The following is a 144,179-nucleotide window of genomic DNA, read 5'->3' on the forward strand; positions in this document are numbered from 1 at the left end:
CATTATTGGCCTGAGTGGCATTGTTGCCTTCTTATGCCTACCACTATAGCATTGACACTCCTTGCATTCTCTTACCAAAGAATGTGTGTCTTTAAACATTGAGGGCCAGAAATATCCAGCATGGGTAATCTTGATGATGGTGGTTTGTGTTGAATAATGACCCCATGAAAGGCCATGATGGAATTCATGTAAGATTTTACAAGCTTGGTCTTGGTCTACGCAACAGAGTAGAATCCCACCAAAATTCCTTTTAAAAAGAACTCCCTCAACAAGGTGGAAATTGGTATTCTACATTTTGTAGAATCTCCTCTTTTCAGGAGAGATGTCAGATTGGAAGATTCTAGTCTCCATGAAGTGTCTTCGGCTCTCGATCCAACTTGCTTCTATTCGCTCAGAGGCGAACATCGCGACCTCCTCTGCAGTAGTCTCGGTTTCTCGAGGGTCAGACTCTTGGGCTATATATTCACAAAGGCCTTTTCTGTGAATTACCTTAGTGGGCCTGACATCAATGTCATATTCTAAGATCTTGGTAATCCAATTTGCCCTTTTCTCTGTAATATCACCCTTCATTACATATTCCCTAACTAAAGGATGAGTGACATACACAGTAGTCTTATTGTGGGCAATGAAATGCCTAAACTTTTTGAGGCCTTTTACAATGGCCAGTGCTTGTTTTTCAATAAAGTTGTATTTAGCCTCATACTCCTTTAGATTTTTGGAATGAAAGGCTATGGGATGCTCACCTTTTTTGTCTATATCTTTCTAGGTTAGTACCATGTCAATGCTATAATTGCTAGAGAAAACATACATTATGAAATCCCTAGACATATCAGGGTTTGAGAGTACTAGAGTGAAAGATATGGCGTCTCTGATTTTATCAAACACTTATTTTCATTTAGGAGTCCATTTAAAATGTATCCCTTTTAATCATTAGGGTGATAGGCCTCACCATTCCAGCAAAGTCAGAGATGAAACAACTAACAAAGTTGACCTTGCCTAAGAAGGACCGAATGCCCTTCTTTTTGATAGGAAGAGGAGCTCTTTTATTTCCTTCACTCGATCTAGATCAATGGAGACTCCTTCTTTTGACACTACGTGTCCCAATAATTTCCCTTGCAGGACCCCAAAGATGCATTTCTTTGGGTTCAATGAAATGCCGAATTCCAAACACTTCTGGAAAACTAGCTCAAGATGATTGAAATGATCTTCTTTATACTTTGAAAACACCATTAATTAATCAAAGTAGATGAGGATGATTTTATTAATCAGGTCCTTAAAAGCCAGATCCATAGCTCTCTGAAAAGTGGCACCTGCATTTGACAATCCAAGCGAATTTTCTGGTAAGCAAATGTTCCCCATTTGGTTGTTAAGGTTGTCTTATGTTAGTCTTCTGGATTTACCAACACTTGGTTAAAAATAGAGAATCCATCCGGCATAGAAAACATCTCCGACCCGCCATAGTGCTAAAAAACTATTCCATTGGTGGCAAAGGGTAATGGTCTTTTAGAGAGGCTTGGTTCAAGTCACGAAAGTCCACACAGAGCCGAATATCCCCATTCTTGTTTCTAACTGGTACCAAATTTGATACCCATGTACTATGATTGATGGGGTAGACAATCTTGGACTCTATCAATTTCTTCAATTCTTGCACCATGAGAACCTCAATCTTTAGATTAACAAGTCTTTACTTCTGTAAAACCGGCTTGGCCCCATAGACAAGCTCAATGGTGTGTTGAATGATGCTAGAATTGTAACCTTTCAAATCCTCATATGACCATGCTAACATGCCCACGTATTCATCACAATATCGAGCCAACCTTTCTCAGTCCTCTAGGGGAACTTCCTTTCCGACCTTAAGTATTCTCCCATTCCCTACTGACATTTTGGCATAGTCACCTTTATCGGTCGTGAGTTTTTGCTTGTTATTTTTAGCATCATCATGGTCAAATAAATTCTCCAAGGTGATCAATCCATTTGGGAGCTTGTTAGATTTCAATTGAATGATTTGATCCTCATAAGACTCCTTTACTTTAGACTGCATTTGATCATAAAACTCTCCAGAGTTTTGAATGAATAGAACAATTTTCTCATCACTCTCAAAAACTTGCTAGTGGGTGTCGTTGTCTAGAATAGCTAGTCGAACGATCACATGGACTGCCTGAGGGTTGGCGAGAAAATCCACAACATGGTTGAATTTTGACCCAATAGTGGTCATCTAATCAATGGATGCATTTGTCTTTTGAGGAATCCTCTGGATGTTGAAAGCATCAAAGCTTGCAATCAAATCCCATGTCCTATGATGGTAGGACCTCATGCAAACGTGCTTGGCACTTGATATTCCCTCGACTTGATGCACTATCAGCTTAGAATCACCCATAACTTTTAGCTATTTTATTCCCATCCTTTCTACTAAACTTAGGCCTTCAAGCAAACCTTCATATTACGCTTCATTGTTGGAGCAAGCAAACTGCAGGTGGAAATATCTTAGGATTTGTTCACCAGAAGGAGAAGTAAGGAAAATTCCAGTGCCCGAACCTACCTTGCATCTTGCACCATCAAAGTGCAAGGTCCAGAGTGTAGAAGACAACCCTTGCTTGGTTAGTGGACCCTTAGTTTTGGGATAATCTAATCCTCATAAAAAATACAGTAGGTACCAAGACCTGTGGCATGGTAATTGGAATATGGATTAGAATTTATGAATTCGTTGAGAAAAACTTCTTGCTCTAGTGTAATATCCCCAGTCACCTCTTCATCCTCTATAATTTCTATCATTTTTCTCTCCTCATTAGAGATGGACCTATGAGTAGGCTCAAAGTTGTGCATAGCTTGATCAACTACATGCTCGATGTGTAGGGGTTCTGAAAGAATTTTGAGCTTAGCACCATGCTGGGTTTGGAGGATGAGGTGGGACCAATATAAAGATAGGTAACCTCCTATCTTGGCGGTAAAGTCTCAGGAGAGGCAGAGGCCGAAAATAGGTGGGATGTCAATAACTACTACTTCTTGGGACACGGTGACACTAGGACACACGAACAATGTTAGTTGAAGGATCTTAATAAGACCCAGAGTTTGGACTTTATTTCCATCTAGTTCCATAACACCCCTACTTAGAGGCTCGTATTTGATGTTCCAAACCTCAACAATTTTCTTAGGAATGATGGTAGTGCTAGCACCAGAATCTATCATAGAATTATGTAATGGCTTGTCTCCTACTATGAGCGTCAAATAGAAAGGGTTTGGTTTAGGCTTACCTTCCACTTGGGATCTAGGTGGTGTGGCCTCATTTGTCAACACTATTAGCGAGCGTGATTGTGTTGCGGGGGTCGCGAATATTTCTTCATTAGCTTGCGAGGAACTGTCAACATTCCTATCAGCAGGTCTCTCCACCTCTACCAGAGCTTCTTTTAATTGATTCTTCTACTCTGGGATGCTAAGGAGATCCCACAAGGAGACGTTAGTCAGGGCTTTCTTTAGCTACTCCACCATGTCCAATACTGATGGCACTGATGTTTTTACTTCTCTTGGCATATAGGGAATAAACTCCTTTCTCGAATATGTGGTAGCAACTATGGGTTGTTCAGGAACTTTATATGAGATGAACCTCCCTTGCGTGCCTGCATTCTCTCTCGTAAAACATTTTTTTGACCGGAGTTTGTAATTTGAATGCACTTAAGGAGCTCCCGAGCTTGATGCAATTGCGTCATTTGTGAGTACGACGTCCTCATCCTCCATCCAAGAGAACAAAGCATGGTCCAAAGCTATCTTTGTTTCCTTCTCTATTGACATACCTTGCATCTATGCAATGAGAGCCACATTGTCCATGCCAGGGGAATCATAAATTGAATCATCTGAGGCAACACCTTGACTTTGCTGATCTACAATTTTTTGTTGCAAATTGCCTTTTGGGCATTTTATTGGGGTGTGGGCATTGTTACATGGGAAACACAAAGAATTGGTGTCATCCGCTAGATTATTATGTCCTACAGTCAACACTTTATTGGTGCTGGGATAGATAGTTTGCAAAGGATTGGGCACTAGAACTATCTGGCCATTCGACTGACTTGAGGAAGCTCAGTTATTCGCATATTGGTTTTGCTGATATGTGGGTCTATTTCCTTGGAAATTTTGTTGAAAGGGAGGTCTAGTAGGGGGGGTTTGGGATCTTTTCAAATTAATGATTTAATGTGAGAAAGATCTCAACAAATTTTTCATATCATTGACTTTTGTAGACAAAGATGAGGGGGAGGACGTGCTTGCTTGTTGGGATCTGAGATACACACACATAGACTGGGGTGTAGATGTGCTAGGCATGGCTAGCTCAAGAACTTGATTTGATAACTCAGGGAAGACCAACATGAGTGGTCGTGGCACAAGCTTTCCAGCATCAATTAAATTGTTTTATGCTCAGACCGCCAAGTCGTACGCATCCAGGAGAGTATTTCCTCCAAGAGATTGAATCATCACAGATATATCTGAATGGAAGGCTTTTAGATAAAAACAAATGCCATATCTACATCAGGATGAGTGGACAACGGTATCCTCTGCCAACTCCTCTAAAACCTCATATTGAATTATGTCACTGCTTCCTGAGGAGCCCTTTTGATGGTAATCAATTGCTACATTAGAGATGATCTATCAGCCTTGTCAGAAAATCTCTCAAAGAAGCGGTCACCCAGCTAGTCCCAATCGGTTATAGAGTTTGGACCAAGAGATCTGTACCAATCTAAAGCTCTTCCTTTGAATGAAGTTTCAAGCAATCTCAGAGCTACATTTTTCTTTGTAATTTTATGGATGGTGTAGACATCAGCCACATCTTGTAGGTGTTCCCCTAACATCTTGGAACATTCTCTGGTGAATTTAGAGACAATTTTTAGCATAGAGGTAGGAATTGGCCCCCATACTACAAGTGGAATGGGAGGGATGAGAGGGCTACCACTATTCCAAGTCATGAAGTTTCTAGGAGCAACTTGAGCCATTACTATGAGAATGGATACAATAGGGATAATAGGTGGATTCTAAGAAGAAGTAGCTGCGACCGAATGGACACTTACTAGGGTTGGGAGAAGTAAACTGGGATTTAAAGTTGTTTGACTCGTGGTAATAGGTCTATGGCTCATAAAATTTCTTAGGCTTGTTCAAAATTTGAGTCCCACCAGGCGTGCCAGAAAAAGAATTCTTGACTCCTAATTTTACATTAAACGCTAACAACCTTATGGGAAATTCAGTGATAAGGGACCTTTTGCACGAGACTCACTGAATAACCTCTGGGTTCGAGAAGCCAACTCTTCATACTATTAGGGGAGAAAAGGGTAAGAGGAAAACTTAAAAAGCAACACTACTTAGGCAACACACCAGAATATTTTTAGGACATTAGCAGCATATAAAACCCAAATACATGTAGTTTTAAAGCTCATTCAACAATCTACATGCTCAGCGTCGTTAGAGAAGAAGATCAAACTAAACTTCATTCAACATAATATGACATTCACTATTCATCCAATAGATAAAAAGTCCTAAAATATAATTTAATTTGTAGAGTCTCACAACATATATCATAGAAGTTACTGAATCTGAATACATCATATAAGTCAATTTACTAAGCTTCCAATAAAACAACCACATAGGCCATAGGTACAATCTGATATGTATATCATTCACCTAATTTAATTAACATAAAGGCTTTTCAATGAGCCAAAGTCTAATCAATTCTCACGAAAGTCTCCACCCTCTAAAAAGCAGAAAAGAAGGCCTATATAGAGACCTTGGCCTTCAACAAACAACACAAAAGCATTAGAAAAAATCCTAGCAACCGCTTCTGAATAGAAATCTCCCAGCGTGGCACTCCCTGAGACGCTACCTAGCGAAAATGACGTTTAATGTTTTTACTCCAACTGCATCATGGCGACCTTTGCAACTGCCAAACAGGAAAATTGAGGTGCAAACAACATTCTGGTTCACGAACCATCAAAGAAGACATGCAGTGACTTGGGGGAGACCTAAAGTCAAGAGCAAAAAAGAGAATTGAAACATGCAATGCGGGGGCTGTCGATATGTGGACGTAACCCATTCTTAGTTAACCCATTCTAGGTGAACCACGTTAAATCCCTGTGTTATCTGTGTTCTATTTTATTCCTTTATATTTTGTATTTAAATCAACATATAATTGTTAGTTCATATTTGCTTCGGATCTGCTTGAAACCCTAACAATTGGTATCAGAGCGAGGTTTTTTGTGAATTGGAAAGACTCTCGGATTTGAGTGAGAGCAATGGAGGATTCTAAATTCAAGGTCGAAAAGTTTAACAGCCAGAATTATCAGTAATGGAAAATGCAGATGGAGGATTACATATATCAAAAGGATTTGTGGTGGTCGTTGGAAGGAAAGGCAAAGAAAGCGACCACAATGTCAGATGAAGAGTGGGACATTTTAGATAGAAAGGCACTGGGATCCATTCAATTGTGCCTTGCACCATCTGTAGCTTTCAATATAACAAAAGAAAAAATGACTATAGATTTGATGGCGACATTGGCTAAGTTGTATGAGAAACCCTCGGCTTCGAATAAGGTATTTCTTATGAAGCGTTTGTTTAATTTGAAAATGAGTGAGGGAAGATCTGTAGCGGAGCACTTAAATAAATTTAATACAATTACTAGTCAATTGCCTTCGGTAAAAATTACTTTTGTAGAAGAGTTAAGGGCTCTCTTGATTTTATGTTCTTTACCAGAAAGATGGAATAGCTTGGTTATGGCTGTAAGTAACTCGGTCTCTGGTAAAAATACTTTGGTATTTGATGATATTGTTGGTGTTATCCTATGTGAGGAAATGTGAAGGAAAAGTACAGGTGAGACTCCAACATCATCAACTAGTGTTTTGAATGTGGAGAACAGAGGAAGATCAAAGGAAAGAGGAAAATGCCCTTGGAATGAGAAGTCACGAGGGAAGTCAAAAAAAGGACGCTCTCAATCTAGAGGAAAGAAAGATTGGTGGTATTGCGGAAAGCCTGGTCATCTAAAGAAAGATTGTTGGTCTCGGAAAAAAAGAAGAAGAAGGAGACAAAAATGAAAATGACAGTAAGGAAGTTAATATTGCAAGTAATACTTTACAAGATTCTTTAATCTTATGTTTGGATAATGTTAATGATTCCTGGGTAATAGATTTTGGGGCTTCATTTCATGCTACACCCCATAGAAAATATTTTCTATATTGTGTTCAAGGTGATTTTGGACAGGTATATTTGGGTGATGATGAGCCCTGTCAAATTGTTGGAAAAGGAAAGATAAAGATCAAGTTGCAGAATGAAAATGACTAGTTTCTGCAGGAGGTAAGACATGTTCCTAATTTAAGAAGAAATTTAATTTCTATAGGGCAACTAGGTAGTGAAGGTTGCATAGTTACCTTCTTAGATAGTATCTGGAAGGTCACTAAAGGATCATTAGTAGTAGCTAAAGGTGCGAAGGTAGGCACATTATATCTATGTACTGGTAACACTTACTCTACCCTAGGTGCTACAGATAAAGTTACTGCAGGGACAACAACAATAGATGTTGCAAGAACAGATTCAATAATGTGGCACCATAGGCTTGGGCACATGAGTGAGAAAGGGATGAAAATCCTTCACTCCAAAAATCTATTGTCAGGACTAAAGAAGATTGATTTAGAGTTATGTGAAAACTATGTTTATGGTAAACAGAAAAGAGTCAGATTTCTCAAGGTTGGGAAAGAGAAGAAGAGTGAGAAGTTAGAGCTTGTGCATTCAGATGTATGGGGATCGACTCAGGTATCATCTCTTGGTGGCTCTTGTTATTATTTTATTTTTATTGATGACTCAACCAGAAAAACATGGGTATATTTCCTAAAACAAAAATCAGATGTTTTTGAAACTTTTAAGAAATGGAAAGCTTTGGTTGAGAATGAGACAGGAAAAAAGTTAAAGTGTCTCAGATCGGATAATGGAGGTGAGTATTGCAAAAAAGAATTTGAATATTACTGCTCCTTAAATGGGATTTGAAAGCAGAAGACAGTTCTAGGAACTCCATAGGAAAATGGTGTGTCAGAGAGAATAAATAGGACTATCATGGAATGTGCGAGGAGCATGAGATTGCATGCTAGATTGCCCTTACATTTTTGGGCAGATGTTGTACATGTTGTCTATTTGATAAATAGAGGACCTTCAACCCCTTTGGATGGTGGTATTCCAGAGGAGGCATGGACTGGTAAAAAGGTAAATTATTCATTTTTGAAAACCTTTGATTGTGAAGCGTTTGTCCATATTGATAAAGAAAACAGAACCAAGCTTGATGTTAAATCTCATAAATGTACCTTCATTGGATATGGGATAGATGAATATGGCTATCGGTTATGGGATTTTGAAAATAAGAAAATAATTAGAAGTGGAGATGTTATATTCAATGAGAAGGTTATGTATAAAGGACAGATGCAGGAAAAGAAGCATGAACAGGACAAGCAAGAATATGTGGTGTTGGATGAGATTCCTGAAAATGAAATGTCATAGGTACCTGATGCTCAACAACAACAAAATGTCCCACAAACTCCTGCAATTGTTAGACATTCTACAAGGTCAAGTAGACCCCCTAAAAGATTTTCTCTTTCTTTGTATTCTATATTATTAACTAATTCTGGTGATTCAGAAGAATATGAAGAAGCAATGCAGGTGGATACCAAACAATAGTGGGAGCTAGGCATGAAAGAGGAGATGGACTCCTTGATGAAAAATAAGACTTGGGACTTAGTCCCTTTACCTGCAGAAAAAAGAGCTTTGCCTAACAAATGGGTTTATAGGCTAAAGGAGGAGGAAGGAGGTCAGAAAAGATATAAGGCCAGACTTGTGGTAAAAGGTTTTGCACAGAAAAAGGGTATAGATTATGATGAAATATTTTCTCCAGTTGTAAAAATGACTTCAATTAGAATTGTACTTAGTCTTGTTGCTGCAGATGATTTACATCTTGAACAATTAGATGTCAAAACAACTTTTCTCCATGGAGATTTGGAGGAGGAAATTTACATTTTGCAACCACAGGGATATGAGGTCAAAGGTAAGGAGAACTTAGTGTGCAGGTTGAAGAAAAGTTTGTATGGCCTAAAGCAAGCACCCCGACAATGGTATTTAAAATTTGATAGTTTCATCAGTTTCTATTGGTCTTCTTGACTGATAATTATAGAATTTATACCAGTCAAGTCCAAGTGTTTTATCCAGTGGATGCTGCAATTACAGTGGTGTCATCTAGTATCAGTCTCCAAGTGGGAGATTGTTTGGTGTGGAGCCTGATCAGTCTCCAAGTGGGAGATTATTGATATGTGGTGACTGATCAGCAAAGTACTGTACACTCAACACATATCCTTGCCCTTTTTTTGTTGATGAAAATCGACATTGTAATAAAACCCTAAAAAGGCTGACTTTGCATGTTGCCCTAAAAATGCATGTCATAAGCGGTTGGGATGCTTAAGGCATTGTAAGGTTGATGTACTATTTTGCTGGATAATAAGAAAGATTGGACGGCTGTGTATGGTGGACGTAACCCATTCTAGGTGAACCACATTAAATCTCTGTGTTATCTGTGTCTTGTTTTATTCCTTTATCTTTTGTATTTAAATCTACATATAATTGTTAGTTCCTATTTGCTTTGGATCTTCTTGAAACCCTAATAGGGGAACCAAGTGTCGTTGCCAACACACGGAAGATGGTGGGGTTAGGAAACATATGCCAAAGAAAAGACCTATGCCACATGGCATCTCTGCGTTCTCTCAACACTGGGCGAGAAGAGTGAGCCGCTTAGAGAAATGCCAAGTCACCACTTGGAACACGCATGAGCGATCGAGAGAATGGGCCAAAAATTAAAGGAAGGAGTTGAAACTTTACCAAAATACCACACACAAACCACTCCGAAAGAATATTAACAGATAAGATTTTAGTTTATACTAATTCAACACCCCCTCTCAACATTCGATATTATTCAACAAGGAGATATTAATAGAATATAATTAATAATAAGAGGTTGTAAATGAGAGTTTATTAGTCATGAATATCATTTCAAATGGAATGGAATTAAGTCAAAGGCCAAAATTAGATGCAAAAAGGTTAGAATTTTAAGTTCTCTGCGTGTCAATAAAAATGATGAATCACCTATTTTTCAATGCCAAATTTCCTAAGTGATTGGTAGGTCACCTATATGATTTTTATGTTGCATAGGAGATCCAAGATAATCTAAGCAATTTTTCCACTTAAAGATCAAAAGGTTAGTTTTTATAATGCTGACAAGAATGTTACTATTTACTAAGTTGTCATTAGTTTTATGTCCAAAGTCATTCTATATACTCTAATCGGTTATTACTATTGAAATATTTAGTCGATAAGCACAGAGCAATCGGCTACAAAAGTTACAAGTCACAAAGTTTAGTATACACCGAGCTATCTACTGAGTAACGTTCTATGACTACTGAGCAGCAAAGATGGTATATCGAGTTGAGACTCACCGAGTGAAACGTGTTACCAGATTCATTGAACCTAGACACATATGGGAAACGTGTTACAAAGATCGAGGAAAAAGAAACCGTTAACACATTGGAAATTGCACTTAAGATTTTGTATGATTTTGAGGACATCTATCCAATGAAATAATTTGTATGGTTATTCATTTAATGAATCATGTTTGTAAGATCAAAGCATGAACATGATCACCATCATAAGAGATCTATTTATACAACATGAATTGAGGATCAAATATGAGTGTGAAGCAAGACATATGTGAAAATCAAAATATCATGGGAAAGCACCGAGTGTTATGATTGTTACAGATACACAGAGGTCACTGAGAAGGATTTCAGAGAACAGTCAAGGAACAGAGTAAACAGAAAGGTTTACCGAGTTAATTTATGATTTATTGAGGTATGCTATAAGCAAGGTAATTTCATTTTGAGCACATAGAATCTGCTATAATATTTTAGATGTCAAGTTGCAGATATTTTGTAAGATTTTGATTGTAGTATTTTGAGTTGTAAGAGAAACCTTTAATAGGGTAAAAGACTCTAACAAAGTCTATAAATTGTAAAGCCTTTAACCAGGTGTAGCATTTAGAGTAAGTGTTGTAAAATCCTTTAGCAAGGTAGATCTAAAGATCTTGATACTCCTAACAGGGTAAGCTATAAAAAATAACTAAACATGTAGCTCTAACCGAGCAACCTTTATTATTGCAGTAGTGAAGTTGTGGGTGCCATCTCCACCGCAGTTTTTCTCTCTAACAAGAAGTTTCTGCGTAACCAAAATATATGTGTTATGGAGTGAATCATGTATGATTGTTATTTATTTGTTTTAGCATTATATTATGTTTCAGCAATATTCAATTTATGCTTAACAGTAAACTTATTGTTGAAGAAAATATTTGAAGTACTGATTCACCCCTCCCCTCTCAGTATGTTAGCTTTCCATATTGGGCCTAACAAAGAAAGTGCAATCTAGAGATTTAAGCTATTTTCATTTGAATTTTGTATTTTACCCTAGTGTCATAGATAAGAAAATATTTCAAAACTTGTCTAGTGGATTATAGATTAGTGTAGTGAATTCTAATCTAAATCAACTAACATAAATCACTCATACATATACCATATACACATAATGGTTCTTAACAACCTTCATATAATCATTATAACATCATATAATATGTATCTATTAGTTCCTTGATACATTTCTAGTAGATTCTCATATATTTATTTAATCTATTTATATATTATTCTATTTTCTTTCTCTTTACATAGATATTGACAACTCTATTTTATCACATACATTATGTCTCATGTATCTCACTCATGTCTCACATGCCATATCTTCTTTTCTATGTGGTACATATATTTTATTGAGTATATTTAGGGATGTTTCCCTCTTCACATTTCTTTATTGATATACCTCTCTATAGGTATTTAAAGTCAGCTCTAGTACCACACTATTCTTTATTTGGCTTATGGTGATTTCAACTTTCTCTATCATGATTGGGGACATGTTTTCTTGTTTCTAGTTTTTAGTATCCTTGAGGATTTTTTCCATTATCCTCTATTGGACAACCTTTTAGGGTTTGCACCTAATGAGAGTGGCATGTTTGTATCCTACCAATAATAAGCAAACAAGTCACTTGTGTAGAGGGTCCTAGAAGATTACTAGATACTTCTATAAATGTTGAAAAAACTAAAGTGACTTTTATCCATGCCATGTGGGTAATGTGATAGATTATTTTTGATAGAGATAAATAGGTTTTATAGGGACCTGAAACCCAAACTTTTATAGACCAATGTCAGCATCCAAAAAGACATTAAACAAAAGTTAAATAGGGGATAAAGCCCACACAAACCCAATGCCAAAAAACAAGATGAAAAGACCCAAAAAAATAGAAAAAAGCACTCAACTAAGAGAGTGCACCAATTCAATGTTCTTTTGAATAATCTTCTTGTTGATTTTATCCAGATCCTCCATAATGAATCTGGAGGTACCCTGGTCTTGTCTCCAACTCCTAGTCCTTGTATAGGGACCCGAACTAGTCTTCCCACCAGCAACACTCTAGCCACCCTCTGAAGCATTCTTTTTCTATTTTTCCCCCAAGGGAGGCTCACTGGCCATGGGTCTGGTTCTATAGTTGGCCATCAAGGCATTGATTTTCTCCAAACCTTCAACATTGTTACTCATCGCCTCCCTATTGATTTCCACCAAATTATTCAAGTTGTCTTTGATGTCATTCACATACTCCTCTAGCTTATCAATTTTGCGTTCATGGAAGATCTTCATAATTTCAACATCCTGAGATATCTTCTGAATAATGATCATGATTTTCTCAGTTTTACTAGGCCCGGGGGTGTCCATGAAGTTTTCAATAATTTATTTAATTCCATCTTTCAGAGTTCCAATTTCCTTATCCACCCACTTCCAACATTTTTCATGGCCTCTAGTGACCTCCAAAATCAAGTCTTCCAGCTTCTTCTCCCCCTTTTTCTCCCCTTCTTTCTCCTTATTCACAGTCCCTTGTTTCTCGTTATCCACATTGGTGGGAATCTCTAACCTAATCTCATGGTCCTTATCTTTGGACCTACTTGACATGGTCAATTTTGTTTTCTTTCTGATGGGGGTCTCCAGGTCTTGCATTTTCCTGCTACTGGATTTAAATTTGCTTTTCGCTCACCTTGGAAGGTTGGTTTTTCTACTACTGTTAGTTCTCAGGATCACCATAGGCTCCCCTTCTTTCTTCAGTCTATACTCAGGGTCCTCTGAATCCTTGATATCACACCAATCCAGGGCAGTGCCACTGTCATCCTCTTCCATCTCTGTGTCAAAAACAAACTACACCTTAGGGTTAGAAGAACAAATGTGGGTTTTATCCATGGGGGAGGGTTTCACTTCATGGGCTTTGGCATACTCAATGATTAACATGATAAGCCCCTCATGAAGCACTGGATTATCTTGGTTCTCAGCATGTTTTGCTAAACTATTTTCCAAGGACGAAACCAAATAGAAGGGGATGGAAATAATTTTAACATGCCTAAAGTGATTTAAGATTGTAAAATGATATGAGAAAATACTAGCATATCTACCATCAAAAGTGATATAACTTAAAATGAATTTTGCCATGTCAACCCAAAGGGAATTCATATATTTCCTGTTGTAGCCACCGTCCACCATTTTTGTCACCCTCTGTAGTTACTTTTCCTTGTCAAAAAAAGCAACAATGGCCTCCTCACCCAACTTCCTCTCTCTATAAAATTTCCTGCCCTCCATTTCAAGACCAGTAACAATGGCAACCAGGGTTTTGTCAACTTGGAATTCTGCCCCATACACAACCAACACACCCTTATTTCATCCTTTGACAAAGATTTTAGTAACCAGGGGAGAGTTACCATGAAGTCTCTCCAGATAGGGAACCATCCCACCTTAAAATATTTCCTCCCATACCTCCTTATTTTTTTGCCACTTATCATAGGTCATGAGTTCATGCCTATTCTTGTCCCCTCCCATTCTGTTACTCAGGCACTCTAGGCAGCTACACTCCAGATGTAAAACCAAGAAAAACAAAACCAGAAATAGGGCAAGCTAAAAGTTCTAGAACTTCTCAAAGTGCTAATAATTTGAAATACCATCCCATCATAATCTTTCAACATTAAAGTCATTTCTAAGGTCGAAGATATCGACATCATTTCTTGCCAAGTCGCACAGAATTTTTGGGAAGGCTTCCCTTCCCCTCCACCATTTAATCGCCATGTTATCAACAACCAAGTTGGCAACATGATCTGCCAGTTTATTTCCTTCCCAGAAAATGTGTGAAATCTTGAACTCCTCCAGGCCAGCAATCATTTCAAGGCAATCCTTAATCAAGTTCAAAATAGTCAAGCTAGGCTCATTCCTACCCCTGATGTACTTCACAATATTAAGCAATTTACTTCCCAACCAAACCCATCTAAAGCCTTCCTTGCTTGCCATGTGTAGTCCTATATAGGAGGCGTTGGCCTCCGCATAATGGTTAGTCTGGGTGCCCAAAGGGAGTGCCACTGCGGAGACCAGCAAACCCATCAATATTGATTTTGATCCACCCCAGAGAGGGTGGATTCCAAGACACATTCACTCTGTTGTGTTTTATTTTATAGACTAGAACAGATATATCCCAACAAATCCGCCATCTTTTGATAGTATCCCATTCCTCCTAGTTAGAGTTAAGTGGAGGATCATTTTTCCTACCAGGGCAATAATTAAGAAAGTTTTCCTTAACAACATTCCTTATTCTAAATGCCACCACTTGAGCAGTAGACTCCATATATTTGAAGTAATATGATAGATTGTTAGATCATCATTAGATTTTTATATAATATCTACAATTTTGAGAGATTATAGATTCTCTTACAATATTCATTTGTTTTTTACTCTAGTAATTTTGAATATATTATACTGAGAGAGGCCCGAACCTTTACATAACCACAACAAATGAGTGACAAAAACCAAGGGCTCATGAGGGGTGAGGACCCAAGATCAAGAGCCTACTGCCAAAAAAAGAACAAATCCCAACAGGCTTCAACCACCACTAACAAAACCCAGAAAATGGAACAACATGGCCCTATAGACAAAAAAAATAAAACTAGACACCCCCCCACTAAAAGTATGAACCAATCGATGGCTTTCCTGGTGGGGGAGAACACTAACTTCCTATCCTAGCATATTTCTTTGTCCTTTTCTAATAAAGGGGATATTTCTATTCGACCCTTACCCTATGGAGATAGCTGAGGAATCCGGTGTGGCTTTCACCTTAGACACAGACACGTCAAGCCCCACAGTAGTGGAGAACTCCAAATGTCTCCTCTTCTTAGTACGCCTCCTTGCAATTTCATCTTGAATAGCTTGGAGAGCAGCATAATTCTTCTCAGTCATCTCCATTTTCTATGGAAACATACTCTCCATTTTCCTCTTAATGGAGCCTTGATTATCATGCAAGGCCTCCACCACCTCCACCAAATCCTTCATGTTATTACTATGGCTATCTTTCTCACCGATCTCCTTCACAGATTTATCCAACACTTCCCACTTTTCAACCAGAGCAGAAAATTTTCCCATTGCCATCCAAACCCATTGTTCCTTATCATCTACAACCCAAATCGAGGCTCTAGCATCCCCTTTAGCAAGGGATTCAAGTCTATTAATTTTCTTTTAAATACAACCTTGCATTATCCTAGAAGCCAATGGATAGCGAGTTCATTCTTATTGAACCCCTCATAGAGTTTATTCACTTTGGTCGCAAAGAGGGGAAATTCCTCCTTGATCAAAGCACTCAGAGGAGAATAATTAGGGTAATTAGGTGGAGGGAGGGAGGGAGAGAGGGGTAGCCACATCGCTCATAGAGTTATCAAAGGTCCAATTTGACCCAGTGGAACATGAAGAAGTTGTCTCCTCCGAACCTTATTCAACCATAATCATCTTTTTTAACAGAATATTCACCAACAAGGGGACCCAGAGGGATTTTTGATTTAGCAAACTGAGAAGTGTAACTCGGGTGGGAATCTTAAGGGATTTAGGGGAAGCATTAGCTTCAATTGTATTGACTAGTAACTCTACACAGAGGCCTAGACCAAAAGGGTTTATATCAAGCCCACTAATTGGGGTTAAAACCCAAATAGAAATTATAAAGGTATAGAATAAGACCTTGGTTCAAGGGGAGGGTACCCTTAGACTTGGCCACTATCATAGACTGGGATATGGAGGAGAAAATCCAAAATAGGAAGTTCATGTTAATTCCATACCTTAAGTGATTGAGCATCGTCAAATAGTTGAGAGTGAAATCGCTTAAAGTGCCCATCTAGGGTGACAAACTTCTTCAAGAGTAGTTCCGCCTCCTTCCAGATAGAAAGAAGTTCATCTCTTTTGAAACTTTTTTGGAGATGGACAACATTCTCCCCCGAACCCATAAATATTTTGAAGTCCTCCTTGTAGTTTCCTTTAGGGTTTTTTTGGGAAGGGTGTGCTTTCCACAACCAACCCAATGATGACAACAATAGTCTCCACTAATACAATAAACATCACATTTCACAACTAAACATCACCATTCTCCTAGGACTAGGTAAATTGATCCAATGTCGAAGGATGAAATCCCTTCATGTCTTCCACATAGTTAGCAAGATTACCCTCCACCACTTTTTTCCAAGAGGGCATTATTCTCTTTAAATTTCTCACAACTATTGGGCTTTGTTTGTATTAAATCTCCTCCCATGATAACCACAGTAAAACCAAGCCAGGGACCAAGATTGGATTACACAAACTAGGATTGGAAAAAGCAGAAGGGGTGCTATTTGAATATGTCACTTTCACCTCCTTTAAAAACACAATTCCACTTCAAGATATGATAGCAGTATGTTGTGGACATAATACAAAGGAAAAAAGGTGACTTTTAAATCATTAGGACTCATAGATTTTATTGTCCTCATTAATCATGACACAAATATCTATAGGTAATTCATGCAGATCCATCTAGACTTTAATACCATCAGAGAAGGGACCTAGGTTGGCTAACTTGTCCATTGTCCTATTTCCCTCTCTGAGGATGTATTGAAATACCATATGGTCTAATGTGGCAGTGACACCTTGACATTTTGAAATGATATCTGCCACCTACCAATCTAATTTGGCTGACCCTTGTAACACCATGATTATGTTCTTGGAATCCTCTTCTATGATTAACCTCCCTTTATTTTTGGCAATAGAGATGTCATTAAAAGCCACCTTCACCTCTGTCATGCTAGAGGTTTGGGTACCAAGATTAGCCGCATACATCACCACCACTTTTCCCTCTGATTTCCTAATGACACTAAACCCATCTCGCATGATCTGGGTTCCCTTTTGTGGACCTATCAGAATTTAACTTCAACCAAGCAGGGTCAAGGGGGGGAGGAGACCTTGTACTCTATTAGTTTATTGCTTCAATCATCATGATCATTTGATGAGTTGTACCTAGCATGATAAATTCAATTCCTCTCTTTGACCAATTGTTAAATTGAAATTTCTTGTAGTTGTTCTTTCCCTTTATCACAGAGGCTCAAGACTCCCTAGACATTCTCTTCCTACACTAGCTTAGAATATAACTATTTATATTTTCCTTTGATGTATTAATAGTATCCAGGCTTCTAATAAATGTTTGATATTATTATAAAATGCTTTTTAAATTATTTTTACAAAACATTATGTCCTCCTTAAATGAAACAAACTTAATTTTTTCTTTCCTTTTACATTTCTTAAAAGTTAAGAACATATGTTATTTCATAAAATTACTTTGAAGTAAACCAAAGCTTGAATCCTCTTCTCAAACTTTTTCAAAAGAATGCTATCTTTATCCATATTGATACCCTCTGGAGTGCGAGCACTAACAGTGACAACTCGTAAAGAGTGAAAACATGGCCATTTAATTTATACAAAACAGGACCATCAAAATTCTATTATATTAAATTCTCACTTTCTAATAAGAACAAACAATTAACTGAAAATATTTATTCACACAAAATAGCCTCTAAAGAAAATTAATTTCTTATCCAAATAACCCAGCCACAAATTCTTACTTGCAAAACAGTTTTGAAATCCTTACCCTTTCATTTAATACATGATTTTCTTCTCAATTGCTATTAACTCTTCCTTTCCTTTGCCTTGCGTAGCAACTCCGGTCTTGCTTCTCCTTAACTTAGCTGTGATACCATATTGGGGAAAATAGTCAATATATCTGAATCACATTTAAAGGAGCAAATATTCACATTAAAATACAGAATCACAAAGCAGCACACCAGATCTTATATTTGCCTGATGCTTGATTGTCTAATGCTTCATCTTATAAACCATTTTTATTCTCTAGATGGCCTACAACAGTAAGTAGAAAAATGTAAAAAGAAAGAACCCAAATACTGGAATGTTCTGGGTAACAGCACCAAATGAACATTATTTTTTAAACAGAACTGTATGATGGATCACTATATAAGAAAATGTAAATCCATATCTATGTATCATTCATTGAAATATAAGTCATTTAGAGATCATTTCTTTAAAAAGCATTACTTTCCAGGAGGAAATCCCCATTCATAAAGTACACAAATGCTTAATTTAACCTAAGCTTTCATCACGTAGCTAAAATTAAGACAAGTAGATCAGAAGCAATTATGCACGAGAAGAACATATTTGGCTACTTTAGAAGGAAAAAGCAAAAAGGAGGATTAAAGGAAGCCAAAACTTACTTTGAATGTAATGAGAAATTGAAGAGGACTCTCATGGGGATGTTACGCCATTGTCATACCTTGTACATGTAAATGAGGTGGACGCATCCAGTATAGCACATGAAGATATGAGTATTTTCTGTAGTTAGTGCTTTCATGACTTTATATCATCAATAAGATGAAAAACTTATTTGATATAAGAACACAGATCTTAGATTGAAATCTTTTAGATTAAAAACTAAAAGACATTTAAATTGTTAATGAATTATAGTAAAGAATGTTGTATTTGATAAAACAAAATAAAGATCTACTGATAAGATGCTTATTGCTTGTGGACGGAATCCCTGAGATAAAACATCAGCTAGGTGCAAAACAAAATTCCGTAAGCTTTGTTATGTCTTACTATATTCCATCCCAGAGATCTGAATTCACAGAAATATTTTATCTTCTAATACTGAACTCACAAAATTTGAAGAACATAAAATTTATATTAATATTGTTTCAAAAAACAAAGATCTGTAATTTACCCACATGCTACATAGAAGCCAACTGAATTCTAAGTATATGGAGAAGAAAAACTACTTGAAGATCCACCACCTTATCTGATGAAAGCCTTGAGTTACAAAATCCATTAAACCTCAGAGGGAAATGTTTAATTCTTGATAAATCCAGGGTGAGCACAACCTCCCAGTGGGCCATGCGATTCATCACAAGATGGTACTGGGTAATGAAGTTCATCATGGAAAAGATCTTCTACTTCTGATGCACTGCAATGAATCTCCTGGGATTGATAATAATGAGTATTGATTGACAGTACAGGCTTCACATTCTTTTGGGACTGGACTGAGGATTCTTCCTTTCCAGTTAACTTTTGCACCACATCCTTGAAATCAGTCACACTGGTCTTAACAACAGGAGGACTCAATATATGAACCACTCTAACCTCAGCTGATGTCTTGGGAATACAGATTTCTCTACCCTTAAAGCTCCTTTTCTGGGTCTTATCATTAGAATTGCTCTCTCCCATACTCATCAACAAAACCTTCCTTCTTCCCTACTCTCTCTGCAAAATAGCACCAGATTTTGTACAGTCCGGTCCCTATTTCAACTTTGAGAATTATTATCAAATTTGCACAACCCTGATGATGGATCAATAGTCTGATCTCAAACGTTGAGGTAGAATAAATTCCACATAGTCAAATCTAGACAATGGGTTAGGGTGTGTGATTCAAAATGTTGATGTAAAATTGTTGCAATGAGATCTGAAATGTTAAAGCAAAATAAATTCCACAATCAGATCCAGATTATCGATTGTGATCTGAAAGTTTAAAAAGAAAATTGACACAATCAAATGCGAAATTAAGTTATGGGAACGCTCAATATGCACTGCAAAAGCAGCCTGATTGTTGGCACTTCCCGCAGAATAAAAGGGTGTTATCCAATCATTACCCACAGAAGAACACAATAATTGGGTGCATAGAAAACATTTAAAATAATGGTTCTTATGGTCTAGCAGGTACAAAAGGATACAAGTATACAGAAGGAAAGGAACATCTGTGCCTGGCTTAGACTCAAAGATAAAGCAGAGGATAAAAGGCTGTCAATAGGAGCAGGTAACAAGATTTGATAGATCTACAGAACTTCTTGTGCTGCTTTTCTCTAACAAATTTGTCCCAAAAATCTAAGGTCTAAAATAAAAATTCTAATCTTTGGATTACTTTCTCTGCCACATTATTCAAATCTTTACTGCTAATCATACATCATTTCTGAAATAGACATGGATTTACACTGTAATGAATATGAATTTACTTAGAAAAAAGTGGACAATAAGACGAAGTTGGCTCAATGGGAAATGCGTTGGCGGCAATTGCGTAAAGAGCTTCTTTAGCATAGCAAGGAAAACAAAAAAACCCTAAAACTAGACGTCACTACAATTGCCTTTTCTTATTGGAAAGCTTACATCATTAATTTGGAATTCCACGTACAAGAGATAAACTTCTTGTATTTGTTTTCTAATAATATTGTATTATATTATATAATCTTAACTGCCTTGCTGACGTGGCCAAAATTTAGGGTTTATCATGGAATTCTGTGTTTTTTTTATTAATTTTGTGGCCTAGACGAAAGACTTTAACGAGTCAAAGTCTATAAAGAAATTTCCGAATGCTTCCAATTCACGTCATGTCTGGAGAATTCCAAGAAAATTAGCCACTAAGTGAAAAGTCCTAATTAATCTTTTATCAAGATAATAAAAAGATAATAGTACCATTCCATGTTACTATCACTGTTTATTCTAGAATGCACCAATTTTGATATTTCTGTTTTCAAATGACGAGATTTTTATAGGGGTATTTTTTATTTGGTTTATAATTCATTTGTTATTAATAAAATGATTAGTGTGTAAAAAATGAAGATTGTGTTCAAGTTGTATACTGTTATGTTTAATTTTGAAATTTATGTTTGTAATGGTAAAAATTGTATTATCTTATTTTATTTAGGATTCATTTTAATTTGTCTCTTTAATAAAAGGATTAGTGTGTGAAAATGGAAATTTTGTGTTCAAAGTTATATATTATTATGTGTAATTTTGAAATTTATGTTTGTAATGGTAAATATTGTATATTTTATTTTATTTATGATTCATTTTGATTTGCTTGTTTTATTGAAGCAATTAAATTATAAAAAATGAGGATTTTCTGCTCAAGTTGTATATTATTTTGTTAATTTAAGATAATATTAATTTTGAAACCTACGTTTGTTGTGGTGAAGATTATATATTTTGTATTTTGAAGATTTGATATTCAAGTTGTATATTATTTTGTTAATTTAGAATAAAATTAATTTTGAAAATTACATTTGTAGTGGTGAAAATCGTATACATTTATATACTTTATAGTGGTGAAAATTACATACTTTTTCATTTTATTTAGAATTAATTTTAATTTCTTTGTTTTTTAGTGAAATATTTAATATATAAAAATGAGAATTTGGAATTCAAGTTGTAAATATTTTGCTTAATCTAGATTATTTTTATATGTTAATGTGACACATAAGAAAATCGATGCTAAAGCACAAGGAACTACAATGGCCATCAGACAATGATGGTGAAAATGTACAATGTATGTACAATGATGGTGAAAATTGTATACATTGTACGTTTTCACTTTGTTTAATATTTATTTTAGTTTGCATGTTTTCCATGGAATAATTATTGTGTAAAAATGAAGATTTGATATCTAAGTTGTAAATATTTTATTTAATTTAGAGCACTTATTTTAAATTTGATGTTTGAAATGGAGAAAATTGTGTACTTTTTGATTTTGTTTAAATTTATTTAATTGTTTATTTTTTAGTGAAATAGCTAATGTGTAAAAAGATAATTTGTAAATATTTTGTTTAATCTAAAACACTATTAATTTCAAATTTTATGTTTGAAATAGTAAAAATTAGATATCTTGTACTTTAAAATATATATATATATTAATGGATTTATTTATAATGAAATAATTTTTGGATAAAAATTAAAATTTCTTAATCAAATTGTAAATATTTTTTAAAATTTAGAACAACCTAATTTAAAAATTAATGTTTGTAATGGTGGATTTTTTTTCACTTGATTCCTTTATTCTTAATGAATAATTAGGAAGTAAAAAAAGACATTTTAGCTTTATGTTCATAATGGTGAAAATTGTATAATTTGTACTTTTTCACTTTGTTTAGGATTCATTTCAATTTGTTTATGGTAATGAAATAAACATATTTTTTTATCCACAATGACATTTTAACTTTATGTTCATAATGGTGAAAATTGTATAATTTGTACTTTTTCACTTTGCTTAGGATTCATTTCAATTGTTTATATTAATGAAATAAACATATTTTTTTATCCACAATGACATTTTAGCTTTACGTTCATAATGGTGAAAATTGTATAATTTGTACTTTTTCACTTTGCTTGGGATTCATTTCAATTTGTTTATTTTAATGAAATAATTAATATGTAAAATGGAGATCTTGTGTTGAAGTTGTACATATTTTGTTTAATCTAAAATCTTATTAATTTTAAAAGTTATTTTTTAAATGGTGAAAATTGTATATCTTGTATCTTTTCAATTTGTTTAGGATTATAACTTTTATTTATTTATTTATTATGATTGACCTCAACCCAAAATGTTCATGTAAAATATTAAGATATGAAATATCTACAATAGGGTTGTTCATGGCATAGTGTGATGGTTAAATCATGAAATTGTTACTGTAGCTACCAAGATTCAAACCCTCATTGAGTCATTGTGATAATGAGAATTGTGACCTCACTCATCCATTGTTCTTGTGGATTTGAACCTTCAAGTTGAAGCTATTGGCATTCATGCTAGCGACTTCATGCTCTAAAACCTCACTATATCAATGTGCTCATATGATTTGTCCCTTTCCTAGGATTGTATGCTTTTGGGTTAGGATTATTTTGTTAATGCTATGAATTCATATTGGGAACAAGGTCCTCTATTTGTGGCTTGATCTAGCTCCAATGAAGAAAAAATTCTCATGTTACTAATAAAAAACACACAACAAGTATTAATGTAAAATACTAAGGTTTAAAATAACCAATAAAATAAAATATATTTGCACACATAAATAGGTTGGAATTGTGTATTTCATTCAAATATATTTTTGCTTCAAATTATTACAAATATATATTGACATGTTTGTTTGTTTAATATTATGTTGGTTAATAGATTTGTCACTTTAGTTTTATACTCTCTTGCCCATATTAATGACAATCTGACCAACAGTTGAGTCACTTGTAATGGTATTTGCAAGTACTCTCTTCTTATTTTACAAGACACAACTACCTTCAAAAGATATGCGATGAATAAAAATAGGGTATGTTTTTCAATAGAAAGCAGAAAAGGCAAACTGACATCTACTCATAACCATGAAAGTAGATGTGAAAGATGAAGCTCAAAATGAAGGAAATGTAGATAAATAACACAAATTTTACTTATTCCACACCCACAGATGGTATCTAGGAAAATAAAGAACAATAAATGATTTAATCTGAATTCAAAGCTACAGAATAAAATACATAGATAGTTCATTACAGCATAATAACATTGAAGATTAACCATAAAGAAACACAGTTCATTTTGATTTAAAGAAAATATTAAGAAATTCAAAGATTTAAAAATATCTTTTGTATTTCTTCATTGTCAAAACATGAGTTCACAAACTCATCTCTTTGTACAACAAGACTGCATGAAAAGAGCTACCCCCCCATCCATAATCTATTAATTGCATATTTAAAGACTCTCTAATCAGCCTTTTCAATTACTATAACTACTTCTTTTTAAAAGGATGAAATAAACTTTTCACATTCACATAAAATTGCTTCTCTCAAAATGATTTAAAACATCTTAAAATGTTTTAAATTATTGTACATAAACTATAGAAAAATTGGGAAATTTTTAATTTCTCTTGCAACTACTTTTGAGTAAATTAACTATGGGTTAACCGAGCATCCTGGGGCCATGGAAGTTTGTGAGTAGTTATGATAATTGAAATAAAACATGGGTTTATTAACTATTTTTTTTACAACTTACAAAATTGAGGTACTTCCTTTATAAATTGACCCTGCCAACCATACTGCTCCATATAAAAAATATTAAAATACATATCATGAGCTCGTATGGACATAAAATTAAAATTGGGGGCATTTGAGACCAAAATATTAGGTGAAGTATCTTTATATTTAAATAATTTGTAACTTTTTTTGGACACATTTTGACTTGTGAGTCAGTGAAGTCAGGAAATTGAAGAATCAGGAAACTTTGGAACCTTGGAACCCTTTGAGGTCAAAAAATCGGGGAATTAGGAAACTTTGGAACATTGGAACCCTTTGAGGTCGGAAAATCGAGGAATAAAAGAACATTGGAACCCTTTGAAGTCGACAAATCAGTCATTTTAGGAACTTTGAAACTATCAGATAATCGACCATTTTAGGAACTTTGAAACTTAAAAACTTGAAAAAAGGTTGACTATGAACTAGGACTTAAAATTTTACATTTGGCCAAGTTCAAAAATGGACCAACAACAAGCTCTGAAGGGGGAAGAGGACTAAGCAAGACGAAGAGAATCCATAACTCTAAACAAAGATGAGTGCCTAGTCCATTGGGTTGCAGAGTAAAAAAGAATAGCAGAAGGACAGAGAGATGCTTGCAGAGGGACGGAGGGGAGCAAGCAAAAATACAAAAAATGAGTACACCAAAACCAACTAACACTACAACACACCAAAAACTATTTACAAATATGTACAGGGGTGGGAGCCCCTTACCTCAAGAAGGCCCCAGATGAATCATGCAAAGCCATTAACATGCTAAAAGAAATATGACCCACTATGGGAAAGAGGGATGCACCAACAAAGCCCTTGCAAACTAAAAAATAGCACGTGGGTCAATTGGAGACTCACCAGGTATAAGAAGCCCTTGTACTCTATCAACATGCAATTAGAAAGTCATTTTTCATCATAGACTTCTTGAATATGATCATCCATAACTTCTTGCTTTGTTTTAGACAAAAATGAACCATCCAAAAAATCAACCAGACTATCTTCTTCAGCAGCCAATTCAAACAACTTGTCTTTTTCCCGCACCAATTCTATGTCTTCTTGTTCATCAGCTAAAGAATCATCGACTATGATTTGCCGACAAGGCATAGTATCTTTCTTTTCCAAAAAATAATCATCAGCAAGAATCTTTAAGCACTGATATCGAATGCAAACATTATGAAGATGACCATCTTCTACTTGTCCACAATAGCCCAAAACATTATATTCAACATGTATATGATTTTCTCCTTTTTGCAACATCGTCTCAAAACTATGTTTTTCAAAGTCATTCTTAAGAATATATCCCTCTAGTTTATTTTTATCATGAGAAGGAAATAAATTCTCATCAATTAATTCAGAATCAAAAAAATTGAAGAGCGGATTGTCTCTAACTTTCGAATCCTCACAATATTATGTGGGCATGTATAATGCATTAAATTTGCCCTCCATTTTCATCACTACTTTAACATTCTTTTTTGATGCAACATCAATCATGATCTCACTTTGACGCAAAAGAGAAGCATAAAAAATCAAAGATTCTTTTTGCAAACCATAAGATAGATCAATTTTGGGGCGTATAGTTGATGACTGTGGCTTCTGAATATTACTTTCTACTATCATGGGGTCAAATTTAACAGAAATCGCATCATCTCCCTTTATATAAAAAAAATCTTCATTGAGAAAGCAAGAAGATTGAAAAGGCAAGTTATTCCCACCTTTAACTGATTCAACTAGATTACTTTTACATGCATGTATTTATTTTTCTCATATTTTCTCCTCTTCAAACCTTTTACCAAAAGATTCAAACAATGATATATTCATACCTCTTTCAATGTTGTCGAAGTTGCAAGTGAGTCCCTCTATCTCCACTCAGTAACATGACCATTCTCGTCCTCAACTCCACACTGAAATTCATCTTTTGAACCTTTCAAGAACCAAATTGAAACAAAGATAGTCTTGTTTTCATCTGATAACCCTTTTTTCTTCAGGAGAAATTAATGATTGATCTTTGCTATGTTTGTATGCATGATGGAAAAGATTCAGGTTCCTCATCTTCATCTTGGTGCAAAAAAATATTATGTTGTTGATTGTGACCCCAAGACATTGATGGTTCCACTAATGTTTGCACAATATTCTTCTCACCAAGAACCAAGAAGTTATAAGACACTGGTTCCTTATCTTCTTCCAACGATTTTAATCCTTTTACCAGAGCTTGCAATTGATGAATCTCTCTTTCAAGATCCTTGAGTTGAAAATATCTCTGATGCACACCTTTCAACAACAATGCAGATTTGTTATCTTCATATGGACGTAAATTTGTTCTTTCAACCTCAGAGATATTTTCCTTGAAAGCATCCCAAAAAAAAATGAAGCTCTTAATCATCCTCGACAGTTATTTTTTCAATCATTGGTGCAGATCTTTTTCTTGATTTGAATTGGTTTCCTTGCTTGACCTAGCCTCGAATCACTTTTCTGAAATCTTTTAAATAAACAAAGTCACCAGCCTTCATACTGGGAAGGCACCATTAAATATCTTAAACAAGAAGGCACTTGTCTTTTCGTCTCCCCAGCAAAGTCGCCAAAAATTTGTTGGTTAACAGATTTGTCAATTAGTTTTATAATCTCTTGCCCATTTTTGTGACAATCTAACCAACAATTGAGTCACTTGTAATAGTATTTGCAAGTACTCTGCTTATTCTACAAGGTGCATCTACCTTTGAAAGATGCAATGAATAAAATAGGATATACTTTTCACAAGATAGCTGAAAAGGCAAACTGACATCTACCCATAACCATGAAAGTAGATGCAAAAGATGAAGCTCGAAAAGAAGTGAATGTAGATAAATAACACAAAGTTTACTTATTCCACACCCATGGATGTTATCCAAGAAAAGAAAGAATAGAAGACTCTTTTCAATAGGTGGTTTAATCTGAATTCAAAACTCTAGAATTAAATACATATACAGTTCATTATAGCAGAATAACATTGAAGAGTAAACATCCATTTAGAGCGATGGTGTTGAGTGGGAAAGGGAGTGTAGGATGGAGCAAGTGTACTAGGGCTTCGGCAGCCGAAGACCTAGGCAATGATGATGAGGATGATGAGGCAGATGGAGTGGGTTTGGTCTTTGCTCGCCGCTCTTTCTTTTGTGTTATTTTATGTGATGTGGTGAGTGCCAAAGTTGGGCGTGGTGGGGAGGGCAGTGTGGCTTCCTTGGTTTTTTTTGTGGTGAGCAGATGCAGGGAACCGAAGAGCTTGCTTGGTGGTATTTTGGGTATGGTGGCCTCTGTCATACCGGATCTTCTTGTGTAGCCTCGAGAAGGATGATGTCTTTTCCTTGCCTTTCTTTTCTCGGTTGTGTTCTCGTGGTGGACGAGGTTCGCTGCTCTAAGTCGCCTTTTCATTTTTTTTCTTTCCTGGAGGGATCCTTGCTTCCCTCTATTTTATTTCGTTGGTGGTTGTAGGGCTTTGCTTGGTCACGACAATTTGTGGCTATTTTGGCAGGGATCTGTTGTTCTGAGGGTGAGCAGACCCTCTTTTCTTCTCATGATTTCTCTTTGGTTAGGGTTTATTCTGCTCCTCCCCTTATTTTCTTGATTCTCTCCCTGTGATGATTTGCACTTTTGTGGTGTTGGAGAGATTGTTTAGCCTCCTCATTGATAAAAGACTATTTGGGCAGTCTGTCTGTTCTCCTTCTGATCCTATTGAGGTGGCCCTATCTCCTTTCGAGGTCAAGATGAGGAATGGGGGAGGGTTTTGGCTAGTGCTTCTCGTGGCTTTGAAAGGGTTATCTGGTCTCTTAGTATGCCTTCCTCTTTGTCTTATTGAGGAGGACATGTCTCCTATTGAGGTGGAGAGTTGGGGTGAGGGAGAATTTTGGCTACTTTTATTCGTGCTACTGGCTCTGTGGGTTGAGGGAGCTCATAAAAACTCTCTTCTTTTCTTATGTTGTCAGATGCTACTCGTGGCTTTGATAGGTTTTTTTGGTTTGTCGGTATACATTCCTCTTTATCTTATTAAGGTGGACCTATCTCCTTTTGAGGTGGATAGTTTGGGTGAGGAAGCATTTTAGCTTCTTTTTCTCATGTTACTGGTTATGTGGGTTGAGAGAGCTCATAAAAACCCTCTTGGTTTCTTATGCAGTTGGTTTCGGGTGCCTCTCTAAAACCCAGTTTCCTAGACTATTCTTTCAGGATGTTTTAATGAGTTCTGGGCTTTGTTTGGTTGTGGGATCCTTGGAAACCCACTCTCATGGTTAAGGGAGCCAGGAAAAACCCTTTTTTTCTTTTTATGGTCCAGGGGTCTACTGGATGCTAGCAGTTTTCAAGAGCCTAGTTCACCCAGTGTCTGTTTTTGGTTAAGATTAGGTTTTGTTGTTGGTGATTTGAAGACTTTGTTACATGTTAATGGGTCCTGGGAAAACCCTACTTGTTGGCTGAGGGTGCTTGTTAAACCCTTGTGTTCTGTTTTTGAGATCTATAGTTTGATGTTTTAGATCTTTTTCTGCTAGCTTCATTTGTATTGATTTACTTTTATGTTTTAGCGAGCATCTGTTTGGTGGTGGCTACCAAGTTTTTCACAGCTGCCTTTACCGCTAAATTTGTAATGACTGTTAAGATTGGTGTGGTTGTGTCTGGGCTGTTGTATTTCTTTGATGTATCTTTTTGTAGTATTTCTTTGCGGGTTCCAGATCGGTAAAAATCCGAGGGTTTCAGGTCCCTTCAAAACCTATTGTACAAGCTTTCTAGTCCCCTCAAAACCTTTTTATTATAGTAAAAAACATTGAAGAGTAACCACAAAGAAACACAATTCATTGCAATTTAAAAAAAAAAGATTAAGAAATTCAATGATTGAAAAATATCCTTTATTTCTTCATTATCAAAATATGAGTTTTCAGACTCATCTCTATGTACAACAAGATTCCATGAAAAGAGCCACCCCCATCCATAATCTATTAATTACATATTTAAAGACTCTCCAATCAGCCTTTTCGATTTTTGTAACTGCTTCTTTTTAAAAGGATGAAATAAGCTTTTCACATTCACATGAAATTGTTGCTCTCAAAATGATTTAAAACATCTTAATTTTTTTAAAATTATTGTACACAAACTATAGAGAAACTATAAAAAATAAAAAATTATCCTGTAGCTACTTTTGAGTAAATTCACTACAGGTTAACCGAGCACCCTAGGCCCATGGTTGTTTGTGAGAAGATTAAAAATATATTATGAAAATATCTAAATGTTGAAGTATCTAGAATGCTAAAGTCCTTCAAATTTGAAGTACAAATTCAACTTCCATGTTTTTAAGAAAACCATGTGCTAAACTCCCGCTAATAAAAAAATATATCTCATCACTTGAATACTTGTGATGAAGCACACACACACAATTTCCCATTTCGATCATAAAGATATAATGGTCCCACTAAACTTGGAGAAAAAATATGCTTCACTTCATTCTATTGGCAAGTAGGGTATTCGCATATGTGTTTATTATGATCCTCCTTAAAAACTTTCTATGAGATATTTATCTCCTATTTTCCTACAACTCTTGTAAGATCTAGAGTATCCCACTATGGGTACACCATGTAAGGATTTCAAGGTATTCTATTTCATCTTAAAACCCCATGCACTAAAAGGATTATATACTTAAACAAGATGAGACCATTTCATAATACATATTTTCCATCCCTCACTTTTTAATCAAATATATTAACAAAAACTATATACTTGGCATATTTTATCATGATAGAAACCTTCTAGTTACCATAAATGAAAAAATGGAACAAGGAGTCAGAAATATAGAAAAGGAATCAATAACTAAATTATTTTTTATATTCACATATTTTATATAAAAATTATAATCTTGGATATTCCTACCCATTGATTTTTTTTCATATAATTATATTTGACCCAAGAAGAACTTTAAGATATTATAGTATATCTTAACCACATATCTACCACAAACCAAATATGGTCTAAAATTTTCTAAAGCATTAATGATGGAAATAATTTTCTTGTTACATCAAAACTCTTCAACCTTATCTCAATTACTATAGGGTACCCTCTCTGAATTATAAAAATTCCAACTCCCTCTAATCCAACATTATATTCTATAAGAAAAGGTCATAATAAATTTGAACAAATTATAGGGCTTCAGTTCATTACCTTCTTGATCTCATTAAAAAATATTGTGTTGTATCCAAGCCTCTATATAGATTTGATAGTGACTCATTCTCAAATCAATCTTTGAGTAGTAAAATTCCTCATGCAAGTTAGTAATGAACTCATTGATCTTGGGGATGGGGTATATATTTGATGCTTATTATCATGGTGCCATCTTTTTCCTTATAAATTTTCACTAGTAAAGCAAACGAGCTAGAACTATTGTGGCATATTTTAAGCAATTCCTTCATAACCTTCTACATCTCTTTATACATTCTTGGGTTGTAAATAATGATCATGATAGGCTTAAAGTTGATGTGTTGGAATCCTCTATAGGATGGCAATCCTAGTTACATTTTATTGAACACCCTATTATGCTAGTTCAAAACAATGAATATCAAAATAAACAATGTGTCACTAAAAAATGAAATGGTATGCATGTCATTTTCCAAAAATATTTTTTTTTCCCAATCAAATTGACCCTCACCAAAATTTATCTTAAGTGATCCACCAAAGATAGCTTTAAGTAACATACCTTTCCCCTAAGGATTAAATTCAAGCTCTATGAGTTGATAATTTTATATAAACTCACTAAAAGAATGTACCCATTATACACCCTTAACCATGTTAGCTTTTATAACATAAAATTTATCACATACCTCTTGCTCGCCCTTGGCTAAATTTAACTGTCTACTTATATAATTACATGGTGTTAGAGTAATCGGGTCTTTTCCCAAATGATCTCTACAAGCTGAATAACCTGTTACAAGGAGATGCAAGGAAGCAATAACAGAAAAATAAATACACAGAAAATATTCTCAAAAGATGAGAGCTCAATATTCACAAAATGTGTAATGTGATAATCCTTACAATACAATGAAAATAATTAACCTCTAATAGGTCAAGAAACCCTAAAAAGGAAAACCTAGGCTTGCACATAATAATTAATAAAAGAATTAATTATTATGCACCTAAAGTTAGCTTAAGTGTAAAAGAGATAAAGGGAACTTAAATAATTAAACAAATGTTGTTTAATTAATCAAGTAAAGACCCAAATACTCTAACACCCCCCCTTAAGCTAGACTTCGGGAGAAGCTAAAACCTAGAACAACTACTGAAAGCAACAAAGCAAGTAGTGCATGTACAATAAGGCACAAGATGTGCAAGATCCCAAGTAAACAATGCATGATGGCACTTTATCTTAGTGTGTTTTCATCAAAGAAGCTACAATGATAGTAAGATTGGAAAGAGAAAGAACAACCAAAACCGAGACATCCTACTCAGAGAAGAGATCCCAAGACCTGAAACAACCAAGATATCTACCAGAGTGCTGAAAAGCAAAAAATTGAATAAAATATTCTTGGAGAATAATTTGGAAAGAAAACCCATATGGATGGAACTTACACAGAACAAGCTTTCCAATGATATAAATTTTTTGAAAAACGGAGTTCGGATGCTCATTCTATGGCCTCGGAAGTGCAAAAAAGAGACCCTACTTTGACTGAAAAAAGTATAGTCAAATAGAAAAATTGGAAAAAATTACAACATCACAAGGTCCAGCTCGGAACTAGCTTTCCAACGCTTATTTGTTTTTGAAAAAATGACTTCGTTTGCCCAAGTTAAGGCAAAAAAACCAACCCCCCCTAAAAGAGGCAAGAGGGAGGTGCAACGAGGGCAGGGTCAGGCGGAGGTGGACCATGGGCGGCGCTCCGGTGGCAGGTGGGTGGCGCAGAAGTGGCTAGGTAGTGGAGCTTTGGTTTCTGGCAAAGGAGCCATAGCGGCTAGCAGGCACAGGCGGCGCAGGGGGTGGCCCAATGAGGCAAAGACAGCGGCGGCCGGGCAGCGGTTTCCGGTAGGCGCGGGTAGGAAGGCCGGTGGTGCCTGGAGGAGAAGCGGCTGTGGGGGAGCAGCGGGGCCGACGGGGGCCGAAGGAAGCACCAAAGGCAGGGCATCGACAGGGGCCGGGGGCCGGTAGGGTCGGCGGGGGCCAACAGGGGCCGACGCTGACAACAGCGGTAGGGCCTTCAGTATGTCGGGGGCCCCACGGTACCTTGACCCCAAAAAAATAGATTTTGGAGTTTTTTTTTATAAAACTTGCCGATGTTATTGATTTTTTCTTTCTATTTATTTTATTTTTTTGATCAAAAAATCATTCGGCCAACATGCCGTAAAAAGGCATTTTTTTTTCTTTTTTTTTCTCGAACTGCATGTCAAGGACGTACGACCTGGTACTGGAGAAAAAATACTCCCAGAGGCTCAGGAGCCAAAAATGGTCAATTTTTATTGACCATAAGGGTTTTGGGGCCTTCTGAGCACAATGGTGAGGTCCGTTTAGGCCCAAAGTGCTCAGAAAAAAAGGCCTATCCCTAGGTGCATAAAAAAACTTCCTGAAACCCCAGATCTGCTTCCAATGCAAAAAATTCTCAAAACAAGAATAGATAGCTGCATATCTGAAGCTCTGATACCATGTGAGAGTTGAGAAATACAACACCACAGGAGCCCAAATGATCTCTGCAAGTTGAATAACCTATTACAAGAAGATGCAAGGAAGCAAATCTAGGGTTTCAGGAAGTTGTTTTATGCACCTAGGGTTAGGCCTTTTTTTCAAAGCACTTTGGGCCTAAATGGACCTCACCATCATGCTCACTAGACTGTGAAGATTTCCCATGTTTCAGAGCAAATGGTGGTTTAGAATCAGACTTAGGAGATGGCTGGGAGGAATGTTGATACTACATCTCGTCTTTACAGATTTGATGGATTTGAGTCCTCTGCGGGTGCAGGTTTGTCTCTTATAGCACATGCAGATTTAGTGAGTAAGCTTTGGCATGAGCACTTGGGCCATGTCAATTACAGATATCTTTAACTTAGATGAGTACACAGGAACTTGTTCTTGGGCTCCCACAGATTTCCTGCACTGATGGTGTTTGTCATGGTTGTGTGCTTGACAAGCATCATAGGGATCCCTTTCCGAAGGGAAGAGCCCATCGTTATTTGGCACACTTGGAGTTGATTCACAGTGATCTCATATCATTTCCTACTTCTTCTTTTTCTGGGACCAAGTATGTACTCACTTTTATTGATGAATTCTCCAGATGCACATGGGTGTACTTTCTTAAGTACAAGTCTGATGTCTTTGATTCATTTCGCATCTTCAAGACATTTGTAGAGAAGCAGTCAGGTTGTTCTATTCGATGGATATGTATAGATAATGGGGGGAGTATGTGAATCAGGCTTTTAGAGATTTTTGCACTGAGCATGGTTTGCAGCATCAACTTACTGTTCCCTACAACCCTCAGTAGAATGGTGTCACTGAGCGCAAGAACCGAACTTTATGGGGGCAAATTGTATGATTCAGTCCAGGTCCATGGATTCATCTTTTTGGGCTGAGGTAGTCAATTGTGCTAACTATATTCAGAATTGGATGCCTCACAAGGCGATTCGACATATGACACCTGACGAGGCTTGGTCTCATGACAAGCCTGATGTTTCTTTTTTCTGAGTGTTTGGCAGTGAGGCATGGACTTTTATTCCTGATGCTCAGAGGAAAGAAATGGAGCGGAAGAGCCAACCCCTCATTTTTGTTGGCTATTGTGAGGATGTTAAGGCATACAAGTTGTTTGATCCTGATTCCAGAGAGGTCTTGTTTCAATGGGATGTTCAGTTTGATGAGCACCTTCCCACAATGGATACCCTGACTCTAAGGTCTACTCCTTTGCCAGCTCCTCCCACTGCATCTCTTCAGGATTATTTTGAGGATGATTCTAATGATGGTGTTGATGATCCACCATCCCCACCTCCACCTGCTCTACCTCAGATGCCCAAGTGGGCTCGATTTACTGTTGAGGCGACAGGTTCTATGGTCGGTGATCCTTCAGATACTCGTCGCACTCATTCTCATACTATGGGTTCTAGTCTTTTGAGTCATGCCATTTCAGATAATCCTCATAATTTTTCAGAGGCTACAGGACACCCTAAGTGGGATTGTGCTATGGAGGAGTATTCTTCTTTGATGAGGAATCATACTTGGGATCTTTGTCCTCTTCCTAAGGGCAGAAAGATGGTTAGGTGTCGCTAGTTGTATCGCACTAAGTATGTTGTTGATGGTTCGATTGATAAGTACAAAGCATGTCTTTTTGCGAAGGGTTTCTCGTAGGTTGAGGGTATTGATTACTTCGAGACATTTGCCCTTGTCACCAAGATGAACTCTATTCACTTTGTACTATCTCTTGCAGCTTCTCGGGGATGGCCCATTTTTCAGATGGATATGAAGAGTACTTTCTTGCATGGGGACCTACAGGAGGAAATCTTTATGGAGCAACCTCAGGGATTTGTGTAGGATAGTTCTTTGGTTTGCAGACTTCGATGTTCATTGCATGGTCTCAAACAGGCCCCTCGGGCTTGGTATGAGAAGATGGATTCTTTCTTTCTCTCCACTGGTTTCACCCGCAGTCATTCTGACCACACAGTGTACATTCAACTTCTTGAGGGTGAGATCTTGATTCTTGTACTATATGTTGATGATCTCTTCATCACAGGTCGCTCATCCTCTATGATTTAGCATATTCAGCGAGCTTTGATGGACCAGTTTGAGATGACAGATCTCGGTCTTCTACACTATTTCCTTGGTCTTCAGGTGATTCAATCTTCTGATCTGCATTTACCAGCAAAAATATGCTCTTGACATGCTTCAACGCTTTGGCATGCTTGATTGCAAGCCTGTTGCCACTCCTTTTGAGTCAGGGGTTGTTTTGATTACTACTTGTCCCACTCCTTCAGTTGAATCTACACTTTACAAGTAGTTGGTTGGCAGTTTGTTGTACCTGACACATACTCATCTTGATCTTTCCTTTGTGGTTGGCCTTGTCTCTTGATTCTCCCATGATCCTCATGAGAGTCATTGGCAAGCTGCCAAATGTATTTTGCGGTACATTCAAGGCTCTATTTCTCATGGCATTCACTACACATCAGGGGAACCTCACATTGTTGGCTACACTGACTCAGATTGGGCTGGTGATGTCACTAATAGGAAGTCTACTTTTATCTTTGTTTTCTATCTTGGCTCTGGTCCTATCACATGGTATCAGAGCTTCAGATCTACAGCTATCTATTTTTATTTTGAGAATTTTTTGCATTGGAAGCAGATATGGGGTTTCGGGAAGTTTTTTTATGCACCTAAGGATAGGTCTTTCTTTTCTTAGCACTTTGGGCCTAAACCGACCTCAGCATCGTGCTCAGAAGGCCCAAAAACCCCTATGGTCATATAAAATTTGACCATTTTTTGCTCTTGAGCCTTTAAGAGTTTCTTTTTCTCCCGTATTAGGTCGTACGACCCTGGCACACCGTTCGAGAAAAAAAATTCAAAAAAAAAATGCCTTTTTATGGCTGCAAACCGAATGATTTTATGATAAAAAAATAAAAAATTATTAACATCGGCAAGTTTTATAAAAAAAAAACTCCAAAATCTATTTTTTTGGGGCTCCCCACGGTACGCAGGGTACTGTGGGGCCCCCTGACATGTCGTAGGCCCTGCCGCCGCTGTCAGCACAAGCCCCTGCCAGCGCTTCCTCCGGCCCCCGCCGGCCCCGCTACTCCCCTGTGACTGCTTCTCCTCCGGTCGCTGCCGGCCTTCCCGCCCGTGCCCTCCGGAAACCCTCCGCCCGGTCGCCATTGTCTTTGTCCCACCCCCCATGTCGGCCACCATGGCTCCTCTACTAGAAACCGCAGCTCCACTACCCGGCTACCACTGTGCCACCCACCCGCCACCAGAGCACCACCCACGAGCCACCTCCACCCGGCCCTGCCCCCGTTGCACTTCCCTCTTGCCTCTTTTAGGGGGGGTTGGTTTTTTTGCCATAACTTGGGCAAACAGAGTCATTTTTTTGAAAAAGAATAGGCGTTGGAAAGATGGTTCTAAGTTGGACCTCGTAGTGTTGGAATTTTTTTCCAATTTTTCTATTTGACTATATTTTTTTCCAATCAAAGTGGGGTCTCTTTTCAGCACTTCTGAGGTCGTAGAATGAGCATCCGAACTCCGTTTTTTGAAAACTTTATATCATTGGAAATCTTGTTCTATGTACTTTCTAGCCATATGGGTTTTCTTTCCAGATTCTACTCCAGGACTATTTTATTTAGTTTTTTTCTATTCAGCACTTTGGTAGATATCTTGGTTGTTTCAAGTCCTGGGATCTTTTCTCTGAGTAGGATGTCTCGGTTTTGGCTGTTCTTTCTATTTCTAGTCTTCTTATCATTGTAGCTTCTTTTATGCACAAGCACTGAGATAAAGTGCCATCATGCATTGTTTACTTGGGATCTTGCACATCTTGTGCCTTATTGTACATGCACTACTTATAAAGTGCCATGAGGGGGTTGATGTTTTCCTTGTTTTCCATCCATCTTTGTCAAGTGAGTGTTCCTTCCATGACATTCACCTCATGTTGTGTGTCAAGTGAGTGTTCCTTCCACGACACTATGTACTTTCTCTGTGCCTTCGATGTTCCTGGTTCTTTGTCATGCAGTTCTTGTTGGTCGTTCATTTCAGTGTACCTATCCCTCTCCCTTTTCAGTATTATGAGGAGGTTTGTCATGTTGGTTCTAATGCTTCCGTGGTTCGATTGATCAACTCTTTAGGCTTTGGTTTCTCATGCCATCTATATCTTCGAGTTCATTTGTTTGCCTTTGTTTTCCTTCTGATTCGAGTAGTGTCATTTGAGGGCACTCATACAGATTACAGTCTTCTCTACCTGGTCATGTTCTATTTCAGTGGAGGTTCTTCAAGTCACCAGTTATTCTTCGATAGTGTTTGCAGGTTCTTCATGCTTCAATGATTCTTCTGATCTTCTCTTGTTCCTATCATTTTGGAACATTCTTGTTTGGGGGCTTTTTCAGTCCTTCTTGCTTTTTCCATCTCTGTTTGGAGTAGAGTTTTTTTTCCCACATGGTTTTCTCTATTTCTTTGGTTCATAGAGATTTGGTTGTTTTTGGGTACCTAATCAGGCCTTGTTGTCGGCACCCATCTTTCTTGCTTTCAATAGTTGTTCTAGGTTTTAGCTTCTCCCTAAGTCTAGCTTAAGAGGGGGTGTTAGAGTAATCGGGTCTTTACTTGATTAATTTAACAATATTTGTTTAATTATTTAAGTTCCCTTTATCTCTTTTACACTTAAGCTAACTTTAGGTGCATAATAATTAATTCTTTTATTAATTATTATGTGCAAGCCTAGGTTTTCCTTTTTAGGGTTTCTTGACCTATTAGAGGTTAATTCTTTTCATTGTATTATAAGGATTATCACATTACATATTTTGTGAATATTGAACTCTCATCTTTTGAGCATATTTTCTATGTATTTGTTTTTCTATTATTGCTTCCTTGCTTCTCCTTGTAACAGGTTATTCAGCTTGCAGAGATCATTTGGGCTCCTGTGGTGTTGTATTTCTCAACTGTCACACATGGAATGAGGGATGTATCAAAAATAATTATATTGATCCCATTACAAATTTTAACCTTCATGTGTATCTTAATATTCCCTTGTTGTATTTCATTGGTTATATCATTATGATTCAACACCAACTTACATGAAAAATATTAGACAAATCATAATGATATGTGTTTCCCTTACTAAATTTTTTATTAATCACCTCTTACTACTATTATAATACTTTCCATGATTTCAAAAGATGTGGAATCATCTAATATGAAATTGGTGTAATAAACATTTTGACTATTATCCTCTTTATTTTCTAAGTTGTAATCAAGGAAACAATAAAAATGATTACATCATTTTAGTTATCTATACATTTTGAGATATTCATAGAAACATTTTCATTCTTAAAATAAATACAAGTAACAAATAAGAACCAATGGGACCATCCTTTATGGGTTCATTTTCATCAATGCATTTATCTTAAAATGTTAATCTATAGGTGTTTTGTGGATATTATTTGGAACTACTAGAACAACATTTGTAATTAGAAAATATTTAATTAAACATGTAATATTATTTTCTCATATATTCTATTAAGTAAAAAAAACTTGATTTCTAAATTCATTAGAAATCATAAATATTTTCTTAGTTAAGGGATATTTATCTTCAGCATTTAATGTGGATTCATTATTCTCTTTTGGAGCTTGTTCAATCTTTGTTCTTATCTTTATTTTATCTAATTCAAATATCTTTTATCATCATTCAAACCTCTTCTATTATGAGACCTTTTTATAATTCTCTCCAAGTAAATGTTGAATCTTACCTTAGATTTCAAAGAACCATATTCCCTTTGGGAATCCACAAAGACTATGAATCTCTTATTTTTGTGATTTTTTAGCTAGAAATAGGTTATGGATGTTGCTTTGAGGATGTAACTCTTGTAACCCATGCTCAAACAAATTGATCATTTTATCTTGGATATTTTGTATTTGTATCATTTTATATAGAAAATGATCTACATTTGTTTCTTCAAATAAAATTACTAAATAGACTTCCCGTGTCAACAATTTAATATATCCTACAATTTATCAAGATCAATAATTTAATACAATTGTGATAGCATCAACCAAAAATAATCATATAAAATGATTAGATCTAAAATAACCATAATAAGTATTCATGTGAAATTATTAGATCCAACATAACCATAACAAATAGAATATATTTATTTACATAAACATTTCATAGAAAAGTATTTCATTCAAATGAATTCCTACTTGAAATAATTTTATACATTTTGTGGAAGGTTTGTTGATTTTAATATTATAAAGATATTTAAAAAATGCACAAATTCTAAATACACAAAATGTTAAAATCTTTCAACCTTAAAGTATAGATGTGCCCACCTTATGGATTTTACTTCATGAAGTCCAAGGGTTTTCATCCTCCTAATTCTAGGAAACTAATGGGATTTTATCTATTGATCTCTAGAATCCTATGGTTGCCACCATTTTATCTAATAGTTGAACATGATTTCTAAAACTATGTAAAAAAGGGTTAGTGTCTATTTGGTATATTGCTAAAAAATGAAATAATAGAATTTAATTTAATTATAGTTTAAAATCCTAGTATGGAGCCCAAACGTGTTGATAGGAATATGAAAGTTTCCATCCATCTTATCAAATTTATTTAAGTTCATTAATAGTTTCCTGGGATGTCATGGTGTTAGATGAACCCCTTCACTTAAATAGCATGTCATTAGGTAAATGCATGTCTCAAGGATACAATTGAAAGAGGGGCCAATGGTCCAATAATTTCCATGTGTGAATTTGTAAAAGGTACTAGTAATTTAACCAAAACCAACCTCTCTTCCATAAAACATTGGGTTACAAATGGACCAAAGGTGTCTAGTTTGACTAATTCTAATCAAAGATAGTCAAACAACCTAGATTTTGATATAAATATCAGATACTTAAGTATACAAGCATGAATAAATGACTATTTAAACTATTGAAATATAGTTACAGACACACAGGAAGCCACTAAAACTCATGGAAATAGAACAAAGATACATAGGGGCACCCATGACTACAATTAGCTCACCTAAAAATGCCAACACATGTGTTGGTCACCCTAGTCTAAAGGGTGTCCAAACTATAGTAATTATTGGATCAACATATATAGAACTATTGTTCGTCAAAACTAATATAAAAATGTGTAGGACTAGTGCATTGGACACCCCTATCCAAACCTTTTTCCTAAAATTATTGTGATTGTCTCTATCTATATAAACTCAATCTTCTTGAACTTGTAGAATGTCATAAAATTCTAGAACAATGCCTACACAAGAACAAATAGAGGGAAAATGGTTGTGGATATATAGGATCTTTCCTTAGTTGAGCCACCATTTTGGTATTCCTACCTCCACAAATAGCTGAATTGGATCTGAAACAAAAATTTGTGTTCTTTGAACCTTAAGTGTGTCTAAGATTGTGGCAGGCAATAAAATGCATAAACATAAATGAAAACCCTACTTAGGTGTGTTAGAGTGAGCCCTACATGAATCAATTGAAAAGTCATGTACAAACCAATTCAAGAGTGCATAAATAGGTAAATAACATCAAATAAATGATTAATGTTAGATTTGGAGATTAACATATAAAAATGTGAGAATAACATATAATCATACCAAACCTTTGAGGAGAGGTACAAGCCAATGATCAGTTAGTAATTCCCTATCATCCTCTAGCATTTCTTGAAGCTTCAAACATCTTTACAGTAATGGTGAATGAACAATGTTGAAAACTTGATGTTACAGATTACCCTCCATATTTATAGACCTGTCTGATTGATTTCATAGCTCTTCACTATCATAAATATCGTATACCCAAATGAGAAATGGTACTAAATTTTATATGAGCCACAAGGTTGATTTTTGGTAAAAAAATATGACATAAGATTATCATAAACAAAAATTAAGACCGGGTTTCATAATGTCGAGGCCAACACTCAAAATATTTGAAATATTGAAATATTTTGTTGGGACATGGTTGTGGGTACCCTATGTTAGAGTATTCGGGTATTTACTTGATTAATTAAACAATATTTGTTTAATTATTTAAGTTCCCTTTATCTCTTTTACACTTAAGCTAACTTTAGGTGCATATAATTAATTATTTTAATTACTTATTATGTGCAAACCTATGTTTTCCCTTTTTAGGGTTTCTTGACCTATTAAAGGTTGAGTTCTTTCTTTTCATTGTATGAAGAAGGATTATTATCGACAATACATTTTGGAGATTATTGAGCTCTCATCTTTTGGAGCATATTTTTCCTATGTATTCTTTCCTTCTGTGATTTGCTTCATTGCTTCTCCTTGTAACAGGTTTTTTAGCTTGCAGAGATTATTTGGGCTCCTTTGGTGTTGTATTTTCTCAACTCCTATATAGTATCAGAGCTTCAGATCTTCAGCTACCTGTTCTTGTTTTGAGAATTTTTGCTTTAGAAGCAGATCTGGGGTTTCAGGAATTTTTTTATGTACCTAGGGTTTGACCTTTTTCTGAGCACTTTGGGCCTAAACGGACCTCACCATCATGCTCCGAAGGCCCGAAAACCCCTATGGTCATATAAAATTCAACCTATTTTGGTTCCTGAGCCTCTAGATGAATTTTTTTCTCAGATCTAGGTCGTACGGCCCTGGCACGCAGATTCAGAAAAAATTTTGAAATTTTTTTTTTTGCCTTTTTATGGAATGCAGGCCGAAATTTTATTTTAAAAAAATTTATTGAAAAAAAAACAAGTAAAAAAATAGGGTTTTGTTTTAAAAAAAAAATTTGGGAAAAGTTTTTTTGGGGGGGGGGATCCCATAGTACGCAAGGTACCATGGGCCCCCTGGCTCCACAGACCCTACAGGACCTCGGGCCCCACACCCCCTATTGGCCTCCTTGTACTTTTCAGCACCATCCCCCTTTCGGCCTCCTTCTGACGACACTCGTCGCCGCCTACGGCCCCCCACTCCCCGGCTACCACCTCCCGGCCTCCGCCGGCCCCACGGTCGCTGCCTGCGGCCCCCACCGCCCAGTCCTCTACCTCTGGCTGCTACCTATGCAGCCTCCTCTGTTTGGCTCACTGCCTAGCCTAGCCCCACCGCTCAGCTCCCCGGCTCGTCGCCCACGCCTGGCCGCCACTCCACTCCCCGACCGCCGCTCCACTCCCCGGCCGCCGCTCCACCTGGCCCTGCCGCTCAGCTCCACCTGGCCCGGCCACTCCGCTCTACCCAGCTCTCGGGGAGGCTCTGCCCTACCACCCGGCCTCCACCAGAGCATCGCTCCCTGGCCACCGGACCACCCACTGGCCACCAGACCCCCTTTTTTGGCTTTTTCAAGGGGGGGTTTATTTTTTGGCCCTATCTTGGGCATACAGAGTCATTTTTTCAAAAACGAATAGGCATCGGAAAGCTGGTTCCGAGGCCAACCTCATGGTGTTGGTAATTTTTCCCAATTTTTCTGTTTGACTATTTTTTTTTTACAGTCAAATGAGGTCTAGGTTTTGCACTCCGGGAGACGTAGAATGAGCATCTGACCTTCATTTTTTGAAAAATTTATATTTTCGGAAAGCGTGTGTCATTTAATTTCCATAAATATGAGTTTTATTTCTAGATTCTAATCCATGCATATTTTATTTAGTTTTTTTCTTTTTAGCACTCTGGTTGATATCGTGGTTGTTTCAGGTCCTGGGATCTCTTTTCTGAGTAGGGTGTCTCCATTTTGATTCTCGTTTCTATTTCAAGTCTTCTTATCATTGTAGCTTGTATTTATGCAAACACACTGAGATAAAGTGCCATCATGCATTGTTTACTTGGAATCTTACATATCTTGTGTCTTGTTGTACATGCACTATTGATCAAGTGCCATGAGGGGGTTGATGTTTGCCTGTTGTTTGCCATCTTCCTTTTTCAAGTGATTGTTCCTTCCACGACATTCAACTCATGATGATGTGTCTCAGCACCTTTGATGTTCTTGGTTCTTCATCATGCAGTTGTTTTTGGCTGTCCTTTTCAGTGTTCCTGTCCCTCTCCCACTTCTGCATTATGGGGAGGTTTATCCTATTGGTTCTACTGCTTCCGTGGTTCGATTGATAAGCTTTTCAAGCTTTGGTTTCTCATGCCATCTCTATCTTCGATTTCAGTTGTTTTGCCTTGTTTGCCTCTTGATTCGACTAGTGTCATTTGAGGCCTCTCATGCAGATTACAGTCTTCTCTACCTGGTCATGTTCTAGTTCAGTGGAGGTTCTCCAGATCAGCAGTTATTCTTCGACAGAGTTTGCAGGTTCTTCATGCTTCAGTGATATTCTTTTTCATCTCTTTTTGGAGTAGAGTTTTGTTCCCACGTGGTATTCTCTATTTCTCCAGTTCATAGAGATTTCATGGTATTTGGGTACTTGATCAGGCCTTGTTGTCGGGACCCATCTTTATTGCTTTCAATAGTTGTTCTAGGTTTTAGCTTCTCCCTAAGTCTAGCTTAAGGGGGGGTGTTAGAGTATTCGGGTATTTACTTGATTAATTAAACAATATTTGTTTAATTATTTTAGTTCCCTTTATCTCTTTTATACTTAAGCTAACTTTAGGTGCATATAATTAATTATTTTAATTAATTATTATGTGCAAACCTAGGTTTTCCCTTTTTAGGGTTTCTTGACCTATTAAAGGTTGAGTTCTTTCTTTTCATTGTATGAAGAAGGATTATTATTGACAATACATTTTGGAGATTATTGAGCTCTCATCTTTTGGAGCATATTTTTCCTGTGTATTCTTTCCTTCTGTGATTTGCTTCATTGCTTCTCCTTGTAACAAGTTTTTCAGCTTGCAGAGATTATTTAGGCTCCTATGGTGTTGTATTTTCTTAACTCCTATACCCTATCCCCGCCAAAATGAGTTTTATGAAAGGGAGATGCAACAATATAGTCATGTGATGTTATATTCGATCCTAATTTTGGTTTTTGATGATAATTAAATGTGGAATAATATAATTAAGTTTTTTAAAATAGAATATGACACATCTCCTCCATTTGGGGGGTAAATTCTAGGCTATAAATGGTCCTACAAAATTTTAGGGGAGTGAAAACTAAAGAAAGTGCTAAGGAGAGTTTAAAATTGGGCTCACAATTAAGGAGTAAAATTCACAACACTACACTTTATGATTGATAAAGTTTAATATACATAATTTTATTCAATTCCCAACAACTTTCCCTTATTTTATTGCTTCAATTATACTTAAATATTATTATTACAAATCATATTTGGTATTCTTATAAGGTAGAAAAAAGATTCTCCCAATTTTAATATGGCTAGAAGCTAAGTCTAAGTATAAATTGAACAAGTAGGACTAAGAAAACTTTATTAAAAATATTGAAGGCTTTTATTCCTTATGTATAGTATAATGTTGAGATCTAAACCATGTGTATATCGTGGAATGATTAAAAATGGTTCCCAAATACTCTGTTCGGAATTATACACTTAGTGAAGGCTATGCTTGGATTTCACCACTTTTTTATGGTACAAAAATTGAATGATCGATGTTGTCTCAAATTCATTACACAATGTTACAACCATTGATTTCAAACTATTTATAGAAATAAATGTTAGAACCCAACCTTATTTATTTTTCTTGTGTCATTTATTAGGGATTACAATTAGGGACCTTATTTTTCTATCATGATATTTCAAGACTCAAGTGCCCTTTTTGTGTACACTTGGAGATAATTAAGAACTTTTTTTTAATTTGTTCTAGAGACAAATCTAGATGGACTTTTATTCATGACTTTTCTAACCCTTTCAATATTAACCAAGCTATCATAGCCAATGCATAAATTATCAAATCACCTCTTAAATATTTTATAGAGACCCCCAAGAATCCATTACAAAGAACAATAATGCCCTAGACAATTTTTTAAATGTTAAAATCGCATTTTAGATTGAAGGTAAATATTTTTCCTTGTATCTTATTTTTATAATTTAGTGACTAAATATAATAACTAATATATAACTTTTATGGTTATTCATGTCTAATTTTTTATCAATATATATTTTTTTTGAAAAAAAAAGTTTAAATGGGAAACATTAAAATTTATAATGTCCCATAATAAACTAGAGAGATTGGAGATCATTTTTTTATATATAATAGCACGATAAGTGTCCATCTTAAAGATTTAAAATTTCTAGCTTGAGTTGATTTAATTTTGGGATTAGGGAAAATATATCAAATGTAGGCGAATTGGGAAAATATCAAAATATATAGGAGATAGAGATATGAAAAATAGTCAAATGGCAACATATGGCCACTAAAAGTTTTCTTAGTCATCAGATATTATTCTTTTGGGAGATTGGCCCAAATTCTTAGAAAATTTCACCTAGATTTGGCATGCTTTTTGAGTGGAAATATCATTCGTCATTTAGAAATATAGAAATTCTTCCCTTTTCTCAATGCTTTTGTTGATAAATATTTTTTAATTGTAAGCAAAATTGATTATTATTTGATAAATTCAAGTTAAGGTCAATTAAGTGACCCTAGAAGTTATTAATTTACAAATGTACCTTCATAACTAAAGGACAATCATCATTGCATTGTAGTAAGGGTTTCTCCTAGGATGTATCATTTTTTTCTCATTGTTATATAGTAATGAGTATTGGAAGAGGCCATGATAGGAGTTCAATATGATATCCCAAAAGCCACATTGGTTGGTTTTCACCTCTCCAAATAAACTACATTGGTTGGTATTTGTCTCCTTGTATGAGTTTCTATTGCTATATCACTTTTTAGTGGGATAAGTTGGGAATTCCTCCTAAGAAGGATGAGACACTTTTATGTTTCCTACTAGTGATTTACCTCATTATTAGACTTTTGATTCTCAATTAATATGAACACCATTAAATTCTTAAAAATAATACTATAATTATTACTCAAAGAGGCCTATTTCCATACGACCGTGAACTTATATATGGTGAATAGCTTTAATAACTATATATGAACAAGGCACTCCCTCTATAGTTCAGAATTGTTTTAGATTCTAGATATTTGATAATCTATTTTAGTTGTGTTACATATTCAATTGATCTTGTTTTATTTTATTTCTAGCATGAAATACTATGGTTCTTAGACATTTTTTTCCTAGTGCGTGTTGCTTCTCCAAGATCACTACCTAATCATAGAAGATTGTCTAAATATGACTCTAATAGATTGTCAAATTATGCATTAGGTAAAATTAATTATTAAAATATAAGTGGATTTGGTCTATTTAAAAGAGAAAATAGTTACTCTTCTACACTTAAAATTTCTAATATTAAAAGGATTTTCTTGAGTTCCTATAGCATAATTAAAGAGAAATAAATATTTCAAACCCAAAAGACAAGTTACACCTAATGCATGAAGATATCTCAATTCTTTCTCAATAATCAATTGTAATGCTAACTTGCTAAGGCTTTCTAGTTAGAATCTTAAATTATAGATAGAGCTATCTAATTTAACAAGCTTTGAATATAAATGTGCATCCATTTAACTTTTTCATCTATGTGTTCAATTATAACTTCCTAAAATTTGTTGCAACAAACATCAATAAATTACCCTACAAACTATAAGAAAATATGCTTCAATATGTTTATTGTGATCGATTATCTTTAATGACTAACATTTCATTTATTATCAATAATATCTAAAATAAAATAAAAACAACAACAAATATTTGATACAAACTTAACAAATGAATCAAAATCCTTCTCAAAATCAAACTAATATAACATTCATTAAATATAAAACATCATACAATTCAATAGTTCTTAATGATCCGCAAATGATAAAGAAATACTCATGATTTCTTAAAAAACACATTTACATCTAGTGATAAGATGTTTGAAGTCACCAAATGTGACTTTAGAAACATAGAAACAAATATTTCTAAAATGATATTATTTATGGAGAAGCTAGCCCTATAGAAGGGTTTTCTAGTATAATACTTGAGAGAGTGCAAGATCATCAATTTGAGCATGAGCACTTCTAATACAAAAGAAAGACTCCCCTGATCTGATGACCACGTGAAGAACAACGAACTAAACATCCACATTTTAGTCAAAATAAGGGCATAAAATAACAATAAATTGATAATGGGGATTCCACACAAGGAAGATAAATAGCTCCAAATAATCCACTTGAACATATTCATACACTCCTAAACAAACTTTGCTTGCATTTGTCTTCTGGCATGATCCCAGTTGGTGTACCTGAGCGCATTAATGGCCGCCAAAACAGCACGGGCCCCTCCTCTAAGGAAAATAAGTGGAAGATTCATGTGGATGGCAGGCCATTTGTCTGTCTTTAAAATCAACGACAAAGTGAAACATGTGGAAGCTCATATGAACTGGATGGTACCCCACATTGATGAAGAACCAACCAGGAACTACAAAATTTCAAGTAGGAAAGCACTAAGCAGGCAACTAAAGAGACTTATCCACATGCACCACTATATCAGCTCGGCCCCACGAGAAAAATTATTTTCCATGGTAGAACAATCAACGTCGTTAGTGGAAGGCATGCAACATGATCCTGGAATATGCATGAAAGTACGTTGATATTTCACCATTGTGTAGAAAGCAATTGATTATGCCACCTAATCCAACCATGGAATTGCTTTTGTACTCGTAGACTAATAAGGATCTTTCACATAAGCATCGACCCTTTTCAAATGGTAGGCATTCGAGCCACATCAACTTCTTTATAGCATGATCTACAAATTGAATTTGATTGGCCTAACATGATCCTGGAATATGCATGAAAGTACGTTGATATTTCACCATTGTGTAGAAAGCAATTGATTATGCCACCTAATCCAACCATGGAATTGCTTTTGTACTCGTAGACTAATAAGGATCTTTCACATAAGCATCGACCCTTTTCAAATGGTAGGCATTCGAGCCACATCAACTTCTTTATAGTATGATCTACAAATTGAATTTGATTGGCCTAAGTTGTCTCCACATAGATTAAATGTCACTCATTTATGTTTCAAAAGTATTGTGCACCTTACATTTTAGGGTTGTTGCATGGAGTATTGATTGGGTATGCTTAAAGTCAAGATGGCAAGAAAATATAAGAATAAATTTGGTTGAGATGTGACACATTTGTTGAAGAGATACAATCATTAAGGTGGAATCATCCAGTTTAAATGTAGTTGTTGTAATGTGTATATTTGTTTGTATACATCTTGAAATTATTCTAAGATATCTTTTGGAAGTACGTGTCACCTCATGAAATTATTTTTGAACCTCTGATAAGGTGTCATGTTGGTTAGCCCATGATTTTGGATAGGACTTTTGGCTTTTAATTGAATTGCTCTTTTCTATAAAAAGTCTTGGATGAGTGGTTTATTCATTCAAAAACGAATTCTCTTTGCAAGTTTTGAAAGTAGAGACAAGTGTTAGATTCTTTAGATGTTTTGAAAATTACTTATGTTGTTAGACTGTCTCCTTAAAGGAGGATTGAAAATCTTCTAATAAGAGTTCATGTGTGTAAGTGTTTTCTAATCCTTTCATTGTTGTTAATAAAATGAGACTCTTTTCTTGTGGGTTTTTTTCTAGGGTATCTCCTATATTCTATTGTTCTTCTCTTCTCTATTTCCAAGTAAGTATCTTTCTACTAAAATTATTTTTACATACATAATAATTATATTACTTTCATCATATAATTAAGTATGATATTATTGCATTTTGAAGCATTATTTCCTTTCATTTAGTATTCGAGCTTGGCAAAGTGTTAGACCCATGAGAGGATTAAGAATAGTTTAAAATTAATTATTGGTTAAGTGGGACTTGTGCATGAGGACCTATTTTTTAGATATAAAGTGGTGGCAATGTCTAGTGGAAGGTTTGAGGTCAAAAAGTCCAATGGAACTAATGATCTCTATAAGGTTAGAGATTTGCTTGTAGATAAAGACCTATAAGATATAGTTTCTAGTTCAAAACTTACAACGATGACTTATGAAGATTGAATTTAAGTGGTGGAACACAATGTAAGAAGCTTGGTTACTCTTTCTTTATCAACTTTAGTGTTCTTAAATGTTTCAAGAAAAGTCTCCACTCTAGTCATGTAGACGAAGTTGGGATAAATTTACTAGACTAAATCTCTAGTAAATAAACTTTTTCCAAGGAAGAAGATATATTCTTTATGGATGAATGATGGAGAGCCCATTGCTAAGCATATAAAAATTCAACATTGTCATGAATCATCTATAGTCCATAAATGTAATATGGATGAAGATTATAATGCATTACGATGTGTTGATTACTATATTCTTAGCACAACCTTGTGATGGTGATTGGTAGCATTAGCCCCAAATTAAAACTTAAGGAGAAGGTGGGTTCCTTATTGTCTGAAGAAATGATGTTGAATTTTTTTTTATCCATCAAGTATGTTTTATTCATGAGAGGTCATTTGAAGAAGAAAGGCAATAACAAGAAAGGGGATATTATATCTAAGTCAAAAGATTGATCCAAGTGTCTAGGAAATTCAAAAGTGAAATGATGTAATTATGAGAAGAAAGGTGATATTCATAAATTTTATAAGAGAAGAAGGAAAATACTAATTTTGTTCATGATTCATATTCTAAAACTTTTGCAAAAATAATCCAATATGATCTCTTGGCATTGTTTAGTACACATGCATGCATTGATCCAAGACTTATCAATTCTAGTGCTTCATGCTACATGACTTCCCACAAGGAGTAGTTTGTTTAGTATGAAGGATTTAATGGAGATAAATTATTTTAGGACATCGTTTATTTCAAAGTATTTAAGTTACGAGAAGATTTTTCTTTTTTTATATAGAAGTATGAAAACCCTCTCTAGTATATCATACATTCTTGGTCTAACTATAAATTTGATTTATATAACTAGAATTAGTGATGTAGTAGTGTAGGTTGACTCTAGCGAGGATGTCAATGTAAAATTCTGCAGAAGTTGTGATTCTAGCTAAAGGAGTTCACATTGGATCTCTATTCAAATTTTATGCATGTAGTGTCCCTCCTAGGCTTGCATTTTGATTTATGCATCGATAGACATATATGAATTCTTATTTCATGTTTTGATTCATGGTTATGACTCTATTTCTATCTCAGATGGTATTGATGATACTAGATACTTTATGTGGACATATGTTATTTGATGATTTATGTGGACGATTGATACATCATACACTATATTGATGATGGACCTATATTTGATGGTTTATATGTGCTCATTATTTATGATGGATCGTATTGCTTATGGGATTTTGATGATTTTATGATTACGCTAACCCTACTCTATGATTATGATAACTAAGTTGATGATAGTGATTGTCTTCTAGTGTCTTCATAATTAGAGACAATGGCATACCACTCATTGCGAGCATGATATGAAATTGTGATTCTCTATCACTTGCCTGATCATTTATGATGTATATGTGTTGTATATATGTTGTATTGCATTTAGTGGTGGATGCAGGTTTGCAAGTACTAGACATCGACTCCACCTAGTCTCATAGGTTTGAGTGTATCTTTATCCCAATGGCAAGTTGTTGGAGAGGGCATATGTTTCCCTCTTACACTCCAGGCTAAACTTGTTCACTTTGTCAATTTTGTGTTGTGGCACAAGTCGGTGGTTAGAGTTTTGTGTCATTGTTCAATCCCATGTCCGATTGCCTTGAGGTGATTGTTTGTGATTGATATTTAATTATCATTTGATTAATATAGCATTAATATTATAGTTTGATTATTTATTTTTATTGGCTTGGTTAATGATTAGTTGAGCTTAATTTATTTAATTAACTGATTTATTGTTGCTAGTTATTTATTATTTATTTGTTAATGTCTATTTAATTAATTATTTATTGTTTAATTATGATTTATAATTTATTTGATTTTATTTAATTATTGTTATTTAATAAATTATTGTGGAGTTTATTTATATAGTTTTATTTGACTTATTATTTCTCCCTTGGATATTATATTTATTACCTTTCCTATTATCCTATTGGGTTCGATTTATTATTAATTTACTAATGTTTATAATATTATTACTATTAGATATGTATTGACCTTGTTGTTATATGGTATTGGATATATTATATATTCTACCTACCCTTTTACTCTATTGGTTGGATTGTGGGAGGTAAGTAAATAATATTATTAAATATTACTTGCCTCGATATTGTGTATGGTATGTATATTATATAGTTTAATCGAATGTTTTGATTGGTCATTATTTTCCTATAGTTTTGAGTATGATTTTTATAAATTGGGCTTTATGAGCATTCAAGGGGGTTGGCTTGTCGGAGATTGCTCAGAATTGTTTGAAGGATTCTTGCTTTGGGTTTGGATTTTGGATTCGTATTTGGAGCTTGCTAGATCTGGGATTGCTCTTCGTCAGATTTCTTTTGCCATTGCTTAAATTTCCAAGTCGATTTTGCATACCTTATTCTCAATTTTTAATTTAGGAAGATTTTTTGCCAATGTCTGTAAAGATTATTTGGGGAGATTTGGCAATGAATGATTAAACTATTATTATTAGTAAATTGAAAAGAATACTTTGGGGTAAGGATTTATATTTGATTTTGAGATTATGTATGAGCATTGCCAGGAAAGGCCATTTGTGTATGTTTGTTGTGTTGTTATAAGTTTCCAATGAATGCATTGTGTTGTTATAAGTTTCCAATGAATGCATTATGGTATATGTTATAAGTTTCCTTTTGGTTGAGTAGATTAAGGAAGGGTTGTGTCCTTGTCTAAGTATGTGCAATGTATTGCCAATGAATTTTGTTGAATTGTTCGAATTTGGTATTTTTGACCTTATTAGAGCTTTGTTTTCATTTAATTTTGGTTTCTTCTGGATTGATATTGTGCCCATTGTGAAGTATGTGTCCAAATCTAGGCAAGATTGAGTCATTTTGGGTCTCGTTTCTTAAGTTTTCACATTCTATTTCAAATGCACAAAAATAATTATCAAAAGAACCATAGAAAGGATAATATGCACTAGATTAATGGTCATATACACCACTGTATGTTTCAAACACCCCAGAATGGGTATTTTGAGCTTTTTGACAATTTTGACCCTTGTAATTTGGTTTTTCCAATCTGTTTTGATTCTAGAGGCTTTGATTAGATGTGTTTGAGATTCTTGGAGAATTTTTCTATTCATATTTGATGCATTTGTATTCATTTCAGCTCCGGCAATAATGTTTGTACTTGTCCATTGAATATTTGTAGTGTGCTCCAGCAAGTTGAGTTAATCCTTGATGTTTGAGGATGGACTATTGTTGCTCCAACGAGAGGATATGTTGTTCTTTGTTGTAGAGGATTATTTTATGTTATTGGAATTATGTTTTTCCCCTATTTATATATATTTTTCCTTCTTGAGTCTTTTTTACTATTGTTGTAATTTGTCATTGTTGGCTTCATGGCTTGGTTCTTGATGTATAGCTCTTTGTGGATGATTATAGCCATTATTTATGCTTTTAGATTGAATGATCATGTGATGTTATTTTTATTTTCACCCCAAGGTCTTGGTCCATGGATAGGGGGAGTGGGCTCTTACATGTGTAGGACCATGGTCATGAGCAATGGACCTCTAGGAAGGGGTCCAGACAAAATGGGAGCACATGAAGAGTTTTCTTTTGTAATTGCAAGTGATAAATTTAATAAATTTATTAGTGGGTTGGGTAATTAGGATTCACTTAATCAAGATAATGAATTTGACTTTGTACATCAATGGAGAGTCCTAGGGAGGTTGTTTTGGGATCTAAGATTGGGAAGACTGTTAATGCGATAAGCCGACCTCCCTTATTTGTCTCCAAGGTTGAGGTGGATCCTACATGAGGCTAGCATGTGATGACACTCTTTCCTACATGTTTCCATTATCCTTATGTCTTGTTTATCGATTATGCCTCTGGGAGTTTATTGATTTATGATTGGTCTTGTGATTGGATTTGATTCATTGTCTATGGTTGATTATCTTTGTGGATGTCTTGTTGGATCCCTTTGTTGTTAAGTGTCAGCCTAAGTCTTGAGTGTGAGTTGGAACCCCATGTCATCTCCTAGCACAGGGGGTGGTTCCTATTTGGTTCCACATGGTCGGGTGGTTTGATGCCTTCTTCCATTGGGATGTTCTTCTTTGGATGGATGTTGGAGGTAAATTATATGTATTGAGATAGTAATTTGTATCATGAATACATTATAAATGTAAAAGAGAATATACTTGAACCATGTATAATTATGTAATAGGACATGATGATGTAGAGAGTATGATCTTGTAAAGGAATGGGGTGTTGTATTCATTGTATAGTTCATGTTGTAAGAATGTTCATTATGTTAAGATTGAGATCTTATGTTGGATTAGGAAATTTAATGATTAGATTATGTGCATTCTTGTTATATCAAATGGTTCTTGAATTGGCATAATAGCATGAGATCCTAATTGGAAAGAAGATTAGTACTTGTTGCTATAATCTTGCATATGTTGGTAGATAGTAGTCTTGATGAAATGTGTCATGGTTATTCTTAGCGAAGTATTATAGTTTCATTTGTAAAAGAAGGATATATGTATATAGACTCATGATGTAATAGATGAATAATGGAAAGATATGGGTATTGGGAATATTTTCTTTGGTATTGTAAAATGAAATTAGAATTTAATGGGGTTATGTAGATAGACATTTGATAACTTATAATCTCATGTTAGGAAGAAAGTAATTCAGTAGAACTTAAATGTAATGGTTGCTAATGAATTCTTGTTATGGATGTGTTAATGTGTTGTTACTAGTAAGTAGTGATGTTGGAATACCCTAGGGAGAGAGTAAATGGATGTATGTATGATTTGAGATGATAATGATTATGATGTTATTTCCGCTCGTGATATATGTTACTATGATTAATATGGTTATGTTTAAGTTGTTCATGCAATCATGATGTATTATGATTCATACATATGAGTAATAGTAGATTTATATGATGCATTAGTAGATATCTTTATAAAAAATTATTCCTATTTGTTAGTTAGTTTAGCCATTTTCTCTGGGGTATTTTGGTGGGCATTACAATGCAAGTGTCATGAATTAATGTAGCACTGACAAAGCTTCTAATTTAGACATTAGAAACCTCTTGTTTAAAATGTAATGTTGTAGCATGAGTGTTTGGGCCACAATGGTGGAAAATGTATAAAGAGGTATTTGAGTCTATAAAAATAATTAAGAAACTTGTTGATTGTTCTTTGGATTTTAGTTTTTTGAATATTTTATATGGTAAATAAAATTTTGTTAAATTATACTCTATATCTTCTAGATTTGAAGTGATTTTATATTTGGTTAATATTTATATTTTTTGACCTTTTTGGTGTACCTTAGACAAATCCCTTTACTATGTATCTTTTAATGATGATCCCTAGAAAAATATGAATGTTATTTCTTAAGCATAAGTTTGATTTATTTAATAAGTTCAAAGAATTCAAACCTCTTCTAGAAAGACAAAGTGAAAAGAAAATTAAGAGTTTAAGAATAGATAATATGGATAATTCAATTTAATAGACTAAAAAAAATTGTAAGTACAATGACATAGTAAAATAAAACATAATTCTATACACCTCTTTGTAGTATGCATGAATCTAGGACATTGATGGAAAAGGATAAAACTATTCTAGTTCAAGATTAGAAAAAAAAAATTGGATCAAGTAGTGAATATTGATTATCCTATCAACTGATTTTCTACATCTGGGTAAGACCCCTAAGAAGTTAGGGATATGAAATAAGGCCTCACTTTGACTTCTCAAACTAATTATTGTGATGCATGCATGCATGTTCCTAAAGAAAATATATCCAAGTTAGATTTACAAGATGATAAGTGTATCTTCATTTTTATAGTGAAGGTGTGAAGAGATATAATCTTTGAAACTTTATGATGATGAATATTGTGTTAAGTCACAATGTACAATGTTCAAAGATATCATATCATCTTCTATAGAGAAACCTAAGAAAAAGGAGAAATAAATAGTGCAATTACAGCCAGAAACTAAGAAATCTACACTAGATATTTAACAAGAACCTATTGATATAGTTGAAGTAGATGAGATTTTAGATGAGGATATAGAAGAAAAACCTCACACTCCACTACTCAAGAAATATACTAAATAAAATAAAGCACTCAAAGTGTATAAGCATATAATATTTCTTGTATATTGTTACTTTGACTTCTAGTTTAAACATGGTCAAAATATTGAAGAAGGCATTAGAGTCTACAAAAAAAGAGGTTATGGAAAAAGGACATGGAAAAAGAGATGGATTCACTAGAAAAGTATAATATGTGGAACGTGGTGAAGCTTCCTCTGGATAGGAAATCTATTATATGCAAATATTTTTGTAAGAAAACAATAGTTTCAAGGGAAAGATCAAAAGTACAAGGTGAGACTAGTGGTAAAAGGTTTAAGTTGATTGAATATATTTTGATAAGATATTCTCTCTAGTTATTAAGTTTTTATTATCTATTGCACTTGCATACAATCTTGAGATTGAGGAGATTGATGCTAAGATGTCCTTTCTACATGGAGAACTAGATAAGGAAATTTGCATGAATCAAACTAAGAAATACACCAATAAAGACATAAAAAAAGGTTTGGATTGAAGAAGTCTTTTTCTTGTTTGAATAAATCACTCGAGGTGTTATTATAGAATTTTGTTAAGTTTATGATTTGAATTTGGGATTAGTTAATAGAAAACATAATTATCATGTTTACTTTTAATTGAGTTGAAAATTATCATATTTTTTAGTATTTTATATGGTGATGAGATGTTAATCAATAACAATATGAATATGATTGTATAGAGATTACATATTAACTTTCATCTCAATTTGACATGATTGACCTACGGGTTACCAATTTATTTATTGTAGTAGAGACCAAGACATATATGGTTAGAAAGGAACTTGGTTAAGATATAAAGGTAAGTTAACTCTATAAAGGAATAACTCAAACTTGTGTATCCAAGTGGATAAATAACCATATATCTATAACCAATTAATGCACATGTCAAGGGTACCTAATCTGTATATAAATAGTCATAGAATAGTAAAATCACCCAAGAGGGTACATCATCATATAGAATAATTCAATAGATTTAAATGGTATAAATCATGACAATATTTAATCACTATGAAAATAATACACATCTAAGAAATTAAACATGATGGTAAATCAAACATCCAAGAATCACACATGCATCTCGACAAATACCATCCCAATAAAATAATCAAGTCCTTGCAAGGAACTTGACACAATGGAATACACATATCTCAATGCAAATAACACTAGTAGTCGACATGTTGAAGAACCTCATCTTGAAACATATAAGCAATCCAATAATACATTGCAACACTCAAAGCAACAACAAGCATGACCTATGCATCGTTTGATACATAATCAAAAAATAATGTCAATATCTTGACATCAAGGCCAAAAATGGGAAGGGAAAATTACATTTGTGCTTTTGTGGATAACCTCACAACCATATAGTAGACTTGGGATCAAAAATATAAGTAGGGTCATGATAGGCAACAAGTATCTAGGACTTAGATAATGGAAAAGTATAAGAATAAAAAAATAGGTCAAATTTATAAACAAGTGCACAAATAAGAGACATGTAGGGCTTTAAGCATAAGATATGTGTAGATAAATCTAGGTAAATGGGTTTGAACTTGCACAAGATTATGACATTTATCATCATGTATATATATTGAGGGGTCTTTCCTAAAAATAAACATGAAAATAAATATGAAATTATATAAGGATGTTAATATCACTATTACAAACATGTATATACATATATTTTATTTTATTTTAGTTTGGGGTTTAGATGATTTTTTTTTTTAAATATACAAACTAAAAATGTAGAAAAAAAAATGCCATGAGGATCCTTCTTAAAATAATAAACTTCTCAAGGAGAATGCAAGGTATTTTCCCTTAATATCTCATATAATAGATTAAATTACTCAATTAACAAATCATGAGATATATTTTAATTAGAAAACTCAATAAATAATAATGATTAATAAAGAAATACAACTTGGAGTTCCAATGCTTGTTCCAGAAAACCACATATATAAGATACAATTAAAACATTGGCACAAATGTCATTAGTAATATTGATTCATCATGAGTTACAACATACAATAAATATAAATACACAAAATACAATCACCCTTTCTTGCCACCAACCATAAGTCATCTAGAAGTTGAGGATGCTAACATGGCCTAGGTTCTTTTCCACCCAACCATGAAGCAATTATGTTTTCCCAGAGTTCTTCCCGACATGAAGAGACATAGGCCCTACATGAAGAGCCTATCTACCTGGAAACAATGGTAAGATTAAAAACATAGTCCAACTTGATACATCTACATGCACATCTAATATATAATAATTCATTGTCATATTATCGGGAGGTGGAAAAGAAACATATTAAGTAAATTTTCTAGGAAATTTATCTATTTCAATGAACTAGGCTTTGAACAAAGCACTTTAAAAATACAATTTTTCCAAGAAGAGGATCATCCTTCTTTGTTTACCCATATTCAACACCCCTTCTTGAAAACATTGCTTGAAAACACATAAAAAAACACATGCCAATAAATTTATGATTATGCATCCTTCGTATGATGTGGTATTTGGTCATATTCCATGTGCAGATTTAACCAATTCTTTAAACTAAATGACTACTCCAATCCAGTGATATACTTATCCACATGCTTGCACTTATGTATGCATACCCTACATGGTTCCTTTGATGAAATAACAACATATTTATCTACATACTTGTTTATACACATTCATATGCATTTATGCAATTATGTTACTTCCAACTACATGACTATTTATTTTCAAAATAAAAGTGCAACCCAATATTATGGGATCCTTGTATACAAGGTATACATATATGTGATATAATTCTAATGTCATAAATTACACATGGCACCTCCTCTTTAAGCTGAATTAGAGATGATGATCAACCCTCCACCTCGCTTGTTTGCTCAACCCACTTTGTCACTTGTTCTGTCTGTCCTCCTAACTACTTGGACTAATATGTTCACAGACACATGTGTGCCATATAGACATCCACATGTCACACATTCATCCCATGAATACTCATACCGAAGGTGGCCATTGGTACATTACACCTACTAATTTTGGTAGTCTAATGCCTCTTTCTATGACCACCAATGTCAGGATGTATTCTAGACCCCTTTATCTTGCCTTTTTGCCTTCATTTTGTCTCTCTCTTGGTCTATAATAAATATTTTAAATTATCGTGTGTTCCTAACATTTCATAGTTGGTTTTTTCTACATATTGCCACTATTTTATGCTTGTTCATTGTGCTACCACCATTGTAGAAGCTTTAGCTACTTCAGGGATTCATTCTTTTCTTCACTCTAGCAAGCTCTAGCTTCTTGGTGTTGAGGGGGAGTCCTTCCTCTCTTGCTTGTTACATTGTTCATTTTATCATCTTTTTGAAAGAATAATAGTTATGATATTCCCTTTATTGAATCTCTATTATTATCTATAAATCAATCAATCTTGGTTGTCTGTAGAGGTGGAAACATTGAAATAGGAGTTTGATTGTGGCAAACCTCTAAATCACAACCCCAACATTTTCATCTCCATTTTTCTATGTGCATGGATGGTGAAGGAAAGTGTTGTGTTGGCTGGATGCTACATTTGTTGGATCCTTTGTGAGATTTCCTTTTGATCCTTTCGTTAGTCTATTTTATTCTATATTTTCATAGTTTTCAATGCATAAAATATTTGGTTCTAGTCATTTTGTACTTTCTATACAAACTTCTACACTTAGTCCATACAGGACACATACGCATTGTGTTGTCATCCTAGACCCATGTGTATGTCCTAGATAGAGAGTGTACAGAGTTTACCAGACAATCTAATGTGACTAGTACTTTCAAGTTATGCGATTAAAATACATTCATTTGTCTATTGAACTATATTTTCCTCCTTGCAAGTAAATCAAGAGTTTAAATAACCCTAGAGGTTTACTCTAAGTGGAGAGGAGGTTATTTAGTCCTTGTGGGGTTTATCCACCCTTTGTAGTGGTTCAATTTTCCCACTCTACATATTGGCAAACTCGACATGAACCCACCTCTTGGTTCAAAAACTTTTTTAAAACTTTTACACTTTTTCTTAAAGAACTTGTTCTTTTGTTTGTTTTCTCTCTTGTGCGTTCTTTAAGTTTTTTATAGCATTGTTTAGCTCATCTATGATCTTTACAACCCAAAATGCTTCAAGGGTTGTTGTGAGGAGAACTTCTAGACCTAGCATTCCTCCTTATTGATATATTGCCACAGGACCTAGTCTGATGTTCTTAGAAACTATAGATCCTAATGATCCTTTTTCTTCTCAACCCCTTACTTAAAGTCTTGGTGGTTCTAATTTACAACTATCTCTCAACCTAAATCCTAAAATAGTATGTTGATAAATACCCCTTCGGGATCTCCTCCTCCCATAGATAATGAGTCTATTTTGATGATTTCATTCAATCAAATTCAATCCCGTGTGGAGAACTTAAAGAATTTGGAGACTTTTTAAAATGGGAGAATGAATTCCCTTGGGAAATTTTGTTATTAGCAATCTGAAAGAGATGCTCATCTCATATCATAAGGGCTTGGAGGTGCTTAGTAAATTTTTTTATGATAGTAGGCTCTCATGTGTCTCATTTTGTCCCTAATCCTTAGGACACTCAATCTAACAACATTGATCCTTATATTGGTGTTTCTATGCTTGGGGTATCAGTTTATATGGTGGATAAAATTCCTAATATCAATCCTCTATTTGGTGGTACTATTTTGACTATTAATGTTTCTCAAATTCCTTTGGTGTATACAAAACCTTCTTCTAGCTCTGTTGCCACATCTTCAGCTCATGCTTTTAGTGTTGGTGTTGGTCAAAGAACTATTGCTAGTATTAGTACTAGTCCTCCCACTAATGCTATTGCTACTTGTTGAATGGTTGAATGGACTGGAATACTGAGAGGGGGGTGAATCAGTATTCCCAAAAAAATTATGTGTAAAACCCAAATGGGAAAAACCATGGAGAGGGTTAGCTCTCAAGATAATACAACTAGTTATATGGAGTTTACAAAAGGGGTGGCTTATTGTTGGATGGCTCACTGCCTGATTACAACATGACTCATTGTCAGAATGCTCACTAGAATAGAAATAAGTGAAATGAAGAAAATTGCATCTCCAAATACATGAGGTCAGTTCCAAGATAAGCTTATATATCAAAACAACTTATAGTAGATCCGGTGAGAAATATTTGCAACACTTTCTTCAACTTTCCAACACAACTGCATGCAACAGATCCAGTAAGGGATTACTACAACACTGTCTTCAATTTATCAATCCAAATTCTTGCAGCTGATCTGATAAGGTATTACTGCAACACTATTTTCACTCGCACTTTCCACACTTATACACACCTTTTCTCTTGCACCTATATCTCACATCAAACTCTACTACTCACACACATTCATTCTTATTTTCTTGTACACATGCCACAAACACACACACCATCTATACATCCACATACATGTATGTATATTGGTAAGCACATACACCAAGATAATATGTCATCCAAGCACAAAAGGTTTATACAAATAATGCATTGCTTGAATAAGCACATTACTCAAATATCCCTCAACCAAAACAGGGTAACGAAGTCGGCCTTCACTGATCTTCTACGCATTTCTTTCTTAAATATCAGAACACACACTTTAATTACTAGGAAAAAAACAAAGGTTTGTTGGACCCATAAACATAAATTCCAAGCAAAAAAACTTTCATCTTCAAGATACGAATTACATAGATTTTGGAGTATAGGATTCATGGATAATATTGCAATACTAACATCTAGGTAGCAATTCAATTGTCACAACTAATACCAACACCGCATACAAAGGGAAAAGCTCAACCATGACTAGTATAACACTATATTCCAAAGCAAAGGATCTTTTGTAAATTACTCCTATAAACCATACATGCCTCGCTGCTCATATCATATACATACCTACTTCCATTGTTGCTCAACATTACATACATACCTGACTTCCACTGCTGCTCAACATGCTACATGTGGTCCTAACTGGATCATGGGGTTTGACATCAATGACAACATTCACACAAGTCTAACACTAATATCTTTGTTGGCATGCAAAATCTACCTCTTAGACTTGTTCTTAATACCATATTGCATAACATGGGCTAATTTCAACAAGAGCTTGCTAACCGTTCAAATGCTACTAAGCAACCTTCTCTTCTACCATACTATTGTCATAGTTAGTTGGCTTTGCATGTCCTTAAAACTAACCTTGCTCAATGGGTTGAGAATCTAAAATTTGATCAATATAATGATGATGGAGGTCTTCATGCACACATTAATTCTTTTCTTACTTTATGTAGTGATTATCATAGTCAAGATCATATTTTACTTAATCTATTCTTGCAGTTCCTTAAAGGGACCGCATTGGAGCGGTACAGTGCTCTACTTGATTATTCTATCTAAACTTTTGATCTTTTGGTGGATTCATTTCTCAAATTTTTCTAAGATAACATTGGTAATAAGGTCACCATCATTGACCTTGTTCATTGCAAAAAAAGGTTGAATGAGAAAATCATTGACTTTATCTCAAGGTATGAATCTGTATTAACTAAAGTCCCCTTTTTCCTACCAAACATTGATCTACAAAGCATGTTTATTTGTAATCTATAGAAAATATTGAGGAAAAACCTTTCCTTGAATAGGTATCTAAATTTCACCAATCTTTTCTCTACACTCACTAATTATCAACACACTATGAGTTAGTTCAGAGATTCTGCTCCAAATTCTCATGTTGATACTTTTGGAGGTGTGTCTTCCTTGGTTGGGTCTCAAAAGAAAAAAGTTGTGAGTAATGTTATTACAATTCCATAATCAAATGAATAAAACATACAAAATCCTCAACAAAATTGGATACTTTCTAAGTTATTCAATTCTTAATTGAGTATAATGAAAAAACTATTAAAGGATAATCTAGTGACCCTCCCCAAGATTAGACCGATTTTGAAAAATAGACTATACCCTCATTAGTATGATTGTTCAAAATTCTATCAATATCATCATGTCACTAGACACAATATTGAAAATTGCATGCATCTATGACATAACATCCAAGATCATATAGATAACAATACTATCCAGGTTAGAGATAAAAAGCAAAAATCTAGTAAGTCTGTTGACAAAAAAATAGTAATTTGCATATGATCTATACTAATTGATTTTCACTTGATTCTTCAAATTTTATTTTTGCATGATCTAACCCTACATCAATTGATTGTCCTTATGTCAATATGGTTAATATCACTTTGATTTATCCCCCGAGATATAGGACAAGGTGTTTGGATATATCATTCACACCTCTAGACTTGTTGTATAGCAAAGAGCCTGCTCCCCTCTATATCCCTACTAAAATCAATGATAACACTATCATGGCTAATATGGTTGACCCATCATGCAGAGTCGACGTTAAAATGGAGGAGGTCTTATTCATTAATAATCATCATCAAGAGAATATGACGAGTGTCATGCTACCATATGAATGCATTGTTGGAAGTATGTGTTGTTGTGGTTGTTATTAATGTCAAACTTGTTATTCCAAATAGTTGTTGGTCTGAAAAGTCTGTTGTGCAGAGATATCTTGTTGTTTTAGTGTTGTCGTTATTCTATTGGTTCTTCTAAAAGTGTTCAAGTCTGAGAAGTGTTACTGATGTTGCTTGATATTGTGATCTTCTTTGGTTATGTTTTTGGCATTATGGATATGTTAAATTAGTGGTACGGAAATATCTGTGTTCTCTGGATCTTGTGGTATATTTTATACCCAATTGTGTTATTCTATGTTAACTCTAATTTTTAGTTCAGATATGATTTGTCGAAGGTAATTTGATGTGTCATGGGTCCCACCATAGCATGTGGAGATTTGGATAAGAGTTATTTGCATTGGAGATTATTGTTTGGTCCGTTAATTGTCTATGTGGACATATTATGTGTTGGAATGTTGTGGATTATATTCTAGTGTTTGTGGATTGGTGGATTGAGCTTAGGATGTTGTGTTTTGGTCTCCTCTTTCTCCTAGAGTGGATTAGTGTGTGTGTTTTTGGTCAAGAAGATTTATTTTTGTTTCAGGCCGACTTGGTTCAGGTTTTGATGATCTATCATGTATATAAAGAATTGATGTAAGGATGGTGATGTGTGAGTCACAAAGAAGCAAGTATGGTAAAGTGTGTGATGTGGATATAGATGGCGAAATTTAGTGAAGGATAGAGAAGAAGAGTTGTGTTCAAATGATATGCAATTTGTTTGAGACTGTGGTAGAAGTGTGAGACATTATGTTGACAAATGAGGTTAGACTTGTGTGTGTTAATGTTGGTCGCTTGATGCAGAGATCAAGGACGGCTTCATGATCAGGAGATCCTTCTTTTCAAATTAATTTGTTGTATCTTGTTGTGTTGTAGTTAACATCACATCTACAAGTCATTTTTGTATTTTTCCCCAAGAGTAGTTAGCCTTGGTTTACAAGTCCAAAGTAGTGAGCTCTTTCATTGTAATCTGATATACATAGTGGAAATATATTTTGTGGGTAGGTGCTCACCGTGGTTTTTTCCTATTTGGGTTTTCCACATAGAAAATCTTGGTGTTGATGTGTTGATTTTGTGTTGTTGTTTAATTGTTTATGTGTTGCATTAATTTTTGGTTTAGACTTATTCACCCCGCTCAATCCTACCTTGGGTTCAAAAATTGGTATCAGAGAAAGGTTCCTCTTAAGTAAGCTTAACCACTTGAGGCAAATCTGATATGGCATAGGACGTGCATTACAAAGTTCTGATATTTGATGGTACAAACTTTTTGTACTGGAAGGAGAGAATGGAGGCACATTTGGAGACATTATAGAATGGAATATGGGACATCATTCAAATAGGATATAAAACCCCGCAAGGTGGTTCTCGGACTTCAAATGAGAAAATGTTACAAGAGACAAATGTAAAAACTAGAGCTATAATATTCAATTGTATAAGTGATCCAGTGTTTGGAAGAGTAAGAGCATTTAAAGAATCCAAATCTATATGGAACAAGTTGTGTTTGGAATTTGAAGGATATCCAAAGACAAAATAGGCTAGGGTGATGAATCTAAAGTAGAAGTATGAATATCTGAGAATGCTTGAAGATGAAGGTGTTGAGAACTATATGCATAGAATGACTGAACTTGGTGATGATATAAGAGCTATCGATGGACATTTAGATGAAGGTGATGTTGTTACAAACATTTTGTTGATAATACCAAAATCCTACAAAGCAATGAGGTGCGTGATACATGAAATAAATGATTTAATCAAGTATACCATTGATTAGCTTACTGGTACCTTAGCAACCTTTGAAATTTCAGAAACCATTGATTAGCTTACTGGTACCTTAGCAACCTTTGAAATTTCAGAAACAAAGGAAGAGAAAAGAAAATAATGAGGCAACATTTAATGTTTCAAGACATGATGATCCAGAATGCAGTGGAGACATGGATGAAGCTAAGGCAAACTTTGTGAGATTGGAACGAGGCACTAGAAAATAAAAAAGGTAAGTTACCTCTGAAATGCTTTTCTTGTGGTAGAATTGGACATTATGCTTCTCACTGCACTTACAGAGAGGACTATAAGAGACTGGATGATGATGAGAAGAAAAACTAAACTAGAAGATGTAACTTTAATAGAAAAGAGAAAAAGGGCTTATGTTCTTGTGTGGGGGAAAAAGCAAGACTAGGCTAACATGTCCTAATCCTACCTTTTGTCACACATTACGGAATACGAAGAGCCTAGAGGTATCGCACAATTGGCTACTTCTTTTTGGTGAAAGAGAGAGCCACGGGCTACCTATTAGGATTTCTACTCCTTTGTTGTAATTGAAAGGTAAGATTATGCAAGTTCAATTCCTAACCCCAAAATGCAAGTATGAACTAGTAACAAGATTGCAGAATTGAACTTAAACAATGGAAAGCTGCAAACATAAGGACAAGACAAGAATGCAGATGTGTACCTGGAGTCAAAATCTAAGTGAAATGTTCGGGACGGAGGCGTGGGCGCGACTATCCTGATTCTGCACCCGAAACTGCACCTGAAACTGCCACTTTGCAACTTGGAAAACTGTCGGAAATGCTAAAACTTGCTGTCTGTCGGGAGGACCAGGGCACCCAGCGCCCCTGTCCCAGGGACCAGGGCACCTAGCGCCCCTGTCCTGGTAGGACAAGGGTGCCCCATGCCCCTGTCCTGGTCTTCTACTCTGAAACTTGGTGTATGGTTCAGTCTTCGTCTGCTTCTTTCGGATCTGCAACTTGCGGCGTCGTTTAATCCCAAAATCTGCACTTATATCTGAAAAAGGTATTTGGGCGGCTATATAGGGTTTTGCCTTAGTCAAACCCCAGCTTCGGTGATTTCCACCTCCATGAATAGCCAAGTTGTATTGTAAAAGTAGTGTGTGTGCAGACCTTGTGTGTGTGCAAGATCTAAAATGCAAGTAAGCAAACTAGAGCAACCTAGAAAGTAAACCCTAATTGCTTGTAAATGACAATGTAAATGCTCCAAATCAAGATGCAAAGTGATCTAAAGCATGAATGTAAGTGACATAATGAGGCTTATGCAAAGACATGAAAACAACACGAAATCATACCCAACCCCAAGGGAGGGGTACAAGCCAATCTTCAGTCGGTGATGCCTTATTTCTCTTCAATGCCTTCAAAGCCCTAAGTGAATGAATGGATTTGATGAATGCTTGGAGGATGAATGTTGAGAGTTGCTTAAGTCTTCAAAGATCTGCTCTTTCGCTGCATATGAGGTTCCTGAAAACAAAATTTGGATCCTTTCTAATGAAGAAAGAGAGCTCTTATGTATGAAACCCTAGGTCTTGATTCCAATTTTTGGCCGACCTAGAGATTGAATATCCCGCCAATTTCTTGGGGTTAAGCTTTATTTTATGATTGGATCGCGCTCCTAAAATTTTGGGAAAAATGTTCGGGACCGTGTGCACTCCGGGCGCCATATTTTCAGGGTCGTTGGATATGATGATTTTAGAGAGAATCCCGAAGTTACAGGTGATTTCGAGATGTTTTGACCCCCGAAATCAAGCCCCCAAGCTCAGAATAAGGCCTAATTAGGGTTTTTGATTAAGTGATGTATTGGAGGAATAAAATGAAAGGGGGCACACTTTAATGAAAGGGCCCACCTTTATGATGTGGAGGATGATGAAATAGGACCTTTAGACCTAATTAATTTGATTAATTAAGTGCTAAAGGGGAAATGCAATGCAAAATGCAAACTGCGCCAAGGCGGGTGCTAAACTAGGTGTGAAATTGTACTGCTTTAGCAAGTGCGTACAATTTACGATGCTACATTTAGCCCCCACTTTAGCGGTCATATGAGTACTACGTGCATATGCAAGCTAAAGTACAGGAAAGTAAACATTATTTGAAAAAGGATATATCCATAAGTTCGTCGAACGAAGCCCCCAGCAATATTTGTAGTACACAGTTAGGAACCGCACCCTACAAAATACACGTTAGATCACAAAATCACCTAATGCTTACTAAGGAAAGTGATGAAATTTGTGAGTAGCTATATGCCCCCCCCTGTTTTGGCTTGCTTATTAGGGAGGTGAAATAGGGTAGCATGTTTACTTACAACAAATTGTGTGAATGATTATTGATGAGAGATGTTCACTACAAAGGCTTCATCAGAGCACATTTTGGAACATCAAGGGAGTAAGGGAACGAAAATAAGATTCCTACACAATAAACAGTTTGAAAATCGCATCTCCCAAACTCAAGTTATGATGAAATGAGTGATTTAAGGAAAATTAGGGTTTTGAAAGTAAAGGTAAAGGAATGAAAGTATATACCTTGAAAGTGACTATTGCATTTGTCACTTTGTTGATTCTGAGTATTATTCATTGCAGCGGAGCCCACATAGCCATCATCATGCCTTCACGACGACCAGAGCGTCCCACGAGGATTGAGATCATGCAATAGGTCATGATCGACGACGAGCCACTGGACGAGGTGAGTTGACTAAACTTTGACTTTCTGCATTTCTGTTGACTCGAATATTCTGTGATCGAAAGCAGGCCCTAGAATCTGACCCTGGGTCCCACCTAGGGCACCATGGTCCCACCAGGGCACCATGGTCCCACCAGGGCACCATGGTCCCACCAGGGCACCATGGTCCCTTCAGGGTGCAATGGTCCCTGTGGGGCGCCATGGTCCCCTCAGGGCACCATGGTCCCAATCAGGACTTGGCAGGGGTCAACTTTTGATGTTCGTCAGTTTGCGTATTTGGCATAGATGATTTTGATGATTGATTACTGATTACACTGATTTTTTTGTGTTGCAGGGTCTCCCATACATGAGAGAGCACACGGCGGGGCAGATTCTTCATAGTTTACGAGATCAGATTCCTCGGCTGACTCAGGCAGAGAGAGATACATTGTCTATAGTAGGTTTGTGGTCTATGATTCTTATGTCGGCCATTCGATTTCATCCCGCGATGCTGATGGCACTCATGGAACGATGGGATCCTAACACATGCACATTCCAGCTTCCAGAAGGGGAGATGACGGTGACACTTGAGGATGTGTACCGCATTCTTCGCCTACCGATCAGAGGAGCTACCATGACATATGCAACTGATCGGTCAGCAGAGGATCATCAGAGGGAGTAGGTATATTGCATAGGGAGAGTCATGCCGAGTGAGACAAGAGGTCGTATCATGGTCAGCTGGCTCTTACATCCTACAGGAGAGGTGCCCCTCATGAGACGTCTTATGATATCCATCATTGCACTAGCTGTCTGCCCTAATGGGCGAGGTACACACATGCATGGGGGTCTCACATGGTGCATCAGGGCTATGGAGAGACATAGGAGAGTATATGCCTGGGGTCAGAGTATGCTTGCACATCTCTATCACGACCTCGAGGAGTATGTTTTCGGACAGGGTTGCAGCTTGATGACATGCACACTTCTGCAGGTGTGGATATTTGAGCACTTTACATGCACCAGGCCCGTCGGCTATCCGATGAGTGTGGCTAGCGAGCGACCTAGGGTATTTTCTTATCCACTTACCAGCGAGTGGAGATTTGGAGATCTACTGTATTGGAGAGTGACATTTGACAGATTGACAACTGAGGTGATTGTATGGAGACCCTATCTGCGGATGCACAGATGGGATGGGATGGAGAGACAGTTAGCATGCTTACAAAAGAACCGCTTACTGAGAGGACGATATCCACACATCATAGTCCCATTCTACTTTGACCGAGTATGGAGGCAGTTTGGGCTAGAGCAGTGTGTTCTAGCCGATGTGCCCATCTACACTCGACACTCACGAGTCCTTCCCAGACCCAGAGTTGTAGCGAGACCTACGATAGATGATATCAAGATCACAGATATAGAGGGGTCCGACTAGGATGTAGTCACTAATTATGTTGCAGACCCCGGGGCACAGCGCAGGTATCTCTCATGGTTTATGAGGACATACTCGGGGCCTATCTTTCCACCAGATCACCCGACAGGCCATCCAGGTCCATGGAGACATGGAGACCAAGATGAGGATCAGGGATCCAGATCGGAGGAGCCAGAGGAGGGAGAGGGTCATGAGGAGGCAGGAGGGCCTAATCCACCCATAGGAGATCAGCCTAGTGTCGAGGAGGAGGAAGGAGAGGAAGATGACATAGATAGAGATGATGAGGAGGAGAATGAGGATGCAGATGAGGATGAGGATGATGAGGAGGAGTCAGATGCAGCTCCCCATCATTCAGGAGATGATACCATAGCCTTAGATCCTCCCGTTATTCCCCAAAAGGGGGAACACGAGGCGATACGGAGACCTGTACCCATTGCACACAGATCATTCGAGCGTGGGGAGCCTAGTAGTTCCCAGTCACAAATGCTACCATATCACGATCCCTACTGGCATGAGGGAGATCCAGGTATAGTAGGTTTATATTGATTGATTGATGTTTTGATGATATAAAATGGTACTAATACATGATTTGTTCTACTGCTATAGCTAATGTGCAGGAGTGGCGTTCCCTGATCCAGCAAGCAGTGACAGATATCTCCACGACGGTGCAGATCCCTAGTTCCTCACAAGTTTCTTTTAGACCTCAAGGGAACGCGGGTCAGCATGATGATTTGTTTTCTCCATTTTGAGTATAGGTAGAGATATGGAGGGAGAGAGAGCGAGCTCTATCAGAGGACCTTCAGCGGGCACAGCGTGATCTAGTAGCAGCTCAGGCCGAGGCTACCTCGTATCGCGTGATCCTTATGGATAGGGATCGTAGGAGTTCTTCTCGGAGTCACTCACGATCTATATCACGGTATACCCCTATGGGTCCACCTGCATGGCCAGATCAGGAGGGAGCATCTAGTCGTCACTCTCCAGCCGCCAACCCTAGGGATAGGAGATGATCTTATGATGTAGGGTAGGTCACATTTTGGATGTATAGTGACCTACCTTTGTATATTGATCCATATATATATATATATACATGCTTCTTTGTCTCAAACGCGTTATCTTTAATGTCTAAACAATGTGTATTTTGATTAAAGTTAATACATTTGGTAGATGTACATGTATGTTCTGAATTTAATTTCCATGTGATTGATTTCTCAATGCTCCATGATTAAATTGATACATGTGTGACTTAATTAAAATACTTGATCAAGTACTACATTGATGATAGGGAAGAAAATATGTGTTAAGCCTAAGAATCATATCACTAATGTGATTTAATTTGAATTTAAACACAACATGACACAATTCAACTTAACACATAAAGACATTGTATAATATGCCAACATAATGAAAAATGTAAATCTTTTGCAATTTACATAAATGAATTCAAGACAAACCATAAAGTAAAGAAACACGATTGTCAGGAACGAAGAAATATAGATTAAACAAAACATCATTTAATTCTATTTGCTCTAACAAAGATATGCTAACATATTATCCAATTTTGAAGAAGTGAGAAAGGAAATAGATGAATGATAAGAAATGAGGAATTAAGCATAGTATCTATGCAAGTGCATAGCGTTTATAGGGTCTTTAAGAGACATACCATCTACACCCGCTATTTTATAAGCACCTGATCCATAATCTTCAATAACGATATACGGTCCAAGCCAATTAGGACTAAATTTTCCTTTTTCTTCAGGTAAGGCATTCACATTGCGCTGATTCTCATAGAGAACTAAGTCACCCACTGAGAAGGAACGTTGAATAACCTTATCATTATAGCTTCGTTGTAGAGTTTTGTGATACGCTTGAATATGCTCAAGAGCATTTATACACTATTCATCAAGCATCTCAAGCTGTTGAAGTCTTTGTTCTCTATAAGCGTCATCATCTACTATACCTTTGAGAGAAACTCTAAGTGATGGAATCTCTAATTCTAAAGGCATAATAGCATCAACACCATAAACAAGATTATAAGGGGTAGTTCCGGTAGCAATTCGTACACTCATTCGGTAGGCCCAAAGAGCATAGATTAGCTGAGTACTCCAATCCTTACCATGCTTATTCACGGTTTTACGAAGAATTTGTTCAATTATCTTATTGGATGATTCGGCTTGACCATTTGATTGAGGATAGTATGGTGTAGAAAATTGATGTTTGATATGATACTTATCGAGGAATTTCTTCACATCCTTGTTCTTAAATGATGTCCCATTATCAGAGATTATAGTGGAAGGTATCCCAAATCGAGAAATAATGTTTTCTAGAATAAATTGACAAATCACTTCAGCAGTAGTAGAGCGAAGGGGAATAGCTTCTACCCATTTTGTAAAGTAATCTGTTGTGGTTATAATGAAAGTATGTCCTTGAGATGAAGGAGGAGAGATTTTACCGATAAGATCCAACCCCCATGCAGAGAAAGGCCAAGAAGCTACATGAGAACGAAGTTCTTGGGCAGGAGCATGAATCAAATTATTGTGTTGTTGACATTGATGACATTTCTTAACAAATGAAAAAGAATCCTGCTGCATAGTTTGCCAATAATATCCCATATGGAGCAACCTTTGAACCAAGGATTTGCCTCCAAAATGCCCCCCACAAGCACCTGAATGCGCCTCTTCAAGAGCAATAGGGATTTTCAATTTGTTAAGACAACAAAGGAGAAGACCGTTATAACCCCTTCGGTAAAGAACATTAGAAAGAATGATATATCTAGCGGAAAGCTTGCGAATTCTAGCCCTAGTGTTCCTATTAGCAGAATCAGGAAAGGTACCATCGGTCAAGTATCTTACGATATGCGAATACCATTCATCTGAGTCTATAAAGTCACAACATGTCACCAAGCTAGAATCATCTACAATAGCTAGAGAAATAAGGTTGTGAATAACAAATTTAAGATCAACCACAGGGTCCTCTAAAGATACCAGAGAAGCCACACATGCCATTGCGTCCGCATGTCGATTATCTTTTCGAGGAACAGGTTCCATGGTGTAAGAATCAAATTTTTGTAACAAAGAGATAGCAAGGTCTTTATATTGTGATAATTTGTCTTGTTTTGCTTGATATAGTCTTGTTACTTGTCTTATAATCAGTTGAGAATCTCCAAAAATATGTATGTGTTTTATATTCAAAGCTAAGGCTGCCTTTATTCCTGCTATAAGAGCCTCATACTCAGCAATGTTATTGGTACATAGGAAATTGAGACGATAAGATAAGGGAATGGACTTCTTTGTAGGAGAAATCAGAACAACACCTGCCCCCGATCCCGTACGACACTTAGAGCCATCAAAGTATAACTCCCAAGTTTCATCTTTCTCTGTACAAAGGATGACGTCGTCAGGAAAAGACTCAGGGTTAGGGAAGGAGAAAGGTGAAGGGGCCTCAACTAGGTGATTGGTCAACGCTTGCCCTTTAATTGCTCTTTGCGAAACAAATTTAAGGTCAAATTCAGTTAACATCATAACCCACTTAGCTAGGTGTCCTGATAAATCAGTTTTAGAGAAAAGATGCTTCAACGGATCAAACTTTACTATGACGTGGACTTCTGAATTTAAAAGATAATGTCTCAATTTCTGAGTCGCAAACACCAAGGCCAAGCATTGTCTTTCTATCACAGAATATCGGGTCTCATAATCGAGTAAGGTATGACTTATATAATAAACCGGACACTCCTTACCATCTTTATCATGTTGTGCCAATAATGCTGCAAGAGCATGAGAGGAAGCAGCTGTATAAAGAAGAAAGGGTTTAGAAGGTTCGGCAGGTTGAAGGATAGGAGGATTAGCCAAATACACTTTTAAATCTTCAAATGCTTGCTGACAATCTTCATTCCATTGAAAAGTGATATTCTTTTTGAGAAGTTGAGTAAAAGGAAAAGTACGATCTGCAAGTTGAGATACAAACCTACGAATAGCTTGAATCTTTCCTTGTAAGCTTTTGAGTTGAGACATATTCCTAGGAGGTGGCATGTTGACAATAGCATCTATTTTCTTAGTATCCACCTCAATCCCATGATGCGAAACTATGAATCCTAATAGTTTTCCACTATCCACACCAAAAACACATTTTCAGGGATTCAAGCGCATGTGATATTTACGAATCCTTTCAAAGATTTGACGAAGGATCTTAATATGATCTATGCGGAGAATGGATTTGGCTAAAACATCATCAACATAATCTTCTAAAATCTTATGCATGTAATCATGAAAGATAAGGGTCATCGCTCATTGATAAGTTGCGCCGGCGTTTTTAAGTCTAAAAGGCATCATTACCCAACAAAACGTACCCCAAGGAGTGGTGAAAGTGGTTTTGAATTGATCTTGAGGATTAATGAAAATTTGATTGTATCCTGAAAAACCATCCATGAAGGATAATAAAGCATGTCCTGCTGTAGAATCAACTATCATGTCAATGTTTGGGAGGGGAAATCATCTTTCAAAGAAGCTTTATTTAAATCTTGAAAGTCAGTACACATTCTTATTTTATTATCTGATTTAGCCACAGCGACAATATTTGAAATCCATGGGGAATAAACAATAGGGCAAATAAATCTAGCCTCCAATAATTTTTCAATCTCAGCTTTAACAAGCAAAGCCACCTTAGGATTCATTTTTCGAATCTTTTGTTTCACAGGCTTAGCATCAGGAACTAAGACAATATTATGAGTGACAATCTTAGGATCTATACCAGGCATGTCAGAATATGTCCAAGCAAAGATCTCAGGGAATTCATGCAATAAATCTTCATATTGTTTTTGTTCCTCTTCGTCCAGACATTTTCCAATTTTAATAACTTTTTCTTTATTGCAAGGATCCATCCTAACATCAATGGTGTTGCTTATAAGAAGATTACTTTGTTGAGGAGTGTCCTTTAACTGAGGAAATTCTTTCACAATCTCATCGTTATCAATCTCTTTTCCAAAATAGGCTTCAGTGTTCAAACAATAAGGGAATCCCCTATTGTGATGATAACGAGGAAGAGTATCATATGCTCCTAAATACTCAGCTAAAGCATCATCGGTAGGAAAAACATCCAAAGCACAGGCATACGAAGGATCAATATACTCAGGGTGTCTCATTGGTAGAGATGTAGAAATAACATTAACACTAATACATGGTCTTCTAGAAGCTTTAGTGCGCTTGCAGGGATTATAACCAAGTCCAAAGGCATAATCATAAAGATTATTCTCTAGAGGAACCTTTATTCCTTATTCGTGAGCGCCATAGCCATTTCCATTATACCCATGCTTAGCTAGAATACGAAAACCATGACCATAATGATCAGCCATTTCAGAAAGAGAAGGTGGTTTTTCATAAGGCAAAGAATCAAACCCTACAGAATTGGAAGTGTGAGAAGAAGAAGTTTGAGAAGCGGCCACGAAGTTATTGCTCATAGGCTCAGGTAATGTTGATTGATTTTTAGCTTCTTCCTTCTTTTCAGATTTAAGCTCTCTAGAAGGAACCTTATATTCACCTACAAAGGTAGGATTAAAATCAAGAGATCCCCAATCGTCTTCTGTGAGAACCTTCTCAGGATCAAAATCCTTCTTATGTGTAGATTCAAGTCGAGAAGAATCTTCTTCAGGAGCTCCAGACTCATCCAAAGAATTTTGATCATCAGAGAGCGAGGATTCATCGATAGGTATCTTGTTTAAAGAGTCATCACTAGACGAGGAAGGCTTAGAAGAACCCCCTTTGGAAGTAGATGTTTGTAAACAAGCTTGGAAATTAGTATCACCTATCAAGGTATATGTCTTATTGTTATAAATAAATTTAACTTGTCTATGCAATGTAGAGGGGACCACTTGCATACTATGAATCCAAGGTCTCCCTAATAGCAAGTTGTATGTTAGATTTCCCGACATAACATGGATAGGAGTAGGCAAAGTAACAGGCCCCACTGTGACGGGTAAGGTGATAGTACCTAGTGAAGTTTTAGCCACATTATCAAAGCCTCGAATAGGATGAGAGTCAGGCTCAATTAAGGATGTATCCACATTCATCTTATGCAAGAGATTAATGCTACACACATTAAGACCAGAGCCATTATCTACTAGTGTTCATCTTATAGCAGTATCATTTATGATAACCACAATCATCAAGGGATCATATTGATGTTGAATTTCACTAGTGGGCAACTCATCTTGAGTAAACACAATATGAGCTTTAGGATTCATCACAGAGTTAACCAAAGACACTATATTACTAGATGTATTCGGTGGAGGAACATTCAAATCTTTCAAAGCATCTTGTAACATTCTGTGATGAGCAGAAGAAGTTTGAATCAAATCCCAAAGGGATATCTTAGCAGGGGTAGCTTTAAGTTGTTCTATGAGATCATATTCCTTACTAAGAACTTGTGAAATGCATGGAGCTTGCGGAAGAATTGGTTGAGGATTAGGAGGAGAAACTAGAGTAACCGGAGGCGGATTAGGTTGCCTATTATTTCTAGTATGATAAGTATGGGCAACCGCATGATAACTCTCTCTAGTTAATTGCTTGGCATAATTGTAAGGACTTATAGGTTTTCTTCCTTGCACAGTGATGATAGGTTTATTTGGAGTAAGAAAGGAATCGTACCCCCCTTGGATAGTAAGGAGAGGTGATTTAGGAACTTGAAAGGTGGTAGAAGGACAAGCACCTTGGACTTCAAAGAGAGGCTTATTATGCTCATTCAGGTTTATCATGTTAACTAATTTAGAAGTTTTGTTCTTGTTTAGAGATTTCGATAAAGCCACAAAGTCATCAAGAGCATCATCCAACAAAGCATGATCATATCTATTAAAAGGTTTATCTTTTGATTCAAAAGGAGACATCTCCTCATAGAGGGGATTATTGAAAACAACCATGTTACTAGATTCAGTGGAAGAGTTGATAGGAATGTAACCTTGAGAGGAATCATTCAACTTATCTTTCTCGTCACAATGAAATGGCATAGTAACAAGGTTTATGAGTTTTTGGTAAAATGAAGGTTTGGCCTCTTTAGGATTCAAAAACTCATCTAAAGCTTCATCTAATTCATCTTGGCTATACTCATAATCGGCATAATTGCATACATCATCATAAATATGAACATCTTGCAAATAAAAATCCGACATTTTGAAATAAAAGTTGCATAAAACTTAGACACACAATGCAAAGAAACAAAGAAACACACTCTCTTTTTTTTTTTCTTTTTTCTTTTTTGAAAATGAAACTTAAATGAAACACACTAAATCTAGATCTAGATCTAACAAATGCAATGCAAGAGAAAGAAATAATTCGTTCACGTCGGGTTCACCAAAATGTGTGGGGGAAAAAGCGAGACTAGGCTAACATGTCCTAATCCTACCTTTTGTCACACATTACGGAATACAAAAGAGCCTAGAGGTATCGCACAATTGGCTACTTCTTTTTGGTGAAAGAGAGAGCCACGAGCTACCTATTAGGATTTCTATTCCTTTGTTGTAATTGAAAGGTAAGATTATGCAAGTTCAATTCCTAACCCCGAAATGCAAGTATGAACTAGTAACAAGATTGCAGAATTGAACTTAAACAATGGAAAGCTACAAACATAAGGACAATACAAGAATGCAGATGCGTACCTGGAGTCAAAATCTGAGTGAAAATGTTCAGGATGGGGGCGCGGGCGCCACTGTCCTGAAACTGCACCTGAAACTGCCACTTTGCAACCTGGAAAACTGTCGGAAATGCTAAAACTTGCTGTCTGTCAGGAGCACCAGGGCACCCAGCGCCCCTATGCCAGGGACCAGGGCACCTAGCGCCCCTGTCCTGGCAGGACTAGGGCACCCCATGCCCCTGTCCTGGTCTTCTACTCTGAAACTTGTTGTATGGTTCAATCTTCGTCTGCTTCTTTCAGATCTGCAACTTGCGGCGTCGTCTGAATCCTGAAATCTGCACTTATATCTTAAAAAGGTGTTTGGGTGGCTATATAGGGTTTTGCCTTAGTCAAACCCCAGCTTCGGTGATTTCCACCTCCATGAATAGCCAAGTTGTATTGTAAAAGTAGTGTGTGTGCAAGATCTAAAATGCAAGTAAGCAAACTAGAGCAACCTAGAAAGTAAACCGTAATTGCTTGTAAATGACAATGTAAATGCTCCAAATCAAGATGCCAAGTGATCTAAAGCATGAATGTAAGTGACATAATGAGGCTTATGCAAAGACATGAAAACAACACGAAATCATACCCAACCCCAAGGGAGGGGTACAAGCCAATCTTCAGTCGGTGATCCCTTATTGCTCTTCAATGCTTTCAAAGCCCTAAGTGAATGAATGGATTTGATGAATGCTTGGAGGATGAATGTTGAGAGTTGCTGAAGTCTTCAAAGATCTGCTCTTTTGCTACATATGAGGTTCCTGAAAAAAAAATTCGGATCCTTTCTAATGAAGAAAGAGAGCTCTTATGTATGAAACCCTAGGTCTTGATTCCAATTTTTGGCCGACCTAGAGATTGAATATCCCTCCAATTTCTTGGGGTTAAGCTTTATTTTATGATTGGATCGCGCTCCTAAAATTTTGGGAAAAATGTCCGGGACCGTGTGCACTCCGAGCGCCATGGTCCCAGCAACTTTTCACCAAATTTTCAGGGCCGTCGGATATGATGATTTTAGAGAGAATCCCGAAGTTACAGGTGATTTCGAGATGTTTTGACCCCCGAAATCAAGCCCCCAAGCTCAGAATAATGCCTAATTAGGGTTTTTGATTAAGTGATGTATTGGAGGAATAAAATGAAAGGGGGCACACTTTAATGAAAGGGCCCACCTTTATGATGTGGAGGATGATTAAATAGGACCTTTAGACCTAATTAATTTGATTAATTAAGTGCTAAAGGGGAAATGCAATGCAAAATGCAAACTGCGCCAAGGCGGGTGCTAAACTAGGTGTGAAATTGTACTGCTTTAGCAAGTGCGTACAATTTACGATGCTACAGTTCTATAGAGGAATGTTCATCTAAAGATGAACTTGATGATGACTCAAATGAAGAATCCTTGTTTTTGGCAATTGAAGAAAAAAAGAATGCATTAGAGAAATTGGAAGAGGATAAAATAGTCAAGACGGCATTGCATGCAAAAATAGAACCAAATACATGGGCCATTGACTCTAGATGTTTAAATCATATGACCAGTGACAAAGACAAGTTTATTGATCTCATGAGATATGATGGTGGATCAGTGAAATTTGTCAAAGAAGATGGTGTAGCTATTCAAGGTATTATAAGTGTCTCTATTAATGGTAAGCATAACACTAATGATGTTTATTATGTTGAAGTATTAAAAAATAGTCTCTTAAGTGTTAGTTAGATGTGTAGAAAAGTGTATGAAGTTTTGTTCAGTAGAACCGTATGTGTGATTAAAAAAGAAAATACTAGTAAAAAGGTTTCAGAAGGGGTTAGAATAGGTGGAAATGTATACTGCATCAAGTATAAAAGAGAAAGAAAATGTTTGCTAATGCAGAGTAATTAATATTGGTTATGGCATAAAAGGATGGAACATCTCAATTATGATAACATGATTAAGATTTGTAGATCTGAAGCAGTTAGAGACTTACCTAGACTTGTAAAGCCTACTGATACAATGTGTAGAGAATTCCCATTGGGGAAGAAAACAAAGAGAATATTCAATAATAAGGAGTATTCCACTTGGAAACTACTGGAGCCAATTCATACAAATATGTGTGGACCTACAAGTACAAGGGGATTAAATGGAGAAAGGTATTCCATGTTACTTTTTGACAATTTCTCTAGAATGACTTGGGTTATATTTCTATAAGATAATTCTAAGGCTTTTGCTAGATTCAAAGTTTTCAAATCCATGGTTAAAACTCAAGTAGATGCTAATATTAAGTGCTTAAGATCAAATAGAGGAGGAATATTCACTTCGTGGGAGTTTGATATTTTTGTGAAATACATGGGATTAGAAGGCACTTTTCTTCTCTAAGGACTCCTCAGCAAAATGGTGTTGTGGAAAGAAAGAATAGGACAATTATATAGATGGATAGGACTTTGTTAAAGGATGCTAATCTGGCTAATGTGTATTTGAAAGAGGAAGTACATACTACTATATATCTTCTTAACAAGATGTAGATCAAGGTAAATCATACTAAAACACCTTATGAATTATGGAATGGAAGACCACCTACTATGAAATACTTTTAAAAAAATGGAAGTAAATGTAATATCAAAAGAGATGAGGATAATCTTGGGAAGTTTGACACTAGAGCAGATGAAAGGATATTTTTGGGATATGCTACAAATAGAAAGGCTTAACGGTGTTTCAATAGAAGGTTGAATAGAGTAGTAGAAAGTACAAATGTGTAAGTGTGTGAAGGATGGAATCGGATTGAACCTAATACTGAAACTGAGGTGGAGAATATTCCAACAATTACAAAGAAGACAAGTTATCTTAAATAATTCAAGGAGAAGGAAACAAATGAAGAATAAGAAGAGGAAGCATAGAAAAATATCTTGCTAAGCACATCCAGAAGCATCATTCAAAAAATCAGATAATTGGAGATAAGGAAAAAGGTGTTCAGACAAGAAGGAAAACTGCAAAAGCACAAGAACAATCCAACTAATATCTTCTATCAATGAGTAAGTCAAAGACTTATGAGGAAGAAAGTAAAGATGAAAGTTGGGTAAAAGCAATGGAAGAAGAACTAAATTAGATATAGAAGAATAAGACTTTGGAGTTGGTACCTAGATTGGTGGACAAGAATGTGATAGGAACTAAATGGGTATTCAGAAAAAAAACTAAATGAGAAAGGATGGGTCACAAGAAATAAAGAAAGACTAGTATGTAAAGGGTATTCTCAAGTGGAAGGCATAGATTTTGAAGAAACGTTTTCTCTGGTAGTAAGGATCGAAGCTATATGTATATTTCTTGCATTTTTTTCTTACAAGAAATTTAGAGTTTATCAGATGGATGTCAAGTCAACATTTTTGAATGGAGTTATATAAGAAGTATACATTGAGCAATTGAATGGGTTTGAACTATTCGAAGATATAGATATGATGTGCAAACTAAAGAAATCATTGTATGGGCTCAAACAGGAACCCAGGGCCTAGTATGCATGATTAGACAGGTATTTTCTAGGACAAAATTTTAGGAAAGGTACAACAAAAAATAATCTTTATTTCAAGATTGATGGAGATAAGTTACTAATCAGTATAGTTTATGTCGATGACATTATATTCAAATGAAATGATAACATGTAAAGAGTTTTCTAAACAAGAGCAGAAATAATTTGAAATGTCAATGATTGGTGAGTTATCTTTCTTGGGTTACAAGTTATTTAATCTGAAAATGGAATTTTCATCTCACAAAAAAAATATGTGAAAGAAATGTTGAGGAAATTTCAGTTTGATGGTTGTAAACCTGTTACAACTGCTTTGATTGTTGGATGCAAGCTAAGCAAAGATGATGAGTCTCTAAAAGTTGATCAAAAGAAGTATAGATCAATGGTTTGTAGATTATTATACTTATCAGTGTCTAGACCAAATATCATGTAGGCTATTGTTTTGGTCACTAGATATCAGGCAAATCTAAAGGTGACACATGAGCAAGTTGTGAAAAAAAAAATCAGATATTTGAAAGGTACTATGGATTTTGGACTCTGGTATAAAAAGGGTGGAGATTTTATGTTGAAAGCCTATACTGATGTAGATTGGGTTGGAAGTGTTGATGATCGAAAGAGTACTAGTAGTTGTGCTATCTTTTTAGGAGACAGATAGGCCTCCTGGTTCAGTAAGAAACATGATTCAGTTTCTTTATCTCACCTCTATCTAATGGTAAAATAGAGTATAATGTTGCAGTATCTTGTTGTACTTAGGTAATTTGGATGTGATAGACTCTTAAAGATATCAAAGTAACATATGATGAAGCAAATCCTATTATGTGTGACAATATATGTGCAATAAATATTTCAAAAAATTTGGTTATGCATTCAAGAACAAAGCACATTTCAATCAGATATCACTACTTAAGGGAGAAGGTTGTTGAGAAGGAAGTTCAGTTGGAATATATTTCTACAAAAGAACAAGTTGTAGATATTTTTACTAAGGCATTGGCAAAGCATACTTTTGAGTTTTTTTGAGAGAAGCTTGGGGTTGTTGCCCCTCCTTATTTTAGCTAGGTGCATTGTGTGGGTGCATCTTTCCAAGGGGAGATTCATGACTATTTATTTTCCTGGATTGATGTGGTGGCTACTCTCAAGGGGAGCAGTGGAGTGTGTATTGGTATAGTGGCCTTTTTCTTTGATGGGAAAGGGGGAGAGAGAATGCATTTTCTGATAGAGCAATATGTTTTGCAGATTGGTCAAGTGCTACCATCAATGATAAAGGGGGAGATTATTGGAAGTATGTGTTGTTGTGGTTGTCATTGATGTCAAACTTGTTGTTCTAGATAGTTGTTGGTCCAAAAAGTCTATTTCGTAGAGATATCTTGTTGTTTTGGTGTTGTGGTTATTCTATTGGTTGTTTCAGAAGTGTTATTGATGTTGCTTGGTATTGTTATTTTCTTTGGTTATGTTTTTGGCATTATGGATATGTTAGTTTGGTGGTCCAGAAATATCTTTGTGTTCTCCAAATGTTGTGGTATATTTCATACCCATTTGTGTTATTCTATGTTAACTCTACTTTTTCTCCAGATATGATTTGTGGAAGGTTTGATGTGTCACGGGTCTTACCATAGTGTGTAGAGATCCAGATAAGAGTTATTTCATTCGAGAATATGTTTTGGTTCGTTAATTGTCTATGTGGACACATTATGTGTCAGAATGATGTGGATTATGCTTTGGTGTTTGTGGATTAGTGGATTGAGCCTAAGAAGTTGTGTTTCGGTCCCCTCTTTTTCCTAGAGTGGATCAATGTGTGTTTTTTTGGTCTGGAAGATTTATTTTTGTTTCGGGCCAACTTGGTTCAGGTTTTGATGATCTATCTTGTATATAAAGAATTGATGTAAGGATGGCACTGTGTAAGTGAGAAAGAAGCATGTATGGTAAAGTGTGTGATGTGGATATAGACAACAAAATTTAGTGGAGGACAGAGAAGAAGAGTTATGTTCAAATGATATGTAAGTTGTTTGACACTATGGCAGAAGTGTGAGATGATGTGTTTACAAATGAGGTTGAGTTGTGTGTGTTGATGTTGGTCACTTGATGCAAAGTTCAATGGTGTCTTCATGATCAGGAGATCCTTCTTTTCAAATCAATTTGTTGTATCTTTCCTTATTGTAGTCAACATCATGTCTGCAAGTCATTTTTGTATCTTACCCCAAGAGCAGTTAGCCTTGGTCTGCAAGTCCAGAGCAGTGAGCTCTTTCATTGTAATCTGATATACATAGTGGAAATATATTTTGTGGATAGGTGCTCACCGTGGTTTTTCCATGTTTGGGTTTTTCATGTAGAAAATTTTGGTGTTGATGTGTTAATTTTGTGTTGTTATTTAATTGTTTATGTGTTGCATTAATTTTTGGTTTAGATTGATTTGCCCCCCCTCTCAGTCCTACATTGGGTTCAACATGCATGATGGACTTTCTTTTCATCCCATGGGGTGCACTACTTTGAAGATCCTTCTCAAACCCAAGGTAGTATCTCATATATTTTTTGTTATCCTTGAGTCCAATCAATTATGTGGGAAGTTTGGGATTCCCTAGTTGGTTGTTATGGATGTGTTCCCCTCAATGGTACACATATGTCTTAAGTTTCCTCATGAGGGTGTTGTGAACATTATCTAGAATATTGGGTATCAACCACTAGTGTGTTGTGCGGGCTTTTCTCTTAATCATTTTTGGCCTGGTCCAGTTGGATCATGCTTCCTAGTAGTGATATATTGTATAATACTTATTATAAGTATAAAATTAGGGAATTGGCATCAAGATTAGTTCATCCTACTATGTCTTTAGCTCCCCTTTAATTTGTCTATGCCCCTCATCATTGTATGCTCATGTATTGTAGTTTGTTGTGTCTTTCTCTATCTCTTCCATAGGAGATAAGAATTTTTAATCCCACTTTCATTCATATATTGGAATCCAAAAGCACCTAAAGGAGTGATCTACTTTGACTAACTCTTGTAAAAGAGAGTCAAGGGACACTTTTAGGGTTTCTATTCCTTCACTGATATGAAAGGGAATGTGTTGAGTGTAAGAGAATGCAAAGATTAAGCTAGTAAGATGAATGAAAAAAAACATAACAATAGTGATAACAGTCTCATACAAAAGAAGAATTGAGATTGAAAGTATAAATTTGAGAATAGGGATCTAATGTGCACCTATAAAACAAAATTGAGCCTAATTTGATAGGACTATGGTGTTGGGCACCCTAGTCTTAGAGACTAGACTGAGTTGCAAACTAGAGGGGTGAAATTTTAACCTATCAGAAAGCTTCCTATAAAATTTAAGGTTGGTTGAGGAGTACCAAGGCATGGAGTGCCCTATTCCTAGAGGAATAGGGCATTAGGTTCCCTAGTCCCTCAGATCTAGGTAAAAATTCTGATACTAGGTCTATGCTTGTTTGTTGAGATCTCCCATAAATTGACCGCTTTGACAAAAACTTGTAACTGCACCTGGAAGCTAGAAAATGGTGTGTTTGTGGCTATATAGGATTTTTCCTTAGACAAACCCCTTGTTTTGGTGGTTTCCACCTCCACAAATAGTTAATATTGTATTGAAAAGTGTGTGTACCCTAGAATCTCTAGTGTTTGTAAGATTCCTATGAGCTAAATGCAACCTAGAGTTATGTTTTGAGTAAAAACCTTAAAATGAGTGTAATGTAAAGCTTCAAATCACAAAGAACATACAGATCTAAAGCAATAATGCAAATATGAAAATCAATATTATGTAGATTTGAAACTAAAATAGAGATATAAAAATAACATAAGACCATACCAAATCCTAAGGAAGAGGTAAAAGCCAATGAATAGTCGGTGGTCTCCTTATTATTCTTCAATATATCCTAAAGCTTCCATGATTGATAAAAAATATTGATGAAGACTTGATTGATGAATGAATTTTCCGATTTAGATCTCGCACAAAAGTTTTCCTTTTTCTTCACAAGGATCTACTTTCCAAATGCTAGATTAGGATCTTCAAATGAGAGAAAGAAAGGCCTTATATATGAAACCTTAATTTAAAATTTGATAATAGGTCAACATAGAATTAGTAAAAAATGACACAAAGCAAGATTTGAATATTATAATACCACAAAATTAAGCTTCTAAAATTTGGGGGAAAAATTTTAGGACCATGGTGGTGACCACCGATGTCCTATCAAATTTTGTTCAAGTTTCTAGGGATGTGAGATATCATGATAATAAATTCAAATCTAGCATGGTAGGTCAATCCAAGATGTATAAATATGCGAAAAATGTGCCTTGAAGATTTAAATTAGGATATTATTAGGATTAATTTAAGATAAAATAAAAAGGGGCACACCTAGGATTAAGGGCCCAATTTTATAATGTGTGAATTGGTGAAAGAGGGCATTAGATTTAATTAAACTAATAATTACATGCCTAAAAAATCCTGATAAATGCATAATGTAATGGGACACACTGAGGCAGGTGTTAACCTAAGTGTGGAATTGGACAAACCTAATTAGGGGTGTACAATTTATGATGCTACAAGGACAAACCCATTCCTAAGGGTACACCTCCCTATTCACCAAGGACCATGCAGCCTCCAATGGTGTCTTATGTTCTCGTAACTATGCCTAACATAGATAGGGGAAAGACAATCATATTGTTGAAGTCCAAGGCTCACCCTTTGTTTAAGTTTCCTATCCTCACAGACATCCCTCGTCCTACTCTATATGGAAAGGGTATGTGTTTTCCCCATGCTCATCATTTTCCTCTGGCTTTTGTATCTCAGCATTTGAGGGTACCTCTTATTCCTCTGACTGGCCCTAGAGAAAAATGAGGAAGGATGTCTATAATTGATCCTACAGTGGCACCTCATGCTTCATCAACTGGTCCTTCCTATATTGGCATTATTGTCATTGATGTTAAAAGGATGTCAAATGGTTGCAAAGAAGCAGGTAGATGTCAAGGGATGTCCAGAGGTTGCAGATTGCTAAGAAGCAAATAGTAATCACACATCATGTTATGTTGCAAGGGTTTCGACCAATTTATCATCATGTTTTTTACATGTTCCAATGTCTTCACAAGTCATTCATGTCAGTAATAGTCACCAAGTCTTTTTCCATGTGGCAGCAGGTATTTGGCTCATGTGTATCTGTGGGTTCCATGTTGTGTTCATGAGTAGGGAAAAGATCATGCAAGATAACTTATGTTTGAAGAATAAGGCAGTCCCTCTCATCCTATGGTGTGGAAAAGGTCATGTGCTTGTCATGCGGGATAACACTTGTGAGGTGCACATGATGTTTCTTCTTATCCCGCATTATGTTGCTTGAGCATTGAATGCCTCATGGGATAACTTAAGTTTGGTGAACCAAGTGGTCGCCATCTGTCCACATGTTGGTAGCTCTATGGTTCACTTATGTTTTGTTGTGTTCATGTGGGACCCATCATGTATGATAAGGCATGCCTCTATCCTACAGGGAGTTGGAAGGTAGCCAAATGACCCTGCAAGATGACGAAGTCGGAGAAAAATGGTCTATCCCACTATCGCGCACCATAGAAGGTTAGATAGAAAGACCTCGCGAGATAAGAAAAATCAAAGGATCTCAAGGCTCCCTGCTATCCCGCACCAAGAAGGATGAAAGAGAGGTTACCTCGTGGGATAACACAAAAAGATAAATGAAAGACATCTCTCGCTACCCCGCACGAGACTAGGATAATGCCAGTGGGCCCGCGGGACAAGAGTATAAAGGAAAAGGAAAGGTTTCTTTATCCCGCACATCTCTGTGAGGATAAGGAAAGGGCTGCAGGACAAGAAGATGCTTGTCAAGGCGTTAGTCCACCCGTAATTTTTCCTTTTTAAAAAAAAATATATTCCAATTTGTGGGTTGTCTTTTTGTGCCTTTTGTTTCCGTCGGGTCATTTGTTCTCTTCGTACTTGAATCGTTGAACTTTTTTTTTCAAAAGGTTCAAAGGTTCAAGGTTCAAAGCGCAGTTTAAAAAAAGTCAGTTGTTCTGGTCTTTGTCACCAAAATTTCAAATGCATTCACTTTGTCTTCGGTCATTGAAGTTTTGAACCCATTGAACCAAATTTCAAGTGGTTCAAGGGTTCAAGGTTCAAAATGCCTTTTAGTGGGTCACGACAATGTATTGTTATATGACGAGCACGAGTCTTTCTTTTTATGTTGAGTTGATATTTGGTCTTGAACCTTGAACCAAATTTCAAGCGGTTCAAGAGGTTCAAGGTTCACTTTAATTATTTCTTTTCTTTGTCACTCGTTCCCGGTGTTGTTTATGTGCCGACCGTTACTGTTTTATTTCTTAAATAAACTTAAACCATTGAATCTTGTGTTCAAGTGGTTCAAGGTTCATAAGTTCTTTTCAAACTAATCCAAAAATCTTTTTGGTGGAAATAAAAGTGGCGCAACAAGAAGGAATATTCCCTTATTTGGCTTTTTGAAATTCTAAATGTGGAAAGTAATCATGAAAATATCAAATTGCCTGTGTGGAAGTGATGGGTAATTAAGGTGTTGGATTTGTCATTTCACCATTACTTCACACGCTTGAGTAAATCATGACAAAGCATGTGCAACCCTATTGATATTTGCTTCTCTGATTAAAGGAAAATGTATGAGTTTATTTCCATATTTAGGAAGGTCACAGTTGCCATAGTTCAATTAATTGGAGGCGCTGAAGGTAAATCCAGCTCTGTTCTCCAGAAGAATTTCCAGTTTTCATGGTGTTATCGGGTAAGTTCAGTTGTCTTCTCCTATGTTGTGTTTCTTTGTGCACTGAAGTTTTATCAGTATAGAAAAGGGGAAAATCTGAAAAAATTGTTGGGGTAGCATACTGTATTGTTGTTAGAATTTCTTGGTTAAGGGAATAGATAGTTAAATTGAGGCCTATGCTGCCAAAGCTTGACCGAACCTCATGTTTAGTGAGTATCTTACCAGAAATGGAAGACACCTCCTTAGTTCTTGTAGATTTAGGGAATTTAGTTGAAAGGACTAAAAATCCTCAGGATGGGTCACTAATGGAGAAGATAGTTAAGAGTGGTCTTGTGGAAGTTGCTACATTTCCATTAGTCGTGTCGTGTCCAGATTTAGTGTTGGCTTGTATGAACAGATATGACTCTGAGAATAGGTGTATTAGAACTAGTGATGGTGAAGTGTTAGTCCATATTAATAGGGAAAGGGTGATGGAAACAATGGGTATTCTGCATAAAGAGGAGTATAAGGATTGGACCATTAGAAATTCATATGCCTATTTCTTGGAGAAGAAGAGCAAGTACAGAAGTGTAATTGCAATAAATTGGCTTTTAAGGGTTCATAGAGGAGGATCACGACTACCCAAACCCTTAACCAGAGAAAACCTCATCACTGAGGTGTAGGAAATTGTTGTACTTTTAAACAGAGTAAAAGGGAATTCACATTCCTTCTACTGGGAAGATTGGATGTACTTTTTCGTTCAAGTGGTTCTATCTGGTGATAGATTTCTAGATTGGTCTCAGGTAATTACAGAGAGGCTTCACAAAGGGCTAAGCAATTTTGTGGGTATGAGTGGGTTTTACATGTCTTCTTACCTGTTTTATATTTTAGCTTGCACAAAACATTGGCCTGGATTACCCAATGAACCTTGGATTGATGGAATGAGGGTCTATGATTTTTACCCTTTGTTGCAACAACAGAGATATGTTGAACAAATTGAAAAATGGAATGGAGTCTTTGCGGGAAGACTGGCCTTTGAACTCTAGGGTGATGCCAACAAGAGAATGTCCGTAGAGGCTATGGAGTTTGTGAGTGTTTATGGAAGCTTCTTTATCTAGTTTCCATGATTTAATTACATACAGGCAGGTGGTTTTGAAGGCCAACCATTCAAATTGCCCAGGTATGCCTTTGATAGCTTCGTACTTACAGAGGTGAGCAGGCAGCTAGCTCATATAGATAAAAGACTAGGGGCAAAGGGAGAATTCGGGGTGGTTTTTTTGGTTGAGCTTGGGTATTACAGTTGCAAATCGGTATCAGATGCTTTGAATCTAGAAATGGAGTTCAAAAGGATGAACCTACAGCCATATGTGGCTAGGCGAAGATTTGACAGCAAAGGTTATGCAAGGGAGAACCTTAACATAGACAGTCATTTCTACCATGAACCCCAAATAGAAGACTATTGGGAAAATTGCAAGGATGAGCATGAAGTGAGAAAGAGGCTATGGTCAAGATTCACTTTGCGGTAGATAGTTGTCTTGAGGCTCCCAATTAATACATCAGGTGTATTGGAAGATACAGAGCAAGATGCCCTGGACCCTGAGTTTGGTACTAAGATTGAAGGGAAACCGATTCCAGAAATTGACTGGAACATAAAAGAAGATGATAGCATTCAAACAAGGACCTTCAATGTTGTCAGGAGAACAAAGAGATGGTTGAGGAAAGTGAAATTCAAGGAGGGTCCTTCCATGTCCCCACATGAATCAAGAAGTGATTCACACATCTTGGTTCAATCTCTTGTTCTTACCACTAACAAAATTACTGATATTGCAGGTGTCTCAAAGCCCGTTGTAGAGAAAATACCACCAAGAAGGTTAGGAAGGTCGCCATCCAGTCTTACAGCTGCCCAAGTAACCCAGTCAAGAAGCAAGAAGAAGAGTGGAGAGCTTGTTCTGCAATAGGTCGTGGTGGATTTCGACCCTAGTGAAGAGCCTGAACAAATAATGGACCCACGGGATCAAAGCGAGCCTGGGATAAAAGAAGTGGATACAAATGAAGGAGTAGGAACTCAACAGGATCCCATGAATGCCTTGGTAATCATGACCTCTCGAGATACACAGGTCACCCCACCACCTAAAGGATCTACCAATGCACCAAGATGGCTGGAAGCTGCCATTGGAAAGAAAAGAAATGTGGTGTCGGTCACCATCCCATTGGAGGACATGGTTAGTAAATGATTAGGAAAAGTTGATGAATACTAAGAGGGGGGGTGAATTAGTATGCCAAAAATCTCTGCACTTAAACACTTTGCAAGACTAATAGTAAATCGGTAAAATAGTTTAGCAGACAAACTGGTTAACACACTTGCAAACCAAATAGCTAATAATGCATTCACCAACAGAAGCAAAAACACCATAACACAAGAGATTTTGACGTGGAAACCCAAATGGGAAAAACCACGTGAGATGGAACTCACAAGTAACTATCTGCAGAATAGGAACCAGACCGGTTAAGGTCAGACCGGTTAAGGTCTTACAATGTTCTTTACCAAAACATGTTAGTAATCTCAATCTCTGTTAGGAGATAAGTCCGATTAAAGACTACCTCTCTAGAGGATTTTAGATCCATAGATGTGAACCACCTTGTTAGAGGATTTACAAAAGGCTTTTGGGCCTACCCGGTTTTGTTGGCGGTTTTGAAGAGACTCAAATGTCGCTTCCATTACTTCTTCTAGCTTGATAAGCTCTGCCAACATTACTTCCATGGGCTCATTTTCGGCCACCTCAATGAACATGAGGAGCTGCAAAGTGGGGATCTCCAAAGACACGGGGAATAAGGTATCTTTGTCATAGACCAACTTGTATGGAGAGTTCTTTAAAATCTTCATAGGCATGATCTAGTCTGCCCATAACATGCTTCTCAAGTGGTGATGCCACTCCCTTTTACGTTCAGACCCCATTCTTTTAATGAGTCTTATAAGGTTCTTACTGGTAGATTTAGCTAGGCCATTTCCTTGAGGATAATAATCAGAGGAAGTCTTTAGATATATGCCCTGGTGGAGATAAAATTGAGTTACATGGGAGCCCATGAATATGCGTGCATTATTTGATATTATGGTCTTTGGTGGACCATACCGACATCCTAGCTCCTCCAAAAAGGCTAGTATTTATGTTTCTGATGAATTCCTTAGGGGTACAGCCTCAGACCATCTGGTGAATTAGTCAGTAGCAGTAAGGATCCACTTGTGTCTGGCTGAGCTAGCAGGATTAATCATTCCTACAAAATATAGACCCCATTGAGCAAAGGGTTCTTCCATCATTATTGGCCTGAGTGGCATTTTAATCATTAAGGTGATAGGCCTCACCATTCCAGTAAAGTCTGAGATGAAACAGCTAACAAAGTTGGCCTTGCCTAAGAAGGACAGAATGCCCTTCTTATTGACGGGAAGAGGAAGCTCTTTTGTTGTCTTCACTCAATCTAGATCGATGGAGACTCCTTCTTTTGACACTTCGTGTCCCAATAATTTCCCTTGCAGGACCCCAAAGATGCATTTCTTTGGGTTCAATGAAATGCCAAATTCCAAACACTTTTAGAAAACTAGCTCAAGATGATTGAAATGATCTTTTTTATGCTTTGAAAACACCATTAATTAATCCAAGTAGATGAGGATGATTTTATTAATCAACTCCTTAAAAGGCAGATCCATAGCCCTCTGAAAACTGGCACCTGCGTTTGACAATCCAAATGAATTTTCTGGTAAGCAAATGTTCCCCATTTGGTTGTGAAGGTTGTCTTATGTTAGTCTTCTGGCTTTACCAACACTTGGTTAAAAATCAAGAATCCATCCAGCATCGAAAACATCTCCGACCCTGCCATAGTGCTTAACAACTATTCCATTGGTGGCAAAGGGTAATGGTCTTTTAGAGAGGCTTGGTTCAAGTCACGAAAGTCCACATAAAGCTGGATATCCCCATTCTTGTTTCTAACTGGTTCCAAATTTGATACCCATGTACTATGCTTGATGGGATAGACAATCTTGGACTCTATCAATTTCTTCGGTTCTTGTGCCATGAGAACCTCAATCTTTGGATTGACAAGTCTTTGCTTCTGTCGAACCGGCTTGGCCCCATCGACAAGCTCAATGGTGTGCTAAATGATGCTAGAATTGTAACCATTCAAATCCTCATATCACCATGCTAACATGCCCATGTATTCATCACAATATCAAGCCAACCTTTCTCAATCTTCTAGGGGAACTTCCTTTCTGACCTTAAGTGTTCTCCCATTCCCTACTAACATTTCGACGTAGTCACCTTAATCAGTCGTGAGTTTTTGCTTGTCTTTTTTAGCATCCTCATGGTCAAATAAATTCTCCAAGGTGATCAATCCATTTGGGATCTTGTTGGATTTCAATTGAATCATTTGATCCTTGTAAGCCTCCTTTACTTTAGACTGCATTTGATCAGCAAACTCTATAGAGTTTTGAATGAACAGAGAAATTTGCTCATCACTCTCAAAAACTTTCTAGTTTGTTTCATTGTCTAGAATAGTTGGTCGAACAATCACGCAGACCGCCTGAGAGTTGGCGAGCAAATCCACAAGATGGTTTAATTGTGACCCAATAGTGGCCATCTGATCAACGGATCTTTCGAGGAATCCTTTGGATGTTGAAAGAAGAAAAGCTTTCAATCAAATCCCATGTCCTATGACTGTAGGACCTCATAAGAACATGCTTGGTGCTTGAGATTCCCTGGACCTAGTGCACAATCAGCTCAGAATCACCCATAACTTTCAGCTATTTTATTTCCATCCTTTCTACTAAACTTAGACCTTCGATCAAACCTTTATATTCCGCTTCATTGTTGGAGCAAGCAAACTGCAGGTGGAAAGATCTTAGGGTTTGTTCACCGGAAGGAGAAGTAAGGCAAATTCCAGCACCTGAACCTACCTTGCATCTCGCACCATCAAAGTGTAAGGTCCAGAGCACATAAGACAACTCTTCCTTGGTTAGTGGACGCTTAGTTAGTTTTGGGATTATCTGATCCTCATAAAAAATATAGTAGGTACCAAGACCCATGGCAAGGTAATTGGAATATGGATTAGAATTTATGAATTCGTTGAGAAAAACTTCTTGCTCTGGTTTAATATCCCCGGTCACCTCTTCATCCTCTAGCAGTTCTATCATTTTTCTCTCCTCATTAGAGATGGAGGTATGAGTAGGCTCAAAGTTGAGCATATCTTGATTAGCTACATGCTCGATGTGTAGGGGTTCTAAAAGAATTTTGAGCTTAGCACCATACTGGGTCTAGAGGATGAGGTGGGACCAATATAAAGATAGGTAACCTCCTATCTTGGTGGTAAAGTCTCGGGAGAGGCAGAGGCCAAAAACAGGTGGGATGTCAATAACTACTACTTCTTGGGACACGGTGACACTAGGACACACGAACAATATCAGTGGAAGGATTTTAATAAGACCCACAGCTTGGACTTTATTTCCATCTAGTTCCATAACACCCCTAGTTAGAGGCTCATATTTGATGTTCAAAACCTCAACAATTTTCTTAGGCATGATGGTAGTGATAGCACTGAAATCTATCATAGAATTATGTAATAGCTTGTCTCCTACTATGAGGGTCAAATAGAAAGGGTTTGGTTTAGGCTTACCTTCCACCTGGGATCTAGGTGGTGTGGCCTCATTTGTCAACACTGTCGGCGAGCGTGATTGTGATGCGAGGGTCGTGAATCTTTCTTCATTAGCCTGCGAGGAACTGTCAACATTCCTGTCGGCAGGTCTCTCCACCTCTACGAGAGCTTCTTTTAACCGACTCTTCTACTCTAGGATGCTAAGGAGATCCCATTAGGAGACGTTAGTCAGGGATTTATTTAGCTACTCCAACATGTCCAATACTGATGGCACTGATGTTTTTTCTTCTCTTGACTTATAGGGAATAAACTCCTTTCTCAAATATGTGGTAGCAACTGTGGGTTGTTCAGGAAATTTATCTGAGATGAACCTCCCCTCCATGCCTGCATTCTCTCCCATAAAACATTTTTTTGATCAGAGGTTGTAATTTGAATGCACTTAAGGAGCTCCTAAGCTTGATGCAATTGCATCGTTTTTGAGTACGACATCCTCATCCTCCATCCAAGATAATAAATCATGGTCCAAAGCTATCTCTGTTTCCTTCTCTATTGACATACCTTGAATCTATGCGATGAGAGCCACATTGTCCATGCCAGGGGAATCATAAATTGAATCATCCGAGGCAAAAACTTGACTTTGCTGATCTGTAATTTTTTGTTGCAAATTGCCTTTTGGGCAGTTTATTGGGGCATGGGCATTGTTACATGGGAAACACCAAGAATTGGTGTCATCCACTAGATTATTATGTCCTACAATCAACTCTTTATTGATGCTAGGATAGATAGTTTGCAAAGGATTGGGCAATGGAACTATCTGGCCATTCGAATGACTTGAGGAAGCTCAGTTATTCGCATATTGGTTTTGCTAATATGTGGGTCTATTCCCTTCAAAATTTTGTTGGAAGGGAGGTCTAGCAGGGGGAATTTGGGATATTTTCAAATTAATGATTTTATTTGAGAAAGATCTCAACAAATTTTTCATATCATTGACTTTCGCAGCCAAAGATGAGGGGGAGGATGTGCTTGCTTGTTGGGATCCGAGATACATATACATAGACTGGGGTGCAGATGTGCTAGGTACGACTGGCTCAAGAATTTGATTTGATAACTTAGGGAATACCAACATGAGTGGTCATGGCACAAGCTTTCCAGCATCAATTAAATTGTTTTCTGCTCGGACCACCAAGTCGTACGCATCCAGGAGAGTATTTCCTCCAAGAGATTGAATCATCACATATATATCTGAATCGAAGGCTTTTAGATAAAAAAACAAATGCCATATCTGTGGGAGAACGAGCGGACAACGGTATCCTCTGTCAACTCCTCTGAAACCTCATATTGAATTTTGTCATTGCTTCCTGAGGAGCCCTTTTGATGGTAATCAATTGCTACATTAGAGATGATCTATCAGCCTTGTCAGAAAATCTCTCAAAGAAGTGGTCACCCAGTTGGTCCCACTTGGTTATAAAGTTTGGACCAAGAGATATATACCAATCTAAAGCTCTTCTTTTGAATGAAGTTGCAAGCAATCTTAGAGCTACTTTTTTCTTTGTAATGTTATGGATGGTGCAGGCATCGGTCACATCTTGTAGGTGTTCCCCCAATGTCTTAGAACATTCTCTGGTGAATTTAGGGACAACATTTGCCACAAAGGTAGGAATTGGCCCCCATACTGCAGGTAGAATGAGAGGGATGAGAGGGCTGCCGCTATTCCAAGTCACGAAGTTTCTAGGAGCAACTTGAGCCATTACTACGGGAACATGTACAACAAGGATAATAGATGTATTCTGAGAAGAAGTAGCTGCGACCAAATGGATGCTTACCAGGGTTGGGAGAATCAAACTGGGATTTAAATTTGTTTGACTCGTGGTAATAGGTCTATGGCCCATAAACTTTCTTAGGCTTATTCAAAATTCAAGTCCCACCGGGCTTGCCAGAAAAAGAATTGTTGACTCTTAATTTTACATTAAATGCTAACAACCTTATGGGAAATTTAGTGATAGGGGACCTTTTGTGCGAGACTCACTGAATAACCTTCGGGTTTGAGAAGCCAACTCTTCATACAATTGGGGGAGAAAAGGGTAAGAGGAAAACTTAAAAAGCTACACTACTTAGGTGATACGCCAAAATATTTTTAGGACATTAGCAACATATAAAACCCAAATACATGTAGTTTTAAAGCTCATTCAACAATCTACATGCTCAACATCATTAGAGAAGAAGATCAAACTAAACTTCATTCAATGGATAACAAGTCCTAAAATATAGTTTAATCTGTACAGTCTCACAACATATATCATAGAATTTACTGAATCTAAATACATCATATAAGTCAATTTACTAAGCTTCAAATAAAACAACCACATAGTCCATAGGCACAATCTTATATGTTTATCATTCACCTAATTTAATTAACATAAAGTTTTTTTAATGAGACAAAGTCTAATCAATTCTCATGAAAGTCTCCACCCTCTAAAAAGCATAAAAGAAGGCCTATATAAAAACCTCGGCCTTCAACAAACAACACAAAAGCATCAGAAAAGATGCTAGCAACCGCTTTTGATTAGGAATCTCCCAGCGTGGCACTCCCTGAGACGCTACCCAGGGAAAATGATGTTTAATGTTTTTACTCCAACCGCATCATGGCGACCCCTGCACCTGCGAAAAAGGAAAATCGCAGTGCAAACAACATTCTTGTTCATGAACCATCAAAGAATACACGCAGTGACTTGAGGGAGACCCGAAGTCGAGCACAAAAAAGAGAACCGGAACATGCAATGCGGGGCACCAAGTGTCGTTTCCAGCACACGGAAGACGGTGGGGCTAGGAAACATACAGTGAAGAAAAGACCTACGCCACGTGGCAGCTCTACGTTCTCTCAACACTGGGCGAGAAAAGTGAGCCGCTTAGAGAAATACCAAGTCACCACTTGGCACACGCATGAGCGATTGAGAGATTGGGCCAAAAATTAAAGGAAGGAGCCGAAACTTTACCAAAATACCGCACATGAACCACTCTGAAAGAATATTAACGGATAAGATTTTTGTTTATGTTAATTCAACACCCCCTCTCAACATCTGATATTATTCAACAATGAGATATTAATAAAATATAGGTTTTAAATGAGAGTTTATTAGTCATGAATATCATTTCAAATGGAATGGAATTAAGTCAAAGGCCAAAATTACATGCAAAATGGTTAGAATTCTAAGTTCTCTGTGTGCTAATAAAATTGATGAATAACCTATTTTTCAATGCCAAATTGCCTAAGTGATTGGTAGGTCACCTATATGATTTTTATGTTTCATAGGAGATCCAAGATAATCTCAGCAATTTCTCCACTTAAAGATCAAAAGGTTAGTTTTTTATAATGTTGACAAGAAAGTGCAATCTAGAGATTTAAGCTATTTTCATTTGTATTTTGTATTTTACCCTAGTGTCATAGATAAGAAAATATTTCAAAACTTGTCTAGTGGATTATAGATTAGTGTAGTGAATTCTAATCTAAATCAACTAATATAAATCACTCATACATATACCATATACACATAATGGTTCTTAACAACCTTCATATAATCATTATAACATCATATAATATGTATCTATTAGTTCCTTGATACATTTCTAGTAGATTCCCATATATTTATTTAATCTATTTATATATTATTATATTTTCTTTCTCTTTACATAGATATTGACAACTCTCTTTTATCACATGCATTCTATCTCATCTATCTCACTCATGTCTCACATGCCATATCTTCTTTTCTATGTGGTACATATATGTTTATGAGTATATTTAGGGATGCTTCCCTCTTCACATTTCTTCATTGATATACCTCTCTATAGGTATTTAAAGTCATCTCTAGTACCACACTATTCTTTATTTGGCTTATGGTGATTTCAACTTTCTCTATCATGATTGGGGACACGTTTTCTTGTTTCTCGTTTTTTGCATCCTTGAGGATTTTTTCCATTATTCTCTATGGGACCACCTATTAGGGTTTGCACCTAATTGGAGTGGTATTTTTGTATCCTACCAATAATAAGCGAACAAATCACTTGTGTAGAGGGTCCTAGAAGTTGACCAGATACTTCTATAAATGTTGAAAAAACTAAAGGTGACTTTTATCCATGCCATGTGGGTAATGTGATAGATTATTTTTGATAGAGATAAATAGGTTTTATAGGGACCTGAAACCCAAAGTTTTATAGTCCAATGCCAGCATCCAAAAAGACATTAAACAAAAGTGAAATAGGGGATAAATCCCACACAAACCCAACGCCAAAAAATAAGACGAAAAGACCAAAAAAATAGAAAAAAACACTCAACTAAGAGAGTGCACCAGTTCAGTGTTCTTCTGAATAATCTTCTTGTTGATTTTCTCCAGATCCTCCATAATGAATCTGGAGGTACCCTGGTCTTGGCTCCGGCTCCTAGTCCTTTTACAGGGACAAGGACCCGAACTAGTCTTCCCACCAGCAGCACTCTAGCCACCCTCCAAAGCATTCTTTTTTTTTCCCCCCAAGGGAGGTTCACTGGCCATGGTTCTAGTTCTATAGTTGGCCATCATGGCATTGATTTTGTCCAAACCTTAAACATTGTTACTCATCACCTCCCTATTGATTTCCATCAGATTATTCAAGTTATCTTTGATTTCATTCACATACTCCTCCAGCTTATCAATTTTGCGCTCATGGATGATTTTCATAATTTCAACATCCTGACATATCTTCTGAATAATGATAATGATTTTCTCAATTTTACTAGGCCCGAGGGAGTCCGTGAAGGTTTCAATAATTCATTTAATTCCATCTTTTAGAGTTCCAATTTCCTTATCCACCCACTTCCAACATTTTTTATGGCCTCTAGTGACCTCTAAAATTAGATCTTCCAGCTTCTTCTCCCCCTTTTTCTCCCCTTCTTTCTCCTTATTCACAGTCCCTTATTTCATGTTATCCACATTGATGGGAATGTCTTACCTAATCTTGTGGTCCTTGTCTTTGGACCTACTTGACTTGGTCAATTTTGTTTTATTTCTGATGGGGGTCTCTAGGTCTTGCATTTTCTTGCTACTAGATTTAAATTTGCTTGTCACCCACCTTGGAAGGTTGTTTTTTCTACTACTGTTAGTTCCCGGGATCACCATAGGCTCCCCTTCTTTCTTCAGTCTATACTCAGGGTCCTTTGAATCCTTGATATTACACCAATCCAGGGCAGTGCCACTGTCATCCTCTTCCATCTCTATGTCAAAAACAAACTACTCCTCAGGGTTAGAAGAACAAATGTGGGTTTTATCCATGGGGGAGGGTTTCACTTCATGGGCTTTGGCATACTCCATGATTAACATGATAATCCCCTCATGAAGCACTGGATTATCCTGATTCTCAACATGTTTTGCTAAACTATTTTCCAAGGACGAAACCAAATAGAAGGGGATGGAAATAATTTTATCCTACCTAAAGTGATTTAAGATTGTAAAATGATATGAGAAAATACTAGCATATCTGACATCAAAAGTGATATACCTCATAATGAATTCTGCCATGTTAGCCCAGAGGGAATTCAGATCTTTCCTATTGTAGCCACCATCCACCATTTTTGTCACCCTCTGTCATTCCTTTTCCTTATTAAAAAAAGCAACAATGGCCTCCTCACCCAACTTTCTCTCACTATTAAATTTCCTGCCCTCCATTCCAAGACCAATAACAATGGCAACCAGGGTTTTGTCAACCTAGAATTATGCCCCATACACAACTAGCACACCCTTATTCCATCCTTTGACAAAGCTTTCAGTAACCAAGGGAGAGTTACCATGAAGTCTCTCCAAATAGGGAACCATCCTAGAATCAAATATTTCCTCCTAGACCTCCTTATTTTTCTGCCACTTATCATAGGTCATGGGTTCATGCGTATTCTTGTTCCCCTCCCATTCTGTTACTCAGGCACTCCAGGAAGCTACACTCCAGATGCAAAACCAAGAAAAAATAAAACCAGAAATAGGGCAAGCTAAAAGTTCTAGAACTTCTCAAAGTGGTAATAATTTGAAATACCATCCCAATGACTCCCATCCCATCATAATCTTTCAGCATTAAAGTCATTTCTAAGGTCGAAGATATTGACATCATTTCTTGCCAAGTCACATAGAGTTTTTGAGAAGGTTTCCCTTCCCCTCCACCATTTAATCGCCATGCTATCAACAACCAAGTTGGTGACATGATCCGCCGATTTATTTCCTTCCCAGAAAACGTGCAAAATCTTGTCCTCCAGGTGAGCAATCATTTCAAGGCAATCCTTAATCAAGTTCAAAATAGTCCAGCTAGGCTTAGTCCTACCCCTCATGTACTTCACAATATTAAGCGAGTTACTTTCCAACTAGACCCATCTAAAGCCTTCCTTGCTCGCCATGTGTAGTCCTATATAGCAGGTGTTGGCCTTGTATTGACTAGTAACTCTACACAGAGGCCCAAACCAAAAGGGTTTATATCAAGGCCACTAATTGGGGTTAAAACCCAAATAGAAATTATAAAGGTATAGAATAAGACCTTGGTTCAAGGGGAGGGTACCCTTAGACTTGGCCACTACCATAGACTGGGATATGGAGGAGAAAATCCAAAAGGGGAAGTTCATGTTAATTCCATAACTTAAGTGATTGAGCATCGTCAAAAGTTGGGAGTGAAATCGCTTAAAGTGCCCATCTAGGGTGACAAAATTCTTCAAGAGTAGCACCGCCTCCTTCCAGATAGCAAGAAGTTTATCCCTTTTGAAACTTCTTTGGAGACGGACAATATTCTCCCCTGAACCCATAAATATTTTGAAGTCCTCCTTGTAGTTTCCTTTAGGATTTTTTGGGAAGGGAATGCCTTCCACAACCAACCCAATGATGACAACAATAGTCTCCACTAATACAATAAACATCACATTTCACAACTAAACATCGCCATTCTCCTAGGACTGGGTAAATTGATCCAATATCGAAGGAAGAAATCCCTTCATGTCTTCTACGTAGTTAACAAGATTACCCTCCACCAATTTTTTCCTAGAGGGCATTATTCTCTTTAAATTTCTCACAACTATTGGGCTTTGTTTGTATTAAATCTCCTCCCATGATAACCACAGTAAAACCAAGCCAAGGACCAAGACTGGATTGCACAAACCAAGATTGGAAAAAGAACAATTAGGGATGCTATTTGAATATGTCACTTTCCCTTCCTTTAAAAACACAATTCCACTTCAAGATATGATAGCAGTATGTTGTGGACATAATACAAAGCAAAAAGGTGACTTTTAAATCATTAGGACTCATAGATTTTATTGTCCTCATTAATCATGACACAAATATCTATAGGTAATTCATGCAGATCCATCCAGACTTTAATACCATCAGAGAAGGGACCTAGGTTGGCTAACTTGTCCATTGTCCTAGTTCCCTCTCTGAGGATGTGTTGAAATACCTTATGGTCTAATGTGCCAGTGACACCTTGACATTTTGAAATTATATCCACCACCTACCAACCTAATCTGGCTGAGCCTTGTAACACCATGATTATGTTCTTGGAATCCTCTTCTATGATTAACCTCCTTCCTTTATTTTTGGCAATAGAGATGTCATTAAAAGCCACCATCACCTCTGTCATGTTGGAGGTTTGGGTACCAAGATTAGCCTCATAGGTCGCCACCACTTTTCCCTCTGATTTCCTAATTACACTAAACCCATCTCGCATGATCTGGGTTCCCTTTTGTGGACCCATCAAAATTTAACTTCAACCAAGCAGTGTCGAGAGGAGGGGGGGGGGGGGGGGGGGGGGGCGCTGGGACCTTGTACTTTATTAGTTTATAGTAATTATATTTTCATATAAGTTTATTTCTTCAATCATCATGATCATTTAATGAGTTGTACCTAGCATGGTAAATCCAATTCCTCTCTTTGACAAATTCTTAAATTGAAAGTTCTTGTAGTTGTTCTTTCCCTTTATCACACAGGCTCAAGACTCCCTAGACATTCTCTTCCTACACTAGCTTAGCACATAACTATTTATATTTTCCTTTGATGTATTAATAGTATCTAGGCTTCTAATAAATGTTTGATATGATTATAAAATACTTTTAAAATTATTTTTACAAAACATTATGTCCTTCTTAAATGAAACAAACTCAGATTCTTCTTTCCTTTTACATTTCTTAAAAGTAAAGAACATATGTTATTTTCATAAAATTTCTTTGAAATAAACCAAAACTTGAATCCCCTTCTCAAACTTTTTCAAAAGAATGCTATCTTTATCCATATTGATACCCTCTCATCTCTTTTATCAAAATTTTGTTTCCTTTTACTAAGACTTAGAAAAAAAAACTCCACATTAACAAATTTATGAGAATTCTTAAAGATTGAAAACTCCGGTCTTGCTTCTCCTTAACTTAGCTGTGATACCATATTGGGGAAAATAGTCAATATATCTGAATCACATTTAAAGGAGCAAATATTCACATTAAAATACAGAATCACAAAGCAGCACACCAGATCTTATATTTGCCTGATGCTTGATTGTCTAATGCTTCATCTTATAAACCATTTTTATTCTCTAGATGGCCTACAACAGTAAGTAGAAAAATGTAAAAAGAAAGAACCCAAATACTGGAATGTTCTGGGTAACAGCACCAAATGAACATTATTTTTTAAACAGAACTGTATGATGGATCACTATATAAGGAAATGTAAATCCATATCGATGTATGATTCATTGAAATATAAGTCATTTGGAGATCACTTGTTAAAAAAACATTACTTTCCAGGAGGAAATCCCCATTCATAAAGTACACAAATGTTTAATTTAACCCAAGCTTTCATCACGTAGCTAAAATTAAGATAATTAGATCAGAAGTAATTATGCACGAGAATAACATATTTGGCTACTTTACAAGGAAAAGCAAAAAGGAGGATTAAAGGAAGCGAAAACTTACTTTGAATGTAATTAGAAATTGAAGAGGACTCTCATGGGGATGTTACCCCATTGTCATACCATGTACATGTAAATGAGGTGGATGCATCGAGTATATCATCAATAAGATGAAAGGTTTATTTGATATAAGAACACAAATCTTAGATTGAAATCTTTTAGATTAAAAACTAAAAGACATTTAAATTGTTAATGAATTATAGTAAAGAATGTTGTATTTGATAAAACCAGATAAAGATGTACTGATAAGATGCTTATTGATTGTGGACGGACAGCCTTAATCCCTGAGATAAACAGATCAGCTAGGTGCAAAAAAAATTCTATAAGCTTTGTTATGTCTTACTATGTTCCATCCCAAGATCTGAATTCACAGAAATATTTTATCTTCTAATACTGAACTCACAAAATTTGAAGAACACAAAATTTATATTAATATTGTTTCAAAAAACAAAGATCTGTAATTTACCCACTTGCTACATAGAAGCGAACTGAATTCTAAGTATATGGAGAAGAAAAACTACTTGAAGATCCATCACCTTATCTGATGAAAGCCTTGAGTTACAAAATCAATTAAAGCTCACAGGGAAATGTTTAATTCTTGATAAATCCAGGCTGAACACAACCTCCCAGTGGGCCATGCAATTCATCACAAGATGGTACCGGGTAATGAAGTTCATCATGGAAAAGATCTTCTACTTCTGATGCACTGCAATGAATCTCCTGGGATTGATAATAATGAGTATTGATTGACAGTACAGGCTTTACATTCTTGTGCGACTGGACTGAGGATTCTTCCTTTCCAGTTAACTTCTGCACCACATCCTTGAAATCAGTCACACTGGTCTTAACAACAGGAGGACTCAATATATGAACCACTCTAACCTCAGCTGATGTCTTGGGAATACAGATTTCTCTACCCTTAAAGCTCCTTTTCTGGGTCTTATCATTAGAATTGCTCTCTCCCATACTCATCAACAAAATCTTCCTTCTTCCCTACTCTCTCTGCAAAATAGTACCAGATTTTGTACAGTCCGGTCCCTATTTCAACTTTGAGAATTATGAATATCAAATTTCCACAACCCTGATGATGGATCAATAGTCTGATCTCAAACGTTGAGGTAGAATAAATTCAACATAATCAAACATAATCAAATTTAGACAATGGATTTGGGTGTGATTCAAAATGTTGATGTAAAATCGTTGCAGTGAGATCTGAAATGTTGACACAAAATAAATTCCACAATCAGATCCAGAAATAGATCCTGCAAAAGCAGCCTGATTGTTGGCACTTCCCGCAGAATAAAAGGGTGTTATCCAATCATTACCCACAGAAGAACACAATAATTGGGTGCATAGAAAACATTTAAAATAATGGTTCTTATGGTCTAGCAGGTACAAAAGGATAGAAGTATACAGAAGGAAAGCAACATCTGTGCCTGGCTTAGACTCAAAGATAAAGCAGAGGATAAAAGGCTGTCAATAGGAGCAGGTAACAAGATTTGATAGATCTACAGAACTTCTTGTGCTGCTTTTCTCTAACAGATTTGTCCCAAAAATCTACGGTCTAAAATTAAAATTCTAATCTTCGGATTACTTTCTCTGCCACATTATTCAAATCTTTACTGCTAATCATACATCATTTCTGAAATAGACATGGATTTTCACTGTAATGAATATGGATTTACTTAGAAAAAAGTGGACAATAAGACGAAGTTGGCTCAATGGGAAATGAGTTGGTGGCAATTGCGTAGAGAGCTTCTTTAGCATAGCAAGGAAAACAAAAAAACCCTAAAACTAGACGTCACGACAATTGCCTTTTCTTACTGGAAAGCTCACATCATTAATTTGGAATTCCACGTACAAGAGATAAACTTCTTGTATTTGTTTTCTAATAATATTGTATTATATTATATAATCTTAAGTGCCTTGCTGACGTGGCCAAAATTTAGGGTTTATCATGGAATTCTGTGTTTTTTTTATTAATTTTGTGTCCTAGACGAAAGACTTTAACGAGTCAAAGTCTATAAAGAAATTTCCGAATGCTTCCAATTCACGTCATGTCTGGAGAATTCCAAGAAAATTAGCCAATAAGTGAAAAGTCCTAATTAATCTTTTATCAAGATAATAAAAAGATAATAGTACCATTCCATGTTACTATCATTGTTTATTCTAGAATGCACCAATTTTGATATTTCTGTTTTCAAATGACGAGATTTTTATAGGGGTATTTTTTATTTGGTTTATAATTCATTTGTTATTAATAAAATGATTAGTGTGTAAAAAATGAAGATTGTGTTCAAGTTGTATACTGTTATGTTTAATTTTAAAATTTATGTTTTTAATGGTAAAAATTGTATAGCTTATTTTATTTAGGATTCATTTTAATTTGTCTGTCTTTAATAAAAGGATTGGTGTGTGAAAATGAAAATTTTGTGTTCAAAGTTATATACTATTATGTGTAATTTTGAAATTTATGTTTGTAATGGTGAATATTGTATATTTTATTATTTTATTTTATTTTATTTATGATTCAGTTTAATTTGCTTGTTTTATTGAAGCAATTAAATTATAAAAAATGAGGATTTCCTGTTCAAGTTGTATATTGTTTTGTTAATTTAAGATAATATTAATTTTGAAACTTACGTTTATTATGGTGAAGATTATATATTTTGTATTTTGAAGATTTGATATTCAAGTTGTATATTATTTTGTTAATTTAGAATAAAATTAATTTTGAAAATTACATTTGTAGTGGTGAAAATCGTATACATTTATATACTTTATAGTGGTGAAAATTACATACTTTTTCATTTTATTTAGAATTAATTTTAATTTCTTTGTTTTTAGTGAAATATTTAATATATAAAAATGAGAATTTGGAATTCAAGTTGTAAATATTTTGTTTAATCTAGATTATTTTTATATGTTAATGTGACACATAAAAAAATTGATGCTAAACCACAGGGAACTACAATGGCCATCAGACAATGATGGTGAAAATGTACAATGTATACAATGATGGTGAAAATTGTATACATTGTACTTTTTTTTCACTTTGTTTAGTATTCATTTTTGTTTGCATTTTTTCCATGGAATAATTATTGTGTAAAAATGAAGATTTGATATCTAAGTTGTAAATATTTTATTTAATTTAGAGCACTAATTTTAAATTTGATGTGTGAAATGGAGAAAATTGTGTACTTTTTTATTTTGTTTAAATTTATTTAATTGATTATTTTTTAGTGAAATAGCTAATGTGTAAAAAGGATAAGTTGTAAATATTTTGTTTAATCTAAAAAACTATTAATTTCAAAATTTATGTTTGAAATGGTAAAAAATATATATCATGTACTTTTTTTTAAAAAAAATACTTTAATAGATTTATTTATACTAAAATACTTTATGGATAAAAATTAGAATTTCTTAATCAAATTGTAAATATTTTTTAAAATTTAGAACAACCTAATTTAAAAATTAATGTTTGTAATGGTGGATTTTTTTTCACTTGATTCCTTTATTCTTAAGGAATAATTAGGGAGTAAAAAAAGAATTTTATGTTGAAGTTATAAACATATTTTTTTATCCACGATGATATTTTATCTTTATGTTCATAATGGTGAAAATTGTATAATTTGTACTTTTTCACTTTGCTTAGGATTCATTTCAATATGTTTATTTTAATGATATAATTAATATGTAAAATGAAGATCTTGTCTTGAAGTTGTAAATATTTTGTTTAATCTAAAATCTTATTAATTTTATAATTTATTTTTTAAATGGTGAAAATTGCATATCTTGTATCTTTTCAATTTGTTCAGGATTATAACTTTTATTTTTTTATTTTTATGATTGACTTTAACCTAAAATGTTCATGTAAAATATTAAGATATGAAATACCTCTAATAGGGTTGTTCATGGCATAGTGTGATGGTTAAATCATGAAATTATTATTGTAGCTACCAAGATTCAAACCCTCATTGAGTCATTGTGATAATGAGAATTGTGACCTCACTTATCCATTGTGCTTGTGGATTTGAACCTTCAAGTTGAAGCTATTGGAATTCATGCTAGTGACTCCATACTCTAAACCCTCCCTAAATCAATGTGCTCATAGGATTTGTCCCCTTCCTAGGATAGTATGCTTTTGGGTTAGGATTATTTTGTTAATTCTATGCATTCATATTGGGAACAAGGTCCCCTATTTGTGGCCTCATCTAGCTCCAACCAAGACAAAATTATCATGTTACTAATAAAAAACCCACAACAAGTATTAATGTAAAATACTAAGGTTTAAAATAACCAATAAAAATAAAATATATATGCACACATAAGGTTGGAATTGTGTATTTCATTCAAATATATTTTTGCTTCAAATTATTACAAATATATATTGACATGTTTGTTTAAGACTATGTTGGTTTATAGATGTGTCACTTTAGTTTTATACTCTCTTGCCCATATTAATGACAATCCAACCAACAGTTGAGTCACTTGTAATGGTATTTGCAAGTAATCTCTTCTTATTTTACAAGGCGCAACTACCTTCAAAAGATATGCAATGAATAAAAATAGGGTATGTTTTTCACTAGAAAGCAAAAAGACTAACTGACATCTACTCATAACCATGGAAGTAGATGTGAAAGATGAAGCTCAAAATGAAGCAAACGTAGATAAATAACACAAAGTTTACTTATTCCACACCCACATATGGTATCCAGGAAAAGAAAGAACAATAGATGATTTAATCTGAATTCAAAGCTGCAGAATTAAATACATATATAGTTCATTATAGCATAATAACATTGAAGAGTGACCACAAAGAAACACAGTTGATTTCAATTTAAAGAAAATATTAAGAAATTCAAAGATTTAAAAATATCTTTTGTATTTCTTCACTGTCAAAACATGAGTTCATAGAATCATCTCTTTGTACAACAAGATTGCATGAAAAGAGCTACCCCCCATCCATAATCTATTAATTACATATTTAAAGACTCTCCAATCAGACTTTTCAGTATCTGTAACTGCTTCTTTTTAAAAGGATGAAATAACCTTTTCACATTCACATGAAATTGATTCTCTCAAAATGATTTAAAAAATCTTAAAGTGTTTTAAATTATTGTACATAAACTATAGAGAAATTGAGAAATTTTTAATTTCTCTTGCAACTACTTTTGAGTAAATTCACTATAGGTTAACCGAGCATCCTCGCACCATGGAATTTTGTGAGTAGTTATGATAATTGAAACAAAACATGGGTTTATTAACTATTTTTTTACAGCTTGCAAAATTGAGGTACTTCCTTTGTAAATTGGCCCTACCAACCATACTGCTCCATATAGAAAATATTAAAATAACATATCATGAGCTCGTATGGACATAAAATTAAAATGGGGGCATTTGAGACCAAAATATTAGGTGGGTTATCTTTAGATTTAAATAATTTATAACTTTTTTTGGACGCATTTTTTGACTTGTGACTCAGTGAAGTCAGGAAATTGAGGAATCAAGAAACTTTGGAACCCTTTGAGGTCAGAAAATTGGGGAATTAGGAAACTTTGGAGCATTGTAACCCTTTGAGGTTGGAAAATTGGGGAATCAAGGAACATTGGAACCCTTTGAAGTCAACAAATCAATCATTTTAGGAAATCTGAAACTATCAGGAAATCGACCATTTTAGGAACTTTGAAACTTAAAAAATTGAAAAAAGGCTGACTATGAACTAGGACTTAAAATTTTACATTTGGCCAAGTTCAAAAATGGACCAACAACAGGCTCTGAAGGGAGAAGAGGACTGAGCAGGATGAAAAGAATCCAGAACTCTAAACAAAGATGAGTGCCAAGTCCATTGGGTTGCAGAGTAAAAAAGAATAGAAAAAGGATAGAGAGTTGCTTGTAGAGGGATGGAGGGGAACAAGAAAAAATACAAAAATGAGTACACCAAAACCAACTAACACTACAACACACCAAAAACTATTTACAAATATGTACAGGGGTAGGAGCCCCTTACCTCAAGAAAGCCCTAGATGAATCATTCAAAGCCATTAAAAGGCTAAGAGAAATATGACCCACTATGGAAAAGAGGGATGCACATACAAAGCCCTTGCAAAATAAAAAATAATACGTGGGTCAATTGGATACTCACCAGGTATAAGAAGCCCTTGTATATCAACGTGCAATTAAAGAGCCATTTTTCATCATAGACTTCTTGAATATGACCTCCACAACTTATTGCTTTGTTTCACACAAAAGGAACCATCCAAAAAATCAACCAGACTATCTTCTTCAGCAACCAATTCAAACACCTTATCCTTTTTCGCACACCAATTCTATGTCTTCTTGTTTATCAGCTGAAGAATCGTCGACTATAGTTTGTCGACAAGGCATAGTAACTTTATTTTCCAAAAAATAATCATTGGTAGGAATATTTAAGCACTGATATGGAATGCAAACATTATGAGCATGACCATCTTCTACTTGTCCACAGTAGCCCAAAACATTATATTCAACATGTATATGATTTTCCCCTTTTTGCAACATGGTCTCAAAACTATGTTTTTCAAAGTCATTCTCAAGAATATATCCCTCCGCTTTATTTTTATCATGATAAGGAAATAAATTCTCATCAATTAATTCATAATCAAAAAATTCGAATCGCAGGTTGTCTCTAACTTTCTAATCCTCACAATATTATGTGGGCATGTATAATGCATTAAATCTGTCATCCATTTTCATCACTGCTGTAACATTATTTTTTGATGCAACATCAATCATGATCTCACTTTGATGCAAAAGAGAAGCATCAAAAATCAAAGATTTTTTTTGCAAACCATAAGATAGATCAATTTTGGGGTGTATAGTTTATGAATGTGGCTTCTGAATATTACTTTCTACTATCATGGGGTCAAATTTAACAGAAATCACATCCTCTCCCTTTGTATAAACAAAATCTTCATTGAGAAAACAAGCAGATTGAAAAGGCAAGTTATTCCCACCTTTAACCAATTCAACCAGATTACTTTTACATGCATGTATTTATTTTTCTGATATTTTCTCCTCTTCAAACCTTTTACCAATTTTTATACCTCTTTCAATGTCGTCAAGGTTGTAAGTGAGTGCCTCTATCTCCACTTCAGTAACATGACCATTTTTGTCCTCAACTCCACACTAAAATTCATCTTTTGAACCTTTCAACAACCAACTTGAAATAAAGACAGTCTTGTTTTCATCTGATAACCCCTTTTCTTCAGGGAAATTAATGATTTCTCTTTGCTCCATTTGCATGCATGATGGAAAAGATTCAGGTTCCTCATCTTCAACTTGGTGCAAAAATTTATTATGTTGCTGATTGTGACCCCAAGACATTGATGGTTCCACTAATGTTTGCACAATATTCTTCTCACCAAGATCCAAGAAGTTATAAGATATTGGTTCCTTATCTTCTTCCAACGATTTTAATCCTTTTACCAGAGCCTGCAATTGATGAATCTCTCTTTCAATATCCTTGAGTTGAAAAAATCTCTGATGCACACCTTTCAACATCAATGCAGATTTTTAACCTACATATGGATGTAACTTTGTTCTTTCAGCCTTAGAGATACTTTCCTTGAAAGCATCCCAAAAAAAATTGAAGCTCTTGATCATCCTTGAAAATTTATTTTTTAATCATTGGTGAAGATCTTTTTCTTGATTTGAATTGGTTTCCTTTCTTGACTTGGCCTTGAATCATTTTTCTGAGATCTTTTAAATAAACAAAGTCACCAGCCTTCATACTAGGAAGGCACCATTAAATATCTTAAACAAGAAGGCACTTATCTTTTCATCTCCCCAGCAAAGTCACCAAAAATCTGTTGGTTAACAAATTTGTCACTTTAGTTTTATACTCTCTTGACCATATTAATGACAATCTTACCAACAATTGACTCACTTGTAATGGTATTTGCAAGTATTCTTCTTATTTTACAAGGTGCAACTACCTTCAAAAGATATGCAATGAATAAAAATAGGATATGCTTTTCACAAGATAGCAGAAAAGGCAAACTTACATCTACCCATAACCATGAAACTAGATGCGAAAGAGGAAGCTCAAAATGAAGTGAATGTAGATAAATAACACAAAGTTTACTTATTCCAAACCCACAGATGTTATCCAAGAAAAGAAAGAATAGAAAACTCTTTTCAATAGGTGATTTAATTTGAATTGAAAGCTCCAGAATCAAATACATATACAGTTAATTATAGCAGAATAAAATTCAAGAGTAACCATCCATTTAGATTGATGGTGTTGAGTGGGAAAGGGAGTACAGGAGGAAGCAAGTGTGCTAGGGCTTCAACGGCCAAAGACCTAGGTGATGATGATGAGGACAACGAGGCAGATGGAGTGGGTTTGGTATTTGCTCGTCACTCTTTCTTCTGTGTTGTTTTCTATGATGTGGTGAGTGCCAAGGTTGGGTGTGGTGGGGAGTGTGGTGTGGCTTCCTCGGTTTTTTTCGTGGCAGGCAGATGTACTGAGCTCAAGGGCCTGCTTGGTGGTATTTTTGGTATGGTGGCCTCTACCATGTCAGATCTTCTTGTGTGGCCTCTTTTTGTAGTGCGTGGGTTTGACCTCGGGAAGGACGGTGTCTTTTCCCTGCCTTTCTTTGCTCAGTTGTGTTCTCGTAGTGGATAGGGTAGGCTACTCGAGGTCACCTTTTCCTTTTTTTGCTTGCTTGGAGGGATGCCCTGCTTCCCTCTATTTTCTTTGGTTGTTGGTTGTAGGGATTTGCTTGGTCATGATAGTTTGTGGCTATTTTGGTGGGGATCTTTTGTTTTGGAGGTGAGAAGACCCTCTTTTCTTCTCATTTTTCTCTCTGGTTAGGGTTTATTCTGCTCCTCCCCCTCGTTTTCTAGATTCTATCCCTATGATGGTTTGTGTTTTTATGGTGTTGGAAAGATTCTTTGGCCTCCTCGTTGAGAAAGGACTATTTGGACAATCTGTTTGTTCTCCTTCTGATCCTATTGAGGTGGCCATGTCTCCTTTTGAGGCCAAGATGAGGAATGAGGGAGGATTCTGGCTAGTGCTTCTCATGGCTTTAAAAGGATTATCTAGTCTATCGGTATTCCTTTCTCTTTGTCTTATTGAGGAGGATCTATCTCCTATTGAGGTGGAGAGTTGGGGTGATGATAGGGAGACTCTCACAAAGAAGTGGAATTTGACTTATACGTTAGAAATAGGTCTCATTGTGGGCCTCCTTATTTTTCCTATGCCCTTCTCTCCTTGTTTGAACTAGCATCAACCTCCCAAACTCCTTTGGAGAACTCTATCAGTGTATTTTCTCTAGTTACTTAATCAAGGTTAGGACTCACAGGAGTAAGTCCAACCACCAACATGTCAAATTCTTTGTCCTTCACTTGCAGAGGACTAGGAGGAGTCTGAGATGGTTTAAAAACTCCTACCATGTGGTTTTGAAGTTTTTTTCCCTTCATGTCCTTATCGCTTTCATAGATTCCTATTTTCAAGGCCTAGTAGCCCTATGAGCCCCTTTTAGCCCTACCTTCACAATTTAAACACTCTTCAGGATTCAGGGGATGAGGTGGTCTTATTTTTCCGTATAGGTACGGCCCCCAAATTATCTCTTTTGAAGGTTTTTAGGCTTAATAGCTTTCTCCAATAGGTTTTACTACTCTTCACACCTTGTCAGATCTTCCTACTCATACTGGATCACTTTATAGCACTCAAATTCAATGCCAAACACTTGGCACTATTAGACTAGATCACCCCTACAAGAAAAATTGACAATAGCAGTCATGCTCCTAGCCGGGCTATGGCAGAGCTCACCTAGAGCATGATGGAAAAATGATCCCAAGAAACTTTTAAGACACAAAATGAAATATTATACTATTTATAGACTCCATCACTCGAATCCCTAAGGGCATAGAATAACCACAAAGGAAATTCAAGTTGAAGCCATTCTTTTGGGCTTAAACCCCTTGCTCAGACCGAGAGCAGTAAGATAAGAAAGAATTTCAAAACACCAGTTAAATCTGCAAATCACAAGTACTTTCTAATCACCACACCAATACATACTAAGCACCCATTAAGGTAAAGTATGGAATCTAATCCATCCAGTACATACTGCAATAAGCAATTCGCCAAATTTTGTGAAAACAAGAAAATGTTTTAAGTTGCTTATTGAGGAATTTGATTATCTGGATCTTCCAACCCACTTACAATGATTTGAAAGGCCTTATATATTCCTACTCACTCACAACCAACCACCCATCGGACTTCTAACCATCGATTTGAGCATTTTTCAAAAATTACTCATATTGTTGTAAAATGTTGTCAAGCAAACATGACAACTTTTGCTCCACAACGCATTTTTGCAACTTGTGCATATCTACACACTCTTAACCCCCTAGGATGGTTTCCTAACATCAAACCAAAATTTCCAAAAGCCTTATGAGGCCTTACAAGGAGTTTTACACAATTTTTCTATATGATGCCATTTTAGGCTCACAAAGGCACATTGGCCAAAACTGAGAAAATAAGTTAACACTAGAGACAATCAAACTACAAATAACCTTAAAACACACTTTTGGACCTTTTAATATTCCTTTATTCACTCATTGACCCAATGAGGATCATTCACTCCAAAATTGTAAAAATTCATCAAGAAATCTAGGTGCTCCTGCACCATACTCTCCCAATGAGAAAAAAGTCAAGTGACTCCTTGAGGAAACAAAGAGAGATCAATTCAAAACTTTGGAAAGTACTCTTCAAGTAGCCAAGTGGCCTTATATTCTGGAAAATGTTTCCATTGAACCAAATGCTCCATGTAGGTGGTGTGCCTAGTCTACTTGAGGATTCTTGAATCCAACACCTTCTTGGCTTGTAGCATGGTCGGAGGTGGAAAAGGTAGGTCTGAAAGTGATTGAGAGAAATTTGAGACTCTATTTCATTCCTCTGGAAGTGTGCCTTTGTATTGCACCAAGTCTGCAACATTAACAATAGGAGACAAAGCTATGTCCCTAGGTAGATCAATTTTGTACGCATTTTGTCCAAACTTAGCCAAGATCTTACAAGGTCCAATCCTACTCATTTGAATCTTGATAGGGACACCTTTTTGAAGCCTTTCTTTGTTCAATTGAAACATTACCAAGTCACCAACAACAAATTGGACATTCTTCCTTTTTACATCCACTTTGTCCTTGATCCTTTGAGAACTTTCTTGTAAAGCTTGCCTAACTTGCTCATGAATCTCCTTCATGGACTGAGCCATGTCAACAACATGTCCACTCCTCTACTCCATACTTCCAAGATCTCTAAGCTCCAATACACCTCTTAGATAAATCCCATAAAATTCCTCAAGAGGACTCTTATCGGTTGATCTATTCACACTATCATTATAAGCAAATTCATCTTGATGGATGATATAATCCCAAGCTTGTCCATACTCCTTTGTCAAACATCTGAGAAGGTTCCCAAGTGTCCTATTTACCACCTCTTTTTGGCCATCCGTTTGGGGATGGTATGCTGAGCTAAAAGACAAGTTAGTACCCATTCTCTGCCATAAAGTTTTCCAAAAATGACTAATGAATTCGGTATCTCTATTTGACACTATACTGATTGGAAAATCATGAATCCTAATGACTTCCTTGAAAAACAAATGAGCAATATGGCTAGCATCATGAGTCACCTTACATGAAATGAAAGGGGCCATTTTACTAAATCTATCTACCACAACATAGATACTATCAAATCCAGTTTTGGTCTTGGGTAAACCAACAACAAAATCCATACTTACACACTCCCATGGCCGGTTTGGGATAGGTAGTGGCTGATAGAGTCCAACATTAGAAGAGGTTCCCTTTTCCTTTTGACAAGCAACACATTGTTCACCATACTTTCTGATATCCCTTTGCATCTTTTCCCAATAATAGAACCTTTGAACAAGTTCCAAGGGTTTTATTCAACCCAAAATGACCACTTAAGAAACCATTATGCTTTTATTGCATCAATTTCTCTCTCATAGACCCTCTTGGCACACAAATTTGTCCTCATTTAAATAAAAGACCATCTTGCAAAGTAAAATCTGCATATTCACTATGAAAATGATTCTTAAACTCTTGGGAAATCTTGTAGATGTCAGCAAAATCTTCATCATCTTGGTATAGCCCTTTAAAACTATCAACCCCAATGCTCTTGAGCTGCACTTCTTGAAATATTAGAAACCTTATAATTAATGCATCAGCAACCTTATTACATTTACCTTTCTTATGTTTAATGGTAAAAGTATAAGATTGCAAATACTCTACCCATTTGATATGCCTATGATTTAACTTTTCTTGGGAGTTGAGGAAACTAAGAGATTGGTTATCAATATAAACCACAAATTATTTAGGTAATAAGTAATGCCTCCATTTTCTAAGTGATTGAACAAGTGCATATAAATCCAAATCATAGGAAGAATACCTTTTCTTGGCTTCATTTAACTTTTCACTGAAAAATGCAACCAGTCTATTGTCTTGACTTAGGACTGCTCCAACTGCTATGTTGCTTGCATCAAATTATATGGTGAAGAGTTTGTCAAAGCTTGGGAGGAAAATGATAGGTTGAGTAGCCACCTTCATCTTCAAGAATTCAAATCCATTTGGGCCTCTTTTGTCCACTAAAACTTAGTCTTTACACCCCCTTTGACTGTATCAAGCATAGGTGCACATATCTCACTGAACCCTCTAATGAACTTCCTATAAAATTGTGCCAAAGCATGAAAACTCCTCACTTCACTTGTTGTTTTAGGTGTAGGACAACTTCAATTATTGCTTCCACTTTTGAGGTATCCATCTTAAAATCACCACTTGAGATTACAAACCCAAGATATACCAACTCCTATTTCATGAACTCACATTTCTCCAAATTGATAGTTAGTTGCTCATTATATAATTTCTTCAACACAATATCTATATCCCTAAGATGTTCTTATTTAAACTTACTAAAAATCAAGTATCATCTAGATAAACAAAAACAAATTTACCAATGTAATCCTTGAGCACTTCATTCATGAGTCTCATGAATGTGCTAGGGGCATTTGTGAGTCCAAATGGCATAACAAGCCATTCATAAAGACCTTTTGTGGTTTTTAATGTTGTCTTCCACTCATCTCCCTCCTGGATTCTGATTTGGTCATAGCCACTCTTGAGGTCTATCTTGGTGAAATACTTAGCACCCCCTAAACAATCCATCAAATCTTCAATTCTTGGAATAGGAAACCTATACCTGATTGTAATCTGGTTGATGGCTCTTGAGTCAGTACAAAGCCTCCAATTACCTCCCTTCTTTGGTGCCAAAATGGTGGGAAATGCACATGGACTGATGCTCTTCCTTATCAGACTATTATCCAAAAGTTCTTGGATTTTCTTTGCCACTTCTTTATTTTGCTCCAGTGTCATTTTGTAGGCTGCTTTATTAGGCAATGAGGCTCTGGGTATGAAGTCAATTTTATGACTTATGACTCATTAAGGAGGCAAAGTAGCAGGTGTTCCATTATTTATCATCTCCTTGAACTGATTGAGTATTTACTGTACTTCAACAAGGATACAAACCTTCTTGTCCTTCTTTTCTTCTTTTGGTTTCACAACAAGTGCAAACCCCACTCCTTCACCTTCTTTGAGAGTGTTTATGAACTCCTTCTCACCAGCTAATAGCACATATGAACCCTTAGATCTGCTCTCTTCTTGGTCTCCAATGGACTTAATTTTATAGGTAACTCCATCTTTTTGAAAGGTATAGGAATTCTTTTCTCCATGGTGTATTGTTTTTTATCAAATAGCCAAGGCCTACCTAGGAGTAGGTGGCATGCATCCAATGGAAAGATATCACACAAAATCTTATCTTTGTAGCCTCCTATTGCTCATTCACCAAAACATGTTGTCCCTTGTTGAGCCAAGTAACCCTATAAGGATTACTATGTGGGATTCTTTGCAGTTTGAGTTTTCTTACTACTTCTTCTGACACTATGTTATCAGTGGATCCTAAATCCACCACCACTCTACACACCTTACCCATGATCTTGCATTTTATCCTAAACAAGGATCTTCTTTGACTAGGTTCCTCCTTTATCCGTTCTTTGATCAAAACTCTTCTTATCATGAGGTTCTCTCCAACTTCGGAATTTAAGCTCACTTCTCATGTCTTCACATTTGCTGCACCCTCTTGGATATAACTCACTCTTCTTTCACCTCCTTGGGATGAAGAAGACTTCTCAAGACATCTACAGGTCGAGTGTCCAAGTTGATGACAATTGTAGCACTTCATTGTGGAGAAATAGGACCATATTCCTCATCCACTAGACCTTCCTCTATAGCTGCTCTTGCTATTGGAATCCCCACTTTTCTCTACCAACATGGATTCCCCTTGGGATCTATGGTCTACACCTCTTCCACCATAGCTACCTCTATGACCTCTACCATCTCTTCCCCTACCTCTGCCTCTATTACTTTTCTCTTGTTTCTTTTTACTCTTCTCTTCCACCTTGAGTGCCAATTGATAACACTTGTGGACAGTACTAGGATACAACAAACTAACTCTTCTTGGATCTCAAACACAACTTCTGAAATTCTTCAGTGTAACTTCTCAAATTTTATCTCCTCTTATGTAGTTGGATCTCATAGTCTTCAGGGATAAAGGATTCTCTCAATTTGGCTAACATTCCTTTCCAAGTGGCAATTGGGTTCTTACCCTCCTTTTGTCTTTCCTCTTGGATGAACTTCCACCAAGTCAAGGTTTCTCTCAATCTAGATTTGGCTACCTTCACTTTTTGTGCTTAACTAATTCCATCACATTCAAAGTGATTCTCTAACCCTTCAATCCACTCCATAACCACTTCTAGTTCAATTTTTCCACAAAAACGTGGCACTCCTTCTAGGGACTCACATCCTAAGGCTTTGATGGCTCTAAGGAAAGATTATTCTAGAAAGATAGGATCTAGTTTAGGTGTGCCATCCTCTTCTACCACTTCTTTACCCTTTTCTTCATTGATTTTGATAGTCACCTTCTCAGTTTTGTCCTCTACTTCACCTGGTTTGTTCTCCAATCGTTGCAACTTTTCCCTAAGGAGTCTATTCTCTTCCTCTTGGTCTTCTACTCTTTTGGCTAACTCTACATTAGTCACCATTCTGAGACTATTTTCACCCATTGACTTAGTCTCTGACATCAACTAGTTTCTTCCCAAATCTTAACTTGCTCCGATACCACTTTGATAGGGAGACTCTCACAAAGAAGTGAAATTTGACTTATACATTAGAAATAGGTCTCAATGTGGGCTTCCTTGTTTTTCCTATGCCCTTCTCTCCTTGTTTGAACCAACATCAACCTCCCAAACTCCTTTGGAGAACTCTTTATCAGTGCATTTTCTCTAGTTACTCAATCAAGGTTTTGACTCACAGGAGTAAGCCCAACCACCAACATGTCAAATTCTTTGTCCTTCACTTGCAAGGGACTAGGAAGAGTCTAAGATGGTTTAACAACTCCTACCATGTGGTTTTGAAGTTTATTTCCCTTCATTTGCTTATCACTTTCATAGATTCCTATTTTCAAGGCCTAGCAGCCCTATGACCCCCTTTTAGCTCTACCTTCATAGTTTTTGCTCATTTTCTCAAAAAACTTTGAAAGGACCCCCTAAAAACTTTTATGATCTGGATACCCATTTGGACACTCTTCAGGATTCAAGGGATGAGGTGGTCTTATTTGTCCGTATAGGTACGACCCCCAAATTAGCTCTTTTGAAGGGTTTTAGGCTTAATAGCTTTCTGCAACGAGTTTTAATGCTCTTCACACCTTGTCAGATCTTCCTACTCATACTAGAGAACTATATAGAACTCAACTTCAATGCCAAACACTTGGCACTATCAGACTAGATTACCCCCCAAAAAAAAATTGACAATAGTAGTTGTGCTCCTAGCCGGCCTATGGCAGAGCTCGCCTAAAGCATGATGGAAAAATGATCTCAAGAAACTTCCAGGACACAAAATGAAATATTTACATTATTTATAGACTCCATCACTTGCATCCCTAAGGGAATAGAGGAACCACAGAGGAAATTCAAGCTGGAGCCATTCTTTTGGGCTTAAACCCCTTGCTCAAACTGAGAGCAATAAGATAAGCAAGAATTTCAAAACACCAATTAAATCTACAAAAATAATTATCACAAGTAATTTCTAAACACCACACCAATACAGACTAAGCAACCATTAAGGTACAGTACAAAATCTAATCCATCCAGTATGGACTACAATAAGCAATTCGCCAAATTTTGTGAAAACAAGAAAATGTTTTAAGTTGCCTATTGAGGAATTTGATTATCTGGATCTTCTGACCCACTTACAATGGTTTGAAAGGACTTATATATTCCTACTCACTCACAAACAACCACCCATCAGACTTCTAACCACCGATTTGAGCATTTTTCAAAAATTGCTCATCTTGTTGCAAAATGTTATCAAGCAAACATGACAACTTTTGCTCCACAATGCATTTTTGCAACTTGTGCATATCTACACACTCTTAACCCCCTAGGATGGTTTCCTAACATCAAACCAACATTTCCAAAATCCTTATGAGGCCTTACAAGGATTTTACACAATTTTTTTATATGATGCCATTTTAGGCTTACAAAGGCACATTGGCCAAAACTGAGAGAATAAGATAACACCAGAGACAATCAAACTAAAAATAACTTTAAAACATACTTTTGGACCTTTTATTAGTCCTTTATTCACTCATTGACCCAATGAGGATCATTCACTCCAAAATTATGAAAATTCATCAAGAAATCTAGGTGCTCCTGCATGAGGTGAGGGAGCATTTTGGCTGCTTCTATTCGTGCTACTGGCTCTGTGGGTTGAGGGAGCCCGTAAAAACCCTCTTTTTTTCTTATGTTGTTGGATGCTACTCGTGGCTTCGATAGGTTTTTTTGGTCTATCGGTATGCATTCCTCTTTATCTTATTGAGGTGGACCTGTCTCCTTTTGAGGTGGATAGTTTGGGTGGGTAAGCATTTTGGTTTCTTTTGCTCATGCTGTTGATTCTGTGGGTTGAGGGAGCTCATAAAAACCATCTTGGTTTCTTATGCAGTTGGTTTTGGGTGCCTCTCCAAAACCTGGTTTCCTAGACTATTATTTCAGGATGTTTTGCTAAGTTATGGGCTTTGTTTGGTTGTGGGATCCCTCGAAACCCACTCTCATGGTTAAAGGAGCTAGGAAAAACCCTTTTTTCTTTGTATGGTACAGGGGTCTACTGGATGCCAGTAGTTAATAAGAGCCTAGTTCGCCCAATGTCTATTTTTGGTTAAGATCAGGTTTTGTTGTTGGTGATATGAACACTTTATTATAGGTTAAGGGAGCCTGGGAAAACCCTACTTGTTGGTTGAGGGTGCTTGTTAAACCCTTGTGTTCTATTTTTTCAGATCTATAGTTTGATGTTTTAGATTTGCTTTTTCTATCAGCTTGGTTTGTATTATTTACTTTTATGTTTTAGCTAGGATCTGTTTGGTGGTGGCTACCAAGTTTTTCACAACTTCCTTTACTGCTAAATTTGTAATGACTATTAAGATTGGTGTGGTTGTCTCTGGGATGTTGTGTTTCTTTGATGTATCTTTTGGCAGTGTTTCTTTGTGGGTTCCAGATCCGTAAAAATCTAAGGGTTTCAGGTCCCTTCAAAACCTATTGTATGGGGTTTCTGGTCCCCTCAAAACATGTTTATCTTAATCAAAAACATTGAAGAGTGACCACAAAGAAACACAGTTCATAAAAAAAAACATTAAGAAATTCAAAGATATAAAAATATCATTTATTTCTTCACTATTAAAAAATGAGTTTTTAGACTCATCTCTCTGTACAACAAGACTAGATGAAAAGAGTCACCCCCATCCATTTAATCTATTAATTACATATTTAAAGACTCTCCAATCAGCCTTTTTAGTTTCTGTAACTACTTCTTTTTAAAAGGATGAAATAATCTTTTCACATTCACACAAAATTGCTACTCTCAAAATGATTTAAAACATCTTAAAATATTTTAAATTATTGTACACAAACTATAGAGAAATTGAAAAAAATTAATTTCTCCTGTAGCTAATTTTGAGTAAATTTACCGTGGGTTAACCGAGCAGCCTGGGGCCATGGAAGTTTGTGAGAAAATTAAAAAGATATTATGAAAATATCTAAATGTTGAAGTACCTAGAATGCTAAAGTCCTCCAAATTTGAAGTACAAATTCAACTTCCATAACATTTTAAGAAAACCTTTCGCTAAACTCCCCTCTAATAAAAAAAAATATCTCATCACTTGAATACTTTCGATTAAGCACACACAAAAAATTTCCCATTTCGATCATTCTATTGGCAAGTAGGGTACTCGCATATATGCCTATTATGATCCTCCTTAAAAACTTTCTATGAGATATTTATCTCCTATTTTCCTACAACTCTTGTAAGATCTATAGTATCCCACTATGGGTACATCATGTAAGGATTTCAAGGTATTCTATTTCATCTTAAAACCCCATGCACTAAAAGGATTATATTCTTAAACAAGATGAGACCATTTCATAATACATATTTTCCATCCCTCACATTTTTAATCAAATATATTAACAACTATATACTTGGCATATTTTATCATGATAGAAACCTTCTAGTTACCATAAATGAAAAAATGGAACAAGGAGTCGGAAATATAGAAATAGAATCAATAACTAAATTGTTTTTTATATTCATATATTTTATATAAAAATTATAATCTTGGATATTCCTACCCATTGTTTTTTTTTCATATAATTATATTTCACCCAAGAAGAACTTTAAGATATTATAGCATATCTCAACCACATATCTACCACAAACCACACATGGTCTAAAATTTTCTAAAGCATTAATGATGGAAATAATTTTCTTGTTACATCAAAATTCTTCAACCTTATCGCAATTACTATAGGGTACCCTCTTTGAATTATAAGAATTCCAACTCCTTCTATTCCAACATTATATTCTATTAGAAAATGTCATAATAAATTTGAAGTAACAAATTATAGGGCTTTAGTTCATTACCTTCTTGATCTCATTAAAAATTATTGTGTTTTATCCAAGCCTCTATATAGATTTGATAGTGATTCATTCTCAAATCAATCTTTGAGTAGTAAAATTCCTCATGCAAGTTAGTAATGAATTCATTGATCTTGGGGATGGTGTATATATTTGATGCTTATTATGTTGGCATTTGGCATTATAACAGACAAGGAGAGATTGTTGGCATTTCAATAAGGATATTGAGACGGTTGTTGATGATTATGGATAAAACTGATTAAGGATGTTTACTGTCTTATTATTATTATTTTGTCATTGATGTAAATAAATTAATTTTCTAATTCAGTATGATGTTGCCATATCTTGAGAAATATGATTTGATGAGTATAAAGATGTCGGTAAAAGACACAGAAAGAATATGATGGATAAGGGGAGAAATAAGTTATTCAATGGGCAACTATTACCGAGTTAGACAATGATGAGATCATGATGATTAGATTGTTTTGATATCCTACATATGTTATTGATTGTAAGGTTAATACTATATTATGTTACCAAGAAAAGAACCTAGTTGATAAACCCTAAAGCACCTAGTCAGTAAACCCTAAGGTTATTGCTATCAGTTAATGAAGGCAGAATGTCTATCGAGTGAAGTTTAGTATTTACCGAGTTGCAACCATGTAATAACAGAATGCATTAAATGATTACACGCATTATTTAATGAAGGAAGCTGATGAGCTAGCTATGATTAAATGATTGGTATGCCGTGAATGAAGTTTGTTAAAAAATCTATGGCAAAGGAAAATTGGTAGGAAGATCTACAACTTAGATTGAACCGCAATACCCTAGCACAAGTTCCAAGAAATATATGCAAGTTCCAAGGCGGGGTAAAACATTTTCAGATCGAAGGATACATTGAACCTGGTCAAAGTTTAAAGATCTAATGGCTATGATTGATCATGGGAAATGTGATCAAGGAGATTAAGCGGTTGGCAAATTGTTTATAAATAGGGAACTATTGATAAACAATGTATGCGGGCAAATGTATGCACAGGGATGCTACATAGTGATTACCAAGCACAGAAGCTTGAAGATTTGTTTTGAATAACAAAGTATAGAGCCCAACAGATGGACAAGATTAGTTCTATGTCTATATTGTATGAGAAAATAAGAATCTGCTTTAGCATTTTAGATGTGAAGTTGCAGATAGATTTTTACTACTGTTATTTTGTGAAGTGACAGAAAATCTCTTAACCGAGTGGACTTAATAGTCTTATTTGTAAAACTCTCTAGCAAGGTGACATTCAGATTGAGTGTTTGAAATCCTTTAACAAGGTCACTTCTAACAAGGTGAAGACCCTAACAGATCTAAGGGAAATCCCTTAACTGGGTCACATCTAGCAATGTGTTTGTAATCTTTAACAGGATTTGCTTTTAACCGAGCATACTTTAGAAGAGTATATTTCTTAGTGGGTCCGAAATCCCACAGTGCTTTTTCCCTATTTGGGTTTCCACGTTAAATCTGGTGTTATGAGTGCTATGATGTTTATATGCTTTTGAGTTTGTATGTTTAGCAGTTTTGGTTATATTACTGAATTATATGTTACCAAGGTTGAATCTGATGTTTGAATGGAAGATTAAGTTTGTATGATTCACGCCTTCCCCCCCTCTCATCTTATTAGCTTGGCATCTGTACATATCTTTAAGTATCAGAACTATCAATTAGTATCAAATCTTTGGACTCCGGAAGGAAAAGTTTAAAGGTACTTGAGGAAAAGATCCAAAGATGTATAAGAGGGATGCACCGAAGCTGAACAAGTCAAGTTTCTCAACATGGCAGAAAAGAATGAAGCTGCACCTATCAGGAGTTGGAGAATATGTTGTATATTATCTGGAGAATGATTTCATCACACCAAGCACCTATCCAAGTAATGATTGAAATAACATCTGCATTGACTGATTCAGAGTTTAATGATCTAGAAGGTGGAACTATTGAAGAAAAGGATATAACAAGTAAGTTGTTAAGAACCCTTCTACCGGCTTATGCAATCCAAGTCTCTGCAATCAATGAATTGAGGTTTGTACCTAACATGCCAGTTTCTTTAGATGCTACTATTGGTAAGCTACATGCATTTGAGTTAAGTAACTTTGATAACAGTGGGTCATCGGTAAATAAAGTTGAATCTACATTTAGTTCTTTTCATATTGGTGAATCTAATGATTACAATGATAGAATGAGTAAGTACACTAAAGGGGATCATAGTGGAGCAAGTGAAAGATTTTGCAAGAACATGGAGGAAGTACACAAACTGTATGACGAAATCAGAAAGCAAGAAGACTTTGAAGCACTATTAGCCAAAAGGTTACCGAAAGGCAAAGGTAAGTATAAAGGAAAACTACCTTTGAAATGTTTCAATTGTGATAAGATAGGACATATGGCTTCTAACTGTCCTGATAAAGATTCTACTAAAAAGAGAGATTACCGAGATGATAGATAGAAAGATAATCATTACAGAGGACACCGAGACTTCAGAAGAAGAGATAGAAAGTCATGCTTAATAGCCGATGAGGAATCCAATGATGATAAATCAGATGAAACTGATACAGAGGAAGTAGTTTATGTGGCTATCAAAGATGGATCAGATGAAGAAAGGTATGAAGAAAAAGACCTTATATCTCACATAAATACTAATGATTCTTGGATCATAGATAGTGGATGCTCACATCACATGACAGGTGATAAACACAAGTTTGTTATGTTAGAAGACTATGATGGAGGCTATGTAAGATTTGGTAATGATGCACCATGTCCAGTAAGAGGTAAAGGATCCATAACACTTCTTGAAAATGCAAAATGCAATGATGTTTATTGGGTTGAAGGTTTGAAATACAATTTGTTGAGTGTAGCATAGCTAAACAATACAGGATACCAAATAGAATTTCAGAAAGGAATTGTCAAAGTTCATGACAAGCATGGAAAGTTAGCTGCTACCGGGACACAAACAAAAGGTAACACATTTCATCTTGACTCAACTCAGAATAAATGTCTGTATGCAAAGATAGATAATACCTGGTAATGGCATAAAAGGTTTTGTCATGTAAATTTTGATAATCTGATCAAAATAAGCAAGAAGCACTGAGTAAGAGGTCTACTGAGTTTGGAAAAGCTTGAGAATTCTATGTACCGAGGATGCCAGATGGGTAAAATGAAAAGATCAAGATTTACAAGTCTTACACTTCTAAGGGAATTTTAGATCTTGTGCACACTGATCTTTGTGGTCCTATGAAAGTTCAAAGTTATTATGGTGATAAATATTTCATATTATTTGTGGATGATTACTCAAGGCTGATGTTAGTAATGTTTTTAAAAGAAAAATCAGAAGCTTTTCAAATGTTTAAATCATACCAGGCAAGAGTTGAAAATGAAATAGGAAGACAACTGAAATGTCTTAGATTAGATAGAGAAGGAGAGTTCACATCTGCTGAGTTCAACTTATTTTGCAATGATCATGGTATAAAAAGACAAGTCTCTGCATCAAGAACTCCACAACAAAATGGAATTGCTGAGAGAAGAAATAGATCTATTGTGGATTGTACCAGAACCCTGATGATTGAAAAGAAAGTGCCACAAACATTTTGGAGAGAAGCAATAAGCACAATAGTTTACGCCCTGAACCGAGTACAACTGAAGAAAGATACTTTGAAGACACCATATGAAATCTGGTATGACAAGAAACCTAATGTAAGTTATTTTAAAATCTTTGGAAGTAGATGCTATGTACACAAGGATGATAGAAATGGCAAGTTTGATCAGAAAAGTGAAGAAGGAACATTTCTTGGTTATTCTTCTAGAAGTAAAGCATTTAAATGTCTGATCAAATCATCTAACAAAATAGTAGAAAGTGCAAATGTAAAAATTGATGAATTTGCAAAAACAAATGATGAAGAAAATTCCAAGGAACCAGAAGATTATGATGAATTTGTCTATGTTCAAATGACAAGTCCTATTGAGAAAACTACATAAGGAAATGAAGAGAATATCCAGTTACCGAGTGATGAAGAAGATCATACAGAGCCTACCGAGCCTGTATTAGCCAAATATGTCAGAAGACATTATGCAGCAAGTCAGATTATAGGAGATAAGGATGATCCAGTGATGACAAGGAACAAACTGAGACAAAACACATGTTTGATATCTGAATTTGAATCGAGAATAGTGAAAGAGGCATTTAACGGTGAAGATTGGATAAATGCTATGACATAAGAGATTGATCAAATCAAGAAGAATGACACATGGAAACTGGTACCAAGACCAAAGGACAAAAATGTAATCGATACAAAATGGATTTTCAGAAACAAGCTGAATGAAAAAGGAGAGGTCATTCAAAATAAAGCAAGACTAGTTTGCAAAGGTTATGCCCAAGAAGAAGGAATTGATTATGGTGAGACTTTTGCACCTGTAGCAAGACTTGAAGGAGTAAGAACATTGTTGGCATATCCTTCTTACAAGAATTTCAAGGTATATCAAATGGATGTCAAATCTGCATTTCTGAATGGAGTATTAGAAGAAGAAGTTTTTATTGAACAACCTGAAGGATTTGCTGAAGACAATAATAAAGATCAGGTATGTAAATCAAAACAAAGCTTTATATGGTCTGAAACAAGCACCTAGAGCATGGTATGAAATATTGCACTCTTATTTAATCAAGATTGGTTTTATAAGAATAAGTGAAAATAGCAATATTTACATGAAGAATGATGAAAATGGAATACTGATCTTAGCCATATTTGTTGATGATATTGTATTTTGTGGGAATGACTCTCTATGTAATAACTTTGGAAATGAAATGAGCAAAGAATTTGAGATGTCATTAATCGGTGAGATAAAGTATTTTATACGTTTACAGATACTGCAAATGAGAGATGAGATTTTCATTACTCAATCCAAGTACATAAAGGAAATCTTGAAGAAATTTGGAATGGAGGATTCAAAACTAGTAAGTACTCCTATGACTACCAACTGTAAACTATCATAGAATGATGAATCTACATCTCTTGATGAGACACTTTATCGATCCATGATTGGAAAGTTGCAATATGTTGTTCACAACAGGCCAGACATAGCACATGCAGTAGGTATAGTTGCAAGATTCTCTGTAGATCCTAAGGAAACACACATGTTAGCAATCAAGAGAATTTTGAGATACTTGAAAGGCACTGAAGATTATGGCTTAGTATATCAGAAAAGAAATGATTTTGATTTAAAAGTTTATACTAATGTTGATTGGGCAGGCAACATTGATGACAGAAAAAGCACAAGTGGAGGAGATTTCTTTTTAGGAGAAAGACTAGTGAGTTGGCTTAGCAAGAAACAAGGATGTGTTTCACAGTCAACAGCAAAAGCTAAATACGTTGCTGCAACATTGAATTGTACCAACATAGCATGGATCAAACAACTGTTGGAAGGTATAAATGAGAAAGTTGCCGAGCCAGTAACTATATTCTATGACAATACTAGTGCCATTAACATTTCAAAGAATCCTGTTATGCACTCTAAGACAAAGCACATATCTATCAAATATCATTATCTTAGAGAAGAAGCTCAAGAGAAGAAAGTGGTCTTGGAATATGTTAGCACAAAGGAACAAATAGTAGATATCTTCACCAAGCCACTGCCAAGGGACACTTTTGAGTATCTCAGAAGTAAGTTAGGGGTCCTACCCCTATCTTCTACTCACTGTCTTAGTTCGGTGAAAGCATCAATTCAATGACTCTATAGAATATCTTTTAGGAGTTGATGTTGATTAACACACTTTAGGATGTTTTCAAAAGGTGTGCATGAAACAATATAGGAAACAATACAGGGAACAGGAATTAAAGACATAATGCTCTAACCGAGACTAAGTTGACACATAACAACAGGAAATCACTTCATATAGGAAGAAATTATGTTTTAGTTCTTTACTTTTTGGCATTGTTGTCAAAGGGGGAGAAGATAGAAGAGAAGAGGAGAAGACTGAAGAAGAGGAGAAGACTAATGTATGGGGGAGAATTCTGATGACAGAAGGAGAGCATTTCAGCATTTCAGAATCTCACAGTAATCCGAATCAATTAGGTCAAATCAATTCGTTTTGCCATCAATGCCAAAGGGGGAGATTGTTGGCATTTGGCATTATAACAGACAAGAAGAGATTGTTGGCATTTCAATAAGGATATTGAGAAGGTTGTTGATGATTATGGATAAAACTGATTAGGGATGTTTACTGTCTTAATATTATTATTTTGTCATTGATGTCAAGAAATTGATTTTCTAATTCAGTATGATGTTGCCATATCTTGAGAAATATGATTTGATGAGTATAAAGATGTCGGTAAAAGACACATAAAGAATATGATGGATAAGGGGAGAAATAAGTTATTCAATGGGCAACTATTATCGAGTTAGACAATGATGAGATCATGATGATTAGATTGTTTTGATATCCTACATATGTTATTGATTGTAAGGTTAATACTATACTATGTTACCGAGCAAAGAACCTAGTCGGTAAACCCTAAGGTTATCGCTATTGGTTAATGAAGGCAGAATGTCTATCGAGTGAAGTTTAGTATTTACTAAGTTGAAATTGAGTAATAACAGATTGCATTAAATGATTACATGCATTATTTAATGAAGGAAGTTGATGAGCTGTCTATGATTAAATGATTAGTATGTCGTGAATTAAGTTTGTTAAAGAATCTATGGCAAAGGAAAATTGGCAGGAAGATCTACAACTTAGATTGAACTACAATACCCTAGCACAAGTTCCAAGAAATATATGCAAGTTCCAAGGTGGGGTAAAACATTTTCAGATCGAAGGATACATTGAACCTAGTCAAAGTTTGAAGATCGGATGGCTATGATTGATCATGGAAAATGTGATCAAGGAGATTAAGCGGTTGGCAAATTGTTTATAAATAGGGGACTGTTGATAAACAATGTATGCGGGCAAATGTATGCACAGGGATGCTACATAGTGATTATCAAGCACAGAAGCTTGAAGATCTGTTTTGAATAACAGAGTATAGAGCCCAGCAGATGGACAAGATTAGTTCTATGTCTATATTGTATTGAGCAAATAAGAATCTGCTTTAGCATTTTAGATGTGAAGTTGCAGATAGATTTTTATTACTGCTATTTTGTGAAGTGACAGAAAATCTCTTAACCGAGTGGACTTAACAGTCTCATTTGTAAAAACCTCTAGCAAGGTGACATTCAGATTGAGTGTTTGAAATCCTTTAACAAGGTCACTTCTAGCAAGGTGAAGATCCTAATAGATATGAGGGAAATCCCTTAACTGGGTCACATCTAGCAATGTGTTTGTAATCTTTAACGGGATTTGCTTTTAACCGAGCATACTCTAGAAGAGTACTTTTCTTATTGGGTCTGAAATCCCACAGTGGTTTTTCCCTATTTGGGTTTCCACATTAAATCTAGTGTTATGAGTGTTATGATGTTTATATGCTTTTGAGTTTGCATGTTTAGCAGTTTTGGTTATATTACTGAATTATATGTTACCGAGGTTGAAGCTGATGTTTGAATGGAAGATTAAGTTTGTATGATTCACCCCCCCTCCTCTCCCCCTCTCATCTTATTAACTTGGCATTTGTACTTATCTTTAAGTATCAAAACTATCATATTATCATGGTTCCATCTTTTTCCTTATAATTTTTCACTAGTCAAGCAAACGGGCTAGAACTAGAGTGGCATATTTTAAGCAATTCCTTCATAACCTTCTACATCTCTATATACATTCTTGGGTTTTAAATAATGATCATGATAGGTTTAAAGTATGATTCCAACACTATGATGTTTTGGAATTCTCTATAGGATGGCAATCCTAGTTACATTTTATTGAACACCCTACTATGCTAGTTCAAAAGAGTGAATATGAAAATAAACAACGTGTCACTGAAAAATGAAATGGTATGCATGTCATCCTCCAAAAATATTTCTTTTTCCCAATCAAATTGACCCTCACCAAAATTTCTCTTAAGTGATCCACCAAAGATAGCTTTAAGTAACATACCTTTCCCCTAAAAATTAAGTTCAAGCTCTATGAGTTGATAGTTTTATATAAACTCACTAAAAGAATGTACCCATTATACACCCTTAACCATGTTAGCTTTCATAACAAAAAATTGATCACATACCTCTTGCTCACCCTTGGCTAAATTTATCTGTCTACTTATATAAGTACATGGAATGAGGGATGTATCAAAAATAATTATATTGATCCCATTACAAATTTTAACTTTCATGTGTATCTTAATATTCCCTTATTGTATTTCATTGGTTATAGCACTATGATTCAACACCAACTTACATGAAAAATCTTAGACTTGAGAAAAATGATATGTGTTTCCCTTACTAATTTTTTTGTTAATCACCTCTTATTACTATTAGAATATTTTCCATGATTTCAAAAGATGTGGAATGATCTGATATGAAATTGGTGTAATAAACATTCTAACTATTATCCTCTTTATTTTCTAGGTTGTAATCAAGGAAGCAACATCCTTTTAGTGATCTATAAATTTTGAGAGATTCATAGAAACATTTTCATTCTTAAAATAAATACAAGTAACAAAGAAGAACCAATGGGACCATCCTTTATGGGTTCATTTTCATCAATGTGTCTATCTTAAAATGTTAATCTATAGGTGTTTTGTGGATATTATTTGGAACTACTAGAACAACATTTGTAATTATAAAATATTTAATTAAGCCTGTAATATTAATTTCTCATCTATTCTATTAAGTAAAAAAAACTTGAGTTATAAGTTCATTAGAAATCATAAATATTTTCTTAGTTAAGGGATATTTATCTTCAGCATTTAATGTGGATTCATTATTCTCTTTTGGAGCTTGTTAGATCGTTAGATCTTTAGTTCTTATCTTTATTTTATCTAATTCAAATCTCTTTTATCATCATTCAAATCTCTTCTATTATGATACCATTTTATAATTATCTTCAAGTAAATGTTGAAACTTACCTTAGATTTCAAAGAACCATATTCCCTAAATGGTAATCCACAAAGACTATGAATCTCTAATTTTTGTGATTTTTTAGTGAGAAATAGGTTATGGATGTTGCTTTGAGAATGTAACTCTTTTACCCCATGCTCAAACAAATTGATCATTTTATCTTGGATATTTTGTATTTGTATCATTTTATATAGAAAATGATCTACATTTCTTTCTTTAAATAAAATTACTAAATAGACTTCCCGTGTCAACAATGTAATATATCCTACAATTTATCGAGTCCAATAATTTAATACAATTGTGATAACATCAACCAAAAATATTCATATAAAATGATTAGATCTAAAATAACCATAATAAGTATTCATGTGAATTTATTAGATCTAACATAACCATAACAAATAGAATATATTTATTTACATAAACATTTCATAGAAAAGTATTTCATTCAAATGAGTTCCAACTTGAAATAATTTTAAACATTTTGTGGAAGGTTTGTTGATTTTAATATTATAAAGATATTTCAAAAATGCACAAATTCTAAATAGACAAAATGTTAAAATCCTTCAACCTTAAAGTATAGATGTGCCAACCTTATGGATTTTCCTTCATGAATTCCAAGGGTTTTCATCCTCCTAATGCTAGGAAACTAATGGGATTTTATCCATTGATCTCTAGAACCCTATGGTTGTCACCATTTGATCTAATAGTTGAACATGATTTCTAAAACTATGTAAAAAAGGGTTAGTGTCTATTTGGTGTAATGCTAAAAAATGATATAATAAAATTTAATTTAATTATATATAGTTTAAAATCCTAGAATGGAGCCCAGATGTTTTGATAGGAATATGAAACTTTCCATCCATCTTATCAAATTTATTTAAGTTCATTAATAGTTTCCTGTGATTTCATGTTGTTAGATGAACCCCTTCACTTAAATAACATGTCTTTAGGTAAACGCATGTCTCAAGGAAACAATTGAAAGAGGGGCCAATGGTCCAATAATTTCCATGTGTGAAATTGTAAAAGGTACTAGTAATTTAACCAAAACCAACCTCTCTTCCATAAAACATTGGGTTACAAATGGACCAAAGGTGTCTAGTTTGACTAATTCTAATCAAAGATAGTCAAACAGCCTAGATTTTGATATAAATATCGGATACTTAAGTATACGAGCATGAATAAATGACTATCTAAACTATTGAAATATAATTAAAGACACATGAAGCCACTAAAACTCATGGAAATGGAACAGAGATACATAGGGGTACCCATGACTACAATTAGCTTGCCTAAAAAGGTCAACACATGTGTTGGTCACCCTAGTCTAAAGGGTATCCAAACTATAATAATTATTTAGATTTGGGATCAACATATATAGAACTCATGTTCCTCAAAACTAATATAAAAATGTGTAGCACTAGTGCATTGCACACCCCTATCCAAGCCTTTTTTCCTAAAATTGTTGTGATTGTCTCTATCTATATAAATTCAATCTTCTTTAACTTGAAGAATGTCATAAAATTCTAGATCAATGCCTACACAAGAATAAATAGAGGAAAAATGGTTGTGGATATATAGGATCTTTCCTTAGTTGAGCCACCATTTTGGTATTCCTACCTCCACAAATAGCTTAATTGGATCTGAAATAAAAATGTGTGTTCTTTGAACCTTAAGTGTGTCTAAGATTGTGGCAGGCAATAAAATGCATAAACTTAAATGAAAACCCTACTTAGGTGAGTTAGAGTGAGCCCTACATGAATGAATTGAAAATTCATGTGCAGACCAATTCAAGAGTGCATAAATAGGTAAATAACATCAAATAAATGACTAATGTTAGATTTTGATATTAACATATAGAAATGTGAGAATAACATATAATCATACCAAACCTTTGAGGAGAGTTACAATTCGATGACCAGTTAGTAATTCCCTATCATCCTCCAATATTTCTTGAAGCTTTAAACATCTTTACAATAATGGTGAATGAACAATGTTGAAAACTTGATGTTACAGATTATCCTCCATATTTGTAGACATGTCTGATTGATTTCATAGCTCTTCACTATCATAAATATCGTATATCCAAATGAGAAATTCGATTAGATTTTATATGAGCCACAAGGTTGATTTTTAGTAAAAAATATGATATAAGATGATCATAAACAAAAATTGAGAAAAGGTTTCATAATGTCAAGGCCAACACTCAAAATATTTGAAATATTGAAGTATTTTGGTGGGACATGGTTGTGGGTGCCCTATCCCCACCAAAATGAGTTTTATGAAAGAGAGATGCAAGAATATAGTCCTGTGATGTTATATTTGATACTAATTTTGATTTTTGATGATAATTAAATGTGGAATAATATAATTAAGTTTTTTAAATAGAATAGGACACATCTCCTCCATTTGGGGGGTAAATTCAAGGCTATAAATGGTCCTAAAAAATTTTAGGGGAGTGAAAACTAAAGAAAGTGCTAAGGAGAGTTTAAAATTGGGCTCACAATTAAGGAGTAAAATTCACAACACTACACTTTATAGACATCCTCTTCACCTCACAAGCATTTCCTTATTCTTTGTCTAAGTAATTTGTGATTGATAAAGTTTAAAATACATAATTGTATTCAACTCCCAACCACTTTCCCTTATTTTATAGCTTCAATTATACTTAAATATTATTATTACAAATCATGTTTGGTATTCTTCTAAGCTAGAAAAAAGCTTTCTGAATTTTAATATGGCTAGAAGCTAAGGCTAAGTATAAATTGAACAAGTAGGACTAAGAAAACTTAATTAAAAATATTGAAGGCTTTTATTCCTTATGTATAGTATAATGTTGAGATATAAACCATGTGAATATGGTGGAATGATTAAAAATGGTTCCGAAATACACTATTTGGAAATTATACGCTTAGTGAAGGATATGCTTGGATTTCACCACTTTTTTATGGTACAAAAATTGAATGATCGATGTTGTCTCAAATTCATTCCACAATGTTAAATCATTGATTTCAAACTATTTATAGAAACAAATGTTAAAACCCAATATTGTTTAATTTTCTTGTATCAGTTATTATTGATTACAATTAGGGACCTTATTTTTCTATCATGATATTTCAACACTCAAGTGCCCTTTTTGTGTACACTTGGAGATAATTAAGAACTTTTTTTTATTTGTTTTAGAGATAAATCTAGTGGACTTTTATTCAAGCTATCATAGCCAATGCATACATTATCAAATCACCTCTTAAATATTTTATAAAGACCCCAAGAATCCATTACAAAGAACAATAATGTCGTAGACAATTTTTTTTAATGTTAAAATCATATTTTAGAGTGAATGTAAATATTTTTCCTTGTGTCTTATTTTTAAAATTTAGTGACTAAATATTATAACTAATATATAAATTTTATGGTTATTCATGTCTAATATTTTATCAATATATAATTTTTTTTGAAAAAAAAAGTTTAAATGGGAAACATTAAAAATTTATAATACATCCCATGATAAACTAGAGAGATAGGAGATCAATTTTTTATATAGAATAGCACGATAAGTGTCCATCTTAAAGATTTAAAATTTCTAGCTCGAGTTGATTTAATTTTGGGATTAGGGAAAATATATCAAATGTAGGAGAATTAGGAAAATATCAAAATATATAGTAGATAGAGATATCAAAAATAGTCAAATCACAACATATGGCCACTAAAAATTTTCTTAGTCATGACATAATATTATTTTGGGAGATTGGCCCAAATTCTTAGAAAATTTCACCTAGATTTGGCATGCTTTTTGAGGGGAAATATCATTCACCATTTAGAAATATACAAATTATTCCCTTTTCTCAATGCTTTTGTTGATAAATATTTTTTAATTGTATGCAAAATTGATTATTATTTCATAAATTCAAGTTAAGGTCAATTAAGTGACCCTAGAAGTTATTAATTTACAAATGTACCTTCATAACTAAAGGACAATCCTCATTGCATTGTAGTAAGGGTTTCTTCTAGGATGTATCATTTTTCTTGTTATTGTAATATAGTAACGAGTATTGGAAGAGGCCATGATAGGAGTTCAATATGATATCCCAAAAGCCACATTAGTTGGTTTTCACCTCCCCAAATAAACTACATTGGTTGGTATTTGTCTCCTTGTATGAGTTTCTATTGCTATATCACTTTTTACTCGGATAAGTGGGGAATTCCTCCTAAGAAGGATGAGACACTTTTATGTTTCCTACTAGTGATTTACCTCATTATTAGACTTTTGATGCTCAATAATATGAAGACCATTAACTTCTTAAAAATAATACTACAATTATTACTCAAAGAGGTCTATTTCCATATGGCCATGAACTTATATATGGTGAATAGATTTAATAACTATATATGAACAAGACACTCCCTCTATAGTTCATTATTGTTTTAGATTCTAGATATTTGATAATCTATTTTAGTTGTGTTACATATCCAGTTGATCTTGTTTTATTTTATTGCTAAGCCTCTTTATTTCTAGCATGAAAGACTATGGTTCTTAGACCTTTTTTTCCTAGTGCGTGTTTCTTCTCCAAGATCACTACCTAATCATATAAGAATGTCTAAATATGACTCTAATAGATTGTAAAATTATACATTAGGTAAAATTAATTATTAAAATGTAGGTGGATTTGGTCTATTTAAAAGAGAAAATAGCAACTCTTCTACACTTAAAATTTCTAATATTAAAAGGATTTTCTTGATTTCCTATAGCGTAAATAAAGAGAAATAAATATTTCAAACCCAAAAGGCAAGTTACACCTGATGCATGAAGATAACTCAATTCTTTCTCAAAAATCAATTGTCATGCTCACTTGCTAAGGCTTTCTAGTTAGAATCTTAAATTATAGATAGAACTATCTAGTTTAACAAGCTTTGAATACAGATGTGCATCCATTTAACTTTTTCATCTATGTGTTCAATTATAACTTCCTAGAAACTGTTGTATAGCAACAAACATCAATAAATTACCCTACAAACTATAAGAAATTATATTTCAATCTGTTTATTGTGATCAATTATCTTTAATGACTAGCATTTCATTTATTAACAATAATATCTAAAATAAAATAAAAACAACAACAAATATTTGATACAAACTTAACAAATGAATCAAAATCCTTCTCTGAATCAAACTAATATAACATTCATTAAATATAAAACATCATACAATACAATTCAATAGTTCTTAATGATCCACAAATGATAAAGAAATACTCATGATTTCTTAAAAAACACATTTACATCTAGTGATGAGGTGTTTCAAGTCACCAAATGCTACTTTAGAAACATAGAACAACTATTTCTACTAGCCCTATAGAAGGGTTTTCTAGTATAATACTTGAGAGAGTGCAAGATCATCAATTTGAGCGTGAGCACTTCTAATACAAAAGAAAGACTCCCCTGATCTGATGACCACGTGAAGAACAACGAACTAAACATCCACATTTTAGTCAAAATAAGGGCATAAAATAACAATAAATTGATAATGGGGATTCCACACAAGGAAGATAAATAGCTCCAAATAATCCACTTGAACATATTCATACACTCCCAAACAAACTTCGCTTGTATTTGTCTTCTGGCATGATCCCAGTTGGTGTACCTGAGCGCATTAATGGCCGCCAAAACAGCACGGGCCCCTCCTCTAAGGAAAATAAGTGGAAGATTCATGTGGATGGCAGGCCATTTGTCTGTCTTTAAAATCAACGACAAAGTGAAACATGTGGAAGCTCATATGAACTGGATGGTACCCCACATTGATGAAGAACCAACCAGGAACTACAAAATTTCAAGTAGGAAAGCATTAAGCAGGCAACTAGAGAGACTTATCCACATGCACCACTATATCAGCTCGGCCCCACGAGAAAAATTATTTTCCATTGTAGAACAATCAACGTCGTTAGTGGAAGGCATGCAACATGAAGCTGGAATATGCATGAAAGTACGTTGATATTTCACCATTGTGTAGAAAGCAATGAATTATGCCACCTAATCCAACCATGGAATTGCTTTTGTACTCGTAGACTGATAAGGATCTTTCACATAAGCATCGACCCTTTTCAAATGGTAGGCATTCGAGCCACATCAACTTCTTTATAGCATGATCTACAAATTGAATTTGATTGGCCTAAGTTGTCTCCACATAGATTAAATGTCACTCATTTATGTTTGAAAATAATTGTGCACCTTACATAATAGGGTTGTTGCATGGAGTATTGATTGGGTATGCTTAAAGTCAAGATGTAGAGAAAATATAAGAATAAATTTGGTTGAGATGTGACATATTTGTTGAGGAGATAAAATATTTAAGGTGGAATCATTCAGTTTTAATTTGTTGTAATGTGCATACATGTTTGTATACATCTTGAAATTATTCTAAGACATCTTTTGGAAGTAAGTGTCACCTCATGAAACTATTTTTGAACCTCTGATAAGGTGTCATGTTGGTTAGCCCATGATTTTGGATAGCACTTTTGACTTTTAATTGAATTGCTCACTTCTATTAAAAGTCTTGGATGAGTGGTTTATTCATTCAAAAATGAATTATCTTTGCAAGTTTTGAAAGTAGAGACAAGTGTTAGATTCTTTAGATGTTTTGAAAATTACTTATGTTGTTAGACTATATCCTTAATGGAGGATTGAAGATCTTCTAATAAGAGTTCATGTGAAAGTGTTTTCTAATCCTTTCATTGTTGTTAATAAATTGAGATTCTTTTCTTGTGGGGTTTTTTTTCTAGGGTATCTCCTATATTCTATTGTTCTTCTCTTCTTTATTTCCAAGTAAGTATCTTTCTACTAAAATTATTTTTACATATATATTAATTATATTACTTTCATCATATAATTTAGTATGATATTATTGCATTTTGATGCATTATTTCCTTTCATTTGGTATTAGAGCTTGGCAAAGTGTTAGATCCATGAGAGGATTAAGAATAGTTTAAAATTAATTATTGGTTAAGTGGGACTTGTGCATGAGGATCTATTTTTTAGATATAAAGTGATGGCAATGTCTAGTGGAAGGTTTGAGGTCAAAAAGTTGAATGGGACTAATGATCTCTATAAGGTTAGGGATTTGCTTGTAGATAAAGACCTATAAGATATAGTTTCTAGTTCAAAACTTACAATGATGACTTATGAAAATTGAATTTAAGTGGTGGATCATAAAGTAAGAAGCTTGGTTACTCTTTCTTTATCAACTTTAGTGTTCTTAAATGTTTCGAGGAAATTCTCCACTCTAGTCATGTAGACGAAGTTGGGATAAATTTACTAGACTAAATCTCTAGTAAATAAACTTTTTCCAAGGAAGAAGATATATTCTTTATGGATGAATGATGGAGAGCCCATTGCTAAGCATATAAAAATTCAACATTGTCATGAATCATCTATAGTCCATAAATGTAATATGGATGAAGATTATAATGCATTACGATGTGTTGATTACTATATTCTTAGCACAACCTTGTGATGGTGATTGGTAGCATTATCCCCAAATTAAAACTTAAGGAGAAGGTGGGTTCCTTATTGTCTAAAGAAATGAGGTTGAATTTTTTTTCATCCATCAAGTATGTTTTGTTCATGAGAGGTCATTTGAAGAAGAAAGGCAATAACAAGAAAGGGGATATTATATCTAAATCAAAAGATTGATCCAAGTGTCTAGGAAATTCAAAAGTGAAATGATGTAATTATGAGAAGAAAGGTGATATTCATAAATTTTATAAGAGAAGAAGGAAAAGACTAATTTTGTTCATGATTCATACTCTAAAACTTTTGCAAAAATAATCCAATATGATCTCTTGGCATTGTTTAGTACACATGCATGCATTGATCCATGACTAATCAATTCTAGTGCTTCATACTACATGACTTCCCACAAGGAGTAGTTTTTTTAGTATGAAGGATTTAATGGAGATAAATTATTTTAGGACATCATTTATTTCAAAGTATTTTAGTTATGAGAAGATTTTTCTTTTTTTATATAGAAGTATGAAAACCCTCTCTAATATATCGTACATTCTTGGTCTAACTATAAATTTGATTTATATAACTAGAATTAGTGATGTAGGAGTGTAGGTTGACTCTAGCGAGGATGTCAATGTAAAATTATGCAGAAGTCGTGATTCTAGCTAAAGGAGCTCACATTGGATCTCTATTCAAATTTTATGCATGTAGTGTCCCTCCTAGGCTTGCATTTTGATTTATGCATCGATAGACATATATGGATTCTTATTTGATGTTTTGATTCATGGTTATGACTCTATTTCTATCTCAGATGGTATTGATGATACTAGATACTTTATGTGGACATATGTTATTTGATGATTTATGTGGACGATTGATACATCATACACTATTTTGATGATGGACCTATATTTGATGGTTTTTATGTGCTCATTATTTATGATGGATCATATTGCTTATGGGATTTTGATGACATTATGATTACGCTAACCCTACTCTATGATTATGATAACTAAGTTGATGCTTTGATGATTGTGATTGTCTTCTAGTGTCTTCATAATTAGAGACAATGGCATACCACTCATTGCAAGCACAATATGAAATTGTGATTCTCTATCACTTGCCTGATCATTTTTTATGTACATGTGTTGTATATATGTTGTATTGCATTTAGTGGTGGATGCAGGTTTGAAAGTACCAGACATCAACTCCACCTGGTCTCATAGGTTTGAGTATATCTTTATCCCAATGGCAGTTGTTGGAGATGGGATGTGTTTCCCTCTTACACTCTAGGCTTAACTTGTTCACTTTGTCAATTTTGTGTTGTGGCACAAGTCGGTGGTTAGAGTTTTGTGTCATTGTTCGATCCCATGTCAGATTGCCTTGATGTGATTGTTTGTGATTGATATTTAATTATCATTTGATTAATATAGCATTAATATTATAGTTTGATTATTTATTTGTTATTTGGACATGATTAATTAATATTATTTTTATTGGCTTGGTTAAGGATTAGTTGAGCTTGATTTATTTAATTAACTGATTTATTGTTGTTGGTTATTTATTATTTATTTGTTAATGTCTATTTAATTATTTATTTATTGTTTAATTGTGATTTATTATTTATTTGATTTTATTTAATTATTGTTATTTAATAAATTATTGTGGAGTTTATTTATATAGTTTTATTTGACTCATTATTTCTCTCTTGGATATTATATTTATTACCTTTCCTATTATTCTATTGGGTTTGATTTATTATTAATCTACTAATGTTTACAATATTATTGCTATTAAATATGTATTGACCTTGTTGTTATATGGTTATTGGATATATTATATATTCTACCTACCCTTTTACTCTATTGGTTGGATTGTGGGAGGTAAGTAAATAATATTATTAAATATTACTTGCCTCGATATTGTGTATGGTGTGTATATTATATAGTTTAATCCAATATTTTGATTGGTTGTTATTTCCCTACAGTTTTGACTATGATTTTTATAAATTGGGCTTTATGAGCATTCAAGGGGGTTGGCTTGTCAGAGATTGCTCGGAATTGTTTGAAGGATTCTTGCTTTGGGTTTGGATTTTGGATTTGCATTTGGAGCTTGTTGGATCTGGGATTACTCTTCGTCAGATTTCTTTTGCCATTGCTTCAATTTCTAGGTCGATTTTGGATACCTTTTCTCCATTTTTAATTTAGAAAGATTGTTTGCCAGTGTCTGTAAAGATTGTTTGGGGAGATTTGGGAATGAATGATAAATTTATTATTATTAGTAAATTGAAAAGAATACTTTGGGGAAAGGATTTATATTTGATTTTGAGATTCTGTATGAGCATTGCCAGGAAAGGCCATTTGTGTATGTTTATTGTGTTATAATTTTCCAATGAACACACTATGGTACTAATTTGGTTTTATTTGAGGCTCTATTTTCCATTATGTACTTTATTCCAGGACCTTCTTGTATCATTTATCCTTTTGGTTGAGTAGATTAAGGAAGGGTTGTGTCGTTGTCTAAGTATGTGCAATGTATTGCTAATGAATGTTGTTGAATTGTTCGAATTTGGTGTTTTTGACCTTATTAGAGCTTTTTTTTTATTTAATTTTGGTTTCTTCTGGATTGATATTGTGCCCATTGTGAAGTCTGTGTCCAAATCTAGGCAAGATTGAGTCATTTTGGGTCTCGCTTCTTAAGTTTTCTCATTCTATTTCAAATGCACAAAAAGAATTATCAAAAGCACCATAGAAAGCATAATATGCACTAGATTAATGGTCCTATACACCACTATATGTGTCAAACGTGCCATAATGGGTATTTTTAGCTTTTTGACAATTTTGACCCTTCTAATTTGGTTTTTCCGATCTGTTTTGATTCCAGAGGCTTTGATTAGATGTGTTTGAGATTCTTGGAGAATTTTTCTATTCATATTTGATACATTGTATTCATTTCAGCTCCGGCAATAATTTTTGTGCTTGTCCATTGAATTTTTATAGTGTGCTCCAGCAAGTTGAGTGAATCCTTGATGTTTGAGGATGGACTATTGTTGCTCCAGCGAGAGGATATGTTGTGCTTTGTTGTAGAGGATTATTTTTTGTTATTGGAATTATGGTTTTCCCTTATTTATATGTAATTTTCCTTCTTGATTCTTTTTTACTATTGTTGTAATTTGGCATTGCTAGCTTCATGGCTTGGTTCTTGATGTATAGCTCTTTGTGGATGATTATAGCCATTATTTATGCTTTTAGATTGAATGATCATGTGATGTTATTTTTATTTTCACCCCAAGGTCTTGGTCCATGGATAGGGGGAGTGGGCTCTTACATGTGTAGGACCATGGTCATGAGCAATAGACCTCTAGGAAGGGTCTAGACAAAATGGGAGAACATGAAGAGTTTTCTTTTGTAATTGCAAGTGATAAATTTAATAAATTTATTAGTGGGTTGGGTAATTAGGATTCACTTAATCAAGATAATGAATTTGACTTTGTACATCAATGGAGAGTCCTAGGGAGGTTGTTTTGGGATCTAAGATTGGGAAGACCATTAATGTGATAAGCCGACCTCCCTTGTTTGTCTCCAAGGTTGAGGCGGATCCCAAATGAGGCTAGCATGTGATGACACTCTTCCCTACATGTTTTCATTATCCTTATGTCGTGTTTATCGATTATGCCTCTGGGAGTTTATTGATTTATGATTGGTCTTGTGATTGGATTTGATTCATTGTCTATGGTTGATTATCTTTGTGGATGTCTTGTTGGGTCCCTTGGTTTTTAGGTGTCAGCCTAATTCTTGAGTGTGAGTTGGAACCCCGTGTCATCTCCTAGCACAGGGGGTGGTTCCTATTTGGTTCCACATGGTCGGGTGGTTTGATGCCTTCTTCCATTGGGATATTCTTCTTTGGATGAATGTTGGAGTTGAATTATATGTATTGAGATAGTAATTTGTATCATGAATACATTATAAATGTAAAAGAGAATGTACTTGAACCATGTATAATTATGTAATAGGACATGATGATGTAGAGAGTATGATCTTGTAATGGAATGGGGTGATGTATTCATTGTATAGTTCATGTTGTAAGAATGTTCATTATGTTAAGATTGAGATCTTATGTTGGATTAGGAAATTTAATTATTATATTATGTGCATTCTTGTTGTATCAAATGGTTCTTGAATTGGTATAATAGCATGAGATCCTGATTGGAAAGAAGATTAGTACTTGCTGCTATAATCTTGCATATGTTGGTAGATAGTAGTCTTGATGAAATGTGTCATGGTTATTCTTAACGGAGTATTATAGGTCCATTTGTAAAAGAAGGATATATGTATATAGATTCATGATGTAATAGATGAATAATGGAAAGATATGGGTATTAGGAATATTTTCTTTGGTATTGTAAAATAAAATTAGAATTTAATGGGGTTATGTAGATAGACATTTGATAACTCATAATCTCATGTTAGGAAGAAAGTAATTGAGTAGAACTTAAATGTAATGGTTGCTAATGAATTCTTTTTATGGATGTGTTAATGTGTTGTTGCTAGTAAGTAGTGATGTTGGAATTCCCTAGGGAGAGAGTAAATGGATGTATCTATGATTTGAGATGATAATAATTATGATGTTATTTTCGCTCGCAATATATGTTACTATGATTAATATGGTTATGTTTAAGTTGTTCATGCAATCATGATGTATTATGATTCATACATATGAGTAATAGTAGATTTATATGATGCATTAGTAGATATCTTTATTAAAAATTGTTCCTATTTGTTAGTTAGTTTAGCCATTTGCTCTAGGGTATTTTGGTGGGCATTACAATGCAAGTGTCAAGAATTAATATAGCACTGACAAAGCTTCTAATTTAGACATTAGAAACCTCTTGTTGAAAAGGTAATGTTGCAACATGAGTGTTTGGGCCACAATGGTGGAAAATGTATAAAGAGGTATTTGAGTCTATAAAAATAGTTAAGAAACTTGTTGATTGTTCTTTGGATTTTAGTTTTTGGAATATTTTATATGGTAAATAAAATTTTGTTAAATTATACTCTATATCTTCTAGATTTGAAGTGATTTTATATTTGGTTAATATTTATATTTTTGGACCTTTTTGGTGTACCTTAGACAAATCCTTTTACTATGTATCTTTTAATGACGATCCCTAGAAAGATATGAATATTATTTCTTAAGCATAAGTTTGATTTATTTAATAAGTTCAAAGAATTCAAACCTCTTCTAGAGAGACAAAGTGAAAAGAAAATTAAGAGTTTAAGAATAGATAATGTGGATAATTCAATTTAATAGACTAAAAAACTTTGTAAGTACAATGACATAGTAAGATAAAAGATAATTATATACACCTCTTTGTAGTATGAATGAATCTAGGACATTGATGGAAAAGGATAAAACTATTCTTAGTAGTTCAAGATTAGAAAAAAAAAAATTGGATCAAGTAGTGAATATTGATTATCCTATCAACTAATTTTCTACATCTGGGTAAGACCCCTAAGGAGTTAGGGATATGAAATAAGGCCTCACTTTGACTTCTCAAAATAATTTTTGTGATACATGCATGCATGCATGTTCCTAAAGAAAATATATCCAAGTTAGATTTACAAGATGATAAGTGTATCTTCATTTTTATAGTGAAGGTGTGAAGAGATATAATCTTTGAAACATTATGATGATGAATATTGTGTTAAGTCACAATGTACAATGTTCAAATATGTCATATCATATTCTATAGAGAAACCTAAGCAAAAGCATAAATAAATAGTGCAATTAGAGCCAAAAACTAAGAAATCTACACTAGATATTTATCAAGAACCTATTGATATAGTTGAAGTAGATGAGATTTTAGATGAGGATATAGAAGAAAAACCTCACACTCCACTACTCAAGAAATATACTAAATAAAATAAAGCACTCAAAGTGTATAACCATATAATATTTCTTTTATATTGTTACTTTGACTTCTAGTTTAAATGTGCTCAAAATATTGAAGAAGGCTTTAGAGTCTACAGAAAAAGAGGTTATGGAAAAAGGACATGGAAAAAGAGATGGATTCATTTGAAAAGTATAATATGTGGAACTTGGTGAAGCTTCCTCTGGATAGGAAATCTATTATATGCAAATATTTTTGTAAGAAAACAATGGTTTTAAGGGAAAGATCAAAAGTACAAGGTGAGACTAGTGGTAAAAGGTTTAAGTTGATTGAATATATTTTGATGAGATATTCTCTCTAGTTATTAAGTTTTTATTATCTATTGCACTTGCATAAAATCTTGAGATTGAGGAGATTGATGCTAAGATGTCCTTTCTACATGGAGAACTAGATAAGGAAATTTGCATGAATCAAACTAAGAAATACACCAATAAAGACATAAAAAATAGTTTGGATTGAAGAATTATTTTTCTTGTTTGAATAAATCACTATATAATTTTGTTAAGTTTATGATTTGAATTTGGGATTAGTTAATAGAAAACATAATTACCATGTTTACTTTTAATTGAGTTGATAATTATCATATTGTTTACTATTTTATATGGTGATGACATGTTAATCAATAACAATATGAATATGATTGTATAACGATTACATATTAACTTTCATCTCAACTTGACATGATTGACCTAGGGGTTACCAATTTATTTATTGTAATAGAGACTAAGACATATATGGTTAGAAAGGAAATTGGTTAAGATATAAAGGTAAGTTAACTCTATAAAGGAATAACTCAAACTTGTGTATCCAAGTGGATAAATAATCATATATCTATAACCAATTAATGCACATGTCAAGGGTACCTAATATATATATATAAATAGTCATAGAATAGTAAAATCACCCAAGGGGGTACATCATCATATAAAATAATTCAATAGATTTAAATGGTATAAATCATGACAATATTTAATCACTATGCAAATAATACACATCTAAGAAGTTAAACATGATGGTAAATCAAACATCCAAGAATCACACATGCATCTCGATAAATACCATCCCAAAAAAATAATCAAGTCCTTGCAAGGAACTTGACACAATGGAATACACATATATCAATGCAAATAACACTAGTAGTCGACATGTTGAAGAACCTCATCTTGAAACATATAAGCAGTCCAATAATACAATGCAACACTCAAAGCAACAACAAGCATGACATATGCATCATTTGATACATAATCAAAAAATAATGCCAATATCTTGACATCAAGGCCAAAAATGGGAAGGGAAAATTACACTTGTACTTTTGTGGATAACCTCACAACCATAAACTAGACTTGGGATCAAAAATATAAGTAGGGTCATGGTAGGCAACAAGTATCTAGGACTTAGATAATGGAAAAGTATAAGAATAAAAAACATAGGTCAAATTTATAAACAAGTGCACAAATAAGGGAAATGTAGGGCTATAAGCATAAGATATGTGTAGATAAATCTAGGTAAATGGGTTTGAACTTTCACAAGATTATGACATTTATCATCATGTATATATATTGAGGGGTCTTTCCTCAAAATAAACATGAAAATAAATAAAAAATTATATAAGGATGTTAATATCACTATTACAAACATGTATATACATATATTTTATTTTATTTTAGTTTGGGGTTTAGATGATTCTTTTTTAAATATACAAACTAA

This window comes from Cryptomeria japonica, chromosome 3 (genome assembly GCF_030272615.1).
Source record: "Cryptomeria japonica chromosome 3, Sugi_1.0, whole genome shotgun sequence".
NCBI classification, from domain to species: Eukaryota; Viridiplantae; Streptophyta; class Pinopsida; order Cupressales; family Cupressaceae; genus Cryptomeria; species Cryptomeria japonica.